The sequence below is a fragment of the Polypterus senegalus genome, chromosome 8, assembly GCF_016835505.1.
Source record: "Polypterus senegalus isolate Bchr_013 chromosome 8, ASM1683550v1, whole genome shotgun sequence".
Lineage (NCBI taxonomy): Eukaryota > Metazoa > Chordata > Cladistia > Polypteriformes > Polypteridae > Polypterus > Polypterus senegalus.
In genome coordinates, this window is record NC_053161.1 from 35,670,081 (window position 1) to 35,794,723 (window position 124,643).

A 124,643-nucleotide genomic window follows, 5' to 3' on the forward strand; every position below is an offset into this window, starting at 1 on the left:
ATGGGCTGCTGTTACTGTGAAGAGCTCTCTGATGACTGATACCATATCTTCATACAAACCTAGTAATGGACACTGATTAATTTATAACACCATAACATGTTTTAAAATTTTATTTTCTGGATTTCAGCAGGTCCATAGAAATATTTAGGTGTCCCAGACCTCCCAAGACAAGGTGTACTTCACAACTTGTGAATAAATTCTCTAAAGCAAAATTATAGAAATGAATTTGTCTGTTTTTGACATGTCGGCTTATCAATATCAATATCAAAAAACATTTTTATATCTATTGCTATTATTTCAATGGCTATCTCTCTGTGAGCCATTGAATTTAATTTAACATCAAATTCTATCTTACCACACAAACGTGACTCATTTTTCTCATTTTTTTTTATTTTTAATAAATTTGCAAAAACCTCAAGTAAACTTTTTTCACGTTGTCATTATGGGGTGTTGTGTGTAGAATTCTGAGGAAAAAATTTATTTAATCCATTTTGGAATAAGGCTGTAACATAACAAAATGTGGAAAAAGTGATGCGCTGTGAATACTTTCCGGATGCACTGTGTGTGTATATACTGTATACACGAGGGCTGATTGAAAAGGAATTTGGTTGTCCCTGTTTATATTTCAAGAAGGTAGACATGGGAATGTTGTGCAAGTGTTTGTTAATGGCATAGATCGACATATGTGAACCTGCAGTTGGACCGCCATCTTCTTCATCCACCATGACAACATGTAAGGCGCCTTTAATTACTATGACAGAATGAAGAATATGGTGGTCCAACTGCGGGCTCACAAAATTAATCATTTTTTGTAAATTGATGTCATGTGTGATGATTGTACTGCCAGTATACAACATGGAGACACTGTTCAATCTGAATCCGAATATTAGGATAAAATTCAAATGATTTTCTTATAGGCACCACCATTTATTGCTATGCTGTTTCAAGTTAAGGTCAATAAGACCTGATGTAGCACGAGATATCACCAAGTTCGAGTTAGAAAGTTCAAGTCATGTACTTTTTGTTTGTCCAAGATTATGGATTCTCCTAAAAGACCTTTGTATTCATTCTTTGATGTTATTGAATTCCTTGTTATGCATGCTTTTGGCCTGCTTTTTGATTATAATTTACGACTTTCAATTTGGCTCTGGTTATGTGCTCGTTTTTATTTTTCGCTGTACGATTTTCCTGCATCAATTTTTCACTTCACTTCTTGATACATGTCCCGAGCATTGTTTATGTAATTTTACATTTTTATGGTTCTGATTCTTGGCTTGAAATTCTGGACATCTCCATATTCCAAACTCCACTCGAAGTCCTCCAGTGCAGTCAGTGCATCTTTTTTTGTCTTCCTCTTGGCAGGCTAAACTGTTTCAAAAGGGTTTTGGAACATTCAGGGTAAGTAGAATAAAGATGATGATGGTGAAGATGTAAAAGTTATTAAGTAGATATTTTATTTTCTAATCTTGCAGATTTAATATCATTACTCACTGTGTTTGAAGTATTGAAATGTTGTAATGTAAGCTGAAGTAATTCTTATTGTGGCAGAGAATATATGAGCTGCATTCTAGGAATTGAGGGATACAAAATTTGACAGTGTCTTAAGTATATTATGAACTTATTTTTACTTTTATTGGTACTAACGTAAAGAATCTAAACTGTTTGAGAAAACTCTCGTCATTTCTATGCTCAAGGTCAGACAGCTAGTATTGTACCTCAAAATTTAAAGAAATGTTTACAGTTTAATTCAAAATTCAATCATATATTCTGTTGTTTACATTTTGAAATGTACAAGGTAACACTATTAAATACTCCACTTCCAATGTTTGCGTGTTATCTGGAAGCAATGAATCTGTTAACTATGTTTGCTATTTTCTGTTTTACCACCAAAAATAAAAGATATTACTTAAGTAAAACAATCTAAAAGGTGAGATAGATTCAACCTGGAGAGAAGATTTTTTGTATACCTAATATTATTGACATTTAATAATTTTCTTTGTATAAATATAATATTGATAAGAGACATGATGGAGCAGCAGTTACATCTCAGAATCAGACTTATAAATTGGAACTATGTGAATGTGTCTCAGCAATGCCAGTCTTTCATGGAATTCCACATTAAGAGAAGGTACAGTATATTCCACATAACTTGGTTGATGCCAAGACAACTAAGAATTTCAACTCACTCTACATTTTTTTCATCAGCATTTGAGAGCAAAGATGAGCACATACAGGTTAATTGTCTCTTTCAGAGGCACACGGTAAGTTAGATGTAGAAATTTGACTGGTAAGTGTGTGGTTTGAAGCTCAGTGCTTAAGCTACTACAGTGCAATGCTCGCCTACAGAGATACACGTTCATGTGTCATAGGACTTGAAGTGGTGTACTCAGGGTCAGGCACAGAGGTGGTAAGTGTGACCACTTCTGTAGTTCAACTCAGACTCCATAATGACTAGAGCACACTTTCTTTCCCGAAAGGCTAGGAAGTTTACATTTGGCAATATTTGTTCAATAATTTACATTTGAGGTTGAAAAAGTAATTTCCAGATGGCTGAAGCCTGAACAGCCTAATTGTTAGTCTGAGCAGAAAACGTTTATTGCTCTTGGAAATAACCACTGACATATGTAGAAAGACGACAGTTTGTATAGATCATTGTCTGCCAACAGTATACAGATGGGAGGAATTTTAAGTTTAGCCCTAAAAACAAAACATTTAAATCCCAGCAACATTTGGAGAAGTGCATTTGCAGATTGCGGAATGAATTAAAAGTTAGACCTCCTTTCATTTTCTTGTAAATATTACCAACATTTCTTCTGATGAATAATTCACTGTTTGTAATAGGAGCACATAAAAAGTCTGAAGTTATTGGCTTTCCACTAAGAAACTTTGTTTTAAACTTGTTCAGTCAATCCTGTTACAACTTTGACACTGAAACTGTCATGACAGTGACTTTAATTTTTCGCACCAAGTCCATAAACTTCTGCGATGGACTTTGTACCAATGTTAAAAATTAAATGAACAAAACTTACATTTTAATGTTATTATTTTACTGTATGCTTCGAGAACAAAATATATTTGAGTTATATTATAGACACATCTAGGATATTTAGTTCTGCTGTATTGAATCTTTCAATTTTCTGTTTTGATTATAATATGCAATTTTACCTACTTTGTTAACTGGATTCACCTCAGGAGATGAGTACTTCAAAGGACAGGAAACATGATGCCAAAACTGAGAATGACATCTTTAGATACAGTGTTTAATTATCTCTAGTCCTTCAGATCCTACTTTCCACTGCCAGTTTTCAACACAAGCATATATCTGTTTGTAATCACCATAGAAGTTAATTCCTGAATTTAATCGATCTTGCATAATTGATTAAGTCTTGAGTTTTTCCATAATTAGAAAATGCAGTTTAGTGCATTTTTTTGTGTGCATATTTATCATTTGATCAATATATAGTAGTTTTAAAGATTTCATCCCAGACCACTTTTTTGGATGATCTGCTTAAATTATTCTTATGAAAATATATCTAATAGCTGGTGATCAGACATAAAACCATAAACAACAATACAGCATCTGTTGGCAAATAGTGTAGGAGAGCTGTATAATGTTACTACTTTACACTTTACAGGCTTCTTTTTGTTTATAAGTAATGTAATAAAAATCTTAGCTTTATTGTGCTGGTCTCCTTGGCATCATCTCACTGTAATCCCAAAAGGAACATCATAGACAATAAACAAAAATGGAAAATCTGAACTCTTTTTTCCCTTTCTCTTACCTAAAGAAGGAACAGTCTTATAATTTTGTTTTTTTTTTCCCAAAAAATTAAAACCAATTGCAAATATTGTACCTTTTATGATCTGGTTAATAAAGCAAGGATTTCTGGTCATTTAACCTGTACTATTGGTGAACCTTTAGCATTTATTTCTAACTTTGTCTGTGCTTGTACTTTACTGCAACTAAAGCCACCCTTTGTTTTGCCTAATCAAATGGTTAACATGGCGGTAGTCTTGTAAATGTAGTCTTATCTATCCAATTTGAAATCAAAGACCTTATCAGGACGAAAGATTTATGTTGGAGGTGACTCTTTTTCCTTAAGTTTTTTTTAGTTCCTATGACAGTGCGAGTTGGATCCATAATCCCACTTCCTTTTTGGGAGCATCTTGATGCCACCATTGATAGTCATAACAGACATGGGTCTGGCAAATGAGGTCACATACACACATCCAGCCAAGGTGTAAGTGCAAAAGTGAATTAGTGTTTTAGCAGTGCTCAAACAAAGTGCAGAGCAATCTCTTCTTTAAATAATCCATAAAAATCACAGTGAATATGGATGTTAAAATCTATACTAATAAAAGGCAAAGCCCTGACTGACTGACTGACTGACTGACTGACTGACTGACTCACTCACTCACTCACTCACTCACTCACTCACTCACTCACTCACTCATCACTAATTCTCCAACTTCCCGTGTAGGTAGAAGGCTGAAATTTGGCACACTCATTCCTTACAGCTTACTTACAAAAGTTGGGCAGGTTTCATTTCGAAATTCTACATATAACGGTCATAACTGGAACCTATTTTCATCCATATACTGTAATAGACTGCAGCTCGATGGCCGTGGTAGGCGGAGTTGCGTCTCACATCATCACGCCTCCCACGTAATTGAGTGCCTGCCCATATAAGGTAAATATTCGCGTATCAAGGACTGTGCTTAGCATATTCATAAGTAAAAATATCTGAATCACAAACTGATGTTAATTATATTTTGTCCATGAATACTTATTAAATAATTCCAAATAGTCTGTCCGCTTCCTTTCACAGCTTTTCCGATGGTTGTGCTGCTTCCAGACATGTATTTTCGTATTAAAGTATTTAACCAATCACATTTCAGCCATCATTTGTTGCCAGGCAGAGAGGCCTTCAGAATCCGTTGTGCAGGCACTCTAACACAGAATAAATGTCAATTAACCTGTTGCTTCAACCAATCAGATTTTGAGCTGGTGTCAGTACGGCCCTCTAGCAAGCGTACGACAACATCAACATATTCAGACCCATTGATTGGATAGAAGCCGATATGAGGAACTTTACGAGGCCACTGAATGCACCTCAAACACTCCAAGCGCAAGATTGTCACGCACACTACGGCGAACTCCATGGCAGGATTCTGGACAATATTATTTGCCAGACACAGACCAGATTTCAAGACCACGAAAACCTGATGTTTGTCACGCTCCTCGAGCCCCAGAAGTTTTGGGAATACAAGAAAAATTTCAAGCATGCAGCCTTCTCCAGTTTAACACAAGAGCCACGGAGCGGTTTTTGATCTGTCTTGGCTAAAAACAGAACTGACTGTAATGTATGCCATGGATGATTTTGCAGAAAAATCTCCCACTGATCTTCTTGACTTCCTTCATCAGAAAAGTCTAAATGAGAGCATGGGGCAGCTGTTCACATTGGTTATATTTGGCGGTGACCATTCCCGTTTACACTGCTTCTGTCGAGCGGACATTTTCATCCCTAAAGTGAATTAAAACTTATGCCAGAAATCCGACAGGGCAGGTTCGACTTTCAGCATTAGCTTCGATGGCAATAGAAAGGGACTTTTTGATGGAACTGAAGTACACAGATAATCCGTACAACAGAGTAATTAAATTGTTTTTGAGGAAAGAGAAGAGAATGGATTTTGTTTATGAATAATCCGAATTTTTGGTGAGTAAAATGTTGCGATTTAACTAAATAATATTGCAAGTTTCTGAGTTGTTATTGATGTTTTTTATGTGTGTCGCGGCTGTGGCTGCAGTAGAAAGGAACTTGTTCACCCCTGGTTTGTCTATTCAATAAAGGCATTTATTGTGGCTACAGGAGTTTTCTTATATATTGTGGAGGACTGCTGGCTTCCCATGCTGGTCCTCACCCCCAGGCCGGCAGGAGGAGCTCTCCCGACAGCAGGATCGTGCCCCGAGGTCCAGAAGGGCCTTATGGACTTTGTAGTGTTTATACACAGCCCTGCTGGATACCTTGGGGACCACCAGGAGTTGCTGTGGGGGGGCTTATGGGCTCTGTGATGCCGTATGACCCGGGAGTACGTCACGGTCACGTGACGGGAAGAAATGTCGTGCTCCCGGGTTGAAGTAAAGAACTGATTGCCCTGACCCGGAAGGAATAAGGAACTGTGGACTGTTGGGACAGGAACACCTCCGGATCAGGGGCTATAAAAGGACGATGCCTCAGTCCAGACGGTGAGCTGTGCTGGGAGGTAGAGGAGCAAAGTGTCTGGGCGAGGAGGAGTGATTATAGTGTTGAATTTGGTTTATAATTAATGAGTAGTGTGGAAGGTGCTTGGTGCACTGTGTTAAAAGAAAATAAAAAGTCTTGGACTTTTACCTGGTGTCTGGAGTTGTACCTGAGGGATCAAGGGAGCACTAGCGCCCCCTACTGCCACACTGGCGTGGCCGGCAGGATTCTCTGGCCTTCTGCTGGCAGGGAACCTGTTTTAAAAATAAATATTGTGTGGGCAGACAACCCTTGGTGGATTCCGCATCTTTGCACGGAGGCAACAAGCGCACCCGCTACCAAGAGAGCTGCAACTGTGCGCACCATCCCGTTCTGAAGGACAATGGGCAAGAAGACCGGGAAAAAGAAGGTCAGTCCCAGCGGGCTGCAGGGCCTGACGGACGCCGAAATGACCTGGACCTACCTGACCGGGAGCGAGGAAGACCCAGCACTAATTCGGGCCGAGCAAGCCAGGTAGCGAAAAACTCAAGACACGGCCAGCTGTCGAGTGCGTCGGACTCACGAGATAGTCCGGGGGTTCCAACATCCACTACGGAGGTAGCTGCAGGTAAAACGCCTGACGTTTCGGGTTTATATTTATCCTATTTTGCAGACGCCCGCCGAGAGAATCGCAGTGGCGTCTTGGACGGCTGCCTCATGCGTTGGAAAATTTGGATGCGGCACCCAGAAGGCAGGCCAGGATGAGAGACGGCTAGTGACGGCCCCGTACGAGAACAACAGACTGGTCACCCGCAGTGGATGCCGGGAAGGTGACGGTAACCCGAAGTCCTCCGACGAGGTCGGTCATCCCCTGACCGGTTCGAGCCTCCGGGAAGGGGAGGCGAAGGCGAGCAAAGCAGCGCTTAAACAAAAGTCAGCCGACGAAGAGGGACAGGTTGTGGCTGTAGGGTCTGCCGTCCCTCCGAGAACTCCAAGGCCCCATCGCGGGCTCGATGTAGTGTGCGTCAAGTCGATCTAAAATGCACAATCAGATTCGAAAAAATATATCTTTTCAAGTTCTATTTGGATATAAGTAGGTTCTATTTAGTTGACAGAAATATCTTTGGTAGGAATGAAAGTTGAATTTAGTCTTTAAATTTCTATGGTGAAGAAAAATGTATGCAATGATGACTAAATTTAACTTACATTCCTACCAAACATATTTCTGTCGACTAAATAAAAATTACTTATATTTAAAATTTAAATAGAACTTGAACAGATATGATAGTTCATAATACCCACGCAGCACTAAGTGCACGTAAGAGCGGGAGTCATCCATTTTAACAAGCAGCGCATTGCACTGATACGAAATAGTCTGCCCATTTAATTATTTAGGAATGGATAGATAAATTAAGATTTTGTACAAATAATGTTTTTCATTTTTCTTCCTTCTCGGATTCTGGCATCCCCAGCAACAGCTGCTCGCACCCCAAAGGGTTTATATATATATACTAGCAGAATACCAGGCTTCATGGCGGAAGTAGTGTGTTAAAGAAGTTATGAAAAAGAAAAGCAAACATTTTAAAAATAACGTAAGATGATTGTTAATGTAATTGTTTTGTCATTGATATGAGTGTTGTTGTCATATCTATCTATTTATATATATATATATATATATATATATATATATATATATATATATATATATATATATAGCTGCATTGGCAGCGGAGAAGTAAAAAGAAAAGGAAACATTTTAATAATAACGTAACATGATTGACAATGTAATTGTTTTGTAATTGTCATGAGTGTTGCTGGCATATATATATATATATATACATATATATATATATATATATATATATATATATATACACACACACACAGAGACATATATAAACATATATATACATATAAACATATATATATATACACATCTATACACATATATACATACTGTATATACAACATATACATATCTACATATATACTGTATATACACATATATATACAAATCTACATATATATATCTACATATATATATTAGGTGGGACTCGATTAAAAAATTAATCCAATTAATTAGAGGCTGTGTAAGAATTAATCTTGATTAATCGTATGTAATCGCACTAAATTTGCCCCAAATCGCAAATGTTTTTTTTTATTTAAAACGGTTTTAGTGGGCTTACAGAATCAAATAATAGACATGGACATGAATATTGTAAACTGAAGCTGTTTTAATTTCTGAAAAAAGCCTTTAAACTGCATTTGAATTCAAAATAGAAACAAAAATATCATCCCTGGTTAAAATTGGGCAGACTTAAAAATAAAGTGGTAGTTTAAGTACTTTAAGTACATTTTCAGAATAGTATTGTCTTTAAATAATAATAACCAAAATTTCACCATAAAGTGCAGTTTTTCTTCTTAAAAAATAAGTCAGAAACATAAAAGGTAATTTGACCAGCTTACTCTTTAAACTCTGAGTAACATTAGCCAAAATTATTTTGTACATTAGGCTAAAACAGTGTGATCATTGAACATTTTGTAATTAGATGTATTTAGAATTACTAACGGTCACGGAAGTCCAATGATCCCCAGTAAGAGCCACAAAGTCCGCTTTCTGTAATGCATCTAATTTTGCTTGCTTTTCAGTGTGCACAAAACCATGCTTTTATCAAGGCTTACTCGGGTAGTCGAAATGATCAGTCGTAGGAACGCTTTATTCCGACTCTAACATTTTTGTAGCTGTGATGTGTGCATCAGTGTAATGGATGTACCAGGAAATCATGCATTGACAAAAGTTCCCGCTTGCTTGGAATTGAAAGTGTGATTAAATGCGTTATTTTTAACGCTTATGGAGTACATGCATCAAGCTTCTCAACTGTGCTTGTGCTAAGAAAGGGAAAATTTTAAAAATAACGTAACATGATTCTCGCTAACCTAATATTTTTTCATACGTCCCAAACCAAGGAGATGGGAAGGTAAAATGAATCGGTAGCGCACACATAGTCAGTACATCCCTCTCGAATCGAACCTCGAATGTCGGCGTTAGAGGCTTAAGACTCTACAATTGCGCCACCGCTTGTCTATGCTAAAGTATGTATTGTAGATCGGGCTATAGATATACATTTATATATATACCCGTATCGCAGTGGAGAAGTAGAAGTTATGAAAAGAAAAGGGAACATTTTAAAAATAACGTAACATGATTGTCAATATACAGTAATTGTTTTGTGAGTGTTATTGAATGTTGCTGTCATCAAGGATTTGATTATCATTATTTCTTTCAATCAGGCTCGTATTTGTACGATGTGTTCAAGTTACATTCCGTGTTTGTCAATCGTTGTAAAGATAAGAGGTTTCATTCATCGATTAGTTCCTTACTGCATCAATAAACAGCTCGTCTTCCTTTTTATCTGTGATGTGACAAACTGCATGCACGGGTTTTTTTTACGCTGTCTTCCTTTAGCGGACATTGACTTTTTCCACCGTGTGCTTTGTTTCCACAGTAGCTGCATTTATGAATATGCTTATCAGACGCTTCATATTTTTGCTGCCTTTTCAATTGTGTAATTCGGTTTTGTTCAGCTCTTTGGAACTGTTGCTTTTATCTGTGCACTGCATCAGTTCACGTGAGCCACTCGTGTACTTGCATCGAAGGTTCCCAGCTGTGCTGGTGCCATCTCGTGCTATGTCCATAGCTTTATTTAATGTTACCTTAGTCCTGGCACTTAAAACTTTCTCTGGCAGTTTCGCTGAGTTTGTGTCAAACACCACCCTGACCATCTCATCTTCCTCTCCATAAGCACAGTCCTTCACCCGTGAATATTTACCCGTGGCAGTTTGCTATTGGATTGCCGCTGACGGATGGCCTTATATGGGCAGGCACTAAATTACAAACGCCAGCGGCAGCCTGTCTATGAACTTAATTTAAAGTGTAGGTTTACATCGTGCTTTGTTTCCGAAGTAGCAGAACTCGCTTCTTATTGTTTCGCTGCCTTCTCAATTATATAATGCATGTTTTCTTGAGCGCTTTTTTGAGGTCTTCCTGGTTTTCTATGTACTGCGTGATTACGTGGGAGGCGTGATGATGTCACACGAAACTCCGCCCACGGCGTTGAAGCTCATCTCCATTACAGTAAATGGAGAAAAACTGCTTCCAGTTATGACCATTACGCGTAGAATTTCGATATAAAACCTGTCCAACTTTTGTAAGGAAGCTGTAAGGAATCAACCTGCCAAATTTCAGCCTTCCACCCACACGGGAAGTTGGAGAATTAGTGATGAGTGAGTGAGTGAGTGAGTGAGTGAGTGAGTGAGGGCTTTGCCTTTTATTAGTATAGATATATATATATTAACAACTGGTAGTTGAGTATTGAAGTTCTCGGAGCTGAACTTTGCTGCGCACTTCCCCCAGCTAGCGGAATGCCAGCGCCATACATGCAGCTGTACCTAGCTCATTGAGCAGGCGAACACTCGTGTCCCATACACCACACGACCCCAAGTGTCTCCGTAAATAATTGCATAGATGGAATATCTAGCAAGACACAGCTCTGTCCTTTATTACCGCTTTAATAGAGCAGAGAGTCAAAAACAAAGCTTAATACATGCAAGGCCATAGCCAAGGTCATTCATCAAGACATCTTTCTCCATAATGGTAACTGCTACACTTTTATATACCTGGGCTGCAAATGACCCAAGCTCACCCAACTAACTGAAACATAAACACATATAACATTTATAGTGCAAAAGAAATCGATTGCCTTGCTTAATTAACACAAAAAGTAAACTCTAACGAAATACCCATAATGCACCATGCTGTTAACGCTGACTGCCGAGTCATTACAATATATATATATATACAAAGTATATATATATATATGTGTATATATGTAGATATGTAAATATTTGTATATATATATATATGTATATATGTGGATGTATGTGTGTGTATATATATATGTGTATCTATACTAATAAAAGGCAAAGCCCTCACTCACTCACTCACTCACTCACTGACTCATCACTAATTCTCCAACTTCCCGTGTAGGTAGAAGGCTGAAATTTGGCAGGCTCATTCCTTACAGCTTACTTACAAAAGTTGGGCAGGTTTCATTTCGAAATTCTACGCCTAATGGTCATAACTGGAAGGTATTTTTCTCCATTAACTGTAATGGAGTTGAGCTGGAATGACGTGGGGCGGAGTTTCGTGTGACATCATCACGCCTCCCACGTAATCACGTGAACTGATTGTCAACGCAGTGCGTAGAAAACCAGGAAGACCTCCAAAAAGCGCTTAAGAAAACATGCATTATATAATTGAGAAGGCAGCGAAAACAATAAGAAGCGAGCGAGTGACATATACTACCATATTCATGAGTGTTGCTGCCTCGGAAAGAAAGCAAGGTGTAAACCTAAACTTTAAATTAAGTTCATAGACAGGCTACGCTGGAGTTTCACATGCCCCCAGGTAATGCGGGATACAAGTTTAATGAGAGGACGGGATATAAGCGAGTTTTGATCACTTTGTAACTAAGTTAAAATTGTAGGTGAAGGGGTGTGCTTATGCAAATTCCGAGACTGTGTTTGTGGGTATTGACAGTTAAGGCGGATGGGGGAGTCACGTCATCATCTCCCCTCCCATTCATCTAATTTCGGTCTGAGCTGAGCTCCGCGGCTAATGCCGTCTTCAAGCAACCGTCAGACTGCCACCAAATACTCACAGAAAAATCCACAAGTTAATACACACGCTATCTCTCGAGTTTCTCCACACTGAATCCTCCAGGCACTACTTACAAAAGGTCACATTGACAATCGTGTTACGTTATTTTTAAAATCTTTCCTTTTCTTAGCACAAGCACAGCTGAGAAGCTTCATGCATGTGCTCCATAACGCGTTAAAAAATCATGCATTTAATCACACTTTGCATTACACGCAAAGGGGAGCTTTTGTCAATGCATGATTTCCTGGTACACGATTACATTGATCAGCGCATCCCGATTCATTTTACCCTCGCACCACCTTAGTTTGAGAAGAAGTCTGAAAAATATGAGGTTAACACAGAAAAACATCACCAATTCAAGCTTTATGAATAATCGATTCGCCATCAATAATTGTTTTGGTAAAGCCATCCTCCTTCCATTTTATAATTTTTCCGCCATAGCCATGATTAGATGAACGGTAAATAAAGTAAGAGCAAAGCGAGGGTGACTTATTTAGGCAGGCATATATATGACAGCAACACTCATGACAATGTCAATCATGTTACGTTATTATTAAAATGTTTCCTTTTCTTTTCATTACTTCTTTAACACACTACTTCTCCGCTGTAGGCGCTGGGATTTTGCTATATATATAATATATGAATGACCTCCAAAGAGCGCTGAGACTTTTGATATCATGAACGTGTCTGCAAAACTGTGGTCTCCTGCCCAGCAAAAGTCGAGCAGCCAGCGCGCGCATAGCTGTGCCGGCCTTTGAGATGCTGACTGCGCTTCTGCCTTAAGTCAAAGTGAGCACTTTTAATTTTTTCATCCTCCCCTGCGCTATAGCCCAGACAAGTGCAAACACGGGACCCCTTTTCTACACCACGGAAAAATAATATTAAGGCGATTCACACTTTCTTTGCGCGATACGATATGGGTTGTCGGTAAACTCCTGCCCAGCATTAATTAGAAAGCGCTGCCAGATGAGCGATGTATTACCGCCGAGAATCGCAGTGGCGTCCGGATGCCCTACGCGGAAAATTTGGATGCGGCACCCAGAAGGCAGGCCAGGATGAGAGACGGCTAGTGACGGCCCCGTACGAGAACAACAGACTGGTCACCTGCAGTGGATACCGGGAAGGTGACGGTAACCGAAGTCCTCCAGCGAGGTTGGTGTCCCCTGACCGGTTCGAGCCTCCGGGAAGGGGAGGAAGGCGAGCAAAGCAGCGCTTAAACAAAAGTCAGCCGACGAAGAGGGACAGGTTGTGGCTGTAGGGGCTGCCGTCCCTCCGAGAACTCCAAGGCCCCATCGCGGGCTCGATGTAGTGTGCGTCAAGTCGATCTAAAATGCACAATCAGATTCGAAAAAATATATCTTTTCAAGTTCTATTTGGATATAAGTAGGTTCTATTTAGTTGACAGAAATATCTTTGGTAGGAATGGAAGTTGAATTTAGTCTTTAAATTTCTATGGTGAAGAAAAATGTATGCAATGATGACTAAATTTAACTTACATTCCTACCAAACATATTCTGTCGACTAAATAAAATTTAAATAGAACTTGAACAGATACGATAGTTCATAATACCCACGCAGCACTAAGTGCACGTAAGAGCGGGAGTCATCCGTTTTAACAAGCAGCGCATTGCACTGATACGAAATAGCCTGCCCATTTAATTATTTAGGAATGGATAGATAAATTAAGATTTTGTACAAATAATGTTTTTCATTTTTCTTCCTTCTCGGATTCTGGCATCCCCAGCAACAGCTGCTCGCACCCCAAAGGGTTTATATATATATATATATTAACAACTGCTGCGCACTTCCCAAGCTATCAGCTAGCGGAATGCCAGCGCCATACATGCAGCTGTACCTAGCTCATTGAGCAGGCGAACACTCGTGTCCCATACACCACACGACCCCAAGTGTCTCCGTAAATAATTGCATAGATGGAATATCTAGCAAGACACAGCTCTGTCCTTTATTACCGCTTTAATAGAGCAGAGAGTCAAAACAAAGCTTAATACAGTAATCCCTCACTATATGCGCTTTGACTTTTGGGTTTCACTCTATCGCGGATTTTAAATGTAAGCACATCTAAATATATATCACAGATTTTTCGCTGGTTCGTGGATTTCTGCAGACAGTGGGTCTTTTAATTTATGCTACACGCTTCCTCAGTTTGTTTGCCCTGTTGATTTCATACAAGGGCGCTTATTGGCGGATGGCTTAGAAGCTACCCAATCAGAGCATGTATTACATATTAACTAAAACTCCTCAATGCTATAAGATATGCATCCTGGCAGAGCTTGATTGTTTGCTTGTCTCTGCCTCTATCTCACCCTCTCTGACATTCTCTGCGCCTGGCGGAGGGTGTGAGCAGAGGTGCTGTTTGCTTAAAAGATACTGACGCTCCTCTAAAAAAATGCTGCTTTATTGCGGTGCTCGGCATATTTAAAAGCACACAGATTGATTTTTTGATTGTTGCTTTAATCTCGCTCTCTCTCTGACGTTCTCTCGCCTGACGGAGGAGATGTGAGCAGAGGGGCTGTTTGCACAGAAGCTGTTTGCTTAGAAGATACTAACGCTCCTTTAAAAAATGCCGCTGCAAACTTAAAAGCACAAGTATTGATTTTTTGATTGTTTGCTTTTCTTTGCGAGCGCTCTCTCTCTCTCTCCCTCTGAAATTCTCTGCTCCCGAAGAGAAGAAGATCTATTGCATTCTTTTAATTGTGAGAAAGAACTGTCATCTCTGTCTTGTCATAGAGGACAGTTTAAACTTTTGACTAAAGGGTGTTATTTCATGTCTAGAGGGCTCTAATAATGTTAACAGTGTGGGAGAGTTTATAAGGGCTTAAAATATATAAAAATAACTACACAGACATATGGTTTCTACTTCGCGGATTTTCGTCTATCGCGGGGGGTTCTGGAACGCAACCCCCACGATCGAGGAGGGATTACTGTACATGCAAGGCCATAGCCAAGGTCATTCATCAAGACATCTTTCTCCATAATGGTAACTATTACACTTTTTATATACCTGGGCTGCAAATGACCCAAGCTCACCCAACTAACTGAAACATAAACACATATAACATTTATAGTGCAATAGAAATCGATTGCCTTGCTTAATTAACACAAAGTAAACTCTAACGAAATACCCATAATGCACCATGCTGTTAACGCTGACTGCCGAGTCATTACAATATATATATATACAAAGTATATATATATATATGTATATATGTGGATGTATGTGTGTGTATATATATATATGTGTATATGTATATATATATATATATAGATATGTATGTATATGTGTATATATATGTTTATATGTGTGTGTGTATTATATATATATACTGTATATATATATTTATGACAGCAACACTCATAACAGTGACAAAACAATTACATTGACAATCATGTTACGTTATTTTGAAAATGTTTCCTTTTCTTTTTCATTACTTCTTTAAACCCACTCCTCCGCTGCAAAGCGCAGGTATTTTGCTAGTCCATAATACTGTACTTTGTAAATAAATTAAGTAAAATGAGGTCAAAACCCCTTTAGGAAGCAGCCCTTTAAAAAACGCATGAGCCCTGGTGCATCCCTTTAAAATCCGACATCTCCTCAGCTTACCCTATTCTAATTTCATAGCATGAGGAGACGTCATCCAGCAGGCACACACAACTCTTTATCCTGGCTTGTGTTCCTGCCACCAATCCCCTGATGTTCCACAGGGCGCCTCCTAGCACAAATCCCTGTGACTCCTGCTGCCATCTATGGCCTTGCGCTGGAGTCCTCCTGGAGTATTATTGGTTGCCGCTACTAACTAGCTGCTTAGCAGGAGTAACCTTTTGCTCCCTCTTGAGTGCTGACCACACGCTCCATCCCCAGAGCTCACATTCCCATCCGCCTGCTTCCTCCTAGTCACACCAGCTCTCTCCCTCATTTGCTTCTACTCTTCTCTTTAACCTCAGTCTCTCTTTTCTGTTCTTTCCTGTCCTGATATTCCCCTTCCCCTGCGGTTTAAATGCGGCACCTGACCGATCTGTTCGCTTTACCACGTGTGTCCAAGCTACTGTAATCAATGCCAGAGTGGCGCCCTTCTTGCATACATCCATGCCCATTCCGAGCCTGTGCTTTCTGAGGTGTGATTGTTTATTTAAACACTTGCACTTCGCCACTGACCATTCATCACAGTTCCCATTGAATGATGTTATACCTCAAACTACTCTGAGGTCTGCCATTCAGGTTATTTGTAGTGATGGCCGAGAAAAATATTTAATCTTATGTTTTCATGGAGAATATGCACGTTTTGTGATACAACAGGATTCAGTGGGGACCAGCAGAGGCTAACAAGTAACAGAAACATCCATAACAAGATCCCTGTGTGTATGTGAACATATCTAGCAAAAATATCTTAAAATACATTTAAGATATCAGTGAATAGCATATCATTTTACGGTTTTTGAAATACAGTATTTGAAAATATTTACAATCAAGTTATTTTGAAACAAAGGTATCTGTAATTTACTGTAAAAGTTAATTTTGCTGCCCCTATATATATATATATATATATATATATATATATATATATATATATATATATATATATATACACAATTAACATTTAGAGATGCCTTAAAATAAATTATGTTATTTATATAATTCATATAATTTCACACACGTGTACTGTATAGGAGACAGCATTAGGACTTTGGTGATGGTAATTACCTGGCAGGCCAATTTTTGGCACTGTGTACTAATGCCTTATCTTCTCCTCCATCTGCAGAACAGAAGATCAACAGCCACTCTGCCTCTGATATGATATTTGTGTCTGTCAGCCTGGAACCTTCCCTTCCTCCTACTTGAACTCATAACCCACAAATCAGTCTTCTTGTTTCGGTTCAATTGAAAACTCCAGTCTGAAAAGACTGCTCAGCATTTATTGCGTGTTTTCTTTGTTTATTTATATGGGGCCAGCAAGGTGGTGCCCCAACTCTTTTTCTTTGTTTGTGTCCTCTTTTACTGTATACTGTATATAATACCAGTCAAAAAGTTTGGACACACCCAGTAATTTTCAAGTTTTTAACAGAAATCAATACCTTTATTTATCAAAATACCATTAAGTGAATTTAAAAAATACAGCCAAGACCCTGCAAGTGTTGCTAATAACTATTACTACCTGAAATAACTGATTTTTAATTTGTTATTCACATATGGCTGCAAAGCTCTATTTTCATAAGCCAATCCTTCAGAGTCCTAATGGTCAACATTTTTAACTTATGCTTAATTAGTGATTTAAAATGCTAACTGGTCATTAGAGAAACCTATGGAATTATATTAGTAGTGCTAAAACTTTTGTGTATTTAATGTGAGAAGAGATGATTCCAGGATGTTGACCATAATATGATTTTCCAGTAATTTTCTCTCAGGCTCACCCAGACTGCCTAGCACAGTGATGCCACAGTGATGAAGCTATTGTGTATGCAACCTTTTTATCTCTGAGAAAAATTTTCCATGTGGCTGCATCCTGAGGAAAGCACCATGGAGCATGTGGTTTATGCTATCTCCTGCAAGTTCCTGGTGTACATGTTGCCCAAGAACCTGGCCAGACCTGTGTGCCGACATCCTTGGAACATCATGGAAAGCCTAGTGAAGGAGATACAGAGGTACCAGATGACCCAACAGAAAGAAAGTCCTGAGGAAAAGAGGTGCTTGAAAACAACCTACCTCCTCAGGCTTGGAGCCGTGCTAAAAGAGTCAGATTCTGCTTTGCACCATAAGGAACACGTGAGGAGAAGCTGGTCACAATGTGTCTAACTGCTTGCAAAAAGGAGAACCCATGAACTGTGGAGGGTCCACAGAAAGATGAAATGTAACCTGGCGGCATCTAACCCTTTCTCCCTTCCCTTTATAGGCTCTGGGTATCTGAATGGGCAACTGGCTCCAACACTACTCAACTCTGGCAGCAACATAATCGCTATTGCTCATTTTTACATTTTGTCACAACATTTTATGGGAAGCTGGACACTCTTACCTGTGTTTGCTCTCTCAGTGGTATCAGACTGCTAATTGCTCATTTTTCTTCTAGACCCAGGCTTGAACTATGCAGGTGGTGGTTCTGCCAATGACTCCATGCTTCCATGTCTACATATGCTGTGATTCTGGGATGGCACTGGCCCTAAAGCAACTGAGATGTTACTGGTGGTTCATTTTGAATGTGCTTCGGTTTGGTTTCAATGGGCAAAGCAACAAGCAACAATGCAGAATAATGTTGGCAATGGGTATTTCAAAGCAGGAAAATATGAAGAACCTATCAAGATCTATTATAATGAAATAGCAGCAGATGCCATGGCTTATTTAAAACTCAAGAAGTATTGCGAGGCGAAAAATGACTACAATATTGCTATAGCTCTGGATGGTTCATATCCAAAAACTTTGCAAGAAGGGGAATAGCAAGAAAAGCAATGAAAAAGATTAAAGAATCTAAAGAAGATTTTGAAATTGTCTTGAAACTCCTGGCAACAAACAAGCAAAAGAGGAAGTTGAAAATACTTACAAGTAAAATGAAATGTACAGAACAGAAGACAAAAGTTTAACAGCCTATAATTATGCAACTAATAGAAAAAAAAAACACTTCATAAGCAATCTACAAAACTACTGAACAGAATAAAAATAGAAAATGTCGAAGATGAGTTCCTGCCTACCGCCACGTTCCTGGGTGGGATTCTATGATGCCCGTGATTCCAGGAGGGGCCATATCCATATTGTACTCAGTATTCCCAGTAGAGGACACTTTCAAGTTGTAGGCTCAAGACTTCAGAGACATTAGAGATTAATAGAATTCATAAAAATGCACCTCTTATCTTATATGCTTCACCTCTGTCATCTCTACCAGGAGATGTCCCGCTGCCTGCTGCCCAGCTGTCCGTGCTGGGAGGTGGCCTACTGTCCAGCTCATCTGTCCTGCTGTAGCCACCATGAGGTAGTGGCCAACTGCCTGTCCTTCTGGGGCCAACAGGAGCTGGTGCCCAGTCGCTGACCCTGTCAGAAGCACCAAATGGGGGTGCTGTTACATTGAGTGCCTCATAGTCTCACTGCCAGAGAGCCCCATCAGTGATTCACTGTTATAGAGCCTCAATGGTGTCTCATCACTGGACAACCCTAAGGGTCATGAGGTGATTATTATCCTTAAAAACTCATCCCTCAAGTTATGTTTTCCAATCAGTTTTACTTTATATGGGGCCAGGGTTCTGCTGATAATTCATCCAGGCTTGAAGGTTGTCTACCAGTTTTGCTTGCCCCACCAGGTCCATCAACAGGTGGTCCACCAGTTTTGCCTGTTCTGCTGGGACTACCAGGAGGTAGTGTCCCATAGTTTGCCACACCTTGACCATCAGGAGGATACGCCCAGTTGTTTGCTCTGCTGGGACCATCAGAAGGTGGTCTTCTTACCTTGCCTGGCCTTCCAGCTTCAAGTCTTGTCATCTTGCCTGCCAGACCAGTCTTTCTTGCCTTTCCTACAGAGAATAGGATAACTTCTTTGACTTTGTGGGGGAGTAGTTTTCCTCTTTATTAGTTTTGTTCTTTGTTAAGCCATTTATTTATGTTAATGCTACTTTAGTTAATTATCTGCTATATTTTCTTTGTCTGTGTTATGTTCCATGTTTTGTGGGTTGTCCTCCAAGTAGTGGGCCACCTGCTGATCACTGTCAGGAACTGCCCTTGGCCCTGTAAATCCAGTGCATCTCCCACAGTTCCTGGAGGTTTATTTTGATTGCACTTGGGAGATTTGGTGAGTTTTTGGATTTTTTTCAGTGTAAATTATTGGATTTACAACCTGTTCACTCTTTCTTTTCACCACTCTTTGGATTTTTGTTTTGGAATTTTGTTTACATTAGATTGCCTTATTGTTTTAGGTAACTCCACCTTGCATCTTTGTGCTCTGTGAAGCTTCATTGGTACTGAAAATATTTTTTGTGAAGAATATATCTGTTATGCTATAAAGATTCTATGAGGCCCTTTTTGTGTCTGGCCAGGGTTTTTGACTAGATTTCCCCACTTCTTAAAATGCGTTTGGGCTATGGTGGGGCCCAGCCGACCTTTCAGCATGTTGCGGACAAACTACTCTGACCCCATAATGACTATAGTGCTACCTTCCTTGATGAGATAATCATTTACTCAAGCACCTAGAAGGAACATGTGCCGCACATCCTGGCTGTGTTCTGAGCCATTCATACATCTGGGCTCAGGATTAATCCAAAGAAGTGTTTCTTTGATGTGACTGAGGCCAAAAACCTTGACTAAGTGGTAGAATGAAACAAGCTCAAACCTTGTGCTCTAAGGTTGTAGCCATTTGGGACTGGCCTCAGCTGCAAACAAAAAGGTAGGTACAGGCTTTTTTGGGACTTGTGAGATATTACCAAGGCTTTGTGTCTTTGTTCTCAGAACAAAGTGAGTCGAGTGTCACTAACAGCCTCTTCTGTGTTCCCAAAGTCCAGAGTGACCCAACACAAACAATGCCTAACCCAAATTCCACCATTCTTTGGTAGCCCCACCAGTTCTGGGCAAGTGTTATTTATGTGCTGGTCACCCAAATGAAGTGGCTGACACTTAAGGACCATTCGTCAAAGTAGACAAAACTCCTGATTATTGTGGGAAAATCTTGACTTTGGGAAAGCAATAGCCGAATATTTATGTTTTGTACCTTTTCTTTACATTTGAGTTCTAAAATAGACAAGTACATTGTGGGGGATGACCCAATCCTTAGCCCTTTGTTTGCATTATCTTTTCACAGTATATACATATTAACAAGTCATCAAAATTAGAAAGGATATTAGAAGAGAACTCTAAAATATTAGGTTAGATTCAATCTGCAAAAGAATACTACAGTTTTTGGTTACCTAATTGTACTGGGAGGAAGAGTGTCATTACATAATAGCACAGACAGGGCTTTTCAAACCCTTCTGTATATTAGCACCATCATCCCTGCATACAAAAACAATACAGACTATTGCCAAACAAATAGAACAATACTCTTAACAAATCCTACAAAGTAATAGAAGATCTAGATAATTTAAGACACAATAAAAATCGATTAACTTGAATCATACAGTTACTAATTATCACCTGGGCGTCACAGTGGCACAGTGGTAGCACTACTGCCTCACAGTAAGGAGAACAGGATTCACATTCCAGATCCTCCCAGCATGCAGTTAGCATGTTCTCCCTATGTTTGTATGGATTTCCTCCCACAGTCCAAAGACAAGCAGGTTAGGTGGATTGGAGATCCTAAATTGACCCTAGTGTGTGGTTGGCATGTGTGTGTGTGTTTGCCCTGCAATGGACTGGCACCCTGTTGAGGGTTTGTTCCTGCCTTGTGCCCTGTGCTAGCTGGGAAAGGCTCTGGCACCCAATGCGACCCTGTTCAGGACTAAGCAGGTTAGAAAATGACTGACTGGCTAATTATCACCTATGTTATAAGTCATTGGAGAACACTCTCAGTAAGAGAACAAACTTGTAAAATGTCATAAAACTAAAAACAAAGAACATGTATTTTTGCTTTTCTCATGCATGGCATTCCCTGGCAGTGTTATTTGTTGACATATATTCCCATACCCGAATGCCATTCTCGTCTCAACACTTAGCATTGATTTTAAGCAAAAACATAAATATTTTATTTATGACTATTTTTATTGGTGTATTTAGAGACAAAAAATGTTTTTCTATCTCCCATACTCTCTTAAAATAATCAGAAAGAAAGTAGAACTAAGGCGGATGATTTTGTAATATAAGGTCAGGCAATGAGAGGATCAGTCAGCCCGTATATTTGTTAGACGCTGAGGTAATTTCTGAAGCAGTGTTACTAGTGCAGTTGTTGTTGCATTTTTATACCATACAATGAAATGTTCTGTGAGAACAAACTCCCTATTTCTGCTTTTTAGTTGCCTAATGGGTAATCATGGCAGAGCAGCCTTTTCCCTGAATAAAACTGATCACTAGAACATAACAGGTGTATAACTAGGGTTGGAAAAAATAAGTGATGTATCTCAGTTATTTGAATTATTTGCTTGTTTTTTTATACTTTTTCCCCCATTCTTAACCCCCAATGAATAATACAGTATAATCTTTTCAAGTTAAAAAAACAAAATGGGTAAAAACAATACCAATGCTAGCCATTAATACAACCATGCAAAAAATAGTTTTTATATTTTTAAGCCACCCACAGCATGGCACAGCTAATGTTCTGTAGTTTTCCAATGCAGACATCCAATTTTAATGTAAAAATAAATACAATATAATAGTAAAGATATAATACACTGTAATGAACATAATAATGGAACCATATGATTAAATTGTGTATATTGAGAAACAGGAGTACATTAAAAATGTAATCTGCAGGTGTTACAATTGCAATAAAATGGTGAAGAAAAAATGATCAGACAGAACCCAATCATAGTACTAATTGGTGCTGTGGGAGAAACAAGACTAAGAGAAATGAAAAAGGCAAAAGAGGCTCAGGTGGGAAATTAAAATTAAACAATTGAAAATTCATGAATTCATATGAATATCTAACAAGAATTGAGAAGATCTGATAATAATAAAAAGAGAGCTGCTGCAATAAAGAATAAAAGGTACTTGTAATAAGAAAGGATGCTAGTTGGATAATTCAGAAAAGCTACAAAATTAAGATGGTGTTTGCACAAGTGAAGTTCTATTCTTTGAAAGAAGCTATTCATATGTTTCTGACAGCTCAGAGCCTGGTTTATGAACTTAAGAATTACACAAAATAATAAAAATGAAAATCATCCAGGCAGAATAATATGTATAGTCACTCAAGCATTCAAAAGCAACCTGGGACCTGACATACTGCAAAATCTGTTCAGCAGATAAAAGTAAAGAAAAATGAAGAACTTGAGGAGAATGTTGATGAATGTGGACATGAACAGGAGTAAATAAAGAGGAAAGCAAGGCACATCTTCTCAGTTTGGAATTCTTGGAGCTTTCTGGCTTTCAGTGTGTAAACCAAGTGTGGGCTCTCTATGTCCTACTCCCTCCAAGGACTGCTGCCATCAGCATCTTTTAGTGAGGCCTGGTGGTATAAGGAGCTGGACTATAATGTTACCCGTTCGGTTTCCACCTCTGATTTACTGAATCACCCTGAATAAGGCACTTTTCATAATTTTGTTCAAATATTGAAAGATTTTTACTACTACAGAAAATTATGACAAAGTATATCATTGTGGATAAAGCTATAGTAAATAATGGAAATGGCACAAGTCACTGCCAAGTACTGGCATAAAGCTGTACAAGAATGGATTCATGAAGATAAATGGAATTTCAATGTCTCTTTTTAAATGATTATTTTCAACAAATACAAATGTAACTAAAAAAATGCAGATGCTTGTCCGTAAAAAACAAGGAAAAGTGGATCTGGAAATGTTGCTAGAATGGCTATAGTGTCTTTTGTTTTTATTTACTAAGTTTATGGCTCTTTGCGCAGCCTTTTTTTATTTATGCCTTTCAATAAGTTTTTGTTGTCTTTCTTTATATATCTAAATATTTCTCTGTAGGGTTGATTAATTATTTTGTGTCATTACTTTATGTTCATTTTACCGTAGTTCTATAAATTTAATCTTTTCTTTTCCATGTAAATTGTATGTTGAACCTCTGGGGGCAGGACCCATTAATGCTGCAGCGGAGGGACCACCCTCAGCTTTTATAATCTGACGTGAGATCTCAGTTCCTCACTGAGGAATTAGATGACTTTTTCATTTTTGCTACACGGCTCTCCCCTTGGATTTATTTAAGTGTTTCATATTTTTGATCTGGTTTTGATTCTTTTGGTTTAGATTGTTGGCTCGCTGACTTGTTTTTGTTCACATTCTAGTCTGTCTAGGGCCTTTGAAAGCTAGCAACAGCGCTGGGAAAACATTTTTCATTCTTTTTGACTCTCATTTGTTTATTGATTTTTTTTTTTTTTTAATCAACGTCTTCCAACATAAAGAAACAGTTTTTCTTGGCTTTTTAGGCTAGGAGTTTGACGTTTCTCTAACTTTATTTGAAATTAAGTTTTGGCATATTTTTGGCTTGTGTAAGATGCAAAGTCTACTTGTCAAGTTTGGGGTAGGCTGATTTGTACCGGTGAGGCCTAACCCTTGTGTTCTGACCTTTGTGGGAGTACAGATGATATTTATATATTTAACACTACCACCTTTTTTGAGTTTTGTATGCCTGCTAGTTCATAACACAGAAGAAGTAAACACAACGACTAAAAAAAAGTCTCCTAAAGTATCCTAACAAAGCTTTAAACCAAAATCATGGACAACCAAAGTTCTAAGCAAAAAGGTATAAACTGTGAAAAGTTTTTTTTTTTTTAATATCTTAATATAACTGTTAAAATTTGGTTATTTTCTTAAGTTCTGTGCTGTCTGTGTGTGTGTTTTTGGTTTTGGATTTCTATGTGACTAAACTGGGATTTTTGAACTCAGAGAATTTAGCTTTGGTATTTATTTTCTCTATTATAATTCCTGAAAAATGTAAACATTAGTTCTTAGCGTCTTCCCAAGAAGCAATTTTGGATTCTTACAGATGCCACCATTTTGTGACATTCACACCAGCTGCTGCATAGGTAATTTTCCCAGGATTCCTTGGAATTAAACGAGGTGTGATGTCATTACCATGATCAGATGTGTTTTTTGTTTATCCCAGTTTGGATTGAGTTAACATTTCGCGTGCGCTTCTCTACATAAATACTTTTAATAATTCTCTGACTCCCTTTCTGGCTTTAATGTTTTTTGTTTAATGTTTGTGGCGGTGGAAAGATCAGTTTGTCTTTCTGGTATCTGGACCCTGCACATATATTTGACCTTGTTTTATATGCCCTAACCCCCATGATTAATTTTTTTTTAAAACTAACAATAACAATGAAGTGAATACCAAACCACCATGCTCTTATAGCTGCGTGGCACTGAGGATGCATTCCACACAACATCAGTCACATGACTGGTAGTTACTGCAGAAGCAGCAGCAAAACAAAATGGTGAGATTCATTCTAAATTCAAAATGGTGAAGTAAAATAAAAAAAAAAGAAAAATATTCTATAATCTGAAATCATATACAGTCCTGAATATAGAATGCACACAATGCCAGTTAATAAAGTCACTTCTTAATTACATTTGATTTAGTTCTGCCCATGCCAGCGCACTCGCAGATTAAAACAAAGACAGTGCGACATCTAGATTGTAATTCTGCTTCAAAATTTATAGATACCTTGAGTAAGTCGAGTGTCATTGTGGAAAACCGTTTAGATCAGTTAACATCAAATGTAAACGTGGAAAACAGTTTAGATCAGCTAACATCACATTATAATGTGACCTTGAGAGATGCTCTGGACACAGTGGCTCCCCTAAAAACAAAAGTGATCAAAGCACATAGAAACTCTCCCTGGTTTAATGAAAATACTCGAGCTCTTAAATTAGAGTGTCGAAAACTGGAGCGCAGATGGAGAACAACAAAGCTACATGTCTTTAAAATTGCATGGACAGAGAGTGTATATAAATATAAAAAGGCCCTCTTTAAAGCTCGCTCAGAATACTATTCTACATTAATAGATAGCAATAATAAAATCCTAGGGTACTTTTTAGAGCAGTGGCTAAATTAACAAATGGGAATTCAGATCAACAGTGCAAAATACCAACAGATATTAGCAGTACAGACTTTATGAACTTCTTCAATGAGAAAATTAAAAATATAAGATCCCAGATCTCAGCATCACAGTACAAACCAAATACTAGCTTAGCAGACCCTGCCGCACATTGCATTCAGCACTTTAGTAACTTTAATCCTGTAACTCACTAGGAAGTCTTAACTTTAATTACTAGAATGAAGCCCACTACTTGTTCCCTAGATCCAGTGCCAACAAAACTAGTAAAAAGTGCAATGGATGTTCTTGCAGCTATTCTAACCGTATCAATAGTTCATTATTGCATGGCACCGTACCTGATGCACTAAAAGTGTCAGTCATTAAACCTTTACTTAAAAAGTCAGACCTAGACCCACACATACTAAATAACTATAGGCCTATTTCAAATTTACCATTTCTCTCTAAAATACTAGAGAAAGTAGTCGCCAGTCAGCTTCAGTCACACCTTATGCGTTACAATTTATTTGAGAAATTCCAGTCTGGCTTTCGCACTGGTCATAGTTTAGAAACGGCACTAACACGGGTTGTAAATGACATTCTGATATCCTCTGATGAAGGAAATTCCACTGTAATTATGTTGTTGGACTTAAGTGCAGCATTTGACACCATTGATCATGTGTGTATATACAGCTGTGCTTGAAAGTTTGTGAACCCTTTAGAATTTTCTATATTTCTGCATAAATATGAACTAAAACATCATCAGATTTTCAGTCAAGTCCTGAAAGTAGATAAAGAGAAACCAGTTAAACAAATGATACAAAAGTACTTGGTCATTTATTTATTAAGGAAAAGGATTAAATATTATATATTTGTGAGTGGCAAAAGTATGTGAACCTTTGCTTTCAGTATCTGCTGTGACCCCCCCTTTGCAGCAATAACTGCAACTAAACATTTCTGGTAACTTTTGATCATTCCTGCACACCGGCTTGGAGGAATTTTAGCCCATTCCTCCGTACAGAACAGCTTCAACTCTGGGATGTTGGTGGGTTTCCTCACCGCTTGCTTCAGGTCCTTCCACAACATTTCGATTGGATTAAGGTCAGGACTTTGACTTGGCCATTCCAAAACAATAAATTTATTCTTTTTTAACCATTCTTTGGTAGAACAATTTGAGTGCTTAGGGTCGTTGTCTTGCTGCATGACCCACCTCCTCTTGACATTCAGTTCATGGACAGATGTCCTGACATTTTCCTTTAGAATTCTCTGATATAATTCAGAATTCATTGTTCCATAAATGAAGGCAAGCCGTCCTGGCCCAGATGCAGCAAAACAGGCCCAAACCATGATACTACCACCACCATGTTTCACAGATGGGATAAGGTTCTTATGCTGGAGTGCAGTGTTTTCATTTCTCCAAACATAATGCTTTTCATTTAAACCAAAATGTTCTATTTTGGTCTCATCCATCCACAAAACATTCTTCCAATAGCCTTCTGGTTTGTCCGCGTGATCTTTAGCAAACCGCAGATGAGCAGCAATGTTCTTTTGGAGAGCAGTGGCTTTCTCCTTGCAACCCTGCCATGCGCACCATTGTTGTTCAGTGTTATCCTGATGGTGGACTTATGAACGTGAACATTAGCCAATGTGAAAGAGGCCTTCAGTTGCTTAGGTATTTCCTTGGGGTCTTTTGTGACCTCGCCGACTATTACACACCTTGCTCTTGGAGTGATCTTTGTTGGTCGACCATTCCAGGGGAGGGTAACAATGGTCTTGAATTTCCTCCATTTGTACAGTCTGTCTGACTGTGGATTGGTGGAGTCCAGACTCTTTAGAGATGGTTTTGTAACCTTTTCCAGCCTGATGAGCATCTACAACTCTTAAACTGAGGTCCTCAGAAATCTCCTTTGTTCATGTCATGATACACTTTCACAAACATGTGTAGTGAAGAGCAGACTTTGATAGACCCCTGTTCTTTAAATAACACAGGGTGCCCACTCACACCTGATTGTCATCCCATTGATTGAAAACACCTGACTCTAATTTCACCTTCAAACAAACTGCTAATCCTAGAGGTTCACATACTTTTGCCACTCACAAATATGTAATATACGATCATTTTCCTCAATAAATAAATGACCAAGTATAATATTTTTGTCTCATTTGTTTAACTGGTTTCTCTTTATCTACTTTTAAGACTTGAGTGAAAATCTGATGATATTTTAGGTCATATTTATGCAGAAATATAGAAAATTCCAAAGAGTTCACAAACTTTTAAGCACCACGGTAGTATATAATGAAGATACATCCGTAGAGCAAAATACATAATTTGCAGTTAATTTAAAATGTTTCAAAGCAAGCTTTTGGATAAGAGGGGATGTGAGAGTTTCCATTATTAACTAAAAATGTTTCTCTTTCCTTTTTTACTGTTCTGTTTATTGTGATTTGGATACATAACGTATGGCCTTTCTCTTCCTTAAATTGAATTAAACAACTTGATAGCAAAAATTATATAAAAGAATATGCCTGACCATCAATTAAAGTTCATCAAGAGTGTTAAAGGAGGCTGAATTAACTGGTAACATAAAGTATTAACTTATCTTTGCAATTTCAAACCTGATATTGCTTTTTACAGGAAAACCATTTCCATTTGAAATGCAAAAAACACGAGTGGGATGGACGTCCTATTCTCAATTTCACACCAGTACTAGGAGACTGTGGATGATAATACATAAGTAAGTTTCCTTTATAATATCCCAGGGGATTGTTAAACCATACAATATGTCTACTAGATAATTGTGGCAGGAGGACTACAATAATTCTGTTTATTCTCTATAGCTTACTGTACTCCCCAACTCAGGTAGCAACAAGTTTAGGTCAAACTTTTTTCTTTTCTGTCTAAAAAATCAACTCATATTGATATTGATATTGATCTACATTAGCTGGTGATTTTAATTGTGTTCATACCCCAGCCTTACCCCTTTCATGTCAGCCTTATTACTTCAAGGTTTCCTACAAAAATCACAAATTACTGACATATGGGAACTTTTTCAGCTTTCCCAATACATTGCAATAAAGTAACCTATCATTAATAAAATGTTATCAACTGTGCAGTCATACAGTTATAAAGGTATTAGAATCTTAAATGAAACACTAAGCTTTGGCACTTTTAGCCACTTTTATTTTCACATAACATCTTTGTTAAATTAAGTCTTCAGAAAAGAGTGCTTTATTGACACTAACTTTCAGTTCATACAAGTAATAGAATATATAATAAAATTTGTAGACAATCACGTCCCCTTCCCCCAGTATATTTTAGGTTTCTTTGCATATAATCTGAAAAGCACCTACTGAACTTGTTCATGTCTGTGTCTTGATGAAACAATTCAGCTCCCAGTGAACCGATTTTGTTGAAAATTGGCACACTTTTTCTTCAGTGAAAATTTTCAGGAAAGATATATTTTTGTTGAGAAGTCAATACAATACAATGTAAACTTTTATGAAAATTCAAAATCTTCCATCAGAAAGCACTGGCCAATTTTCAAACTCATCTATCTTAAAACAGTAAAAATATTCTGCGGGATGTTGAACGAGGTTTACTTTAACTTTTTTTTTTTTATGTATTGTCCTGTTTTAAACGTTCAACAACTGCTCCTAATAGCAATAGAGTGACTTGTGCTTGATATGCTGCTTATAGAAAACACAACTTGTGCACAAACCCTTGTCACAGCAGCTCACTTCTCCTGCTTGAAATAATAGTGGGTAACTGTCATGATGTTCATAAACATAAAAGTAAAAAATGCAAACAACTTAACTTTTGTAGGAATGAACGAAAGAGGAGAGACACTCCCTAACCATGCTTCATTGACACTTTACAGTGAATAAACATGTACTCAGGATTCCTGTTACACTAAAAACAACCTCAGAGCTAATTATCTTAACAATTATAATAATTCAGTATTTCTCTGACACTGTAATTTATCAGCAAATTGCTACAATAACCTGTTATCTCATCATGGACAGATGCAGCCAATAATTTTAGCTTGTGACTAACATTCATCAGGTACTTGTTTGAATATGTTAATGTTTATGAATTTGAACTACAATTAGTTATCATGTAAATTGGAATCTGCTGTCTGTGAAAGCTACTGAGCCACAATAAGCCCATTTGGCTTTGTTTTTAACCTGATGTTGCAACATAGCATTAAAATTATATGTGTTTATTTACTCTACTAAATATGTAACTATATTCAGTTAGCACTGTTAGCTTTGAGTATGATTCAATGTTTAAAAAAGTATTTAATAATCAAAGTTGTGACAACTAACTCTCAGATGAAGTTAGTAGAAAATGTAAAAATCCTTCTACGTTCAAAGCCATTAGCTAAGTCTCCGAACGCGCCTGAATGTAATGCTATAAATACACTTTCTCACTTCTTTGCTATTGTAACTGAACAGACCTGGGGTAGTTACTAAACTAAAGTAATCCATTACAAATTACTTCTCTACTAATTGTAATGGGATTGCTTTAATCTTTACTTGATAGAGAAAGTAATCACTCTAGTGATTATTTTACTTTTACATTACTCTCTAAACCCATACAAAAGGGTACCAATTAGAAAGTAGAAAAATGACAGGCAAAAGTCATTTCCTTATTTTAATAAGGAGGAAATGCCAAAAAAACAGTGAGCATGAATTAAGTGGTTAACAGTGCCGGATTTAGACTTGATAAGGCCCTAAGCTATTTGAGACATGGGGCCCTTTATAAGTATATATGACAATTGCTCACTCGGACAATTTGTTTGGGGGCCCCCAAGAAGGCAGGGGCCCTAAGCTATAGCTTGTGTAGCTTATACGTAAATCCTGCACTGGCGGTTAAGTGAGCCAATGCACACGACTTACATCCTCCCAGTACCACTTTATATACTGTATTTAAACCAGCCGGCAGAGTATTGTAGCTGACAAAAACAATTCTTAATAAAATACAGATCTTAAAAAGAAAGAAAAAGAACTTAACCGCCTCAACCCTTGCATACTTGTTAAATTGTTGCTAGTATAGTGGCCAACAGAAAACACCACTTATTAACCTGGAGGGACCAGTCAGTGTAGAACAATAAATGTGCACATGTCTAGGTCTATTTGTTTTTTACACTATGAAAAAGGTGATCAAAAGGAAAGTGTTCACATATTTTAATTAACTGTCTTATATTTATTAACAATTAAATATTCAGCTACCTCTCCATTTTTGCAGAAATGTAACCAAAAAATGTGTGGGGATACAATGCTTCTGAAATCCTTCGGTTTTGTAGACTTGCCTGCTCAACCCTTACTTGTAATGGGATGATCCTCAAGTAATCTTCTGGACCCTGGTGCTCAAAAATATCATGTAAGTTATATTAATAACTAATTACTAGCTATACAAGTAATTATATTCAAGGTAAGGCAGTACATTTGAATGTATTTGCTTAGCAGACACTTTTATCCACTTTTTATGACTTACAAAATAGGTCAACATCATCGAGTAACCATCAGTCCGGGTTTGGGAACAAGTGCTACAGGACAAGAGTATAAAATTGATCATTACAAGTGAAGAGCACAGAATCAAATTCAAGTGAGTCGTAATTCCTAGGTTACCAAACTTAATAGCCAGTCAGAAATTCACCAAACAAAAGAGTCTTCAAACACTTCTGAAACATATTGAGGGAGTCAGAGTTTCAAATGGAGGTGGGCAGCTCATTCTACCAGCTACGAGCAACACATGAAGACTCTGCATTGAGATTCAATGCCGCACATCAAACCTACTGTTTTATTTGTTCATTTTAGCTGGAATATTTCTCTCATTTGGTAAGCTTTAGACATCAAAGTTTATGGACTGGGCCCTTCATGTGCACTCCTTTTAATTTACCTTAAACCTGACTTACAATCAAGAATTCTTTTGACATCAGTATTTATTTCAGCTTTGATGCTCTCTTGCCATAATCTTTATGAAAATCAATTCACTTCAGTGATTTCTGAAAAACAAATGCAGATAAAACACAGATGTAACCATTCAGACAAAGCAAATTAAACAGGAAATTCAGAAAGTACTCTGACTCCTTCACTTTCTGCACACCTTATGGTGTTGTAGATTTAATTTTAAATCATTCAATTTGCCATTTTTTCCATCAGTGTTTACTAAATAGCCCATAATCGGAATTTAAAAACATTTACGACGGACGTTCAAAAAGTTTCCGCACTTTTTTTAAACTCTATTTATTAAGAATTTCAAAAACAAATTACATCACTTTTCTACATAGTCACCTTCATTTGCGATGCAATTTTCCCAGTGTCATACCAACTTTTTAATGCCCAATTAGTACTTCTCCTGCCTTCACCATTTCCAATGAAAATATAGAAGCGCGGAAACTTTTTGAACATCCCTCGTAATAAAAATCCAAAACTGAAATTTCTCATCCATATAACTCTTCAGACCTTTTTCCGTGTGGCATTCCAAATAATGGTGTGGTACATCCTGTTTGCTCTTTATCCCTGAGATGCATCTAGACCTTTGCCGGCATCCGTTTGAAGCAAAATGAATTGATTGGGCGTAGTTTAGAAAGGCACATCTGTGAACATAAGTTCCCAAAATTAATTCTGCATGTCAGCACTAAAACCAGCCATGAAGTCAAAGGAACTTTCTGTAGACAATAAACTTGTGGTGAAGCACAGATCAGGTAAAGAGTATAAAAGTATTTCTAAAGCTTTTGAGTGTTTCTAGGCACATGATGGTCTCATTAATTGTGACAATGAAGAAGTCTAGAACCATCAGGACTCTTCTTAGAATGTACCGTCCGGCCAAACTGAGTAATTGGGCAAGAAGAACTTTAGTCAGGAAGGTTACCAAGAAGCTTGAGGTTCAGAAATCCTCTGCTGAGATTAGAGAGCCTGCCAGAGAGACAGCTATCTGAGGAGCACTCTATCAATCAGGCATTTATGGTAGAGTGGCTAGACAGAAGTCATTCTTGAATAAATGGCATATCAAAATATGATTAGACAACATTTGAACTCTGCAAAACTCCAAGCACTATATGTAGCAAAGACCAAGCATTGCTCTTAGCGTGCCCAATACAGTCTCTACAATGAAGCATGGTGGTAGCAGGGAGTGAGACAGGGAGACTGGTCAGAATTTAGAGATGGATGAAAGTACCCAAATATTAAGAGGTCCTCAAAGAAAGCTGCTGAAGAGTGCAAGTACCTCAAACTGTAGCAATAGCTATCCTTTCAGAACAACAATGACCTGAAGCATACAGCCAAGACAATGCTGGAGTGACTTCGGTACAAGACTTTGACTGTACTTGAATGGGCCAAAGCCCAGATTTAAACCCAATAGAACATGAGGGGAGAGACCTGAAGATGGCAGTTTATACACGTTCTCATTAAATCTAATAGCGGTTGGGAGGATTTGCCAGGAAGAATGGGAAAAACTGCCCAAATTTGTATATGCAAAGCTTGTAGAGGCACCCCAAAAAGACTCTAATGGCAGTTCTAATTACTGCCAAAGGGGCTTCTGCAAAGTACAAAATTAAAAGTCTGAATACTTTTATGAATGAGAAATGTCAGTTTTTGATTTTTAATGAATTTGCAATCTTTCTGAAAATGTTTTCACTTTATCATTATGGGTTACTGAGTGTAGATGAATGGTCAAAATATCAAATATACCTGTTTACAATTCAATCTACAACATAATAAAAGTGTTCAGAAAGTGAAGAGCCCTGAAAGCTTTCTGAATCCACTGTATCTGACCGGCTAACTGGAAAGGAATGTGATGTTTGTGAAATATCCTGGCTCAACACAATCTGTTTAATCTATTTGAAAAATATTAAACATTCCTTTCAAGTCGGCCTGACTCAATGCAAATGTTAAAACCATGTCAACAATGTTTTGTTTTTTTTTTTTATGGGGGCTGACATACTCATTTGCGCACACCTGCCCACTCAAAGACCGCAAGAACAGTCTACCTTGTGGAAGAATGACCTGCTTTTAGGTATGACTCACTGGACCAGCAGTGCACATGGTACTAGTCTATGGAGGAATATTTCGGACAAAATGAAATAAATAAATAAATGCGTAAATAAATAAAAGTACTGTGGAATGTGAGCATAAATAAATAAATGTGTCATAAAATGAGAGCCTTAATAAATAAATATGTCATGAAATGAGAGCATAAATAAATAAATGTGTCACGAAATATGTTTTTCGTTGCTTATTTATTTATTTCATTTTGTCCGTAACATTCCTGCAAACCGTCATGAAATACGGCTTGAAATAAAACTGTCACTTTCACTCGTCGAAGTTGAGAGGTTGGGCTCTAACACGCCCTCTAGTTACTGATTGGTGAATCGATAGCACAAGAATTAATTAGAAAAATGCTTACTACTGCCGATGAAATGGATTCTGCCGAAGATATTACGTATTTCAGAGAGAGAATTAAGGATTTATCGGAAGAAATTACAATGTTGGCGGCCCTTTTAGAACTGAGTATTTGACCCTTGTTTTACGAGTATAAAGTCAGTTGCATATTCGCAGCTACTTTTTCAAACAACTGTACATCTCTGATCAGTGGTAAAGTTGTTCAGTTCAAAATATTAGTTGGAGCTGCTTTGGGCATTTCATGTCAAAGTACCTAAACTAATACAGCCGTTGCAGCTTACCGTATATCAAACTGGCTCATTCGTCTTGTGATCGTCTTCTCTGATACATCATACAGATCTGCAATCTGTTGTACTTTTAAACCGCATAACAGAAGGTGTTCTATTGACTCAGCTGGAATGTCAAAGGATGGACGGCCAGAGCAGGGTACTTCATCACCTGAACTGGAGTGTAGTAGTGTCCGTTCCACCTGTTCTTCGATAATTTCAAAAACAGTTTCATCTATATCGGAGTCTAAAAGGGCCGCCAACATTGTAATTTCTTCCGATAAATCCTTAATTCTCTCTCTGAAATACGTAATATCTTCGGCAGAATCCATTTCATCTGCAGTAGTAAGCATTTTTCTAATTAATTCTTGTGCTATCGATTCACCAATCAGTAACTAGAGGGCGTGTTAGAGCCCACCCTCTCAACTTTGACGAGTGAAAGTGACAGTTTTATTTCAAGCCGTATTTCATGACGGTTTGCAGAAATGTTACGGACAAAATGAAATAAATAAATAAGCAACGAATAACATATTTCGTGACACATTTATTTATTTATGCTCTCATTTCATGACATATTTATTTATTAAGGCTCTCATTTCATGACACATTTATTTATTTATGCTCACATTTCACAGTACTTTTATTTATTTACGCATTTATTTATTTATTTCATTTTGTCCGAAATATTCCTCCATACTAGTCCACCACTGAAATATTATATATAAAAATGAACAGGAGCCAGTTATGGTGGCCTGGCATGAAGTTAGTGCACTAGGGTCAATATATGCCTCTCATAAAGGGTACACTAGTACAGTCCACTACGTGTACACCTAGGACATGTTGGTGTGATTTTGACTCTGAAACTACTTTACTGTATCTGTGAATTTCCCAGGAGGAGCAGGAAAAAAGCAAGACAGGCCTAAAGCTAATGTATGACAGTTGCTTGACGTGAGAATGAGGGACAAGCCAATCCAAACTGGTCAGAAGACACAATGCCAGAGGCAAGTGAAGCAAAAACAAAATATAAACTAGAAAAGGAAAAAAAAAACTGGAACAGATAATAACCTAGGAAGATGGCTGGGTCAAGGACAAAACCTGGTGATGCTTCATGCTCGGTACAAATGTATGAAATCAAATGACATGAATAGATAAGCATTCAAGCTAAGTAACAATCCAAGCAAAAGTTAACCTCAAAAACATACCTAGATTGAAAAGAAGAATAGACCACAGGATAAAAAGTCAGACAACAGCAGCTTAATAAAAATACGGAAAAGCACAAATGTCACAATGGAGATCAAGTGGCTATGAAGGTGTCTTTTGAAGATTTGATGGTTAAATAGCTACAATGGCACTGCCTCTTCCTGGACACCTTTTAGGTTCTCTTCTAGGGGAAGCTTTTGGCATAAAGTTTACTTGTTCACATGTATAAACGGATTGTTTAAGTAATATAAACTTGTGTCAACAGCCCAAAGGAATCCAGTCATTTAAAATTGCCTAATTAAAAACCCAAATGCCAAAACAGTTTCCTGACACACCCAAAGCTTGGCAGTGTGAGAACAGTTGTCTAACTTTCTGAACTAGCGCTCTCTCTTCATAAGGATATTTTTAAAAAAGAATAAAATTGTCATTAATACATTTTCATCTTTTTGTGTTTTACTCCATACAGGAAGGCTTTGGATTAGGGCAGTGCAGTTGGGTATTTTTTGGGCAAATTCAGAATAACAAATGAACTCCAGAAGTTGAGTACCATGCACTTTAATAAGCACAACTGAAGCATCCATCAGGTTTCCAGTTGCTAACTCATATAATAAAAACACACCAATACACCAACCGCTAATGCTACTTGATTTAAACTCAATTTCTTTTCAAGAATATTGACACCTGCAACCAATTTGGGTAGAAGTGGCATGCCAAATGATTTCAGCTATGCTGCACAAGTAAGACATACATTGCATCCGGAAAGTATTCACAATGCATCACTTTTTCCACATTTTGTTATGTTACAGCCTTATTCCAAAATGGATTAAATTCATTTTTTTCCTCAGAATTCTACACACAACACCCCATAATGACAACGTAAAAACAGTTTACTTGAGGTTTTTGCAAATTTATTAAAAATAAAAAATTGAGAAAGCACATGTACATAAGTATTCACAGCCTTTGCCATGAAGCTCCAAATTGAGCTCAGGTGCATCCTGTTTCCCCTGATCATCCTTGAGATGTTTCTGCAGCTTAATTGGAGTCCACCTGTGGTACATTCAGTTGATTGGACATGATTTGGAAAGGCACACAGCTGTCTATATAAGGTCCCACAGTTGACAGCTCATGTCAGAGCATAAACCAAGCATGAAGTCAAAGGAATTGTCTGTAGACATCCGAGACAGGATTGTCTCAAGGCACAAATCTGGGGAAGGTTACAGAAATATTTCTGCTGCTCTGAAGGTCCCAATGAGCACAGTGGCCTCCATCATCTGTAAGCGGAAGAAGTTTGAAACCACCAGGACTCTTCCTAGAGCTGGCCGGCCATCTAAACTGAGCGATCGGGGGAGAAGGGCCTTAGTCAGGGAGGTGACCAAGAACCCGATGGTCACTCTGTCAGAGCTCCAGAGGTCCTCTGTGAAGAGAGGAGAACCATCCAGAAGGACAACCATCTCTGCAGCACTCCTCCAATCAGGCCTGTATGGTAGAGTGGCCAGATGAAAGCCACTCGTTAGTAAAAGGCACATAGCAGCCCGCCTGGAGTTTGCCAAAAGGCACCTGAAGGACTCTCAGACCATGAGAAACAAAATTCTCTGGTCTGATGAGACAAGGATTGAACTCTGGTGTGAAGGTCAGGCATTACGTTTGGAGGAAACCAGGCACTGCTCATCACCAGGTCAATACCATCCCTACAGTGAAGCATGATGGTGGCAGCATCATGCTGTGGGGACGTTTTTTCAGCGGTAGGAACTGGGAGACTAGTCAGGATAAAGGAAAAGATGACTCCAGAAATATACAGAGACATGCTGGATGAAAACCTGCTCCAGAATGCTCTTGACCTCAGACTGGGGCGACGGTTCATCTTTCAGCTGAACAACAACCCTAAGCACACAGCCAAGATATCAAAGGAGTGGCTCCAGGACAACTCTGTGAATGTCCTTGAGTGGCCCAGACTTGAATCCGATTGAAAATCTCTGGAGAGATCTTACAATGGCTGTGCACCGACGCTTCCCATCCAACCTGATGGAGCTTGAGAGATGCTGCAAAGAGGAATGGGCGAAACTGGCCAAGGATAGGTGTGCCAAGCTTGTGGCATCATATTCAAAAAGGCTTGAGACTGTAATTGCTGCCAAAGGTGCATCGACAAAGTATTGAACAAAGGCTGTGAATACTTATGTACATGTGATTTCTCCGTTTTTTTATTTTTAACTAGCAAAATACCCGTGCTTCGCAGCGGAGTAGTGTGTTAAAGAAGTTATGAAAAAGAAAAGGAAACATTTTAAAAATAACGTAACATGATTGTCAATGTAATTGTTTTGTCACTGTTATGTCACACACACATATAAACATACATATACATATATCAACATATATACACACATACATATATATACACATACATACACACACACATATATATACATACAGTATATATATATATATATATATACACAGACACATATATACATATATACATATATATACAGATCTACATATATATATACATATCTACATATATACACACATATATATATATACTAGTAAAATACCCGAGCTTCGCGAGCGGCTAAGTACTGCCTTAAAATTTTTATTAAGAAGAAAAGTAAACCTTTTTAAACTGAGGGAAAATATACCAATAATTATTTGTTAAGGATCTCTTTGTATGCCACATTGTCAGTTCGGCCCTCCAATTGTAATATGACCAAGCTGTGTGCTGAGGTTACTCTTGAGCATGCAACGTACAGTTGGCCATGTGAAAAGCAATCTTGCCTCAAATCTCACAGCTTGAATTGCTGCTGTAATAATCGGTTTGAGTTTCATGGTTTGTTTCAATTACGTTAGTATTTGCAGGATTTGTTTTGTTGAAGTGACATTCGGCATCTGTCAAGCGTTGTAAGCATACAACCAGTTTCATCGATAACGTCACATCCAGCTTTTGAGAGTTTAAACATTCATAAACATCAAAGTGTCCACTACTCAAATAGTCACATGTGAATCTAAGATGTTTAAGAAGCATTGGCAGTTGTTCAAAGGTGTAAAATATTTGGTCATTTCGGTAAACTTGAAAGCGACAACCGAACAATTCAGCGGCAGCCATCAACTCACATGCAGATGCATAGGTGAAGGGCTTAAGCATTGTACTCTTATAGTGCACCTATGTAGTATAATTATCTCCTGTACCGTCATCAGTCCATACCTTCAACCTGTCCCAGTCATTCAATACATAAGACACAATGTTCCTCCGGATATCAAGAGTGAGCCTGATATGGCCGTGCAATATGTAACACAGAGAATGTAAAAGGCAGGCGCCATCTCCGGGCATGGAAACCACTCGGTAAGTGACAGTTCTTTGATCGATGGTGATCACCTCGATAGACATGGTAATGGGGGTTGGAATGATAAAGGAAATGGGTACCTGAGAAATGTAAAGTAAGTCTAAAATACCTATACAATAACTATAATCGTAATAAACGAACAATAAAACAGCGGAGAAGCCGTGGAATAAATAAAGAGGCTGCAGTTATCAGCAGGGACACGTGAATACCGTGGCGAAGCAAGGAAGGGAATGAAGAGACCGGAGTGACGGACGGCCTTATATAGGCAGGCAGCCAACAACATGGAAGGCATGGGAATGGGGGACCCAACGCCGCCTCACACGGCGACCGAGCTGCAGGCTATGGACATATATATGTACGTAAATAGGATTCAGTTAGTGTTGGGAACCCGCGTACCAAATTTCTTGAAGAAGGGCCCATAGGTAACAAAGACCGTTGGAAAGTTCAATATGGCGGCCGGCAGTGGCGTCATATGACCGAAATAAGTACGTACATCGGTTTCGGTTAGCGCAGGGAACCCGCCTACTAAATTTCGTGAAGATGGGGCCATAAATAAGAGGACGTTGTTGACCGTTATGACCATTATGCGTAGAATTTCGAAATGAAACCTGCTTAACTTTTGTAAGTAACCTGTAAGGAATGAGTCTGCCAAATTTCAGCCTTCTACCTACACGGGAAGTTGGAGAATTAGTGATGAGTGAGTGAGTGAGTGAGTGAGTCAGTCAGTGAGGACTTTGCCTTTTATTAGTATAGATATATACATATCCACACACACATATATATATATACTAGCAGAATACCAAGCTTGCAGGGAGAAGTAGTGTGTTAAAGAAGGTACGAAAAAGAAAAGGAAACATTTTGAAAATAACGTAACATGATTGTCAATGTAATTGTTTTGTCACTGTTATGAGTGTCGCTGTGATATATATATATATATAGCAAAATACCCGCGCTTCGCAGCGATGTCATGTGTTAAAGAAGTTATGAAAAGAAAAGGAAACATTTTAAAAATAATGTAACATGATTGTCAAAGTAATTGTTTTGTGTATTTGGCAGCGCCACAAAGTTTTTTCGCCTAGCTGCATCAGAAAATGTACCACAACGTCTGACATGCCTCCTTTTTAGTGTTTTCTCACAGCTTGGATTGCTGCTGTCATATATATATACACACACACACACACAAACACACACACACACACACACATACATACATATATATACACATACATATCTTCATATCTACATATCTATATACATATCTACATATACACATATATATATATATATATATATATATATATATATATATATATATATATATATATATATATACATACCTATCTAGGTGTATAGCTTTGGTCACTGAGTGCAAGGGAAAAATAATAAAATATAGTCTATAAGTTATTAAACAGTAAAACATTAACGTTTTAAGAAGTACAGGTACATTGAGCACTACTGGAGTGGTTAGGTAAACTACATTTTAAAGACTGTGTAACACAACAGGTAAGTAACTAACAGCAGCTAAAATGTATATGGATCATCTCTCGGTAGTAGATCCCTTTTGAAAGGCGCTACACGACGGCTGTGGTATAGAAATTACATTTTCTATGTGAACGCTCAAATTTGTGCCTCTGGTAATGTGCCTTACCGGCATTTAAAGAAAATTAGTTTTGTGTCCTCTGCAGTGTTAAGAGAGAAAGGCTTTGGTTTGGGATAAAAGGAAAAAGGTGTAAAGAAAGGAAAGTTGCCTTTTTCTTTTATATAGTATAGAGAGATGTGTTCGCTGACGTTATGATCGCCTTTTGGGACAGTCGCGTGGGTCTTGTGTAGACTGGTGAGACGTCCCGCCATTAATCGGCTGTGATGGCACTGTCAGTCCTCCACTCGTGTGCGTGTTTCATAATCCGAGGTGAGGACCTCATAATCGTATACGTGCAAAAGAAAGTGTGAATCGCCTTAATATTATTTTGCCGTGGTGTAGAAAAGGGGTCCCGTGTTTGCACTTGTCTGGGCTATAGCGCAGGGGGAGGATGAAAAAAATTAAAAGTGCTCACTTTGACTTAAGGCAGAAGCGCAGTCAGCGTCTCAAAGGCCGGCACAGCTATGCACGCGCGCTGGCTGCTCGACTTTTGCTGGGCAGGAGACCACAGTTTTTGCAGACACGTTCATGATATCAAAAGTCTCAGCGCTCTTTGGAGGTCATTCATATATTATATATATAGCAAAATCCCGCGCTCGCAGCGGAGAAGTAGTGTGTTAAAGAAGTAATGAAAAGAAAAGGAAACATTTTAATAATAACGTAACATGATTGACATTGTCATGAGTGTTGCTGTCATATATATGCCTGCCTAAATAAGTCACCCTCGCTTTGCTCTTACTTTATTTACCGCTCATTTAATCATGGCTATTGGCGGAAAAATTATAAAATGGAAGGAGGATGGCTTTACCAAAACAATTATTGATGGCTTAATCGATTATTCATAAAGCTTGAATTGGTGATGTTTTTCTGTGTTAACCTCATATTTTTCCAGACTTCTTCTCAAACTAAGGTGGTGCGAGGGTAAAATGAATCGGGATGCGCTTGATCAATGTAATCGTGTACAGTACCAGGAAATCATGCATTGACAAAAGCTCCCTTTGCTTGTAATGCAAAGTGTGATTAAATGCATTATTTTTAACGCGTTATGGAGCACATGCATCGAAGCTTCTCAGCTGTGCTTGTGCTAAGAAAAGGAAAGATTTTAAAAATAACGTAACACGATTGTCAATGTGACCTTTTGTAAGTAGTGCCTGGAGGATTCAGTGTGGAGAAACTCTATAGAGACAGCGTGTGTATTAACTTGTGGATTTTTCTGTGAGTATTTGGTGGCAGTCTGACAAAGTTGCTTCGGAAGACGGCATTAGCCGCGGAGCTCAGCTCAGACCGAAATTAGATGAATGGGAGGGGAGATGATGACGTGACTCCCCCACCCGCCTTAACTGTCAATCCCCCACAAACACAGTCTCGGAATTTGCATAAGCACACCCCTTCACCTACAATTTTAACTTAGTTATAAAGTGATCAAACCTCTCGCTTATATCCTGCGCCCTCTCATTAAACTTGTATCCCGCATTACCTGTGGGCATGTGAAACGCCAGCGTAGCCTGTCTATGAACTTAATTTAAAGTTTAGGTTTACACCTTGCTTTCTTTCCGAGGCAGCAACACTCATGAATATGGTAGTATATGTCACTCGCTCGCTTCTTATTGTTTTTCGCTGTCTTCTCAATTATATAGTGCATGTTTTCTTAAGCGCTTTTTGCAGGTCTTCCTGGTTTTCTACGCACTGCGTTGACAATCAGTTCACGTGATTACGTGGGAGGCGTGATGATGTCACACAAAACTCCGCCCTTCCAGCTCAACTCCATTACAGTTAATGGAGAAAAATACCTTCCAGTTATGACCATTAGGCGTAGAATTTCGAAATGAAACCTGCCCAACTTTTGTAAGTAAGCTGTAAGGAATGAGCCTGCCAAATTTCAGCCTTCTACCTACACGGGAAGTTGGAGAATTAGTGATGAGTGAGTGAGTGAGTGAGTGAGTGAGTGAGGGCTTTGCCTTTTATTAGTATAGATATATATATATATATATCTACATATATATACAGTATATATATAAACATACATACATACTGTATATATCTACGTATATATATACTGTATATAGCAAAATCCCCGCGCTTCGAACTGCTTTTAAATTTTTATTAAGAAGAAAAGAAAACCTTTTTAAACTGAGGGAAAATATATCAATAACTATCTGTTAAGGATCTCTTTGTATACCACGTTGTCAGTTCAGCACTCCGGTTGTAATATGACCAAGCTGTGCTAGCTTACTTTTGAGAATGCAACGTATAGTTTTGTCCAGGAGGAAAGCAATGTTGCCTCAAATCAATGGCAACCTTTTGTAGGGTGTGTCCCTGAGACTTATTAATTCTCATCGCTGAAGCAGAGCCTTACTGAAATTTGAGGCATTTCAATTGAAATGGGAGATCAGAGGGTATAACGGTGATGCCAGGAATACATTCAGAGTGTGGCGCTCTGCTGTTTTTTTGTGTAGCTGCCTTCATACAGCTTCTCCGCTGCTTTATAAACGAACGCATATAAGGTCATCGTTTCTCCTTGCTTCGCGGTTCTGTACTGTTTTATTGTTCGTTTATTACGATTCTTATAGTTATTGTGTGGCTATTCGAGACTTACTTTACTGTTCAGGTACCCATTTCCTTTATTTAATACGCGGCTTGTACGTTATTTTTTGTTCGTTTATTACGATTATAGATATTTATTGATTCCCTTCTTTAGCTGACTGCCTGCTCATATAAGACGCTCCGCTGGTTTTTTGTGAAACAGCCTTTACACAGCTTCTCCGCTGTTTTATAAACAACGACATATAAAGCCATCACCTTGTCAATTGTGTAATGCGCTTTTGAACAGGTTTGATGCATGGAAGTGATCACTCGTACTGCGTTCAGTCAGTTCACGTGAGCTGCTCTCTTGTGTGATGTTGCGTTGTCCACGGCTTTATTTAATGTTAGCTAAGACACGGCACTTAAAAGTTTCTGGTTGCACTCCGGTTGTAATATGACAAAGCTGCGCGAGCTCACTCTTGAGAATGCAACGTATAGTTGTCCAGGAGAAAAGCAATCTTGCCTGAAATCAATGGCATCGTTTTGTAGGGTCTGTCCGTGAGACTTATTACTTGTCATCGTGCAGCAGAGCCTTACAGGAAATTGGAGGCATCTGAATTGAAATGGGAGATCAGAGGGTATAAAGGGGATGCGAGGAATACATGGAGTGTGGAGAAACTCTAGAGACAGCGTGTGTATTAACTTGTGGAATTTTCTGTGAGTATTTGGTGGCAGTGTGACGGTTGTTTCCACAAGACCGCGTTAGCTGTGGAGCTCAACTCGGAGCATATTCTTTTCCTACCTTGTCAATTGTGTAATGCGTTTTTCAACAGGTTTGATTCATGGAAGTGATCACTCGTACTGCGTTCAGTCAGTTCATGTGAGCTGCTCTCTTGTGTGATGTTGCGATGTCCACGGCTTTATTTAATGTTAGCTAAGACCCGGCACTTAAAAGTTTCTCGCTACAGCAATTTTAACTCCGTTACAAAGTGATCCAAAGTCTTGTTTATACCTCGTGTCTTCTCATTAAACTTGTATCTCACGAATAAAGTATTCAGCGTTTTTCTTCAGTGCTCTTTGGGAGCTCTTCCTTCTTTTCTATGTACTGCGTTCACAGTCAGTTCACGTGATTACGTGGGAGGCGTGATGATGTCACACACAGCTCCGCCCCCCACGGCCATCGAGTATATTACAGTATATGGAGAAAAATAGGTTCCAGTTATAACCATTACCCGTAGAATTTCAAAATGAAACCTGCCCAACTTTTGTAAGTAAGCTATAAGGAATGAGCCTGCCAAATTTCAGCCTTCTACCTACACGGGAAGTTGGAGAATTAGTGATGAGTCAGTGAGTGAGTCAGTGAGGGCTTTGCCTTTTATTAGTATAGATAAATTTGCAAAAACCTCAGGTAAACTTTTTTCACATTGTCATTATGGGATGTTGTGTGTAGAATTCTGAGGAAAAAAATGAATTTAATCCATTTTGGAATAAGGCTGTAACATAACAAAATGTGGAAAAAGTGATGCGCTGTGAATACTTTCTGGATGCACTGTACAAATAAACTTATGGAGTGCACCAGAGTAGCTACACATTTGCATTCATGCATGAGACTATTTTTTAATTACGTACCCACTGACTGCGTCCATCTGCTACACTGTTTTCTAATGATCATGTTCCACCCAAATAATAGCAGACATTTAAAATCTATGAACAGAGAATTTTTATTGCAATAAAAACAAATGTGCTGTATTTTGCAGCTGTGGGAATGTAGAACTAAGCAAGCTGTTCAAAGCTTTTCCCAGCTATTAAATCAAAGGAATTAATATCTTCACACAAAATTTCAACCCAATTCACAATTTTTTTGGTGCTTAATGCTAGCAGGGAGCACTACTCACTTCTCTCTAAAACACAATTTGGTTTGGCATGAAAGTGTTAGGGCTGGTTTATACTTCACACTCAGAACGCTTATGCGCATGCATCATGGCTGCCACACATTCTCAGTGTTGTTTTGACGCATCCTCCGAGCACGTTTACTATCATTGTTGTTTACTATCATTGTAAACTATCAACATGTGTTTACTATCAACATGTGATGGTAAGCCTCATTACAGTTCCAACAGGATCAATGTGTGTGCTTTAATATTTGATGAATGGTTTGATATGGTGAAGCAAATCATCAAACTTAAATGCTGACATGTCAATGTGCTTTTCTTCGTCCATTTCTCGCACACAGAAATGAATGGCCTCCCCTTGTTTGTCAAATTTCTTATGATTAGAAACTTCACATATACTAAAGTTGGAACCAGAAGTGGAAGTTTTTTTCAGTGATTCCATAACTCTGGTTACTACTAGATAAACTGTGGCCATGAGGAAATATTAAAAATCAGCCACCTCTTTAAAGTCTGTCTTGGCATTGCTAAAACTGTATTATTAATGTTGGACATAAAAAAAAAAAACAAGAATAAAAGTAAATTAAAAAGTGTAGAGCGCCATTTCACAACTTTATTTTATTTAAATGTAGGCGAATACCTCTCCAAAAAATTCATATAAATTTAAATACAAAGGTATAGCATATTTGGTATAATTCATATGAAGATACATTGAGTACAATTTGAGTTAGTATTTACACAAATGGTTGGCTTTTTTTTTGCAACCAAGCAGAAATCTGCATAGACTTTAACAACTCAGTAAAATTATGACACAGACATTACCTCTTTTTTTTCTAAATACTGCAACTTCAGTGCAAACTGCATGAAAAAATGCAGTTCTTTAAAGAAGGCATTGTTCTGAAATAGTAACGCCTGTGACTGAATTACACACCGTAAAGGTACCGTACAAGGAAATAAGGAACTCATAAAAACAGTCTCCCAAACACATACATTAAAGCATTATACAGTGGAAAAAACACGCAAAGACCACAATAATCAAGAGATGTGAAATGTGGTAATATATTACTGCAGATTTAGAATAAAATGAATGAAATAATGTTTATAGTTTTGATAACATTTTAATAACTGCCAAGGTAAACTGGATTATGGATAATGCAAAAAAAAAATATATATATATATATTTGCAATGTGCATAAAGTGTACTTGAATGCTCAGCTGAAATGTATCTGACACAGCTGAGCAGCTGGTAGCGCTAAACATGGAGGTTTGTAACTGTTAACTACCTCTGATTTATCAATCAGTCTTTGTCAATCGCTTAGGTGTTACAAGATTGCAAGACCCTGTATTTTACAAGAAGTAAAACTGTCACTTTTTGTATTGAGAATATTGAGAAATAAATTATGTCCTTAAAGATAAATACTATGAGCTTTTTTCTTCTTTTTATTATGAAAAAGTACTCAAATATTGTACTTTCCGTCTTCATACTTAACACAATACACAGGATGTATTTGTTGTAAAAATAACATTTTATATTAAATTCTTAACTTTTTTTAATATAAAGCATTTTTTTTCAGTACAACTTAACCAACCATTTACATTTAGGCCACTAAACAAGATCTTAAAAAACTACTTTATAAAAAAAAGGCATTTGATTGAATGCTTGCGTAAAACCAAACCAAAGTTTGCTTTATGATTTAACTAATTTAAACCCTTGGCCTGTATCTAGAATATTTGGAGGAAACCATCTTAGCTTTAACCTTCTGAAACATTTGAGAAAGATACTGCAAGCCCAAAGAAGATTAAGTCCACAGCACCAATTTGCTAGATATACTAATGGAAAGGTAACTCGGGGAAAATATGTCATCCAGTGCTTTGCAACATCGCTACCAGTTGGTGAATGGAGAACATAGTCACTCCAGCACTTAGAAACACCATACACTGCTTTTAAAGAACGTCCTTGTTCTGACCATCTGATGGTGCTGTCAGAGTTACAGTTATATTCCACCCACTGCATTGTAAAGTCACCAAGCTGTGCAGGATCTGCTTCTTCAATGTCAAAGTTTTTAACAATCTCTGCTCCCTGTATGGCAACATAAAGATCAGCAATTTGTTTCACTTCTTTAACCCATGGGTTTGCATGTTGAGTGTCCAGTATGATTATAAGTCGTGAGCAGAAATTACCATTCTTCTCCATCCACCATTCTATGAAGTTACTGAATTGCAATGTTTCTCCTCCTGGGGGTGAAAAAATAAAGAAATAAATAAATGGAATTCAGAAAGACATAAACATCAGTAAAACAGATATCTTAAAAAAAAAAAACACTGTAAAGCAGTAACTATTGTAAGAACAACTGCTTATTATCAGCTGTGAGAAATTAAATATAATATTCTCTGTACCTGATGTCATTTCAATTTATTGACATAGCAGATCAATTGATGATTGCCCAGGAATGCTGAATTTTCATAATGTTTATTTGGAATGATATAAGCAGATTCTACAGATCTCTCTCTCTCTGGCTCCCCTCATTTGCTCTATATTGCCTTTGATATCCTGTATATCTAGGTTACCAAAAGCTTTGGAATAAAAAACGCTTCTAAGATACGTGATTCATTTTTTCCCTTTGTGGATTACTAGCTACATATATGCAAACTGTATCACAGACATTCGCTTACACACACACATATGGGTCCCTTGCCCGGCTTGGACACTCCTGTGGTGGAAGGACTAGGGGTGAGGATATATTCAGGACAATACCTCTCCCGGAACACAAGAGGGCAACCCTACAGGCTTGCACCGGGGCCATCACCAAAATAGGATCCGAGAGCACCTGGAACACTTACGTGTGCACTATAAAAGAGGCCGCCTCACTCTGTTAGGGGAGCCATAGTCAAGAGGAGGAAGACAAAACTTGCTGGGAGAGGAGTGGAGGCGGCAGTGAAAATGAAAGAGACAAAGAAAGAAGAAAGGAACAGGGAGAAGGAACTGATCAGTATTGCTGTGGGCAACTGTGTACTGCGTTCTGAAGTGGGGAGCAGGAAATAGAGATATCCCACGAAGAGATAAACTGTGTGTTGTTTTCACACTTGTGTCTCTGTGCCTGTCTGTGTCCGGGTTTGGGGAGCGGTACAGCCCTGGTATACCACAATATATATATATATTGTATATATTTATACACACACACACACACACATACAGTGGCTTGCAAAAGTATTCGGCTCCCTTGAACTTTTCCACATTTTGTCACATTACAGCCACAAACATGAATCAATTTCATTGGAATTCCACGTGAAAGACCAATACAAAATGGTGTATACTTGAGAAGTGGAACGAAAAATCATACATGATTCCAAACATTTTTTACAAATAAATAACTGAAAAGTGGGGTGTGCGTAATTATTCAGCCCCCTTTGGTCTGAGTGCAGTCAGTTGCCCATAGACATTGCCTGATGAGTGCTAATGACTAAATAGAGTGCACCTGTGTGTAATCTAATGTCAGTACAAATACAGCTGCTCTGTGACGGCCTCAGAGGTTGTCTAAGAGAATATTGGGAGCAACAACACCATGAAGTCCAAAGAACACACCAGACAGGTCAGGGATAAAGTTATTGAGAAATTTAAAGCAGGCGTAGGCTACAAAAAGATTTCCAAAGCGAACATCCCATGGAGCGTTCAAGCGATCATTAAGAAATGGAAGGAGTATGGGACAACTGTAAACCTACCAAGACAAGGCCGTCCACCTAAACTCACAGGCCGAACAAGGAGAGTGCTGATCAGAAATGTAGCCAAAAGGCCCATGGTGACTCTGGACGAGCTGTAGAGATCTACAGCTCATGTGGGCGAATCTGTCCATAAGACAACTATTAGTCGTGCCCTGCACAAAGTTGGCCTTTATGGAAGAGTGGCAAGAAGAAAGCCATTGTTAACAGAAAACCATAAGAAGTCCCATTTGCAGTTTGCCACAAGCCATGTGGGGGACACAGCAAACATGTGGAAGAAGGTGCTCTGGTCAGATGAGACCAAAATGGAACTTTTTAGCCAAAATGCAAAACGCTATGTGTGGCGGAAAACTAACACTGCACATCACTCTGAACACACCATCCCCACTGTCAAATATGGTGGTGGCAGCATCATGCTCTGGGAGTGCTTCTCTTCAGCAGGGACAGGGAAGCTGGTCAGAGTTGATGGGAAGATGGATGGAGCCAAATACAGGGCAATCTTGGAAGAAAACCTCTTGGAGTCTGCAAAAGACTTGAGACTGGGGCGGAGGTTCACCTTCCAGCAGGACAACGACCCTAAACATAAAGCAAGGGCAACAATGGAATGGTTTATAACAAAACATATCCATGTGTTAGAATGGCCCAGTCAAATTCCAGATCTAAATCCAATCGAGAATCTGTGGCAAGATCTGAAAACTGCTGTTCACAAACGCTGTCCATCTAATCTGACTGAGCTGGAGCTGTTTTGCAAAGAAGAATGGGCAAGGATTTCAGTCTCTAGATGTGCAAAGCTGGTAGAGACATACCCTAAAAGACTGGCAGCTGTAATTGCAGCAAAAGGTGGTTCTACAAAGTATTGACTCAGGGGGCTGAATAATTACGCGCACCCCACTTTTCAGTTATTTATTTGTTAAAATTGTTTGGAATCATGTATGATTTTCGTTCCACTTCTCACGTGTACACCACTTTGTATTGGTCTTTTACGTAGAATTCCAATAAAATTGATTCATGTTTGTGGCTGTAATGTGACAAAATGTGGAAAAGTTCAAGGGGGCGAATACTTTTGCAAGCCACTGTATATATACATATACATAAATACATACATTCACTCTCCGGCCACTATATTAGGTACATCTGCTCAATTGCTTGTTAACACAAATATTTAATCAGCCAATCATAAGGCAGCAACTCAATACATTTAAGCATGTAGACAATGTCAAGCCAACCTGCTGATCTACTGAGATGTTCACACACAACTATCTCTACGATTTACAGCACGGGTGTCAAACTCCAGTCCTGGAGGGCCGCAGTCGCTGCAGGTTTTCATTCTGACTGTCTTCTTCATTAGTGACCATTTTTGGCTGCTAATTAACTTCTTTTTCTTTAGTTTTAATTAACTTCACTCAGGCCCCTTAGTTATCTCTTTTTCCTTAAATAGCAGCTAAACAATAATGAGACACGAAACGGGCCTCCACATGACCAGATCACCTGTGCCCATCACACAATATGTGAAAATAAAGAAAGGTGGAGGTCTCGGTAAGGTTGAACTCCGAGGTCACCCAAACATTTTAACGGTGTTCATAGAAAAAACAGAAAATCAACAGTTTTGGAAATGTCTGCTGTGGTAGGATGAGAGCAGCAACAAGCTGTGGAATTAAATAATGAGTTTAATGAACAGCAAGAATTGGCTTCTCATTAAGAAACTGGTTGGAGTGAAATCGGTTGGAGTTTGACATTTCAATTTAGCTCATCATCTTTTGGCTCGTTTCACATTTCATTTCTGTTTGCCTGTCATTTAATAAAGAAACAAATCAATTCAGAGGTTTGAATCCTTAAAAACAGGGCCATTCAAATGAAGGTAAAGGAAGTTAATTAGCAGTGAAGCAGTGAATCCTGGTCAATGATTAGGAAAAGGGTTAGAATGAAAACCTGCAGACACTGCAGCCCTCCAGGCCCGGAGTTCGACACCCCTGATTTACAGAGAATAGAAAGAAAAAGGGAAAATATACAATGAGCGGCAGCCTCTCTTACAACATGGCACATAGAATGAATGTGGAAAAAAAAAAAAAAAACCCAAAGTATGTCTAGCTTCTGGTGTGATGTGACTTAGTGGTTAGTGTAGTTATATGACCAGTAGGTGAAAAGTGTGTTTTGCAATGGAGTAAGTCACTGTAGCTGTTATCCTTTTCCGTCTGCTGCTTATATGCCCAAACAGTATGCAATGGAACAGTGAACATTTTATGGAACTTTGCTTAGCAAAGATCCATTTTGTAAAAGAGTTGGAAGGACACATTGCAGATGCCGGATGTGCCTCGATGACCTCTTCATATGCAGTAACATGCTTTATCTTTAGAGGTTGTACTGCTTGAACTGTCATCTTATAGTAAACCAAAGCATTTGCAAACTGCAGAATTTACCACAAAAGTCCTAAACAATTAGTCTCCTCATCCATGCTCCATTTCTTTTCATACTCATCACTACCAGACAACGTTTATGGGAGTCCACATAAACAAGGTTAATGGTGAGAACTTTGTAGATTTTATTGTAGAAAAATAAATAAAATTGTGGAGTATTGCAACATTATATATATATATATATATATATATATATATATATATATATATATATATATATATATATATATATATATATATATATATATATATATATATCTGTAGGCTGAACCAGAAACATTTATTCTACATGGCCAATTATATAAGTGGACAAAGATTAGATTTCTTTAACTAAAATAAGCGAATTACCAGTTTCTACCATTTGTAATTTATTTTCTGGGTTAAGAAACGATTCAACACAGATACCAAAAACCATAAAATAAGTATTATATAGAGAGCCACACACCTTCAGAGATTCATTCTTGCAAAAATAAATGTGTACCAGGAACAGTTCCCGTCACAAGCCAGAGTCAAGAGAGAGGCAGTAGAATTCCACTGTGATGGGATGTCTCTCAAAGATTACCCAAAGACTGCATGGTTTTCAACATCAATGGCAGAAAAAAAGTTGCCAAACTGAATTGAATCATAATGTAGAATTAAATATTGACAATGTGTGAAGCAGCACACTATCTGAATCCATTCTTCATTAACGATTAAACATGAGCAAGATCTGTTTATGATGAGTGTCCAGAATGGTGACTCCTACCATGAAGAATCACTGCAGCCTGTTCTTGAAAGAGAACGTCAGTGCAAGAAACTCAAACTAGAAGCTGGTTACAAACACTTCATAACAACTTCACTACAACTTGAAGTCCAAGCACCAACCAAAACAATGGGAGTATGTTGACTCTAAAGTAACAAAGAAATTCAAGGTACAACCAGTGCAGGGAAGGGCGTGTGCACAATTCTTCGGATGCCTAAATGTGTAATTCAATTAGCTAGACAATATTTACTTTCAAGATTACAAGCAGGCCTCCAAGAAAATGCAGCAAGAAAATCTATCTGCAATCACCCTTCTGCTTCACAATAACCCCTCAGTTCACACTATATGTGCTGTAAAGGCTGCCATTTCATTCTCTTGACCTGGCTTGTATATGCTTTGCCAATGATAAAGTCAGTTAAAAAAAAATGTACTTGTGTACCAGAGAAAAGCTACATGTACATTATTACAAATGTTTTAGTGTTCACAGAGATGGTAAAATAAGACTTTTTTTTGGTTTTTCTCTCTCTAGCTCAAAACCTATCATGTTATCATGCCTAGTAATTTACTAGTTTATTTTAACTTTATTATTAAACTGAATTTATTAAAAAAAAGATGTGATAATTTTCTGCAGCTCATAATGAAGAGAAAACATTAATATTGGTTAGATTTACATTTCATAAGGTATAGTAACTGAGCTTACAAAAAGCCAAACATACAGCTATATACTGCATTGAGAACTAACTTTGGATATATTTAATATACACTTCACCGTGTCACATAGGCACATACCATTCATACAGTGATTCTGATCAAAAGTGTACATTTATGGAGTAACAGACACATGAAAATTGACAATCCCATAAATCCTAAAGACATCCTGATGAACTAAAGTGGGAGTTTCATAGTGTATGATTTGTAACACAAAAAAATCCCTGAAGTATGACATATAAAAAGTACACTTTAATGTTGTGCTGCTGTTCTATATACGATGTGTATAAACATGGTTCTTACCTGCTAAAGCCCATTCTCCAGAACTATGGGAATGACCGCTGTAATATATTATATAAGTATCATGGCGAGGACCATCCACTGTCCTTAGTTCTAGAAAAGACTTCAGTTTATTCTGAATTGTTTCAAAAGAAAAGCCACTAGTAGAATAGTCACAGCCATATGTCTCTATCATATGATATGAAAAAAACCTCTGGATAGCGCTCAACATGCCTGTTGACCGTAGGTTTAACTCCTGAACATGTTCAGGTGGAAGCAGTGTTGGCTGGCCATCTGGGCTAAAACAAAGACAGAAATAAATGTGAGTCGCACTATCACTTCATTTACAGTTAATTTAACAGGCTCAAATGCAAAAAAATATATACTTTTAACTAGAAACTGCATTTTAACCGTAGCTACAACACATTAGCTGTTCTCAGAACAAAATGAGTAAGTAACATTAGATATTTATTAAAATGTAAAACAAAAAAAATGTGTCTTAGATAGACCTTCATTTTAGGCTTGTACCATGTCCTCAAATTCAGGCTATAGAAGCCTTACACTAGACAATTACAAAGAGGAGTAAATTAAATAAAAAAGAACAAGAAGAAGTTACAGTATTTGAGGGTTCCTAAAGAGTGCCTCTTTGTTTTGCAAAAACTAATCAGCACATCGTCATCTCATAACAGGCTTAAGTTTCAAGTTTGGTATTTTTTCGTCCAGCCATTTTAGCTCCAGACTGTCCTTAAGAAACCGTGACACACACCCATCACCGTGCCATCGATGTTTTCGGCATCAGGGTACCCTAAAACATCAAGATCCATCAAAAGCCAGAGATCAACATTTTTGACAAATCTAAAGTTTTCAAACCCCCCCCCCCACCCCCAAAGACGACAGGTTATGATGGGGGAGGGCACAAAGCAAAATTCAATAATATATGAGATAATCCTACCATCATACTTATCTTAGAGCAGTGTGTGTGTATATGGACTGCGAGAAGGTGTCAGTCACTGTAGATAGATGGTTAACACACATATAACTAAAGTGTTGCATCAAATGATCACCAGTATGCAACAATCTTTTCCGAGAGAGAAATAAAAAATATGTAAAAGAAAAGATTTTTATGTGACACAATTTTATTTAAAAATGTTACTCAAAAATATTTTTTTTATATATGTTTTTGCCACCCTAATGCTACACAGTCCTCAGCATGTTACAAAAACCTTGACTTGAGTGGGAAAGTAATTTGACATAAATGACATTAGCACATACCAATGCTGCTTAAATGTTATTATTGAAGTAATCTGACAAAACTTCAATATCAATTAATCAAATTGATTTGATTTTTTTTTTTTTTTTTTTAATTCATTTGTCTATATTGGTTGTGAACCTTCAACAAGCTAACCACATAACCAACACAGCTGATTTTTCATATATATGTGCATTCGCTAAAAATGAGATACAGTAATCCCTCGCTATATCGCGCTTTGACTTTCGCGGTTTCGCTCTATCGTGGATTTTATATGAAAGCATAACTAAATATATAACGCTGGATTTTTCGCTGCTTCACGGGTTCTGGGACAATGTGTCTTTTACTTCCTGTACATGCTTCCTCAGTTGGTTTGCCCAGTTGATTTCATACAAGGGACGCTATTGGCGGATGACTGAGAAGCTAACCAATCAGAGCATGCAGTTAAGTTCTCCTGACTGAGAAGCTAACCAATCAGAACACGCAGTTAAGTTCCTGCTTGCTGAATGCAGTGTTAACCAGGAAGTCTCGTCTCGCTCATTCAGCATCAACGTGTTTCTCTGTGTAAAGAGTTGTGCTCTTTTGTGTTTATCTTTGTGCATAGTCAAGCCCTTCATTATGGCTCCAAAACGATCTGCTACTGCTTCAGGGGCCGTGCCCAAGCTCAAACGGAAGATGTTAACGATTGCCAAAAGGTAAACGTTTTGGATTTGTTGAAGGCTATGATTCTTTTTATTTAAAAAGTAGGAAAGGAATATAAGATCCAAGGCCACAGTGTCCTTTTAACCAGGGTGCAAAACGAGTTGTAAGTGGATGTAATAAGGCAGTAGTCTGGATGGAATCTGCTTTAGGGATTTGGATTGAAGACTGCCAGAAGACGAACAACGGCAGTGCTACACAATCGCCTGAAGTGGCTCCTTTGGAAGAGCTGTAATGCTCTCCTTTGTTGTGCAGTAAAATAAAACTCATTGTTATCGGACAAGTCATCGTGTCATTGTTGGTGAGTAACCATAATTAATTTTCTACTTACAGTACTTAGTACATGTACGTACCTTTAGTGTCACTGTACACACATTTACTGTATACTATTTTTGTTGCATTGTACGTATTTATTGCTGGTGGCCTGTCTATCGTAATGGCTGTAACATGTGATATCGCAGACGCTCGATATCTTTAAAATAATATTTAGGTTTTACTGTATATAAACAGTGTGTTTATATACATAATTTCAATGAATCTTACCTAATATCTAAGAGAATACAAAGGGATTATGCTGTATAACTCTGCGGGGAATATTTATAAACAGTGTGGGAGAGTTTATAAGGGCTTAAAATATATAAAAATAACCATAGAAACATATGGTTTCTACTTTGATTTTTCACCTATCGCGGGGGGGTCTGGAACACAACCCCCGCGATCGAGGAGGGATTACTGTATAAGGAAATGAGAAATTTAAATTTGATGTAATTAATGCACAGATACCGAATCAAAACTTACTAAATATTGCATTGTCACCAGAGATCAGCATGCATGCAAAGTTTGAAGGAAATTGGTTTGGTAATAAAAGTGGGTAAAAAAATGATTGTAAATATTTGACCCAGACAAACAAGAGAGGGCAAGTTGAATAATAATAATAAGGACATTTGTTTGTTGGGTTCTACTACACTTAATCCAGTCCCAGCTTTACATGCATAACCCCTTCTTGAAGCAGGAAGGCTGGAATTTGCAAAACTGGATATCCATGCATGTTTAATGCTTCTAAATGCAATGCAAAATAACAGAAAGAGCTAATGAGCCTAAGTTAACCACATTCCTGCTCATGTTGAGTTGTCTCCTGGCACATCTTGCTTCTTCTAGGTTATGTAATTCTCTGTAGCTCCAAAGTGGAACAATAAAAATGATCTTTTAGTGGACACAAGCTTGATGCATAGATTATATTTTCCAGTGTAACCTTTACAAACATTTTTCAACCAGTAAAAGCATATGTCCCTATTGAATGTACACGTTTATGCTGCGAACTCTAATATTTTTTTTAATGGTTTGTCCCAAGTGTAGTGTAAGCAGCCAGTCTGTTCTCATCTTCCAAAAAGCTACACAACATTCAGACTTTGTAGTGATTAAATTGTTAGTGAAATACCATAAAAGCGAAAAACAAAAAAAGATGAGAACTTTTGATATCATATCAAGATTCTCCACGAATAAGCACAGGATGAAATCCTCTGTGTTATCAAATGCACTCTAGTAGAAGGCAACATGTTAAATGTAGAGTACTGTCTCTTTACCATTATTACCTGGCATTATCAGCACATCTATTATCATATGATTGATGCACTTAAAGTCATCACCACTTCCTGAAAATGTTTATAACAATAATGGTGTCATATGTTTCTACCTTTTCTAATGACTATAGTGTCAGAAAGTGCAAGAGGGGAAAAGAGTATAGAATTATTATTATGGATGAAATGTATATATATATATCCATGAACTTTTACATTGTCACTATTTATTTGCTTTTATGAGAAAGTATAATTTTTTTTTTTCAAATTTTATCAATTTTTTTTTAATCATTCCATACAAAGGGATCAATTTTTACAAAAAATAGGATTGAAAACAAATCAAACCCCACCCCTGAGAAAGAGAGCATGGCCAACGGAGTAAAACTTAAAGCTTGTAAACATACATACATCGATGAGTTTATTAGGTGGATATAGATAAATGCAGAAATAGGGAGAGAATCTATTTCCTCAGAGCTGTAAGAGCTTATTCTAAAATATTATTGATTAGATCCTGCCAGGTTTTGAAAAGGTTCTACACAGATCCTCTAACTGAGAATTTATAAAGTATAACATTAACATGCTTATTTAAGGTTGGCTGAAACTTATGGCAGCAGGTCCACTAAAGTGTAGATGGTGAAGAAGTTGTATCTGATTTTTGCCTTTACATGCTGATCCAGACATAAATCATGACTCTACTTGTAAAGAAAAATTATTTTGACTTGCTTGGATAGTAAGAATAGTTTCATATTTTTCATATGTCTCTCAATTTTAAAAACTATTGTAAATATTTTTGTTTTTCTCAGCATTTAGTAACATGCATTATCAAGTAAATGTACTGAGTCCATTTTTCAGGTGTAGCTGCAAAATAAATGATATTGACATGTTCTTTCACTAATGTATTTTTATTATAAAGTAATATGCTGGGAGGCACTGTCACATGGTGGATAGTACTACTGCCTTACCGATAAAGTATCATAACTCAAATGTTGCATCTAGTTATGGTCTGTGTGCAGTCTGCAAAATCTTCTCTTGGTACTCAGAATGTCCTCTCACATCCCAAAAATTTGAATGTTACATTATTTGTTAAGGGCGGCATGGTGGTGCAGTGGTAGTGCTGCTGCCTGGCAGTTAGGAGACCCGGGTTCGCTTCCTCCCTGCGTGGAGTTTGCATGTTCTCCCCGTGTCTGCGTGGGTTTCCTCCGGTGCTCCGGTTTCCTCCCACAATCCAAAGACATGCAGGTTAGGTGTATTGGCGATTCTAAATTGGCCCTAGTGTGTGCTTGGTGTGTGGGTGTGTTTGTGTGTGTCCTGCGGTGGGTTGGCACCCTGCCCAGGATTGGTTCCTGCCTTGTGCCCTGTGTTGGCTGGGATTGGCTCCAGCAGACCCCCGTGACCCTGTGTTCGGATTCAGCGGGTTAGAAAATGGATGGATGGATGGATGGATGATTTGTTAATTATAAATTGTCACCATGTAGGTTTGTATGTGATTAGGCCCTGCAATGAACTGGTCCCCTGTTCAAGGTTGTCCCTAATGCTCTTGGGATAGCCTCTGGCCCTGTAAACCAGAATTAAATAGATTTGAAAATATTATGTAGTGTATGGAGCGGCACGGTGGTGCAGTGGTAGCACTGCTGCCTCGCAGTTAGGAGACCCGGGTTCGCTTCCTGGGTCCTCCCTGCATGGTGTTTGCATGTTCTCTCCGTGTCTGCGTGGGTTTCCTCCCACAGTCCAAAGACATGCAGGTTAGGTGGATTGGTGATTCTAAATTGGCCCTAGTGTGTGCTTGGTGTGTTTGTGTGTGTCCTGCGGTAGGTTGGCAACCTGCCCGGGATTGGTTCCTGCCTTGTGCCCTGTGTTGGCTGGGATTGGCTCCAGCAGACCCCCGTGACCCTGTGTTTGGATTCAGCGGGTTGGAAAATGGATGGATGTAGTGTATGTGACTCCATCAATACATCTATAACTCACTATTTGCATAAAGGGTCACAGGATTGATGGCATTACACACAAGACAAAAATCAACACTGAAAAGGAATAGTAGCTCACAAGCACATTTTACATACCAGGAAACTTTAATATTACTAATTCACAAGCATGTCTTACAATATGAGATTAAACTAGGGAGCACATACACATGGACAAGGACACAGACAGTAAGCAGGCCAGGAATTACACTCAGTTATCTGGTAACTGTAAACACAGCACCACTGTGATTTCCAATATCACATAATTAGTAACACCATAAAATGTGAAATTCACATATAATGAAACAGTATAAAAAAAGTAACTAGGAATTAAAGTATTTTCTGTACCTTCCTAACTGCCATGTTTACAGTACATGTGCAAGAATGTGTCTTAATATGTATATTGCAATAATAATTGCTTATTTTGGCAATAACACAATGAATACCTGCAGTAGTTGGTAGGAATTACAATAGCATATCCCACACAGGTGCCTCCCAAACAGCTTCCAAGTTCATGAAAAAGACCATGTGCCAAGGACTCTAGAGGCAACACTATCAGTAAGGCACTTATGAAGATTCCACTCCTTGTCTGAAATAGTAAAGATATTTTGTGGATTAGCCATAACAACAGAATATAACTCAATCAAACAAGTAAGATTAACATAGCAAATATAAGAGTTGAGTATGCTTCAAAGTTAATCCACAGTAAAATAATTAGCTCCCACCCAAAAATAAAAAGGGGAGCAAAGTAAATAGAGAGATCCATCCATTATATATAAAAGTGGAGAGTTAAGCAGAGGGGCCAGTGTGCTAATTTAAAATTATATATATTATATTAATGAGTTCTTGCAACATTTTGAATAGGTTTGGAACAGAAAACCTGTTTTTTCTGATTTCACATAATGAAATAAATTCCTTTCCCACCTAGTTATTGAAAGTGGATTGGGATTCTTCCAGTTGAGCTAAATAAGTCTGTGCACTAGTAGTGTGGTATAGAATATTACAACAAATTTCTCATATTGCACTTTAATTCCATCTGACAATACTACAAATACTGCTGTTTATGTCCCATATGATCATTTAAAGGTAAATCCCTGGAAATATTTTAATATATTCTTGAGATGTTATCTGGACAGACTATCCAACATCACCTCAGGGACAGATATGGATAAGAAGTGAAGAAAATTAGGTATGTTGCTTTTAACAAAGTTTCTGATTTTCACAGAAGAAAAATGGTGTAGCTGAAAAACAAAATGTACAGCATAATTTTAAATACGTTATCAAATGTCAATATTCTGAGCACTTTCCATTGGCTGAATACGGCATGTGTCAGGGTAAGTTGAAAAATATGATTATGACACACAGAAGCATCAGGTAAGAGATTCTCTAATGTCCTATATTGGTTTCATATCTTTAGTAAGTGGTAGATAACTGTGATGCTGGTAAATTAACAATTCTTTTTGTAACACAATCTAAACCAGTGCAGATTCATGGATTTCTGCCAGTTTCCACTATACTGTTTGTGCGAATATCTGCAGGGCAGTAGTAAAACACAGTTACACAGTAAGAAGCTCCGATTTTCATGCTTGGGTTATTCTCGGTTGCTGATAGATGATGCATTCTCTATAATATCTTTCTAAACGCAGTAAAAACATCTAGATCTGTAAAAAATGGCTTATAAGGGCTGAGAAACAACATTTTTTTAGACTGACAAAAAATGACACACAAACAAGAGCAAAACAAAACATGAAGGCAAAAAAATTCAACAGGGAAATGTCACAATTAAAAAAATGTGTAAGATAATTTTCAAAAGCGATTTGAAAAACAGAGAATTAGCCATGCCCTGATAAACTTTCAGAACATAATAATCATGGACATTCTTACATACGAGGTGTGGCAGAAAAGTAATGAGGCTGGCAACACTGCAAGCGATCTGGTAACGCTGCGCTGTTGTCCTTGATAGAGCACGTGTATCAGTACCCTCCTATAGCTCAGTGCGAGTTTCACCTCCTTCCGTTAACTACGTGATTTTTGTGACTGCTATTAGCGAAGTTGTGTTTTTGGTTGTGCGCCACGGAAAATGGAACAGCGGAATTTGGAGCAACGTTGTGCCATTAAACGGCAAGTGTGACATTTGAAAAGTTAAAACAGGCCTATGGGGAACATTCTTTATCCTGAGCTCAAGTTTTTTGCTGGCACAAATCATTTTTGGAAGGCGTTGAAGACGTTGAAGATGAACACCGTTCAGGGAGGACTTCAACTTCGAAAACCAATGAAAACATCGAACGTGTGAACACTCTTGTGAGATCAGACCGTCATTTAACATTAAGAATGTTGAGTGAACAATTAAATTTGAACAGATTTACTGTTCATCAGATTTCGCACATGCGAAAGGTCTGTGCCAAAATGGTGCCGAAAAAATGCCCTCTCCATAACAGAATTTTTGACCTAAAAATGCATTCCTGCAGTTCCCCAGCCCCCTTATTCACCTGACCTCAGTCCGTGTGACTTTTTCCTTTTTCCTAAACTGAAAATTTCCTCAAAGGACGTCATTTCGGGACTTTAGAAAACATCCAAAAGAGTGTAACGGACATGCTGAAGACCATACCAGTTGAAGACTTCCAGCGCTGCTACCAACAGCGGGAACAATGTCTCCATCGGTGTGTAGCTGCCCAAGGGAACTACTTTGAAGGGGATAACATTGATGTTTGAAAAAAATAAAAACTGGTAAATAAAAAATCAGTCTCATTACTTTTCTGCCACACCTCGTAGATTCAATAACACATTTTATTGTTAGAATTATTACACTTTTGCAGTCACAAAATCAAGACAACAAAACAGTTACAATTGTCTACAGCTTTTTTTTTTATTTGATACACAGGCTTTCTTCAAACCAGTCAAACAATTGTACTGTACTTATAAACTCATTGTATGTTTGCATTCACATAGCCCTCTAAATTGGGTGAAGGAGGTTGCTAATGTTGATTTAATTTCACATCTATACTAATAAAAGGCAAAGCCCTCACTCACTGACTGACTGACTCACTCACTCATGACTAATTCTCCAACTTTCCGTGTAGGTAAAAGGCTGACATTTGGCAGGCTCATTCCTTACAGCTTACTTACAAAAGCTGGGCAGGTTTCATTTCGAAATTCTACACGTAATGGTCATAACTGGAACGTATTTTCGTCCATATACTGTAATAGACTGCAGCTTGATAGCCGTGGGAGGCGGAGTTTCGTATTAAAGCATTTAACCAATCATATTTCAGCCATCATTTGTTGCCAAGCAGAGAGGCTTTCACAATCCGTTGTGCAGGCACTCTAACACAGAATAAATGTCGATTAACCTGTTGCTTCAATCAATCAGATTTTGTGTTGGTGTCAGTAGGGCCCTCTAGCAGGCGTCAGACCCATTGATTGGATAGAAGCCGATATGAGGAACTCTACGAGGCCACCGAACGCACCGCAAACGCTCCAAGCGAAAGATCGCCGTGCGCACTATGCCGAACTCCATGGCAGGATTCTGGACAATATTATTTGCCAGACACAGAACAGATTTCAAGACCACAAAAACCTGATGTTTATCACTATATTTGATCACTAATTCTCCAACTTCCCGTGTAGGTAGAAGGCTGAAATTTGGCAGGCTCATTCCTTACAGCTTACTTACAAACGTTTAGCAGGTTTCATTTCGAAATTCTACGCGTAATGGTCATAACGGTCAACAACGTACGCCATGTTGAAGTTTCTTATTTATGGCCCCATCTTCTCGAAATTTGGTAGGCGGCTTCCCTGAGCTAACCGAAACCAATGTACGTACTTATTTCGGTGGTATGATGCCACTGATCATATTGCACGGCCATATCAGGCTCACTCTTGATATCCGGAGGAACATTGTGTCTTATGTATTGAATGACTGGGACAGGTACAAGGTGTGGACTGATGACGGTACAGGAGATAATTATACTACACAGGAGCACTATAAGATTGAAATGCTTAAGGCCTTCACCTATGGTTCTGCATGTGAGTTGATGGCTGACACTGAATTGTTCGGTTGTTGCTTTCAAGTGTACCGAAATGGCCAAATATTTTACACCTTTCGACAACCGCCAATGCCTCTTAAACATCTTAGGTTCACAGGTGACATTTCAGTAGTGGACACTTTGATGTTTATGAATGTTTAAACTCTCAAAAGCTGGATGTGATTTTATCGATGAAACCGGTTGTGTGCTTACAACGCTTGACAGATGCCAAATGTCACTTCAACACAACAAATCCTGCAAATACTGTCGTAATTGAAACAAACCATGAAACTCAAACCGATTATGACAGCAGCAATCCAAGCTGTGAGATTTGAGACAAGATTACTGTTCACATGGCCAACTGTACGTTGCATCCTTAAGAGTAAGCTCAGCGCACAGCTTGGTCATATTACAACCAGAGGGCCGAACTGACAACATAGTATACAAAGAGATCCTTAACAAATAATTATTGGCATATTTTCCCTCAGTTTAAAAAGGTTTACTTTTCTTCTTAATAAAAATTTTAATGCAGTACTTCGCTGCTGTGAAGCGCGGGTATTTTGCTAGTATATATATATATATATATATATATATATACAGTGGAACCTCGGTTTGCGAGCATAATTCGTTCCGGAAACGTGCTCGCAATCCAAAGCACTCGTATATCAAAGCGAATTTCCCCATAAGAAATAATGGAAACTCAGATGATTCGTTCCACAACCCAAAATTATTCATATAAAAATGCAGTTTCAGCTGCTGTGGTGTTAATGAAATTAACAACAGATGCACTAGAGGGGCAACAATGAGATGACCCCCAAAACAGGAATGGTTTAACAGGTGGAGGCCACTGACATTTTTCCCTCCTCATCTTTTCTGACTGTTTCTTCACTAGTTTTGCATTTGGCTACAGTCAGTGTAACTACTGGTAGCATGAGGCGATACCTGGACCCTAGAGAGGTTGCACAGGTAGTCCAACTTCTCCAGGATGGCACATCAATACGTGTCATTGCCAGAAGGTTTGCTGTGTCTCCCTGCACAGTCTCAAGGGCATGAAGGAGATTCTAGGAGACAAGCAGTTACTCTAGGAGAGCTGGAGAGGGCCATAGAAGGTCCATAACCCATCAGCAGGACCAGTATCTGCTCCTTTGGGCAAGAAGGAACAGGATGAGCACTGCCAGAGCCCTACAAAATGACCTCCAGCAGGCCACTGGTATGAATGTCTCTGGCCAAACAACCAGAAAGACTTCATGAGGGTGACCCAAGGGCACCATGTCCTCTAATGGGCCCTGAGCTCACTGCCCAGCAACATGCACCTCGATTGGCATTCGCCATAGAATACCAGAATTGGCAGATGCACCACTGGTGCCCTGTGCTTTTTACAGATGAGAGCAGGTTCACCCTGAGCACGTGACAGAAGTGAAAGGGTCTGGAGAAGCCATGGAGAACATTATGCTGCCTGTAACATCATTCAGCATTAGTGTGGTGGTGGGTTAATGATTGTCTGGGGAGGCATATCCATGGAGGGTCACACAGACCGCTACAGGCTTGACAAAGGCACCTTGGCTGCCATTAGGTATCAGGATGAAATCCTTGGACCCATTGTCAGACCCTATGCTGGTACAGTGGCTCCTGGTGCACGACAATTCCTGGCCTCATGTGGTGAGAGTATGCAGGCAGTTCCTGGAGGATGAAGGAATTGATACCATTGACTGGCCACCACACTTTCCTGACCTAAATCCAATTGAACACCTCTGGGACATTATGTTTTGGTCCATCCAATGCCACCAGGTTGCACCTCAGACTGTCCAGGAGCTCAGTGATGCCCTGGTCCAGAACTGGGAGGAGATCCTCCACAACACCATCTGTCATCTCATTAGAAGCATGCACCGATGTTGTCAGGCATGTATACAAGAACACAGGGGCCATACAAAGTGCTGCGTACAATTTTGAGTTGCTGCAATTAAATTTTGGCAAAATGGACTAGCCTGCCACATATTATTTTCACTCTGATTTTTGGGGTGTCTTTGAATTCAGGGCTCTGTAGGTTGATCATTTTCATTTCCATCAAACGATGTGGCATCCTTTCGTTCCTAACACATTACCCAGTCTATATCAGTATAGATATCCAGGAGGATTTCTGTTTCCCATTGAGATCTGATGTGTTTTCAAAGTGTTCCTTTATTTTTTTTGAGCAGTTTATAAAGTAAAATACATAATACAAATTAACCTGCACTTTACCTTTATAAAGAATCATGGCTGGTGTGAGTTTCTAAACTCATGTGGGATTCCACCCAATGGGAGGACACGCGGAAGAGTGTCCCAAAGCAATCGCAGTCTCCCAGTGCTGTAGCAGTTCGCCGTATAAGCGCACCCAAAAAGATCGCAGACATGCTATAAGCGCCTGTCGTCAATGGGTCATACAAAGAACAGTATAAAGATCCCGGTACAATAAATAACAGCGCTGTTGCTGTTTCAAGCTGAATAAAGCTGGTGTTAAAGTACTGAGACTCAGCTTCGTGTTTTGGGGAGCAAGATGGGGACTCGCATTTCGCAGCGCTCACACACACAGTCACAATGCTGTAGTAAACAGACGTTGACTATATGAGTGAGGCACACAGACTCAGACGGAGAATAGGAGACGATTGCCAGAGAGAGAGAGACGTGCTGGGCGGGCGAGCGAGATAGATAAGGAGAGAGAGAGAGAGAAAGAGACGCGCTGGGTGAGCCAGCGAGATAAGGAGAGAGAGAGAGAGAGACGCGCTGGGCGAGCGAGATGAGAGAGAGAGAGAGAGACGCGCTGGGCGAGCAAGTGAGATAAGGAGAGAGAGAGAAGAACCATCAGCTCAGTTGTGATCACATAACGTTCAGCAGACAAAGGTGTATCCATACTACTCGTAATGCAAGTCATCGCTCGTTTAGCCAGTCAAAATTTATTAAAAATTTTTGCTCGTCTTGCAAAACACTCGTAAACCAAGTTACTTGTAAACCGAGGTTTCTCTGTGTGTGTATATATATATATATATATATATTATATATATCTATACTAATAAAAGGCAAAGCCCTCACTCACTCACTCACTGACTCACTCACTCACTCACTCACTGACTCATCACTAATTCTCCAACTTCCCGTGTGGGTGGAAGGCTGAAATTTGGCAGGTTCATTCCTTACAGCTTCCTTACAAAAGTTGGGCAGGTTTTATATCGAAATTCTACGCGTAATGGTCATAACTGGAAGCAGTTTTTCTCCATTTACTGTAATGGAGATGAGCTTCAACGCCGTGGGGGGAGTTTCGTGTGACATCATCACGCCTCCCGTAATCACGCAGTACATAGAAAACCAGGAAGACCTCAAAAAGCGCTGAAGAAAACATGCATTATATAATTGAGAAGGCAGCGAAACAATAAGAAGCGGCGAGTGACATATACAACCATATTCATGAGTTCTGCTACTTCGGAAACAAAGCACGATGTAAACCTACACTTTAAATTAAGTTCATAGACAGGCTGCGCTGGCGTTTGTAATTTAGTGCCTGCCCATATAAGGCCGTCCGTCAGCGGCAATCCAATAGCAAACTGCCACTAAATATTCACGGGTGAAGGACTGTGCTTATGGAGAGGAAGATGAGATGGTCAGGGTGGTGTTTGACACAAACTCAGCGAAACTGCGAGAGAAAGTTTTAAGTGCCAGGACTAAGGTAACATTAAATACAGCCATGGACATAGCGAGATGGCACCAGCACAGCTGGGAACCTTCGATGCATGTACACCGAGTGGCTCACGTGAACTGGCGCAGTGCACAGATAAAAGCAACAGTTCCAAAGAGCTGAACAAAACCAATTACACAATTGAAAAGGCAGCAAAAATATGAAGCGTCTGATAAGCATATTCATAAATCCAGCTACTGCGGAAACAAAGCACACGTTGGAAAAAGTCAATGTCCCGCTAAAGGAAGACAGTGTAAAAAACCCGTGCATGCAGTGTGTCAGGTCTCAGATAAAGAAGAAGACGAGCTGTTTATTGATGCAGTAAGAAACGAATCGATGAATGAAACCTGTCATCTTTACAGCGATTGACAAACACGGAATGTAACTTGAACACAACACATCCTACAAATACGAACCTGATTGAAAGAAATAATGATAATCAAATCCTTGATGACAGCAACACTCAGTAACACTCACAAAACAAATACTGTATATTGACAGTCATGTTACGTTATTTTTAAAATGTTCCCTTTTCTTTTTCTAGCTTTTTTAACACACTACTTCTCCGCTGCGATACGCGGGTATATATATATGTATATATATATCCCGATCTACATACTCGAATAATGGATACTTTATTCGCCATCAATGATTGTTTTGGTAAAGCCATACTCAGTGTATTCATTAGATGAACGGTAAAAAGTAAGAGCGAGGGAGGATGACTTATTGAGGCATGCAGGCTGTAGTGCTTGCGTCAACTCTATCTGAATTGCGCGATCACATTTGAAAAAATATATCTTTTCAAGTTCTATTTAGTCCATATGTGTCAAACTCCGCCCGGCGTAATTATATCCGCCCGAGATCATTTTATATACTGTATTATTGTTATTAATGGCCGGGTATATGAAGCGCTGGTAACACAATAAACTACAGATCCCATAATGCAGCGCTTCAGCTGCCTTGCCAACACTTACGCGTTAATCAAGTCTAGCTTATGATGCTGCAAGTTATTGCGGCTAGCTCACACGATGCTGAAGAGAAAAGTTGATTCTGAAAATAGAGCCTTTAAAACCGATGGGAGGCTGAGTATATGTTTACTGAACCCGTGTGTCTCATTTGTGGAGCTAATGTGGCTGTAATTACAGAATTTAATCTAAGACGGCACTATGAGACAAAACATCAGGGTAACCTGAATGCAATGCAGAAGATACAGAAAGCAGATAATTAAATAAGAATCTGACACTTCAGCGGACGTTTTACCCGTGCACAATCACAAAGTGATTTCAAGTGAAGCTGCTTTTATGGGAGACACAAATGCACCAGTGCAATTTGCCCCACTTTCCCTGTTGCCAAGTAATGTTAAACCAAGTCGTCACTACGGTGTTCCCAAATCGCACTTTGCTGATAAACTGAGCGCACTGAGTTTGCACGGCGCTTTGGTGACTTTGAAGAACAAAAAGTCCGTCTACATGCGGCTCGAACCTTGTGCATGTTTGGTAGCACATATCTGTGTGAGAAGCTCTTCTCAGTGATAAAGACTAACAAAACAGCACACAGGAGTCGCCTCACTGATGAGCACCTGCAATCCATCCTGAGAATCTCCACAACACAGAACCTCACACCAAACAGAAACGAACCTGTGCCAAAAAAGATGCCAGGCGTCCAGCTCTAAAATGACATATGAGCAAAGACAACTGAATGATTTGATTTGTTATTGCTGAAAGGAACACATTTTATTTATATTTCCAGGTTTTGTTATGCAGCATGTTCATATTTGAATTTGTATAATTTTGACAGGATATATTTTTATGGAGAGCAAAATCTTTTGGGATATTTAAAATCTAAGTTTATTTTTATATAAAATTACATAAGAGTAAAGAAATTTGAATGTTTGTTCTTTTAACGTTTACTTTATTTCTAACTTGTATAATTTAGACAGGATATATTTTTATGGAGAGCAAAATATTATAAGTTGTTTAAGGTTTGAGTTGATTTATTCAGGAATAATATTCCTGTCTGTTTTACCATTCCTACCAAAGATATTTCTGTCGACTAAATAAAAATTCCTTCTATTTAAAATTTAAATAGAACTTGAACAAATACATAGTTCATAATATCCACGCAGACTTGCACGTAAGAGCGGGAGTTATCCGTTTTAACAAGCAGCGTATTGCACTGATCTGAAATAGCTGTGTGTGTATATATGTAGATATGTATGTATATGTATATATGTGTGTGTATATATGTGTATATGTATAGTATGTATATATATGTTTGTGTGTAAATATATATATATATATATATATATATATATATATATGACAGCAACACTCATCACTCACAACAGTGACAAAACAATTACATTGACAATCATGTTACGTTATTTTCAAAATGTTTCCTTTTCTTTTCATTGCTTCTTTAACACACTACTTCTCCGCTGCGAAGCGCGGGTATTTTGCTAATATATATATATACATACATACATACATACATACATACACACACCCCGATCTACATACTGTCAAATAAACGAACCAGACGTCCGAGGTTCGATTCCCGAGACGGGGTGCAGTGAGTGTAAATGCCTGATGAGCCCAGAATTAGGGCAAAACACGTGCCACGTACTCGTTGCATTATTTAACAGTAAAACTATTTTAATATATTCAATATATATATATGTCAGCGCTTCCTGATTAATTTTACCCTCGCACCCCCTTGGTTTGAGAAGAAGTATGAAAAAATATGAGGTTAACGCAGAAAAACAGATCACCAATTAAAGCTTTATGAAAAATGGATACTTTTATTCGCCATCAATAATTGTTTTGGTAAAGCCATACTTTGTAATTCTCCTTCCAATTTCTAATTTTTTTGCGACTAGCCATGATTAAATGAACAGTAAAAAAGTAAGAGCAAAGCGACGGTCACTTATTGAGGCAGGCAGGCGACAGCTCAATAGCTCGCAGGCTCGATGTAGTGCGTGTCAAGTTGATCTAAAATGCGCGATCAGATTCGAAAAAATATATCTTTTCAAGTTCTATTTGGATATAAGTAGGTTCTATTTAGTCGACAGAAATATCTTTGGTAGTAATATAAGTTGAATTTAGTCTTTAAATTTCTATGGTGAAGAAAAATGTATGCAATGATGACTAAATTTAACTTACATTCCTACCAAACATATTTCTGTGGACTAAATAAAATTACTTATATTTAAAATTTCAATAGAACTTGAACAGATACGATAGTTCATAATACCCACGCAGCACTAAGTGCACGTAAGAGCAGGAGTCATCCGTTTTAACAAGCAGCGTATTGCACTGATACGAAATAGCCTGCCCATTTAATTATTTAGGAATGGATAGATAAATTAAGGTTTGGTACAAATGTTTTTCATTTTTCTTCCTCAATGGATTCTGGCACCCCAAAGTGGGTATATATATATATATATATAATGTGTGTGTGTGTGTGTATATACAGTGTATGGATGTGTATATATATATATATATATATATATATATATATATATATATATATATATATATATATATATGGATATACAGTATGTATGTGTATATGTAAGTGTATTATATTCTTTAACACACTACTTCTCCGCTGCGAAGAGTGGGTATTTTGCTAGTAGAACATAAATGTAAGAAAGTAATACTGACTGCCTTAATGTTTGTACAATGTCTATTGCAGAATGGAGCTTAACAAGCTAACTAATATGAACATACATCATACAATCTGGTTCTTGAATCACAAACATTAATTCCAGTTATGATTAAAGAAGATTTTAAATGCCTTGCCATGCCATATAAATGCATAAATGGCTTAGGCCACTATATTAAAGAAACTATTAATACCTTTGCTCAAGAGTGTACAGTACCTTGCAATTTCAAGATGCAAGCTTGCCTAAAACCCCAAGAAGGAGCTAAAAACTACAGTAGAAGAAACAGCATTTGGCCAAGAAATCTCTTAAATTCTCTTTGATCCTACTCTTACAGACTAAACTTCATTTTTGGCTAAACCCATATGTAGTTTTTAATTGCCACACTTGCACTTTGGGATCTCCCTTCTATGGCTTAAAAAAAGAGCTTTAATTTGTGTCATCCCAAGTTGTAACTGCAAGAGGATTATTGAGCATTACTCTTCTGCACTGAAACAAATTATTCTCTCATGAATTGTTACTATTCACAGATTTCAGTCAAGTTTAGCCGTGTTCCACTGCACAAATTTGATGGGTTAATATTATGCAAATGGATTATCATGATCCAGTTTTCAAAATTAACCTGTGTAGTGGCATTCTGCCTGATTACAAAGAATTTAGAAACTGTATGGGATAAAATACTGCTTGCTCACTATATATGACAGTAGCAATTGGTTTGCATGCTGTGGCAGAGCCAGGAAACTTATCCTAGATCTGGATATTGATATTAATAATGCTTAGAGTTTTTGGTACCAGAATTGCGCATTCAAAAAGCCATCAATGATTTTTAGAGATGTTACAAACATATGGGAATACTTTGTTCAAAATTTCCTTAACCGAGGGGTACTACCTTGCAAAAACCTGATGGAGAAGAAATTAGATTAGATGAAGGATCAGTAGGAAATTTGCCAGCACCAAGGCACACTTTTGATGCATTGTAAACACAGGAGCAAAGCAGGAGGTAGGGGGATAAGACTAAAACAGACAAGTAAAAAATATAAATTTTTAACATTTTTTGGGGTGGTGGGCAGGGAAAAAACACTAGTTCTTCTTGATTTGAGCGCAGCATAACCATAACATTTTACTGTCCTGAATTTCAGCTATTGGTATCTCTGGTGCCGCACTTTCTTGGTTCACATCATACCGCAGTGATCGCCAGTATTACGTATTCATTAGAGAATACAAATCTGCCACTACTTCATTCACACCAGGTATCCCACAAGGGTCAGTTCTCGGTCCAGTCCTCTTCAACATCTATATGCTCCCATTAGGTGAGATTATTTGTCGGTATGGTCTGAGCTTCCACTGCTATGACAATGACACACGACTTTATGTAAGTGTTAATGCAACTGCAACATCTTCACCTGTTGCACTGACAGATATTTTTTTTACAACTCAATCCTGATAAAACAGAAGTCTTATTAGTTGGTACCAAATCTGTCCTCTCTACCCTTCATGGTCTAAAAATTGTCATTGATGAGATCCTGGTTCAACCCTTAGCATCAGTCTGTAATTTGGATGTCATCTTTGATCAGCTTCTTACTTTTCAATCGCACATTAGCTCAATAGTACAAACAGCCATTTTTCATCTTCACAACATTGCTCATCTGCATTCTTTCCTTAGTGTGAAAGATACTGAAACACTCATTCACACTTTCATCACTATCCTTCTTTAGTATTGCAATGCTTTGTTTTATGGCCTCCAGACTAAACATATCAATAGATTACAATATGTTCAGAATTCTGCTGCTCGTTTACTTACACACACTAAAAAATCTGCTCACATCACTCCTGTCCTCTATGATTTACATTGGTTACCAGTTTCTTCAGGAATCAAACATAAAATTATCCTTCTAACCTTTAAATCCCTTCATGGGTTAGCCCCTCATTATATGTTGGAGCTACTGCTTCCTTACACTCCTGCCCGTGCATTACAATCATCAGACGCTGTTACTCACTGTACCTAAATACAGGTTAATAACTATGGGTGGCAGACCTTTTCAGAGTGATAGCCCCTAAAATTTGGAATTCTCACCCTCTCGGTCTTTGCGAGGAAAAATCTATTATTAAATTCAAACTTCTGTTAAAAACACATCTTTTCAATGAGTATTATTCTTTTTTGTGTATGTAATTTCTACTGTTTTGTTAATGTGTGTATTGAATTGTAAACTGTCCTTGAGTGTATGAAAGGCGCTATATAAATACAAATTATTATTATAAAGAAAGAAACATTTAAACATTTAAAAAAAAGTAATGACCCCCGATAGAATATCTACATTTTTCATGTGGAAAATTTTAGTCTGCCATATTGGAAACAAAATCTTGAAATAGAATCTTCAAATAAACAATTTCAGAATCATAATCTGTGACTCGGAAAAACATCCGGCTATCAATTTTGGTTGAAATTAGTTAATAAAGCATTTTTCATGCGTCAACAGTATGACATCAAGGTGGGGGGTATCCAGGTTTAATGGTAGCATATCTGGTCTCTATAGTCCTACAGAGTAACTATTTAATTTTTGGTCCAGATTGGTCAAATAGTTTAGTATTGTATAGGAAACATACAGACAGGCATATGGATATTTTATTTTATATATATTTAATTGTATTTACCTTTTTATATTTATGAATATAACACTAAGAGAAATTCCTAGCGCTGTGTTGCCTAGCAATAACAGTTCAAATTGAGTTGAAGTTCTGTAGGGTGGATAATTTCTCAGTCTGTTGTAAAATGTAGTTTATAAAAGCAATCAATCCAGGTTGACAGTTTATTAAACAGCTGAGTATTACATTTAGAAAATTAATTGTCTGCTTTTAATTAATGTTGCCGTCTTTCCATTACCAACATATGCAAATTCAACTTAATAAAAATAATCCCTTTCTAACTTGAAGGTACATACATACATGTAGAAGAAGGCATAGCATACTTGTGTGCTGCTTTGCCAAATAAAGGATTAAAAGAAAGCTAAAAAAAGAAAACAAACTTTATAAATGTATATATTATAAAGTGTATTTCACAACTATGGTGATTGTCAGCAGTTTAAATTTTAACCTTCACCTAGTGGGGAAGAACACGGTTTTTCCAGTGCTGGGTCTCTAGGAAATGGAAATCAAAAAATACCAGGACGCCAAGCATGCTAATGTGGATCCTACTGCAAAACTCATAAGTACAGGAGCTTGAGAATACAGTAAATACAGCTGTTAGATAGAATTTCACTATGCAAATATGTTTAATAATGTGTATTAAAAAATCTCCTTCGGAGACAAAACTGGACTGGGTGGTGCATGAAAAGCAGCTCTTACATCACTGAGTACAAAACTGAAACAACCATCATGACACAACTGTTGTAATAATTATCCTGCTGATTCAGGAGGGCTTCCTTTCATGCATTTTGCAATATTTCAAACAGCCTCCAGGTTATGGACAGATTGGATGGAAGGGAAACTAAAGCCTCCTTCTTCTTTAGAATAAACCTCTTCAAAGTAGACCAATTCTTTGTTCCTATATTTACAATTAAACAAACTCTCTCAAACACTAAAAGTATAATTTCACCCTTGCTGTCATACTCATTTGAGTGTGTGGTGCCTTACTTATTACAACTATTAAACATTCACTGAAACACAGTACTTACTTTCTATAATAATAATGGGGGGGTAATGAAGCATTATAAAAACAAAAAGAACAACAATGCAAGGATAAAACATTACAAAAGTGCAAGACAAACAGAGCAATACAATAATAAAAAACATTTACAAGAACAGGTTGATATATAGGAGTAGAGTATATTTATAAATTTCCCCTGTGAAGCTGCAATCAGTTCAAAGCAATAAGGTGGGGGTGTCCCCATCAACTCCCAAACATGCCGCACTTCTTCACCACATCACTCTTCATAGCTGCCTCACTACTTTGCTGAGCTATGTGCAACAAAGAAGTAATAATCTCCTTGTGAAGTTGCAATCAGATTAAAGCAAAAGGAGGGGGTGTCCCATGTGAACTCCCATTCACACAATACTTCGTGCTATTCTTCTTTGAAAGTCAAATATTTTGTATAAATGTTACAGTTTCTGTTGTGAGGTAAGAACACAAGACACGAAAGTGGCCTGAGACCACAAATGGCCTAGGGCCTATATCATACAGGAACTCATTGGTTCTTAAGAAAAAAAAAAAGCTCCCGCTGTGGGATAACATGTAACAGCAGGTAGTGGGAGGAAAACTAATTAAAGACTTGAAATATGTTTAATCTTGCATGTTATTCCTTGACTGGCATACTGGCATGTTGGCATCATGCCAAGTATTAATTTGGGCTCTATTGACCCTACAAACCATCCAGTGCTAACCATGGAACAAACTGCCACGGCTTATTGTATTACAATTTTAAACATATTGAGTATCTTTTCTTAACTTTTTTTTTCCCAAAAAAAAAACCAAAAAAAAAAAACCACTCAAATGCATTTTATGTAAATTGATTTCTGAAAATTCATTTGAGTAAGGGCATCAATTAAATAAATAAATGATGAGCAATCATTTGCTGAACAGTATGATACATTTAGCAAATTCAATTGTTTAATTTCTAAATTACTTAAAGATTGACAATGACCCCGATTATATAAAAAAAGATGTGCAGGAATTTTGTCTTCTGGTCCCTGGAAGAGTAGAGAAGCAGGGCTTGGAAGAGAAAAAATTATTAACTACAGAATTAATGTCATTTTGATTTTGCCTTGGTTTCATAAATGAATATTTGAATTAAAAGAAAAGGAAAAGTAGCATGAAGTGTGTCCTTCTTTGCATTCTTACTTGATTATAATAGTCTTTGTGCACAGAGAATCTTAAAATTCATCTTTGTGAAACTGCGTGCTTTCAAGTGGAATTTATTAGTCATGTGAAACCTACATCTTTTTCAAAGTCATTTGTCTCTTGCAGGTACTTTACGAGCAAAAAAAGGTATTTTTTAATCTCCCAATGATGAATAAATACAGACCTTTTCTCTTTACTGAGATCTAATGAATGACCAACACATTTTGCACATCAGTAATTGATAAATGCACTAAACATAAAAAAGTTAAAATAAGAACACATTGCAATGCACTGCACATACAGGACTCAGAATTTTTTTCATCTACACTGTGTGCACAATTATTAGGCAAGTGAGTATTTTGACCATATCATCATTTTTAATGTGTATATTCCAACTCCAAGCTGTATTAACTTGAATGCTTATTGGATTTAAGCACGTCAGGTAATGTGTATTTGTGTAATGAGGGAGGGTGTGGCCTAAGGAGATCAACAGCCTATATCAAGGTGTGCAGAATTATTAGGCAGCTAGTTTTCCTCAGGCAAAATGGGCCAAAAAAGAGATTTAACTGACTCTGAAAAGTCAAAAATTGTAAAAAGTCTTTCAGAGGGATGCAGCACTTTTGGAATTGCTAAGATATTGGTGTGTGATCACAGAACCATCAAACATTTTGTTGCAAATAGTCAACAGGGTCGCAAGAAACGTGTTGAGAACAAAAGACGCATAATTAGCTGCCAAAGATTTGAGAAGAATCAAGCGTGAAGCTACCAGGAACCCATTATCCTCCAGTACTTTCATATTCCAGAGCTGCAACCTACCTGGAGTGCCCAGAAGTACAAAGTGTTCAGTGCTCAAAGACATGGCCAAGGTAAGGAGGGCTGAAACCCAACCACCACTGAACAAGAAACATAAGTTGAAAGCGTCAAAACTGGGCCAAGAAATATCTGAAGACAGATTTTTTTTCAAAGGTTTTATGGACCGATGAGATGAGAGTGACTCTTGATGGACCAGATGGATGGACCTGTGGATCAGTAATGGGCACAGAGCTCCACTCCAACGTGGAGGTGGGGTACTGGTATGAGCTGGTATTTTTAAAGATGAGCTAGTTGGACCTTTTTGCATTGAAGATGAACTCAAAATCAACTCCCAAGCCTACTGCCAGTTTTTCGAAGACACTTTCTTCAAACAGTGATACAGGAAAAAGACCATGATTTTTATGCAGGCCAATGCTCCATCACTTGCATCGAAGTTCTCCACTGCGTGGCCAGCCAGTAAAGGCCTTAAAGATGAAGGAATAATGACATGGCCCCCTTCCTCATCTGACCTAAACCCTATCGAGAACTTGTGGGCACTTCATAAACGCTAGATTTACGGGGGAGAAAAACAATACACCTCTCTGAAGAGTGTCTGGGAGGCTGTAGTCACTGCTCCACAAAAAGCTGATCGTCAACAGATCAAGAAACTGACAGACTCCATGAATGGAAAGGCATATGACTGTTATTGGAAAGAAGGGTGGCTATATTGGTCATTGATTGATTGATTTATTTTGAAATGTCAGAGATGTTTATTTGTAAATTTTGAGGTGTTTGTTTATTATTCTCACTATAACAGATGAAAATAAACAAGTGAGATGGGAAAATTTTCATTTTTCCTTTAGTTGCATAATAAATCTTCACACTAATAGTTGCCTAATAATTGTGCGCACATATGTATTCCCCTGATGATGTTCACACTCACATTTCCGTTGTGAAACATTCAGGTTTCAGGTTTATTAACATTTTGGATTGACTGATAGCACTGTGTTTGTTCCATATTAAAATTAATCCTCAAAAATACAACTTGCCTAATAATTCTGCACTCCCTGTACATTTAAACATATTTAAACTGATATGAACACCTGTGTAGGATTTATTGATGAATTTAATAGCCCTAATTGTAAGTCACCTCAACAGAATCACAGACTGTCTAGGAAGAGTTGAATTAGCTTCAGTGTGTAGTGAATATGCATCTTGGGCAGCCATGTGCAACACTACCAACACAGGATCCCTAGAAGGGATTACATCTCTCCACTCACCAAGATAAAGTTGTGATCTCCCCAGAGGGACAAAGAAAGTATTGCTAGAGACAGAATGGAGATCCACCATGAACAGGATACTTTCCTAGTAACAGTTTGTGGGGGCATTTAAAGTTTTCTCCATAACAGCTACTTACTGACCAATGACATGAGAATCACACCATTTAATAAAGGGGGATTTTCCAGTAGTAGTCTGCTTGGTACTGACTTAATATGACACCTGCCTACTCCCACAATGGCAATACAGGTGCTGGTCATAAAATTAGTATATCATGACAAAGTTGATTTATTTCCGTAATTCCATTCAAAAAGTGAAACTTGTATATTAGATTCATTCATTACACACAGACTGATGTATTTCAAATGTTTATTTTTTTTAATTTTGATGATTATAACTGACAACTAATGAAAGTCCCAAATTCAGTATCTCGGAAAATTAGAATATCAATTAAGACCAATGCAAAAAAATGTTGGCCAACTGAAAGGTATGAACATGAAAAGTATGAGCATGTACAGCACTCAATATTTAGTTGGGGCTCCTTTGGCCTGGATTACTGCAGCAATGCGGAGTGGCATGGAGTCGATCAGTCTGTGGCACTGCTCAGGTGTTATGACAGCCCACGTTGCTCTGATAGTGGCCTTCAGCTCTTCTGAATTGTTGGGTCTGGCGTATTGCATCTCCCTCTTCATAAAACCCCATGGGGTTAACGTCAGGCGAGTTTGCTAGCCAATCAAGAACAGGGATACCATGGTCCTTAAACCAGGTACTGGTAGCTTTGGCACTGTGTGCAGGTGCCAGGTCCTGTTGGAAAAAGAAATCTGCATCTCCATAATGTTCATCAGCAGCAGGAAGCATGAAGTGCTCTAAAACTTCCTGGTAGATGGCTGCATTGACCTTGGACCTCAGAAAACACAATGGACCAACACCAGCAGATGACATGGCACCCCAAACCATCACTGACTGTGGAAACTTTACACTGGACTTCAAGCAACATGGATTCTATGCCTCTGCTCTCTTCCTCCAGACTCCGGGACCTTGATTTCCAAAAGAAATGCAAAATTTACTTTCAACACAGAACATAACTTTGGACCACTCACCAGCAGTCCAGTCCTTTTTGTCTTTAGCCCAGTTGAGATGCTTCTGACGCTGTCTCTTGTTGAAGAGTGGCTTGACACAAGGAATGCGACAGCTGAAACCCATGTCTTGCATACGTCTTTGCGTGGTGGTTCTTGAAGCACTGACTCCAGCTGCAGTCCACTCTTTGTGAATATCCCCCACAGTTTTGAATGGGTTTTGTTTCACAATCCTCTCCAGGGTGCGGTTATCCCTATTGCTTGTACACTTTTGTCTACCACATCTTGTCCTTCCCTTCGCCTCTCTATTAATGTGCTTGGACACAGAGCTCTGTGAACAGCCAGCCTCTTTAGCAATGACCTTTTGTGTCTTGCCCTCCTTGTGCAAGGTGTCAATGGTCGTCTTTTGGACAACTGTCAAGTCAGCAGTCTTCCCCATGATTGTGTAGCCTACAGAACTACACTGAGAGACCATTTAAAGGCTTTTGCAGGTGTTTTGAGTTAATTAGCTGATTAGTGTGGCACCAGGTGTCTTCAATATTGAACCTTTTAACAATATTTTACGAGATACTGAATTTGAGACTTTCATTAGTTGTCAGTTATAATCATCAAAATTAAAAGAAATAAACATTTGAAATACATCAGTCTGTGTATAATGAATGAATCTAATATACAAGTTTCACTTTTTGAATGGAATTACTGAAATAAATCAACTTTGTCATAATATTCTAATTTTATGACCAGCACCTGTATTTTCATTGGAAAGATGGCGGAAGCAGTGTTCTCTTGTCCACAAACTCAAATGCTGAAGCTTTCTCTTGTGCTTAGATTTTATTTTCCCTGCAGTACATAGTGAATGGAAACAATGGATGTTCTTGAAAAGCATAATGAATACACTTTAATATAGTTGGCTTATATTTCATATATTATGCTCAAAGTATTTTTGAGATACATCATCTAAGCCTGGAGACCAAACAGAATGACCTTTTGTTTCAAAAAAGACTGGATGACTGTCTAGGCCTGCAGCTTTCCTGTTTTGCTGTGTGCCTGCAGCATCCTGAATTTCGGTGAGCCTTAAAGATTTATCAAGCTCCTCTTCACTGAGAGTGTAAAGCAGTTGTATTTGTATTTTATTTAAAAAAAATCTGCATTGGTGATCTTGCATTTTCCTGATCAGTTAAAAAATGGCAGTCGCCAGCTCTGATGTCTTTCTAGTCTGCAGTTTATTTTAAATATACATGATAAACTGTTCTCCTAAAACTGCCTTAGGTGTTTCCCAGGCTGTTCTTGAAAAGAAAATATGAATTTGTGTGGAGATTAATTTTATAAAGCCCTCATTAACTACCAATAATGAATTAAGCTGCCAGTTTTCACTTGGTCTTGTGTGGCATAGTTAATTAAACTACAAAATAAGAAAAGTAAGGTCAGAGATTACAATAGTTTTTTACCTGCAAGATTTAATAGAAGGTTGTAAGCTATTATCAATAAAATATTTTCAATTATTGAGTAACCATGTTGTATAGACAAAAAGAAAAGGGTATTCTCTTGAGTCTGAATATAGAAATATTTAGAATTAATTTAGATTTGTATAGACTCCACACCATCGTAACGTAACAGTCACCACTGTTAATAAATCCAGAAGCTCAAAACCCTGATTTTCAATCAATCTATTGTTAGTGAATGTAACAGCCAATCTTAGAAAGTTAATGTTGCATTTAACATCTAATTTCAACAGAATTATGTCTGGTATGGTATAGTCTTTTATCCCCTGTAGGTTAACATGAAATAGAACTTATTAGCTATACCTGTAAACCTGAGTGTTAATTAAGCCAGTTAGGAAGTAGTCTCACTGCTAGTATGGGCTGTTAGATAAATTTGCAAATAGGATACTGGCATGCAGTTTTTCGACTATTCTACACATGATATGACTTCATGACCAAAATGAAACAGGATAAGTAAGCCTCATACAGAAATTTCTTTAAACAAGGACTTTTATTTTCTTTGTAGAGTCAATTTTTTCTCTATTGTGTGAACTGTTTTGATTTGAATTTTACTAAAACTTTTAAAAAGAAGATAATTAAGATTGTGGAATTATATGAAAATGTGTTACACTATTGCCTGAACTGTCCTATGAAGCAAGCTGAAAGTTGCAGAACTTTGGTAATTTTGAACCAAAACAGCTATAGTGAGTGTAGACTTTTGGAATTCCAAGATGGGAGCCCACCTGCTATGGATCTGAACTTACTAAACGTAGATGCGTGCTAATCCAAACCCCCTGCTCTTCAATCTGATGTTAGTAAATAAAGCCACTTTAAAATCCATCAGCAAAGAATTTCTCAAACTAAAAATGGTCCCCAAAAAAAAGACAAAATGGTTGAAAACCACTGCTCCACAGACACGTCACTCTAGAGAGCTGTAGTAGCTGAGGGAAGAACCTGGATGGTATGCTCTGCTAGCGAAAGAGTTTGTTTTGGTGGTAAAAAAAAAAAAAAGGAGAAAACTGACCTGTGGTAGTAGTAGAATGCATGCCTAAGTCACAGGGAAGTAGCAGTGAGGGTTATAAAATAGAAAACGTTACAAGTAAAGCGGCAGAGTTTAAATCAAGTTGCCTGTAAGTGATGTGAAAGGTCTGTGGAAATTGAAGAGAAGAACAAGGGCTGCAACGAAAAATTGCAAAAAAACACATAAATGTACTGGCCAGTCAGTACCTTGCCTCATTGACAATAATGCAAAATACATATTTATAAACATACACATACATATATAAACACATACACACACTCTATGCATATGTTTTAGTTTTCCTAAGAAGGATACAAATGTGTCAGGAGAAGGATGATCATAAATCCCCAGTCTTGTGCATAAACAAAACAAACTTTAAAAAGAAAGGATTTATTTTCAAAAATAGTAAACAATACCTGGAATAGCCGAAGGAAGCAATAATAGTTAAAAAGAGTTACCTAAAAGGCAATCCAAGTGCAAACAATGGTACTGACTCAGGTGACGCCGCAAGTGGCAGCCATTCCAGCAGCTCCGTGTATGACTTTATCTTTCTACCTTTTTTCTCTATTTCACTGTTAACTCCTACCACTTTCTTTTATGTGGATTCGTTCCCTGGACACTTTTTACTACTTGGACATGGATTTTTACAATGTTTTAAACATTTTTAAATGTTAAAATCTCCATTTGCTGCACGGACATCGAACTGTTGGCTGTAAGTTTGCGTCCCTATTAATTGCCCAGAGTGTTTGGACACGTCATTTTTGTTATTGTTTACATCCCTCCTCGGGCGGACGTGGAGATAGCGGGTGACATCATCCATTCCGCTTGCTAAAGTACAAACGCAGCACCCCGAGGCGCTTGTGCTAATCGCTGGAGGCATTACCTGCCTTCTCTCAGTATGTGGATTGTAACACCCAGGGAAATAGGACTATCGACCTACTGTATGCAAACGTTAAAGACGCAAACAGTGCCACCCTACTGCCTGCGCTTGGGAAAGCGGATCATAACCTGGTTCTGCTTCAGCCTCACTACAAACCAAGAGTGTGGGAGCTACCTAAACCACACGCTCAATCAGGAAGTGGTCCCCTGAGGCAGAGCGGGCTCTGAGAGACTGCTTTGGAACTATAGACTGGGATATCCTTCAGGGATCTTATAGTGGGAACATTGAGGAGGTTGTTGACTGCATTACTGACTACATCAACTTCTGTATGGACATTGTAGTTCCAGTAAGAATAGTACGCTGCTATGCTAACAACAAGCCATGGATTACAAGTGACATCAAGGGCCTTTTGAACCAGAAGAAAAGGGCTTTTAAAGGCAGTGATCAGCATGAGTTCAAGCGTGTGCAGAAGGAACTCCGAGTCCATCTCATGGCGGCAAAAGAGCAGTACAGGAGAAAGCTGGAGCAGAAGTTGCAGAACAACAGCATGAAGGAAGTTTAGGATGGGATGAAGATCATCACTGGCTGCAGCTCGAAGTGGGGTGCCACCATCGAGAGAGAAGTGGAGAGAGCAAACCAGATGAACAACTTCTTCAACAGGTTTGACCACCCTAAGCCACTCTCACCTCGGAGAACCGCACCCTCCACCCATACTTCTGCTGATACCAAGATAGACATTCCTCCCCCACACTATATGACTCTTCAATTCCACCCGGCGGATGGGGGTAAACGTTAACATCATACAAAGTTATTGTCTGTCTGTAATACCTTCATTGTTATCACTCTTTAATTTAATATTGTTCTTTATCAGTATGCTGCTGCTGGAGTATGTGAATTTCCCCATGGGATTAATAAAGTATCGATCTATCTATCTATCTATCTAACAAGTCTAAATCCACAATATGTAAGCAAAATAAATCCAGAAAACCAGAAATATCAACAAACATACCAATACACATAATCCTTCACAAGTCTTCTGTCCCTGAACCTTCTCTGCTCTGGTTTAAATAGTCAGACAGAGCGCTTAGGTGTGGTGACCTCATGGATGTGGTCCTGCTTCCTGGGGCTTCACCCACAAAGCACAAGGAAAATAAGAAAACTTAAAGAGACAATAGATATTTACAAACCTAACAGAAATTACATAAATGTAAAAAAATGATAAATGAAAATCAAAAATGATAAAAAAAAAAACAACAATACAGTAATTCACATAAACCACAGTTCCACATTTATCTGGAATTGAAAACAACCCCTCATTAAAAAGGTCTCTCTACAGAAACTTTCAGTTCTATTACTGAGTTGTAAATGTTTTTATAGTAAAATGTCCATTAAAAATATCCAGGAGTGTGGTTAGCCATGGAAAGGAAACACTGCTCAGACTCCTTTCTCTATGCTTTACGCTATGCTTCAGTCAATATTAACTCCCATCGATTTACCAGCAATTCAGTTGTTCGTTTCTTATTAAACATGTGAATCCAATACAGGAAACATTTAGCAGGCAGAAAAGATCTTATCAGCTTCCCCTATACATGGTCAATTATTTCTGCCAATTTTGATTTACACAATACTCAACACTGTCATTAGATATTAGGACAATTAAACATTTCCATACTGATAATGCATTTGGGGCTTGTGACATATGTAATCTTCCAATGACAAACTATTTCTTCTAAATACTAATTAGAAAAGTAAAAAGGTTGTCACAATACTGAAATTCCTATCTTCCAGACAATACTTTGAAAAGTATCAATACTCAATCCTATTTTTGATACCACGGGTGGGGGGTAGGTAGGAAAGTCAGGGGTGCATACAAAATTGTTGTTTTTTTTTATTTGTAAGAGAAACAAAAACTAACTAAAGATAAATAAATTCCTCTTGAGAAAATGCACATGCTCAAAAGCCTCTGAGACTGTCGCACATTCAAAAGTTAAATGATGTAGTCTTCTTTAAACATTAACAGTAGTTTAAAATTTTGACATTAGTGAAAGAAACAATCACATTAAGGCATAATTGTTTCTTATCTCTTTGTGCTCATCTATGTATGCTCAATGGTCATATTTTCTCCTTTTAACATATACTCTGTTGACAAAGTGCTTTTTGATCCTAGAGTATTTCATTTTATTTTAAATTTTAGCCGAGTGCTCTTTCTTTGAAAGCTGACTGTAAACATTTTGAAAGTGTGACATAAAATACCACTTTTTAGAAATTGCTCAGTTTTTGTCTTCAACAAGATTGGTTCAATAAATTAATTTCTTTAATGTGATCTTATCAACAAATCTATACTAATAAAAGGCAAAGCCCTCACTGACTCACTCACTCACTCATCACTAATTCTCCAACTTCCCATGTAGGTAGAAGGCTGAAATTTGGCAGGCTCATTCCTTACAGCTTACTTACAAAAGCTGGGCAGGTGTCATTTCAAAATTCTACGCATAATAGTCATAACTGGAACCTATCTTTCTCCATATACTGTAATGGACTTTAGCTCGATGGCCGTGGGGGGCGGAGTTGCGTGTCAAATCATCACGCCTCTCACGTAATCACGCGAACTGACTGCGAACGCAGTACATAGAAAACAAGAAAGAGCTCCAAATAGCGCTGAAGAAAAATGCATAGAAGCTTATTCAAAAGTGCAGCTACTGCGGAAACAAAGCACGGTGTAAGCCGTAAGTTTAAATTAAGTTTGTCATGCCTTCGTCGAATACTTTATTCGTGAGATACAAGTTTAATGAGAAGACACGAGGTATAAATGAGACTTTGGATCACTTTGTAACGGAGTTAAAATTGCTGTAGCAAGAAACTTTTAAGTTTCGGGTCTTAGCTAACATTAAATAAAGCCGTGGACAACGCAACATCACACAAGAGAGCAGCTCACGTGAACTGACTGAACGCAGTATGAGTGATCACTTCCATGCATCAAACCTGTTCAAAAACGCATTACACAATTGACAAGGTAGGAAAAGAATATGCTCCGAGCTGAGGTCCACAGCTAACGCGGTCTTGCGGAAGTTAATACACACGCTGTCTCTAGACTTTCTCCACACTCAATGTATTCCTCGCATCCCCGTTATACTCTCTGATCTCCCATTTTATTTCAAATGCCTCCAATTTCCAGTAAGGCTCTGCTTCGCGATTACAAGTAATAAGTCTCAGGGACAGACCCTGCAAAAGGTTGCCATTGATTTCAGGCAAGATTGCTTTTCTCCTGGACAACTATACGTTGCATTCTCAAGAGTAAGCTCGCGCAGCTTTGTCATATTACAACCAGAGTGCTGAACTGACAACATGCTATATAAAGAGAACTATAACAATCGTAATAAACGAACAATAAAACAGTGGAAAACCCGTGGATTAAATAAAAAGGCAGCTTCCTTGGCAAAGCAAGGAAACAGGATGGCCTTATATGTCGTTCGTTTATAAAACAGCAGAGAAGCTGTATAAAGGCTGCTTCACAAAAAAGCAGCGGAGCGCCTTATATGAGCAGGCAGTCAGCTAAAGAAGGGAATCAATAAATATCTATAATCGTAATAAACGAACAAAAAATAGCGTACAAGCCGCGGATTAAATAAAGGAAATGGGCACCTGAATAGTAAAGTAAGTCTCAAATAGCTACACAATAACTATAGCAATCGTAATAAACGAACAATAAAACAGTACAGAACCGCAAAGCAAGGAGAAACGACGGCCTTATATGGCATTTGTTTATAAAGCAGCGGAAAAGTTGTGTGAAGGCAGCTACACAAAAAAACAGCAGAGCGCCACACTCTGAATGTATTCCTTGCATCACCGTTATACCCTCTGATCTCCCATTTCAATTCAAATGCCTCAAATTTCCAGTAAGGCTCTGCTTCGCGATGACAATTAATAAGTCTCAGGGACAGACCCTACAAAAGATTGCCATTGATTTGAGGTAACATTGCTTTTCTTCTGGACAACTATACGTTGCATTTTCAAGAGTGAGCTTGCATAGCTTGGTCATATTACAACCGGAGTGCTGAACTGACAACGTGGTATACAAAGAGATCCTTAAGAAATAGTTATTGGTATATTTTCCCTCAGTTTAAGAAGGTTTTCTTTTTTTCTTAATAAAAATGTAATAAAATGTGTATATATATCGATATGTGTATATATATATATATATATATATATATATGTGTATATGTGTATATATGTAGATATGTGTATATATGTAGATCTGTATATATATATATATATATATATATATATATATGTGTCTGTGTGTATATATATATGTATATTTATCTATATGTATGTATGTATGTGTATATGTACAGTATATATGTACAGTAATCCCTCCTCGATCGCGAGGGTTGCGTTCCAGACCCCCCCGATAGGTGAAAATCAAGTAGAAACCATATGTTTGTATGGTTATTTTTATATATTTTAAGCCCTTATAAACTCTCCCACACTGTTAACATTATTAGAGCCCTCTAGACATGAAATAACACCCTTTTGTCAAACGTTTAAACTGTGCTCCATGACAAGACAGAGATGACAGTTCTTTCTCACAATTAAAAGAAAGCAAATATATCTTATCTTTAAAGGAGCGCCGTCAAGAGCAGAAAATGTCAGAGAGAGCGCTCGCAAAGAAAAGCAAACAATCAAAAAATCAATACATGCTTTTAAGTATACAGAAGCACCGTGATAAAGCGGCATTTTGTAGAAGAGCGTCCGTGTCCTCTGTGCAAACAGCCCCTCCGTCAGGCAGAGAGAGTGAGAAAGATAGAGAGAAGCAAACAAGCGCCACGCGGGAAGCATATCTTATAGCATTGAGGAGTTTTAGTTAATATGTAATACATGCTCTGATTGGGTAGCTTTTAAGCCAACCGCCAATAGCATCCCTTGTATGATTTGGGCAATCAAACTGAGGAAGCATGTAACCTAAATTAAAAGACCCACTGTCCACAGAAAGCGGCGAACCAGTGAAAAATCCATGATATATATTTAGATATGCTTACATTTAAAATCCGCGATAGAGTGAAACCGCTGAAAGTCAAAGCGCGATATAGCGAGGGATTACTGTATATGTAGATATGTGTATATATATGTATATACTGTATATGTGGGTGTATATATGTATGTGTATATATATATATATATATATATATATATATATATGTGTATATGTAGATATGTATATATGTATACAGTATATGCATATGTATATATGTTTATATGTGTGTGTATATATGTGTGACAGCAACACTCATAACAGTGACAAAACAATTACATTGACAATCATGTTACGTTATTTTTAAAATGTTTCCTTTTGTTTTTCTTAACTTCTTTAACACACTACTTCTCTGCTGCAAAGCGCGGGTATTTTGCTAGTCTATATATATAATTCACTAAGGCAAAACACCCATGGAAAGCACGCCGGAAGGGCCGTGGATTCACTAAGCCGCCGACAAGTAAGACACCTATGGCACACGCAGGAAGGAGCCACGCCCACCAACTCCAAAACCATTGGATACGACAACAACTCGCAGAGCCACGCCCACCAACTCGGACGCGACGACACAGCAAAAACGGCGTTATTTATATTCGTCTGTCGTAGAGGCCACATGCAACTCCGAGCCACGTTGATTGTTCATAGAGGCATGTTTCTCGCAGAGGTGAATTGCCATATGCAGCGTGTAAAACGGTTTGTGAGGGGTATCCCATGGGATCCTTAAAACAATCTTTTACAACTGAGGTTAAAACAAAATGAAGTAAGCAGTCTTTAAAAACCAAGTTTTCGGTTATGACGCATGACCATGTGCACCTTAACACACTGTTTTACACGCTACATACAGCAATTCGCACTACTACCGTTGTCGGGTGTCTTGGTGGATTATATATAGAAAAGCAGCCAAGACCGCACAGAGCAATGAAAAGTCTACGTGAGTCACAGGTGCATGTGGACTGTGCAAAGTCGACAACGACTCAAGTAATGAGTTGGAGGTGGGCACATGAGCAGGCAGGGCGTGATGGCGGTCCGCTAGTTTTCAGTCACGGACGATTGTGTGTTGCTTCGTTCTGTGCATTGTTACAATGTTGCTTTTCTTGCTGATTTATTACATTACCGATTTTTCAAATGTTAATTTTCTGCCTGTGCTTAAAAATCATTAAAAAATTGGCTTGATTATGCGGTGTATAGTATGCCGTGGGTTGGCTAGTAAATACATAAATATGATGGAAGTGTAGTAAGAAAATAATAAAATGAAGGAAAATGTATTGCCTAGTATGCAATAATTCTGCACAAAGACATTTATAAGGACAAATCATTAAAATAAATGTACTCATTCACTTTTTATACATGGTCCCATGAGCTCCCATTTACCAAGGTAATTTCCAAAACTACTATGATGAGGCATCAAGTAGAATTTTTAAAGTCATTTTGGGGGTTTGGGGGTCACCAAAAACTTCGGTCAACACTGCTTTAGGCTACAGTAAGGTATACAGAAGATCAAACTGCTTGCAGATCAAAGTAATTGTTACTACTTTGTTTCTTTTTTTTAAAAAACCAGAGTCATATTTAAACTAACACATTCATATGCAAATTTCATTAAAATATCTCACTGAAAAATGAAAGGACTGTGCTGAGATAGATCCAAAATTATACACTGCATTCCACAGACAGCACTACAACAAAGTATACTTTACCTTGCACTATATTTTTCATCAAGAAAAACACATCTAACAATACAACATTGAAAGGTCATCACTTAATGATTCGGTTAGCTTACTTAACAGTGCATTTCTGAAGCTGGTTGTAGGACTCTGCAAGCTGCTGCCTCACCACTTCTGCATGAAGGGATGGAAGAGATTGCCCTAGACTTTTCAAATTAAAACAGAGATAGCTGCAATGTTTGGGGACTGTGTTTTCAAAAACCTCAGCCACTTCTACCATATAGTTTGAACAGTACAGTATTCTCAAACCAGAAATGCAACTTAGAGACAAACACCATTCAAGATCAAAAACTACTTAACAGGAGAGCCATATAAAGAAAGATCAGTCCTACTGAATGCTAACTACTCCCAAAAGCAGACAAAGTAGTGTCATGCTGGTAGAAGGTTAAATTACCATGGTGACATACATATTTATTTTTCGTCTTTTTTTTTCTGGATAGAAAAATTTGAATCGGCACTTTGTTTATGCCTAATGAAGTCTTTTCAGCAGCTTGAGCAAAAACAATATATAACCTGTGCAAGAGTACTTCACTCCTCCCAATGCTTTAAGCAACTGTTTCTCATGGACTGGCACCAGTTCATGGACATTTTGTGTCGGAAAGTTGAAAAAGCAGGCTTGGTAAGACTATTAAACTGTTATTAAATACTATCGGTGTACAAAAACAGTCCACTTGTCAAAAAGATTGAAGATCACTGTAACTTAAATGATCTTCCTAACCGTATTACACAATACAAGGAAAGAAAACAAAATGTTATCTATATGAATAAAGTACACTGAGACGTGACTATTTCACTGACACTATAATTTACTAGTGTGACAACACTTCCCGGTGATAGGAACAGTCCCACGTTTTAGGCTATACATCCCAATATATAAGTGAAGAATATCAAAATGTTCAGTTTTTAAGAGGCTGCCCATGTAATACAGTTTTTCAGTGCTGCTTTTCTTTATACTTCAGGCACTGCGTGGAATCATTTGTGTGTTTTTTCCCCATATGTTCTAATTCCTCTCTGATGATTATGAGATAAAGCATGCATTATGTATGGGCACACATCTTACAATTGCCTGATTTGGGACTTTGAAAATCTGGCCACCATATAATTTACAAGTAGACTGCCACATTCACCTGATGTCCATAATGGTTACTCGTTGTTATAATGTTTGTCTTTCACTTCTGTTATTTAACATTTGGCATAACTAAATTGCTTTGCAAATCTCATTTCATGACACTGTAAGTGCAGAAGTTTGAACTGGAGACAGCATCTCATTCTCAATAGCACAATTCAAATACAGTAGAGTCTTGCTTATCCAACATAAATGGGCCGGCAGAACGTCGGATAAGCGAAAATGTTGGATAATGGCAGGTGTTAAGAAAAAACCTATTAAACGTCAAACTATGTTATAATTTTACACATTATGAGCCTAATAATCATGTTTTACAACAAAACAACAGAATAAAATTAATTGAAAAAATTAACTTACAGTTACAGAATTGTCTGGAGTTAAATACAGTATGTACTGTACTTAAAAAGTTCAGTCCTGTGATGATTTAAAGACATTTTTGATCGTAGTCTGCTTTCCTGACGAGTGCCGTTTCTTCGCTGTCACGTCTCGCCATCTTTGCAGCATCATTATGTCGATTCCTGTAGCTTCTTCTTGTTGCTCAATGTAATTAATTGCAGTTTCTAGAGCCTTAACTCCGTCACTAATATAGTCAACATCCGTACGAGCGTATACATTTTACTACAGCATTGCGACTGCATGTGTGTGTGTTTGTGCTGGGACGTGCGAGTCCCCGTTTTGCACCCGAAAACTCGAAGCTGAGTCTCAGTACTTTTAGCAACACCAGCTTTATTCAGCTTGAAACAGTTATTTATTTTAGCAGGATCTGCCATTCTCCTATACACAGACACAGCAGTCAGGCAGGGTCGGGGGGAAAGTAACACTGTGCCCTGCACATTTATAATGTTCCTTGTATCACCCATCGATGGCAGGCGCTTATAGCATGTCCGCGATCTTTTCGGATTGGCCTTTATGGCGAACTGCTACAGCGCTGGGTGATTGCGATTGTTTTGGGACGCTCTTCCGCGTGTCATCCAGTTGGATGGGAATCCCACAAGAGTTTAGAAACTCACTCACACCAGCCATGATTCTTTTCAAAGGTAAAGTGCAGGTTAATTTGCTTTATTTATTTTTACTTTATATTATGTACTAGCAAAATACCCGCGCTTCGCAGTGGCGAAGTAATGCATTAAAATTTTTATTAAGAAGAAAATTAAACCTTTTTAAACTGAGGGAAAATATGCCAATAATTATTTGTTAAGGATCTCTTTGTATACCATGTTGTCAGTTTGGCCCTCCGGTTGTAACATGACCAAGCTGTGCGCTGAGCTCACTCTTGAGCATGTAACTTACAGTTGGCCATGTGAACAGTAATCTTGTCTCAAATGTCACAGCTTGGATTGCTGCGGTCATAATCGGTTTGAGTTTCATGGTTTGTTTCAATTGCGACAGTATTTGCAGGATTTGTTGTGTTGAAGTGACATTTGGCATCTGTCAAGCGTTGTAAGCACACAACCGGTTTCATTGATAAAATCACACCCAGTTTTTGAGAGTTTAAACATTCATAAACATCAAAGTGTCCACTACTGAAATCGTCACCTGTGAATCTAAGATGTTTAAGAGGCATTGACGGTTGTCGAAAGGTGTAAAGTATTTGGCCATTTCGGTACACTTGAAAGCGACAACCGAACAATTCAGCGGCAGCCATCAACTCACATGCAGAACCATAGGTGAAGGGCTTAAGCATTTCACTCTTCTAGTGCTCCTGTGTAGTATAATTATCTCCTGTACCGTCATCAGTCCACACCTTGAACCTGTCCCAGTTATTCAATACATAAGACAGAATCTTCCTCCGGATAACAAGAGTGAGCCTGATATGGCCGTGCAATATGTAACAAAGAGAATAGAAAAGGTAAGTGACAGTTCTTTGATCGATAGTGATCATCTCGATAGACATGGTAATGGGGGTTGGAATGATAAAGGAAATGGGTACCTGAGCAATGTAAAGTAAGTGTAAAATACCTATACAATAACTATAATTGTAATAAACAAACAATAAAACAGCGGAGAAGCCATGGATTAAACAAATTAGGGCTGTAGTTATCAGTAGGGAGACGTGAATCCCGTGGCGAAGCAAGGAAGGGAATGTAGAGACCGGAACGACGGACAGTCTTATATATGCAGGCAGGCAGCCAACAACGTGGGAGGTGTTGGGATGGGGGACACAACGCCACCTCACACGGTGACCGAGGTGCAGGCTATGGACGTATGTATGTACGTAAGTAGGATTCAGTTAGCGTTGGGAACCCGTGTACCAAATTTCTTGAAGATGGGCCCATAAGTAACAAAGACCGTTGGAAAGTTCAATATGGCGGCCGACAGTGGCATCATACCACCGAAATAAGTACGTACATTGGTTTCGGTTAGTGCAGGGAAGCTGCCTACCAAATTTCGAGAAGATGGGGCCATAAATAAGAAAGTTCAATATGGCGGACGTTGTTGACCGTTATGACCATTACGCATAGAATTTCGAAATGAAACCTGCTTAACTTTTGTAAGTAAGCTGTAAGGAATGAGCCTGCCAAATTTCAGCCTTCTACCTACATGGGAAGTTGGAGAATTAGTGATGTTGGAAAGTTCAATATGGTGGCTGACAGTGGCGTCATACCACTGAAATAAGTATGTGCATTGGTTTCGGTTTGCGCAGGGAAGCCGCCTACCAAATTTCGTGAAGATGAGGCCGTAAATAAGAAAGTTCAACATGGCGGACGTTGTTGACCGTTATGACCGTTACGCGTAGAATTTCGAAATGAAACCTGCTTAATTGTTGTAAGTAAGCTGTAAGGAATGAGCCTGCCAAATTTCAGCCTTCTACCTACACGGGAAGTTGGAGAATTAGTGACGTTTGGAAAATTCAATATGGCGGCCGACAGTGGCGTCATACCACCGAAATAAGTACGTACATCGGTTTCGGTTAGCGCAGGGAAGACGCCTACCAAATTTCGTGAAGATGGGGCCATAAATAAGAAAGTTCAACATGGCGGACGTTGTCGAACGTTATCGACCGTTACGCGTAGAATTTCGAAATGAAACCTGCTTAACTTTTGTAAGTAAGCTTTAAGGAATAAGCCTGCCAAATTTCAGCTTTCTACTTACATGGGAAGTTGGAGAATTAGTGATGAGTCAGTGAGTGAGTGAGTGAGGGCTTTGCCTTTTATTATTATAGATTAATCATTTTTATATGAACAGTTTTGGGTTGTGGAACGAATCATCTGAGTTTCTATTATATCTTATGGGGAAATTCGCATTGATATACTGTATGAGTGCTTTGGACTGCGTGCACATTTCCAGAACGAATTATGCTCGCAAACCGAGGTTCCACTTTAATTAGCTGCGGTAGAGTCGGGAGCAACAAAAAATAGACTACGCTCACGCTCGCAACTTGCAGTTCTTGTTGCCGTTTGATGCATTTTTTTTTGTGGGACATCGGATAATACGGAATGTTGGATAAGCGAGACTCTACTGTATGTATAAATATGTGTTTTAAAAAAGTTTTAGTTGTTACATTAATAAACATTACATTGGTTAACAAAAGAAAAAAGAAACAGACAATATACATTTAGTGTTTACTGGTTTGTTATTAGGAATTAAGTATGCAGTTTAACTAGATCAGCAAATTGTGCATCACTGAGATTATGTACTTTCATTAACACGTTAGATGTTGTATGATTGGAGCGAGTTGCCTTGTACTTCAAAACAACAATGAATGTCTAACCAATGTCTAGTCTAGTGTGGCGGAGATAGGCTCAAACTCCCAGCAACCCTAAACTGGATACACCAGTCAGAAAATGAATAGCTCGACAGACAACTGTTGTCATGTTCCTAATAAGCCGAGGATAAATATGAAACCTCCATTCCTATATCCTGGCATGGTGCTGTATTAATAAGCAAATAATCTTGCCACTTGCTCCACTCACTCAATTGAGAGTTAATTGTTCACAATGTTGAGCTCTCAAAGCATGTACAAATTATGCATTTTTATTTCATAAGTAATTCTGTAATAGCATAATACTGGCAATAATTACTGCCCAGACAGAAAAACATGATTTTCCTGCTTTACCAAGTTAACCCACTTGGGATCAGTGTACAAGTAATGTATTGGAAATGTAGGGGAAAAACACCTGGAACCACTCTTTTTATTTGGTTTCTGACGCTACCAGAAAAGATGCTGTACTCTAGCCTTTCTATTAGCAGAGTATCTGGTCAGTGATGTGCCTCTTTTATGTAGGGTGACATTGTACCTTATATCAGTACCTCTCCAAGGCTTCCTAAATTGCAAGGCACCATTTATTTTGTAGCTTTCTGACATAGTTCAACTAATCTCCATTAAAAATGTTAAGCATGTGATATGTCAAAGTCCAATGGACGTATCAGTTGTGCCTTGGGATCCTCTGTACAATCTTGTACTTACATATACTTGCTGGCCTTGATGGAATTTTGCTGAAATGTAGCTTTTTAAATGACAAGTTGAATTAAAAGCAGAAATGCTAAACCTTTTCTTATTAGCGGAACTAAAGAGATGGTATTGAATATGTTGTGAATGCTTCAGTGGAGAAGCTACAGTATGTAAGCAAATTTAGCTTTCATAGTATTACAAATGCTTTTCATACAAAGACATAAACACATCAGAATAGGTCAAAAAAAAAAGAAAGAAAGGCTTTAATTAAGTAAACAGGTGGCATATTTTCTCTCCCACTTAAACTTTCTTGCAAATATAGTCACAGATTTTTCCAAGTAGAAAGTTACTGGACCTGATGAATTCTTGTGTAACTTATAAATGATTGCTTACACAGACGTCTAATAAAAATGATAATACTTGTTGACCTCTTGAAACATTTTGTTCAAAAATAATTCATCTCTAATCAGTATTTAAAGAGATTAATTTGTTCTTTGTCAATAGTCATTTTTCTATATTAAATATATTTCTGTTCCAAATAATTAACAGCATAATGTTGACAGACCTCTAAAGTACTGACAAAGAAAGATGTCACATTAATTATTGATATAACCACACTCAAAGTTTAGTCTTTGACCAATCTATTTAGACAGTACTTGATATGAAAGGTTTCATGCCATGACTGATGACAAGCAATCTTTCTCAATAATTTTCAGTTGTACAGTAAGGTATGATGACAATAATTTGAGTTGAAAAGAAATTTTGTCACAGTGATTATTGTGAATGCCATTACACTGCACAAAATCACTGACTTTAACAGATCATTTTTCCAAACTGTTCACTATGAAAGTACTATATACTATACTATACAAACGTTTATGTTAGGCAGCATTTCTATTGAGGGCTGGGCAAACCATTGGTCTTACAACCTCTGCAGATTTTTTTTTTCTTTCTCCAGCTTAACTGGAGTTTTTTTTTTTTTTTTCTTTCATCTTTAGAAACTTACAACATGACATTGTATATAAGATGCTACTCTTCTACTTGATATATATCTGTTTTATTTAAGATGGTGTAGATTTTTTTTTGCTTATTTATTCTTGAATATTACTGCATAATGTTATTTGTTTTTCTTTTCTTCTAACTTTCTCTTTGACATCTTGTAAAGCACTTTGAGCTACATTGTTTGTACAAAAATATGCTATATAAATAAATGTTGCTCTTATATGAATTACTCTTCATTTTTCTGTCTAGTGAATTTAGATATTGTCTCCTAAGATAGTCAAAAAAACCTTAAAATTGCTCACAAAATGAACAATAGGATACTGCAATAGAAAATGATGACATGGACAAAAACAAAACCACAACAAAACATGCAAAACCAATCAAAACTACTGATTGAACATTACAGACATTCATCTTTTCCCAACACTGGCTGAAAGACATAATATTCCTTTGTGGTGAAGAGATGGAAAGAAACAAGCTATGTTTTTTTTAAACCATGGTATCAAAGTGCCAAAAAGCAAAAAGGAAATAATAATTACTGATTAAAAGTACATATTTTAGATGCTACCTTGATATATACAGTGTTGATGAGAATACTGTCAATTTATTTATTCTTACTTGAGTAAAAAATTTTTACAAACTAGTTTTCAATTACTTGATTATATGTGCCTATCTCTATTAATCAGATTTTACAGATAACAGCAGCAGTAATTTCAAACTACTGGTGTGACACCCATGATTGTATGAATAATAATTATAGTTATTATTGTACCTAATTATGCCTCAGAAATTGTCATAAAATACATAGTGAAAGTGAAGAAATCTGCTAAGGAATTACTGTATCATCATCTAGCTGGAGAAACAATTGCATTATTACGGAAGTGGGTTCTAGTGTTTCTGTTTGACCTACTAGGACTACTTTAATATATTTATTATTCTAGACTATTTTAAATTAGTACTTATAATCAAACTAAACACCTGCAAAGAAAGACAGCCCTCAATAAAAAGTGATTGTTGGTATACCGATGAATACATAAACCAATCAGATACCTACTCATGCAAACACTTATAAAAACTTTCATAATAATGTTTACATTTAAACCAAGATAAATCTGCATGCCAATTTACATAAACTGAACAGTTTCATGAGATTTCTTACCTGTAATGATATTGCTCCAAGAACCGCAGTTGATAAGATGCTGAAAAACATGAGCCGTTCTGAAATCAAACAAAAGTGCCTCATTCCCTTAGATGCCATTATTCTGTCCAAGCTTCGGTTATCCATGCGCTGTACATTATAAATCTTCTGACAGTCATTTAATTTAGTATTAAAGCCCCAAAGAGTAATAATGAAAGTCACATGGCACATTATCCAAAATATTCCAAAAATGGAGAATCCAGGAATTACAAAATACCAAAGTTGTACATTTTCTAGATTAATTGCAGCAATGATGAAAAATGTAATTTCACCAAGTGCAATTGGGAGAATAGACAACCTACGCAGCACCCTACCATGATGTAAGTAGGGCATCCACCGCTCAGTCACAGTAAGACCACTGAAGTAAATATCAAGCAATGGATCACAAATCAGACGACTTACACAGCAAGCCAGAGCAAAAGGGTTTGTATAAATATTTAAACCAGGAAAAAACATCAAAGAGGTAAGAAGAACAAATGTAACCAAATTTAAAAATGCAAAGGAGGACTTCATTCGCAGGTCAACAATTAACATTGCTAAAGCCACAACCAGAAGCATTACGCTAAATGACTTCTCCATAGGCAAGGCTGTGCTAGCTATAGAAAAGCCAAGAAGTTCCAAAAATTCTGATGATGTAAGAAGAGTTGGCCTATGGTGCACACTATCACATATTCTTTCCACCAAAGCCCATAATGTCCTTGTGAGAATGCTTGTTAATAAGAGGTAGTTAGTTGCTTTTTCTTTGACATCTGTTTCAAGTGATGGATTATTTAGAAAACATAACAATCCCAGGAGAAATCCAAACCAAAGATGGGAAAGGCTAACACTGGCTGCTTCCATAGAAAAGTAGTAGTACAAAATGCTAGCAATGCCAATTACAAAAATTCCCAAAACAAACATAACTAGTATTACAGAATCAGTTGTCTTTTCCCATCTTACATAAAAGCCCAAAGACACAGCAATCAGGAGGTTGATGCTGGCTAAATATCCAAGATACCGCACAGAAGAATGCATGCTGGTTTCTTTATTTAGCTCTTCCAGTCTAGTCATTGCTGCATGCAGACAGTGACTGACACAATACCTCAATGACTTGAACATGTACTTTGATGAGTTGTTTTTTTTTTTTGACTGTTGAAATACTAGGTTTTAACTTGCACATTTAAAAAATGTGTCATGATGCCTGTGCACTTGTTAAGAATAAATGGTCTTCTGTTGGCAAGATGTAAGCATCAGAAATTGACCTAGGATGAAGGGGAAAAAAGTGCAATATTAGAAAATACTGAAATAATACCTCTGGGAAAAGTTTTAAAAATTAAATTAAAATGCAAAAATTGAAATGTTGGAATTTAAGGCTTTGCAGACCTTTTGAACTCCACCACATTGCAAATGCCTTTAAACAGGAACAATAAAGAGGTGTGAATAGCTGCAAAAGATAATGGATACATCCTATAACCGCATATAAAACTGTACATTTGTGGTAAATGGTGTGCCCAATATATGATTAACATGTGAATATATAAATAGAAACTTACAGTTCAATATTTTATTATGTAGATTAACATGGAATAATTATATCATGTTGAAATTTTTTTTTTCTTCTCAATTGGTCTTCAGTTGGGGCAGCACAAATATAAGCAACATACTCAAAATCATGATCTTTGTAGATCAAAACCTACTGAAGAAATGTACAGTATAACTATATCTTTGAAAACTAGATAGATAGATAGATAGATAGAATATTTTGGAACTGTGTAATTGAAAGAATAAAAATTTCTTTTATGGTCTTTTTTAAGGCAACTGTGTAATTGAAAGAATAAAAATTTCTTTTATGGTCTTTTTTAAGTGAAACAGGATACATTTCTTTAAGCAGAAAAAATCAGTAAAACATCAGGAAAAAAATAAATGAAAACAACGCTTTTTTTAATAAAAGTAGAAACCAATGGAATGCCTCAGGCAGATGTAAACCTAGCTTTGTGTTTAAGGATTTTAAAGCATAAGTCTCAAATACACTTCAGGTACTAGGTGCATTAAAAACCTAAGACTCTAGGATTAATGGAATTTCACTAGTAGTGATTAAAGACAAGGGTGGCATTGTTTACAAGCCAATAATAAAAAAAAATCATCAATCATTTTAGGTTTACTAGTTTAACTAATTCTACATTTGAATACCTCACGTGCAAGAAGTAAGACAATAACAAGAAATGAATACACACCAAATGTTATTAGATAAATATATTTAGATAAAAAATATTTAATTTTATAAGTACATGCTAATGACTTTAGCTCACTAAATCTCCTGTCACTAGAATTCAAAATGCTTATATTACAGGAAACTAAAATACTTTAATCTTTGCTTAAATCTGAAAATCTAAATTTACAGCTTGACGGAAAGAAGTGAAACTACGAAACAGAAGATGACTATCATCTGATAGAACAGTGCTGGCCTTCTTTCTAAACTGCTCAAGACACTGCTCGGAGAAAGAGAGGACTGCTGCAAAAGTGGTTAGTGTTGCTCCTGCTTTCTAGATCCAGTATCTGTGGTTCAAATCCCATGACAGACTTTTGTTTGCATGGAATTTAAATGTTATCCCTATGTCTGTGTGTGCTTTCCCTAAGGTATTCTAGTTTTCCACATGCATTCCCAAAAACATGCAGATTAAGTTAGCTGGTGATTATAAATTGGCCCTGAGCAAGTATCGTCATGAACGTAACAAGCAATGGACAGGCGTCTTGTTCATGTCACTTTTTCCTGCTTCATGCAAAATGCTGCCAGGATAGACTCCAGATCCCCATTACTATTATCATTATTAAATTATAATTATTTATTATTATATAATTATACTATATTACATTAGAATATTATAATGTTAAATTGCAATAATCTCTATTACTGCTCTAAAATTCTTTTATATAATGTAAAACCAACTTATTTGTTTGTTGAGCTTCCTTACTAAATAAAGCTGCTCTATCGATCGATCGATAGATAGATCGATACATACATACATTATTAATCCCAAGGGGAAATTCACATAATCCAGCAGCAGTATACTGATACAAAAAAACAATATTAAATTAAATAGTAATAAAAATGCATGTAAAAGCAGACAATAACTTTGAATAATGTTAGCATTTACTCCCCCGGGTGGAATTGAAGAGTCGCATAGTGTGGGGGAGGAACGATGTCCTCAGTCTGTCAGTGGAGCAGGACAGTGACAAAAGTCTGTCACTGAAGCTACTCCTCTGCCTGGAGATGACACTGTTCAGTGGATGCAGTGGATTCTTCATGATTGACAGGAGTTTGCTTAATGCCTGTCGCTCTGCCACAGATGTTAAACTGTCCAACTTTACTCCTACAATAGAGCCTGCCTTCTTAACAAGTTTGTCCAGGCGTGAGGCGTCTTTCATCTTTATGCTGCCTCCCCAGCATACCACCGCGTAGAAGAGGGCACTCGCCACAACCGTCTGGTGGAACATCTGCAGCATCTTATTGCAGATGTTGAAGGACGCCAACCTTCTAAGAAAGTATAGTCGGCTCTGACCTTTCTTACACAGAGCATCAGTATTGGCAGTCCAGTCCAATTTGTCATCTAGCTGCACTCCCAGATATTTATAGGTCTGCACCCTCTGCACACAGTCACCTCTGATGATCACAGGGTCCAGAAGGGGCCTGGGCATCCTAAAATCCATCACCAGTTCCTTGGTCTTGCTGGTGGTTTGAGTCGCACCATTTAACAAAGTGTTTGATTAGCTTCCTGTACTCCTCCTCCTGCCCACTCCTGATGCAGCCCACAATAGCAGTGTCATCAGCTAACTTTTGCATGTGGCAGGACTCCGAGTCATATTGGAAGTCTGATCTATATAGATTGAACAGGACCAGAGAAATTTACTGGTAGAAGCTGAAATTAATGGTAAGGAATTTGATTTGTTTTCTATGGTTAACTAGGCATTTTAAGCTCCACGGTAACCAAGAGGATTTGGGATGAGTTGGGAGTATTATACTAAACTACATGCAGTGGCAAAAACAGTGCAATGTGAATGCTGCTGAAACAATACCAAATGTAGAGAAACAGGAACCATGTAAAACAAGAATTATCTTTCATCTGTAATTTGTGTGTATAGTACTTTTTTTACTCCCTTTTTTCTCTCCATTTTCTCTTTTTATATGGTTTGTGTGTTTGGCTCTATATTAAGGAGACCAATTTTAACCATTAAAAATAGCTGTACAAAAGGCTATAATTGCACTTAACTACACGTTAAAACTACGCACACACAAAATCAGAACGCTCAAATTGCGATGTATAAAACCTAAAAATGGCGTAAAGCCATGCACATTTCAACGGTATCTCATACCCTGATGTACGCAATTTCTGCGCTCGGTTTTGCAGACTGGTGGCACCCAGTGTCAAAGCAGTCAAACTGTTCCTGTGTGGTTACCCTTTATTTTTTTAGATCCACATTCCTGACGCGGCTTTATAAATACACTGAAACTAACTGCATATTGTTTATAAGTGTAATGCATTTGATTGTAATTAACCTGTTACAATATAATGGTCCAGGGAATAGCCATAGTATTTCAAATACCATAACTGCTTTAGTGTTGTTACTCTCACTGCACCTTCTTTTTTCTTCTTTCAGCTGCTCCCGTTAAGGGTTGCCAGAGCAGATCATCTTCTTCCATATTACTCTCACTGCACCACTCGGAGTATTTATATCACTGTATCTGAGTGGGGAATCACAGCAGCAGCTGATCGGAAAGAGAATTATCGGTATACAGCATCAGGCACACACTGCCTCAGCCACGGCAAAACGCCTTTCCTGTACGAACCTTGCGGTTCAGAAACAGTTTCATCCCAAGAACTTTAAACACGGTCAATCAGTCCATCAACTGCTCCTTGTAGAACTGTTTGTACTTATAAGTACAATCACCTCACTGTAAACTTGCACTACAGTTATAATATTGCACAACCTGCGCCACTTTATAAAGCGCGTATCTACATATGACGACAATATCATTTTTAACATGAAATGCAGCAAAATATGTTGATTATATTATATAGATAAAACTTTAACTTAATTTAAATAATCTGTATTGTTAATAATTAAACATGTGAGGACACGGTGCCGCAGCGCTAGCTAGTTCATGGATTGATCCTGCCTCGTGCTGTATTCTTGCTGGGCTGGTGCGACACTGTAAGGATAGATGGATAGAATAATTAAACATGTACTACAAAGATATTTCAATGTTCCTTAAAAGTTTTGCAGAATCATCATTCTAAGCTTACAGATGGCTTAACGTCTATTACAGAGCTGATTGTGTGGCGATTGGGTATTTGGAGAAAGAAAAGTAAGGACAGGAATTAGAGGTTAGTACGTTTGAAAGAGACAGTACTGCTGCAATAAATTATTTCATCGAAGGTCGCGTATGGCGCAGCAAGCATCTTGCGTGAGACATGAACAATCACAGCGCCACCGTGTTCACATGTTTAATAACGTGCTTTCATTCCTATCATCATGAAAAAGATATCACGTATACATCTTAGTACAGTGGAACCTCAGTTCACGACCATAATTCGTTCCAAAACTCGAACCGAAGCAATTTCCCCCATAGGATTGCATGTAAATACAATTAATCCATTCCAGACCGTACGAACTGTATGTAAATATATATGTAAATATGTAAATATATGTAAAGATTAAGCACAAATAGTTAATTACACCATAGAATGCACAGTGTAATAGTAAACTAATGTAAAAACATTGAATAACACTGACACAAAACACCCAGGCTCCCTGCTACACGAGCAGGCTCGCTCTCTCTCTCTCAGCAGCATGCACTTGCTCAATCGCACCCTCCCCCTCTCTCTCAGCAGCACGCGCTCCCTCGCTCTCTCCCTCTCAGAACAGAGAGGAACATTTGAACAAATCCGAACTTTAATATAAAAAACAACCACAAGCAACCAAAAAAGTAACATTGCAGGAGTTCATGCTAATAGCCTTACAGCCCAATCGCCCTAAACACTTTTTTTAAAATGAGTTTTAAGCACAGCAGAAAAAAAAGGAACATTAGAACAAAACCGAAATTTATTTAAAAACCAACCACAAGCAACCAAAAAAGTAACATTGCAGGAGATCACGCTATTAGCCTTACAGCCTGATCGCTGTACTGTACAGTACAGTAAACAATTTTTTAAAAATGAGTTTTAAGCACAGGGGAAAAAAGGAACATTTGAAAAATCTGTAATTTAATAAACCACCAAGAAAAGTAACATTGCAACAAATCACGCTACGAACCACACCATGTAAACACTTTTTTAATGAGTTTTAAGCACAGGGAAAAAAACGAACATTTGAAAAAAGAGAAAAGTAACATTGCAACAATTCACACTACGAATTGAAAAATTTACTTTTGAAAAATCCGTAATACAAAAACCATAAACCACCAAGAAAACTAACCTTGCATGAGTCGAGTTCTGGCATGAAGTGAGGAGGAACTGGGTGGAGAGGAGGTTACAGTTTTGAGTAAGAGTCTGGCTCCGCGATGGAGAGATGTTTTCCTTCAGGTGTTTCTCTCTTGTGATTTATTGGGTTTCTGGTGTTTTTAGCTGGTGGGAGAGAAAGCCTCAAGTAGCCATTCCAAAAAGAAAGTTCTTGTGACCCAACCCTTCGTGTTTGCCCTCGACATTACTGGCAGTCTGGCTTTGTTTACATTGTGCTGCTTGAAAGCACAACGGGTTCTCAAATTGGTAAATGAGTAAACTGGCAAACAGTTTTTTTACCTCTTCCAGAACTTGAAGCCTCTGCCTGATTAACGCTGTAATCCTTTTATAACATCAGCTGCTTTAATAGATTCTTTCTGCTTTAGAATAGTCGAAATCGTAGATTTTGACTTCTTGTACTCGGCGAAAAGATCAGTAACACGAACGCCACACTCAAACTTTTCAATAATTTCTTTCTTTACTTCGATTTCAATTTTCTTCAAAACTTTCTTCTCACCACTCTTCACTTGCTTAGAAGCCATAGTTAACTGCAAAAGCACACAAAATACTGTAGAGCACAAAGAGATCACAGGTAAAGCACGCACGTCTGACCGAGAACAATGAACAGGGAGCGGCTCTGCTTAAATACAGTAATCGGCGCGTATGAACCAGCCAGGCAGGCACGCACGTGCAGGCTCGCTCTCTCTCTCTTTCTCTCTCTCTCAGCAGCACGCACCCTCCCCCTCACTCTCAGCAGCAGGCAGGCACATCTGACCGAAAACAATGCAACACGTGCGGAAATCATCGGCGTGCACAAACCAAAAGGGAAACTGACTTTGTTCGTATACCGAGTGTGTGGTCGTGAACCGAGGCAAAAGTTTGGCGAACTTTTTGGTCGTGAACTGAGTTGTACGAGTACCAAGACGTTCATGAACTGAGGTTCCACTGTATTTTAATTATTCAGAGATCTGTAATATTACGAATGTAATGGATTCTGTGTCCTGTCAGAGAAAGAGAAAGTGCGGAAGCACGTAGTGATTCACACAAAGAGCACATAGAACATCAAATACAAAACAAAGCATTTAACGTGCTACTTTAGTTACGATGGGATTTGAGAAACTAGTAAACTATTTTAAGATGAAGTTTATGATGTTCTACTTTAATCTATACTAATAAAAGGCAAAGCCCTCACTGACTCACTCACTGACTCATCACTAAATCTCCAACTTCCCGTGTAGGTAGAAGGCTGAAATTTGGCAGGCTCATTCCTTACAGCTTACTTACAAAAGTTGGGCAGGTTTCATTTCGAAATTCTGCACGTAATGGTCATAACTAGAAGCTATTTTTCTCCATTTTCTGTAATGGAGTTGAGCTCGAAAGTTGTGGGGGGCGGAGTTTCGTGTGACATCATCACGCCTCCCATGTAATCACGCAGTACGTAGATAACCAGGAAGAGCTCCAAAAACCGCTGAAGAAAACATACATTATATAATTAAGAAGGCAGCGAAACAATTAGAAGTGAGTGACATATAAAACCATATTCAACGGCTCACGTGAACTGACGCAGTGCGCAGACAAAAACCAACAGTTCCAAGGAGTGCTGAACAAAAACTGAATTACACTGCTACGCTCAAATAGACAAACCACACGCCGTGGCGCAGTAGTAGAGGCTTTGCCGCTAGCGCCGCTTCGAGGTTCGATTCGAGAGGGATGCACTAGTATGTACGCGTGCTTCCCGATACATTTTAGCCTCGCATCCCCTTGGTTTGAGACGTATGAAAAAATATGCGGTTAACGCAGAAAGACAGATCACCAATTGAAGCTTTATGAATAATGGATACTTTATTCGCGATCAATGATTGTTTTGGTAAAGCCATACTCAGTGTATTCATTAGATGAACTGTAAAAAAGTAAGAGCGAGGGGAGGATGACTTATTGAGGCACGCAGGCAAAACCACAATATCACGTGGGCTCGATGTACTGTAGTGCGCATCAACTCGATCTGAATTGCGCGATCACATTTGAAAAAATATATCTTTTCAAGTTCTATTTAGTCCATATGTGTCAAACTCAAGGCCTGCAGGCCACATCCGGCCCGCGAGATCATGTTATATATTATTGTTATTAATGGCCCAGGGATATGAAGCACTGGTAACACAAAAAACTACAGATCCCATAATGCAGCGTTTCAGCTGCCTTGCGAACACTTACGCGTTAATCAAGTCTAGCTTATGATGCTGCAAGTTATTGCGAAGCTAGCCCACATGATGCCGAAGAGAAAAGGTGATTCTGAACATAGAGCCTTTAAAAACCAATGGGAGGCTGAGTATATGTTTACTGACATTGCCGGTAAACCCATGTGTCTCATTTGTGGAGTTAATGTGGCTGTAATTACAGAATTTAATCTAAGACGGCACTATGAGACAAAACATCAAGATAACCTGAAAGACCTGAATGCAATGCACAAGATACAGAAAGCAGAAGAGTTAAAGAATAATCTGACACTTCAGCAGATGTTTTTACCCGTGCAAAATCACAAAGTGATTTCAAGTGAAGCTAGAGACACAAATGCACCAGTGCAACTTGCCCCCCTTTCCCTGTTGCCAAGTAATGTTGAACCAAGTCGGCACAACGGTGTTCCCAAATACGCACTTTGCTGATAAACTGAGCGCACTGTGCACTGAGTTCGCACGGCGCTTTGAAGAACAAAAAAAGAATTTTGAGTTGTTTCGCAACCGATTTGCCGTCGATGTGGAAACTGCACCTGCGCAGATTCAGATGGAGGTGATTGAGCTGCAGTGTAATGGCACACTGAAGGCAAAGTACGATACTGCACGGCCCGCACAGTTTATTCACTCCATTCCGCACAAATGCTCCAGCTCCGTCTACATGCGGCTCAAACCTTGTGCATGTTTGGTACACATATCTGTGTGAGAAGCTCTTCTCAGTCATGAAGACTAACAAAACAGCACACAGGAGTCGCCTCACTGATGAGCACCTGCAGTCCATCCTGAGAATCTCCACAACACAGAACCTCACACCAAACATAAACGAACTTGTTGCCAAAAAAAGATGCCAGGCGTCCAAATCTGATAAAATGACATATGAGCAAAGACAACTGAATGATTTGATTTGTTATTGCTGAAAAGAACAAATTTTATTTATATTTCCAGGTTTTGTTATGCACCATGTTCATATTTGAATTTGTATAATTTTGACAGGATATATTTTTATGGAGAGCAAAATCTTTTGGGATATTTAAAATTTAAGTTTATTTTTATATAAAATTACATAAGAGTAAAGAAATTTGAATGTTTGTTCTTTTAATGTTTACTTTATTTCTAACTTGTATAATTTAGACAGGATATATTTTTATGGAGAGGAAAATATTATAAGTTATTTAAGGTTTGAGTTGATTTATTCCGGAATAATATTCTGTCGACTAAATAAAAATTCCTTCTATTTACAATTTAAATAGAACTTGAACATATCGATAGTTGTGTGTGTGTGTGTGTGTGTGTATATATGTAGATATGTGTGTATATATATATATATATATATATATATATATATATATGGATGTATGTGTATATATGTATGTATATATGTGTGTGTTTATATATGTGTATGTGTATATGTATATATATATATATATATGTTTATGTGTGTGTGTGTATATATATATATATGTATATATATATATATATATATATATGACAGCAACACTCATCACTCATAACAGTGACAAAACAATTACATTGACAATCATGTTACGTTATTTTCAAAATGTTTCCTTTTCTTTTTCATTGCTTCTTTAACACACTACTTCTCGGTGCTAAGCGCGGGTATTTTGCTATATATATATATATATGTATGTATGTGTATATATATATGAATGTGTGTATATATATATAACTGTGTATATATGTATATATTTATTTCTATATTTGTATATGTGTATATGTATATATGTATGTATATGTTGTGGTCCCCCGGTCGGGATGCCCAGGAGGACCAGAGGAGGGCTTGTGCCTCCTCCAGACCGCGAGGGGGCTTCCGTCCTGGTTATTTTGGGGGCCTCTGGTAAAGGGCTTGGAAGCCCAGCCCTGTAGGGACCCGTGGCCACCGCCAGGCAGCGCCACAGTGCCTGATTATCCCGGGAGCCCGGCACTTCCGCCACACCAGGAAGTGCCGGGGGGAAGACAGCCGGCACTTCCGCCACACGGGGTGTGTCCGCGGAGATTGCCGGGAAGCAGCTGGAGCCCACCCGGGTTCCTATAAAAGGGGTCAAGAGAGAAAGGCACAAAGGACTGTGTGGCCTGGACAATTGGGGGATCGGTGCAAGAGGCACTGGGGTTTGTGCACGTGATTGTAAAATAATTATTGTAAATAAACAGTGTGTGGTGAAGCCAACGATGTCCGTCTGTCTGTGTCCGGGCCAGCGTTCACAATGTATATATATGATGTGTATATATATATATATATATATCTATACTAATAAAAGGCAAAGCCCTCACTCACTCACTCACTCATCACTAATTCTCCAACTTCCCGTGTAGGTAGAAGGCTGAAATTTGGCAGGCTCATTCCTTACACCTTACTTACAAAAGTTGGGCAGGTTTCATTTCGAAATTCTATGCCTAATGGTCATAACTGGAAGGTATTTTTCTCCATTAACTGTAATGGAGTTGAGCTGGAATGGCGTGGGGGGAGTTTGGTGTGACATCATCACGCCTCCACGTAATCACGTGAACTGATTGTCAGCGCAGTGCGTAGAAAACCAGGAAGACCTCCAAAAAGCGCTTAAGAAAACATGCATTATATAATTGAGAAGGCAGCGAAACAATAAGAAGCGGCGAGTGACATATAATACCATATTCATGACTGCTGCTACCTCGAAAGAAAGCAAGGTGTAAACCTAAACTTTAAATTAAGTTCATAGACAGGCTACGCTGGCGTTTCACATGCCCACAGGTAATGCGGGATACAAGTTTAATGAGAGGGCGCAGGATATAAGCGAGTTTTGATCACTTTGTAACTAAGATAAAATTGTAGGTGAAGGGGTGTGCTTATGCAAATTCCGAGAGACTGTGTTTGTGGGGGATTGACGGATAAGGCGGGTGGGGGAGTCACGTCATCATATCCCCTCCCATTTACCTCATTTCGCTCTGAGCTGAGCTCCGCGCCGCCGTCTTCCGAAGCAACTTTGTCACACTGCCACCAAATACTCCCAGAAAAATCCACAAGTTAATACACACGCTGTCTCTAGAGTTTCTACACACTGAATCCTCCAGGCACTACTTACAAAAGGTTACATTGACAACCGTGTTACGTTATTTTTAAAATCTTTCCTTTTCTTAGCACAAGCACAGCTGAGAACCTTCAATGCATGTGCTCCATAGCGCGTTAAAAATAATGCATCTAATCACACTTTGCATTACAAGCAAAGGGAGCTTTTGTCAATGCATGATTTCCTGGTACACGGATTACATTGATCAGCGCATCCCGATTCATTTTACCCTTGCACCACCTTAGTTTGAGAAGAAGTATGAAAAAATATGAGGTTAACACAGAAAAACAGATCACCAATTCAAGCTTTATGAATAATCGATTAGCCATCAATAATTGTTTTGGTAAAGCCATCCTCCTTCCATTTTATAATTTTTCCGCCATTAGCCATGATTAAATGAGCGGTAAAAAGTAAGAGCAAAGCGAGGGTGACTTATTTAGGCAGGCATATATATGACAGCAACACTCATGACAATGTCAATCATGTTACGTTATTATTAAAATGTTTCCTTTTCTTTTTCATTACTTCTTTAACACACTACTTCTCCGCTGCGAGGCGCGGGTATTTTGCTATATATATAATATATGAATGACCTCCAAAGAGCTGAGACTTTTGATATCATGAGCGTGTCTGCAAAACTGTAGTCTGCTGCCCTGCAAAAGTCGAGCAGCCAGTGCGTGCATAGCTGTGCCGGCCTTTGAGGCGCTGACTGCACTTCGCCTTAAGTCAAAGTGAGCACTTTTAATTTTTCATCCTCCCCTGCGCTATAGCCCAGACAAGTGCAAACACGGGACCCCTTTTCTACACGCGGCAAACTAATATTAAGGCGATTCACACTTTCTTTTGCACGTTCACGATTATGAGGTTGTCAGCTCGGATTATGAAGACACGCATACGAGTGGAGGACATACAGTGCCATCACAGCCGATTAATGGCGGGGCGTCTCACCAGTCTACACAAGACCCACCCCAAGACTGTCCCCATACTTGTGTGTATGTTTGTATGTGCCTATATGTGTGTGTATAGCTTTGGTCACTGAGTGCAAGGGAAAAATAATAAAATATAGTCTATAAGTTATTAAACAGTAAAACATTAACGTTTCAAGAAGTACAGGTACATTGAGCACTACTGGAGTGGTTGTGGGTAAACTACATTTTAAAGACTGTGTAACACAACAGGTAAGTAACTAACAGCAGCTAAAATGTATATGGATCATCTCTCGGTAGTAGATCCCTTTTGAAAGGCTACACGACGGCTGTGGTATAGAAATTACATTTTCTATGTGAGCGTTCAAATTTGTGCCTCTGGTAATGTGCCTTACCGGCATTTAAAGAAAATTAGTTTTGTGTCCTCTGCAGTGTTAAGACAGAAAGGCTTTGGTTTGGCATAAAAGGAAAAAGGTGTAAAGAAAGGAAAGTTGCCTTTTTCTTTTATATAGTATAGAGAGATGTGTTAAGCTGGCGTTATGATCGCCTTTTGGGGACAGTCGGGTGGGTCTTGTGTAGACTGGTGAGGCGTCCCGCCATTAATCGGCTGTGATGGCACTGTCAGTCCTGCACTCGTGTGCGTGTTTCATAATCCGAGTTTAGGACCTCATAATCGTATACGTGCAAAGAAAGTGTGTAATATTATTTTGCCGTGGTGTAGAAAAGGGGTCCTGTGTTTGCACTTGTCTGGGCTATAGCGCAGGGGGAGGATGAAAAAAATTAAAAGTGCTCACTTTGACTTAAAGCAGAAGCGCAGTCAGCGTCTCAAAGGCGGCACAGCTATGCAGCGCTGGCTGCTCGACTTTTGCTGGGCAGGAGACCCCTTTTGTACACGCGTTCATGATATCAAAAGTCTCAGCTCTTTGGAGGTAATTCATATATTATATATATAGCAAAATACCCGCACCTCGAAGCGGAGAAGTAGTGTGTTAAAGAAGTAATGAAAAAGAAAAGGAAACATTTTAATAATAACGTAACATGATTGACATTGTCATGAGTGTTGCTGTCATATATATGCCTGCCTAAATAAGTCACCCTCGCTTTGCTCTTACTTTATTTACCGTTCATTTAATCATGGCTAATGGCGGAAAAATTATAAAATGGAAGGAGGATGGCTTTACCAAAACAATTATTGATGGCGAATCGATTATTCATAAAGCTTGAATTGGTGATCTGTTTTTCTGTGTTAACCTCATATTTTTTCATACTTCTTCTCAAACTAAGGTGGTGCGAGGGTAAAATGAATCGGGATGCGCTGATCAATGTAATCGGTGTACCAGGAAATCATGCATTGACAAAAGCTCCCTTTGCTTGTAATGCAAAGTGTGATTAAATGCATTATTTTTAACGCGTTATGGAGCACATGCATCAAGCTTCTCAGCTGTGCTTGTGCTAAGAAAAGGAAAGATTTTAAAAATAACGTAACACGATTGTCAATGTAACCTTTTGTAAGTAGTGCCTGGAGGATTCAGTGTGGAGAAACTCTAGAGAGAGCGTGTGTATTAACTTGTGGATTTTTCTGTGAGTATTTGGTGGCAGTCTGAAGTTGCTTCGGAAGACGGCGTTAGCTGCAGAGCTCAGCTCAGAGTGAAATGGGATGAATGGGCGGGGAGATGATGACGTGACTCCCCACCCGCCTTAACTGTCAATCCCCACAAACACAGTCTCGAATTTGCATAAGCACACCCCTTCACCTACAATTTTAACTTAGTTACAAAGTGATCAAAACTCCGTTTATATCCTCGTCCTCTCATTAAACTTGTATCCCGCATTACCTGTGGGCATGTGAAACGCCAGCGTAGCCTGTCTATGAACTTAATTTAAAGTTTAGGTTTACACCTTGCTTTCTTTCCGAGGTAGCAGCACTCATGAATATGGTATTATATGTCACTCGCTCGCTTCTTATTGTTTCGCTGCCTTCTCAATTATATAATGCATGTTTTCTTAAGCGCTTTTGGAGGTCTTCCTGGTTTTCTACGCACTGCGTTGACAGTCAGTTCACGTGATTACGTGGGAGGCGTGATGATGTCACACGAAACTCGCCCCCCCGTCATTGCAGCTCAACTCCATTACAGTTAATGGAGAAAAATACCTTCCAGTTATGACCATTAGGCATAGAATTTCGAAATGAAACCTGCCCAACTTTTGTAAGTAAGCTGTAAGGAATGAGCCTGCCAAATTTCAGCCTTCTACCTACACGGGAAGTTGGAGAATTAGTGATGAGTCAGTGAGTGAGTGAGTGAGTGAGGGCTTTGCCTTTTATTAGTATATATTATATATATATATATATATATATATATATATATATATATATATATATATATATATATATATATACAGATAGATAGAAAGATAGATAGATAGATAGATAGATATGACAACAACACTCATATCAATGACAAAACAATTACATTAACAATCAAGTTACGTTATTTTTAAAATTTTTCCTTTTCTTTTTCATAACTTCTTTACCACAATACTACTCCGCTGCGAAGCGCGGGTATTCTGCTAGTGACAAAATAAAACTACGTGATTAAAGTGGAAATTTCAAGATTAAAGTTGACATTTTGTGCTTTTTTTCCCCACTGTGTGCCTATTTTTTTTTTCTCTGCACCCTAATAAGCTTTTATATGACACTCAGACGGTGGGCTACGACTCGACTTTTCACGGAGACTTTGATATGTGACTTCTCTTTTATTTCGGGCACTGTGTGAATTTGAGCTTTCAAGTTTCCGACACTCGGTCACTCGATCAACTTCCTTTTGTTGATTATACCATTGTTTAAACCAACAAATAGTATGTTTTTCCTTGCCTCCACTTGGTAATCGCTGAAGTTATTATATTTTCCCCCGTGCTTTTCCCATTGTCTTTTCACAGAAGGCTGAGCTTAAGGGCCATTTATATTGATTTGCATATTCAAAGAGGCGTAATTCTGGGAGGAGTTGGGGTGGGACAGCAGGCGCGTGCATGTGCGTTACTTTTCATGCTGATCAGGATTTATGTAGCGGAAAAATGAGGAAGTTGGAGTACGCACAGATTCCTGCATCTGGATTTTTCTGTGCATATGCACATTCACGCTTTTGTGCTTACGCCATGTTATAGTGTGAGTCCTATGCACGGCGTTACACATGTGGCCTCAGGTGTTTTGTTATGAAGATATGATGAAAATTATTGCAGTTCTCATTACATATTTTTACAGTTTTCCTTACACTTATTTTAGTTATTTTTTATATTGTACAGAAGAAATGTCTTCAGGCTAGTGTGACAAAGCAATATTTAAAACACTGCACAGAAACTGCCTTGGTCAAAATCACAAATAATTTTCAATGGGAAGCTGACATTGGACTTTTATCAATTCTTGTACTTCTTGACCTCAGCTCCGCATTTGACACCATACCTCATTAGATACTTTTGAAATGACTACCTAGATTTGGAGTCTGTGGCCTTGTCCTCGAATGGTTTTCTTCCTACTTTACTGATAGGATGCAATTTGTTCAAGTAAAGGGCTTTAAATCTGAGAATGCACTCATTACTCAGGGAGTTCCACAGGGTTCTGTTTTGTGGCTGCTTCTTATTCTCATTTATATCTTCCCAATAGGTAATATCTTTCGGTACAATTGTATTAAATTTCATTGTTACGCTGATGACACACTGCTATTTTCTATCCACTAAATCCACTTCTCCTCCCGACACTCTTATGGCATGTCCCCAAAGACATAAAGTCATGGATGATTCAAAATTTTCTACAATTAAATAGCAATAAAACTGAGGTGGTTCTCATTGGTTCTAAATCTACACTCACTAAGGTTAACCATTCTTCTATTTTAATTAACAACATTAACACAAACATCTCTACCAAGGTTAAGAGCCTGGGAGTCATTCTTAACAGTACCCGCTGTTTTTCTTCCCATATAAGCAATGTTTCTCAGACTGCCTTCTTCCATCTCCAAAACATTTCTAGACTTCAACCTGTTCTTACGCAACACAGTACTGAAGTATTGGTTAATGCCTTAGTCACTTCACATATAAATTACTGTAATGCTATTCTATCCGGAATCCCACAAAAACATATCCATCGCTTATAACTTATTCAAAATTCTGCTGCTAAGATAATAACCTGTTCCAAATCCACTGAACATATTACACCTGTTCTCTCTCAACTTCACAGGATCCCTGTTTAATAGCAAATACAATACAAAATACTGTTCTTAACATTTAAAGCTCTCCACAACCTCCCTCCTCCCTACCTCACTGGATCTCCTACAGACTTACACTCCCTCTCGCTCACTCAGATCCCCATCTGCAGCTTTACTTTCTGTACCACACATCAAATTTGGGAGCTCGAGCATTCTGTCATAGTGCTCCTCAACTCTGCAATTCTCTTCCCTCTCATATCCATCAACTAGACTCAAAAACACATTTTAAAACTGTCCTCAAAACCTATCTCTTAAAAAACTGGGATACCTATTATGAATTTAACACTGTTATCTTTGTATGTTTGCTACTACCTCTGTACCTTATTGCTATTTGATTTTATTGCCCTCTTCGTTTCTATATTTTATTAATGTTATTTAATTTTTTTAATAAGATGACCTTGAGTGTTAAGAAAGGCACCTATTAAATAAAATGTATTATTATTATTATTAACTGCTTCTTTTAACACATCAAGCATAAGAGGTTTTACAAACATGAGGCCAATCAGTTGATCAAGCTATTCTGGTAGGCTACTAGATACTCTGTCCCAATATCTTATTAAAAAGTTGTCATGGTTTACACTTTAACAAGACACAGCACTTGGTCTCATATTCTTAAAAATCACTATGGGAAGTTTCCTGAATTAACTTTCTCTTCATTTCCTACAAAGAATTATGTTGGATCAGCCCAATCTATCTCTTTGATAATTTGGAAGGCCTATGTTATGTCAATACAGAGAAATTACCTGCTCAAGACTTAAGTGGGGAAATCCATTAGTGTGTCTGAAATGACAAGCTCTTTAGAGAGGTACTTGTTTAATCTTCTCTGTACAGCTATAAGCTACTAGATGTTATTCTGTAGTGTGCCGAGTAGAAAAGCATGCAATATACTAGATGTTAGTAGCACAGTAACAATTCTGTCCAAAAGGTTCCTTGATTTATATTCAATAGATTTTACAAAATAATTAACAATTACTTGCCATCTTTAATAGCTTCTACTCATTGCCTCAATGAGGGAAATGTTTCCAAATCATTACCATCAGCTGCACCATGTGCTTAGTGTGCTTCCTAGTGCTGGGGAAAAACATGACAATGTTGTGCATTGCAAAGTGTGCCTCCTTAAGCCTGATGGGATCAAAAGGATACTACACAAAGATGCACTGAATGTGCCAGTTATGGTCTAATAGGAAGGATGGGAACCTTTTTGTAGTAAAGATGACTTTAATGTTTGCAGACTGCCTATTCAAAACTTTTATCTGTGATCAGGGTAGATCAGATGTGGATGCATTTTTACACTTGTGGTTCTGTCTTACTTCTTCCACATGTTCAAAAAGGCACTTTGGTTTTATTCAAGTATTTTTTGTTCTTTTAATAAGTTGTTATAAGTTTATCTATACTCCAGTCCATTAGCAAAATTGCAAAACATACAAACCTACGTATTGTTTTGCTCTGCAAGCATAATCAATAATTAGTATGTATCCATCCATCCATTTTCCAACCCGTTGAATCCGAACACAGGGTCACGGGGGTCTGCTGGAGCCAATACCAGCCAACACAGGGCGCAAGGCAGGAACCAAACCCTGGGCCGGGCGCCAGCCCACCGCAAGGCATGCACACACACACACGCACAACGAGCAAACACACTAGGGACAATTTAGAACCGTCAATCCACCTAACCTGCATGTCTTTAGACTATGGGAGGAAACCGGAGTACCTGGAGGAAACCCACGCAGACATGGGGAGAACATGCAAATTGCATGCAGTAGAGGACCCAGGTCTCCTATCTGCGAGGCAGCAGCGCTACCCACTGCGCCACCATGCCGCCCTCAATAATTGGTATGTCAATGTGATTTAGGCTTTTAAGTGTTTATGCTGACAAATGTTATTTTTGGTTATGTCAACATACATTTACTGCTGTTTACATATTAACATACTTTAGTGTCTACTAAGAATTTCATATTACTTAACAGAGACAATATATAAGGTTTATTTTAAAGCTTTTAGGCAAGATCCTTTTGAAATTTAAACACTGAAAGAAACTTAAAAAAAAAAAGTCACAGCAGTATTAAAACAACATTCTTCTACTGCCAAAAAGAAAATTCTTTACTTAATATTTCAAAAACAATATTATTTGGCTCAAATCAGAACACTAGTTGCGAATCGAGAAGCCGCTGAAATAAGAACACATACACACAAAAAACGCATCCTGTTTGCATTCCTACAGATGGTGCACCACAAACATTAGAACTGCTGCACAGAATCCTATACCAATGCAGGACACGAAGAAAAAACAATGATTATTCTCAGTGTATCAATGCTACTGTAATACTCTACTGTATGTTTTTTTCCTTTCAGGGCTTAAAGCTTTTTTTCTTTTTTACCAAATTGTTACCAAGAAAATAATGGAAGCTGGTGGGCATTTTGAGGAATAATCTGGTAGTTATTTACCCTGCCACCTTACACAAATCACAGCCTACTGCAACAAATAAATTGAGACCTATACAACTTAATGAAAAAGAACAGCATTTAAACAGCACTACCAGCAACATAATATGATTTTATTGTGCAAAAATACTTTTATTATCATAATTAATCCCTTGAATAATTCTTGGTTGCTTGTTTGTAGCATGCACATTTTTTTCTGTATTATTTATTATACAAAGTTAATAAAAATATGTAGGCTTTCAATGGAAAAAAAATCTTTTAATCCAAAGTTATTTATTACCAATAACTGAATACAATTTTTAATTACATTATTGATTCCTCACTACACGTAATTTAAAAATTATTTCCCTTTACTGTTATTGATAGTAAACATAGTCGCATTAAAAACCACTGAACATTTATACTGTTTAACAAATTTTAATCAGCTGCAAATACACAAATATTTGTGTATATAAATAATAAATGACAATAGCTAGTCATGTCATGAATTCTCAAACCTGACTAACTCAGAGCTGAACATGGGGCACTGGCATCACTAGGCACAAAGCAGGAATATGCACATGGCACTCGCTCAGCTACACAGAAGCCAATTAATCTGACTTGCGGGACTTTGGGGCAGTTCGCAGGCGCCTCATTTTATTTTTCTTACTATTAATCCATCCATCATCCAACCCGCTATATACTAACTACAGGGTCACGGGGGTCTGCTGGAGCCAATCCCAGCCAACACAGGGCGCAAGGCAGGAAACAAACCTCGGGCAGGGCGCCAGCCCACTGCAGTCTTACTATTAATTAAAGTACTAAATAATTTCCCTACAAGCAAAATAAATGCGAAACGTACAGATGTAATCATTTCAAGTTTTGTTCTCTAGACTAATATAACTAATAACAAAATTTGCCTAAACTTTTTCAGCAGTACCTGTACTTCCGTATACAGCATTCGCCATCGAAAATATAATCGAAACATGTCCACGAGGTTTTCAGTTAAAAAAAAGGGAATACTTTGGAGTTGTTTATGGTGCTAACTTATGGAGATTACCTGTCGGATGATAAAAGGTTTAATTCTGTGTGTCGTGTGGTGGACTGTTGCCCGCATTGTTCCTGCCTTGCGCTCGTCCATTGCAGGGATGGGCTCCAGCAGCCCTGCCATGTACAGTCGGTTGGTTAACAATTCGATTGATAAATGGATAGATCCTGACTGCTTATAGTAGTTAAGAAGCCACCAGTGTTGTAAACAGAAGTAACCTTAAAAGACGTCAACTTGCGGAAATAGTTCGCTGTCTGCTATTCGCATGATTAAACTATGCACATGTATATTACACACTAGTTGCTGCGTTCTTACCACTGATACCACTGACGTTCATGAAATCGATGCTCCAAATTCCAGTAAAACGAAACTGCCAAAGCCCCTAAATTCATACTTTCAAAACTTTTCAGCTGTACCGAACGCCATGTTGTGTCAGCGTCAGCTACGGCAAACAGCTCGAGTCAAACTACACGCTGGCCTGAGGGCTGCCAGAGTGAGACCGCGGAGAACTGTAACTTTTCAACAAGATGACAGCTCACGGGTGCGGATCTCTGACTTAAAAATTGGGCAACGCGGTAGAGCACAGATCATCGTTGGTCATATTATCCTGGTTTTCTTCCCATATCCCCAAAAAAGATTCTTCATTGTCACTTCACGGAATACATTTAGACGTTCATTGTTGATTATTGAATCGTGGTGTACTTATGTAAATGGTTCAAAGATTTGTACTAAAAACCTTGGTAATATGCTATATGCATCTTATCCCCGCCATCTGAATATTTGTAAATCTAAGTAGGCACTTCTGTTTCGAGATGAATATTACATAAAAACAAGTTTTAATGTAATCGTTTATTAATATGAAACTTTAATGGATAAATCATCACTATTTATCTATTTATATATACTCAGTCACTTCTTTATTAGGTATATTGCGTCTCCAGAACACCCTGAATTCTCCGTTGCATGATTTCAAATATATGCTGTAAAAATTCGTTTGGGTGCTTTGTCCATGCTAACTTGATAGTATCACACAGCTCTTGTGGATTTTTTGATTCATGTTCATGTTGCAAACCTCCTGTTCCACTTCATCCTAAAGGTTCTCTTTTAGATTGAGATTTGGAGACTGCATGTCATTGGAGTAAAACTGAAGGCACTGTGATGTTCTTAAAACCAGTCTGAGGCAACCCATGTTTTTTGACACAGTGGACTGTTGGAATTTTAAAGGTCAGCCACAATGCATAGTTAAGCTGTAGCGTTCAAATGATTCTTAATTGGTGTTAAGAGACCTGATACGTGGTCATAAAAAAATCTTAAATTACTGGTTCTTTCATGACTCATTCCTGGATTGTGTGGTTCCTAATAGAACCATTGTATTACAAAGAAACGTCACATTCTGCAGAGTTCTTTGCATATGAAAATGGTCCTTTCTGCCTTTTAAAAGGTTTCCAATAAGTGGACACAACATAAATCTTTAATTTATATTCAGCTATCTGATACTGAAAGAAAAGATGAAAAAAAAGAAAAGAAAAACCTCAAATTAGCCTATTTGGTTGTGTGCAGTTAAAGTCATTTTAAAATCATATTCCATGTTGGCCTTTCAAAGGTCTACTATCATCTATGCAAGGTGATTGATGGAATTTGTTACTGATCTAAACAAAAAGGTTCTTCCTGGAAACTTCATGTGGATGGTTCTCCTATGGCATTGCTCTGATGAACCACTTTGGCACCTTTATTTTTAAGAGTGTACCATTAATATTCTTCAAACATGGTAGGATGGATCTACAGTATAGTTTCATTACCATTTCAGAGCATAAACTGAAATTCATCAGTCCAGAAAATGCTTTTCCATTCTGTGCTTGTCCAGTTTTGGTGATTACTTGCTCACTGCAGATTTAACATTCAGGTCTCGCATGTCAGGAATGGAAACTGGAAACTGGTGTGTTTTTTTGTTTTTTTTTTTTGCTACTGTATTGCCCATCAGCTTCAAGGTTAAATACTTTTTGTGCATTCAGAGATGCACTGCTGCACACCAGTGTTTTAAAACTCTTTTATTTGAGTATTTGTGGTGTTTCTCTTAGCTTGAATAAGTCTGGCCATTGTCTGACCTTTCTCATTAAAAAGATTCTCTCATCCATAGAATTCCTGTTCACTTTAAAGACTGTAGTGCATAAAAATCACAGGCAGGCTTATGTTTCTTGGGTACTGGAACCACCACATCTTGCACTAATAATAAATCCAGTTCTAAAGCTTGATCAAACAACAATTAAATCAACGATAGATAGATAGATAGATAGATAGATAGATAGATAGATAGATAGATATCTTTAAATAGCACATTATGCACATTATATAAATTACTATATTATAATTATTATTATAATTATTATATAATACACTATTGTCAGTGCAAAAGTCAGTGACCAAGGAAAATTATAAGTGTATTGATGTCTTTATTTAACTTTTGTTTCTAAATTGAATAGCAATGTGAACTGTTTTCTAAGTTAGGAACACAATACAGTTATGGGAAATTAAGTTTAAACCCTCTACGTAATATAGTTTCATACTAATATTGAATAACTATATTGATTCAAGAAAACATAAATTCTGAAAGAAGCCAATCTTAAAAACACATTTGGAACTTATTTGTCTGTTTAGTACCTACTACTCAGTATAGACATTTCATGTCAGATGAAAATTCAAGTAGCTTAACATTAGCTGCACTCAGATGTGAAACACCCTTGTGAGTGATGCTGCTAAGCCATCTGTACATTTAGTGCATTAGAAAGCCACACAATCAACAATTCAAAATCACTTCCAAGTAATAAATGGGAAAAAAATTACTTCAGCCATATTATGACAATATACCAGTGACTTAAGGTGACAAAATATCACCATTTAACTGACAGTTGATTGCAGTTTCTGAAGTCACTGTTAATAGATGGTCTCTGGTGAACCATTAAAAATCTACCAGAAGGGAAACTGCTTATCTCATGATTTCAGAAAGTAAAGCCAGCTAAATCGAATGCACTGAGCTCAGTGCTCTGTATTTCCCTTTGTTATCATAATACCAGGATGAGTACAAATAGATAACAAGAATGCACAGTGTCTATGATTCAAATAGTTATTTGACATTGTAATTTAAAAAAATGCTTCAGCATTGAACGTACTATCTCTCTATTAAATTAAAAACCTTGACCACTCCCCTCCACACCGCTCGCCCTATCATTACTCCTACTGCAAACATCTTCTCTTCATACCTCCCCGTAACACTCTCAGTTCCGCTAACTCGCCCTTCAACGTAGTCAGTAATAATGGCAAGGCAGAAAGGCAAATTATCTATTCAAGAACATCTAATTTTAGATTGCAATAGAAAAACAGCGCAAGAGCTGATAAAGAACATTGAAAAAAAGAAAATGAATAAAAAAGAGATATAATAAAAATCAACAACAAAGAAAATCATCCAATAAACAAGAAAGAAAACAATATCCCTAGCAATATGTAATAAGAAATGCAAAAAAGCAAAGTTTATAGAATGTAAGTTAGAGGATAAAGTAATTCATAATATTGTTTTTGATAAGGCGAAAATGTAATACATTTTTTTATTTACTTTTTATTACATTTTACTTTTTTACTTCTACCTTTTTACTTTTTACTGTTTTATTATTCATTGGTATTTAAAATAGACAGCTGTAGTGAAATACTCAAGTAAGTGATTTTCTATCTATAATAACTAAGGACCAAACTGTCTTCCTCCAACACCCTGCATACTCTTCTATATACAAGCTCTTTAAATATGATTGCTTTCTTTAATGGTGGGGTGCCCCGACATCCTTCGAGTGGCTCAGCCGCGAGACAGCAGGCTCCCAGCACCACCTGCCCTGGGGGTTGGCAAAATGAGAAGGGGGCTAATAAAGTCTGAAGAAGCAAAAAAAATTACCTCATCTTTAAATAAATTTGGGAGTATTTTGAAACAAAAAGGGCAAGGCATATCCATACATCAAGGCGGCAGATAAGTCAGCACTATTTAAATGATCTACAGTAGTGGATAAGTTTCAAATTATAGTGCTAAACATGTAATTGTTACTTTCCAAATCCTGTTCCCCTGTGTACCTGTGCAAAGATTGCATCACAGTGCAAAATGAGGTGGGTTTCAAATATATTTTTATTACAGTCACACAGGATCAGTGTACATTCAAAAATGGGAGTAAGAGCCCGTAATTTTTTAAATATATATATTGTGATAAGATGCTTCCATGAAGAAATATTTCTACACATGGAAAAAGGTTTGGGGATCGTCCCCGTATATTGTTGTCCAGACAAATGAAAAAGTGGTTGATTCATATGACTTTTCAGTGCAAAATGAACAATGAACTGCAGACAAAATGGAGTTTATATAACTGGATGGATTATGGGACAGGAAATGTTGTTGGCAGGAAGTGATGATTGGAGGCGGGGAAATGGAAACCAACATCATCAGGAGTGGACAGGAGCAATGACAAGAAGTGACATTGTGGCGGCCACTTTGAACCCGGAAGTGGGATGTCTTATTTTTCTTCGAATTTTCTGTAGGTGAAAAGAGATTAAGGTAAGTATCACGTGATAACCCATTGTCTCGCGATATTTCACTCACCTTTAGGCTCTTTGACTGCCTCCAACTCGCACGTGTGTAACAATATATATATTTATATATATATATATATATTTATATATATATATATATATATATATATATATATATATATATATATATATATATATACAGGCAGTCCCGAGTTACTTGCGAGATTGGGACTGTAGGTTTGTAGTTAAGCTGAATTTGTATGTAAGTTGAAACAGGTACATTATTTTAACAAATGCTATTGTTGACTAATTGTAATCAAGTGCTTTGCCAATGAATGATGGAGTTTCACCTCTCTCTGACCTTTTTATTATTTCTACTTTATTTTCAATGGTGATGGTTTTTCTCTTCTTTACTGTATCACCAGCACTTGCATTAGATTTGTGTTTCAGAGACATTGTTGAAGGGTGAAGACAAAAGATTAAGATGAGCTCTTCTGCACAGCACTGTACAGTACACACTGTCACAGCAGGAAGGCACCCGTCGTCAACACGTCTGATGTTTTGACAAGAGACAACTTCCTGCTATGTGCATAACAGTACAAGCAGGCTTGCTATAGAGAATGAATGGGGGCGTCGAGGGGCAGTTCACCACCAGCACACCTCACAGTCACCTCCACTACAGTATGCTGCCTGAAGCGTCCACTCACCGAGAACGAACACGGTGCAGTGAAATCGCCCACCACCACCACTCCCATTTAACAGGCAGCCATCCAAGGCACACTACAATGCTACCCCCTGCCGCTCCGTTCACCCTCAATGGCCTCTGTTCAGCCACAACTGGGTCACCGCTTGCAGAATCACCAGCCGCCCACCGAGATTGAATAGGGCAGCTGTGTGTGGTGGGCGGGCAGTGAAATCGCTTGCCACCGGGAGTCTCCCGAGGGACACTACACTGCGCGAGCAGTGAAATCGCCCCAACAACCAGGTCACCGTTTGCAGCATCACCAGCCACCCACCGATAATGAACGGGGCAGCCGTGTGTGGTGAGCGGGTAGTGAAATCACTTACTGCCGGGAGCCGACCGAGAGACACTACACTGCAGCAAAATCGCCCCCTCCATCCTCCATCCAGCCACTGCTTGCAGCGTCCCCAGGCCGAAGATGACGGAGCGGCAGTTACTGAGGCGCATGCGTTGCAGCTGCGGCCCCGTTCGTATGTCATAGGTCGGATGTCCGTAACCTGTGGACTACCTGTATATATATATATATATATATATATATATATATATATATATATATAAAGGCCAAACATTAAGAGCACAGTCAGTGCAGTAGATATATACCAACTGACCCTGGACCAGCTTCAACATTACACTGTATCTACGTTTCAATACTGCAAAATCTTCCACATGCAAGCACCACACCTCAAATCAACTCCAGGCCTTTTATCTGCTTAATTGATAATGACATAACGATGGACTTGCCCACACCTGCCCATGAAATAGCCTTTGAGTTAATTGTCCAATTACTTTTGAGCCCCTGAAGTGAAGGGATTGTGTTAAAAAAATGCTTTAGTTGCCTCACATTTTTATGCAATCTTTTTGTTCAACTCACTGAATTAAAGCTGAATGTCTGCACTTCAACTGCATCTGAGTTGTTTCATTTAAAATTCATTGTGGTAATGTACAGAACCAAAATTAGAAAAAAGTTGTCTCTGTCCAAATATTTATGGACCTAACTGTATGTGTGTGTGTGTATACATATATAAAGACTACTTTTCCCCTTGCCATTATGATTATTTTTATGTACCTTGGTGTACCCTGAATGCCATATTTGGTTTATCGTGAGTTGTAATCAAGTATGATTTGATGGCTCTGGTACCCTTGTAAGGATCAATTGGACTAAGTGAGTTTGAAAATATATAAAAAGATGAAATGATAACAAAAACAACTAGTACAGATTTGAATGTCTGCAGTTTGCTGCTTTCACCAGTTTACAACTTGCTTGGAGAAATACTTTTATTAATTTTATATAACTGCTCCCTCAGCTGTAAAGTTTCATTCTTGAACAAATGATTTCAAAGGTAATATGTGGGATCACCCTTACTTACTACCTTCATAATTTAAAACAATACTGACATATAATCTCTTAATCTCCATTTACCTAATATGAAGATTTAACACCTTCAGCCTTGTTCATTCCTCATACCCCACAATCCTAGAATTTCTCAAGCACTATTATATCTATCCTTTAATAGGCAGAACAAAACAGCACACAATGTTCCTGATGAAACTTCTCATGTGCATTATAAGGCTTAAGAATTTAAATTCCAAATGAAGTGCCACTAAATGCAGCATTCTAAAAGTCATTTTAGGATTATTGTCACGCGATTGGACTACAATGAAGTTCTTACATGCCACATGTCACAACTATTATCTTTTCTAATCACCTTTGTAGACTGTCTGCTTGTGGATAATGATGAGTCCACTATGACTCCAGATCGTTTTATGAAATATTCTTTCTAGTTGATGAGGTCTCATATTTAAGTTATAACAATTTTTTTACTGTTCTTAAGGAACTTAAAATAGTTGTGCTTATTTATGTAATACATAATGTGCTACATATATACAGTACATACTGTATTTGCCCATGTTTGAATTTTATCTTTCTTACTCTGTAGGTATTTAGATACTCTAGATTATCTGATGATCTATTTAGTTTTCAGTTATCTTCAAATTTTTCTAACTTTATAAATCTTTATTAAAGTGATTTATGTACTTCTTTATAATAGCAGTAACCATGGCACTGACCCTTTTAGATACCATCCAGTCCACATAAAAGTCCAGTATTATTTTCTGTGTTTAACTAATTCTAACACTGAACAAAGCACTGTGAATTCCTGTCATTCTTTAAGGTCCTTATCAAACTATTCTTTGAAAGTGATGGAATTTACATTGCATGCTGTACTACCTGTAGTGATTATTCAGAGTTATTTGTTTTTGTGTATTTACATCTTATATTATTATACTCAGGAAACCATTTATATTGTCCTTCTTTTGTATGGTCAACAAGATTTTTGATCTATCTTTTTATGACTGAAGCCATGTTGGTTAGAACATTAGAACACTCTAGACGATAACAGGCCATTCAGCCCAACAAAGCTCGCCAGTCCTATCCACTTATTTCTTCCAAGAAAACATCAAGTCGAGTTTTGAAAGTCCCTAACGTCTTACTGTCTACAATACTACTTGGTAGCTTATTCCAAGTGTTATTGCTGCTATGCCCATTGCCAGTCACGTGACACAGAGATCACATGATGCACTGTTTCATTCCATTCTGCCTGTAAAACGTTGCTATGCCCCCAGCATGTGTCCGAGTACTGAATTTTCTTAGAGGGTAATTAAAAGAATGTAGTGGCAGGACTTAGGCAGCATTTAATCTGACTATAAATGTGGTTTAGTGTCTCTGGTTTTGTTGATTCATTTTCTGTCAGTTCTCACCATATACAGTATAACAGTTGCCTGTACCCTTGTTAACTAAGTTGCCTATTTCTTTTGGTGATTTAATTTCCTGTTCACACTTCTTTAACTTAGCCTTGGGTGATCTTCTCATTTGATCTGAACAGTATAACATATTTGTGGTGTTTACTCATACAACAATATTGCCAACTAGTCACCAACAACGGCTTTTCTTACTTTTGCTTATATGAATCTTCCTGAGGTACAAATTAAGTAACCATTTAAAAACTAGGTTAATTAAATTACATTTTTGAATTTAGCAGTTTCCTATTTTCCTTAGATATTTTTTCTGCTTACAAAAATACTGTATATGCTAGATTTGTACATACTAACGATAAGCTGCTTTGAGGACTCTTGGATGAATGTGTCTGGTGCAGATGCCTTGTTTGTTTTAAACCTCTTTAATCTTTGGGTTGTTTAGTATGATCAGAATATTACTTGGTAGGTTGCCTCAGATCTATCTGATAATTCACCATTTGTACCCTAACCCTAACCCTAACCCTAATTTGTTTTTTTTACTCCTTGCCATTGTCATAAACTTAATTTCTTCCTTGGTTGTTTTCTTATACTGAAAGAACCTTTAAAGATTGCTTGTTATAGAATTCCCAGTATCTTTTTTGATATTTTTATAATATACTGTACTTATATCTGACATATAATCAACAATGCCAATAAAATGAGCCAAAACTCTTTGTCTAAAATTAATTGGTAAAGACAGCTTTTAAGTGTTAAACCATTGAGGATT

General features: G+C 38.0%; 1 protein-coding gene across 1 annotated transcript; it reads right to left on the reverse strand.

The window, feature by feature from the left end:
* Nucleotides 1-45,408: 45,408 nt before the first annotated feature.
* On the reverse strand, nt 45,409-116,298 carry tmem168b (transmembrane protein 168b). The gene is made up of 5 exons (XM_039760954.1): nt 116,137-116,298; nt 95,366-96,645; nt 58,622-58,764; nt 52,714-52,988; nt 45,409-47,064 (listed from the first exon to the last, which is right to left on the reverse strand). Exons 2-5 carry the CDS (start codon nt 96,500-96,502, stop codon nt 46,517-46,519), a joined length of 2,103 nt encoding a protein of 700 aa, XP_039616888.1. The 5' UTR covers nt 96,503-96,645; nt 116,137-116,298; the 3' UTR covers nt 45,409-46,516.
* Nucleotides 116,299-124,643: the final 8,345 nt, after the last annotated feature.

Coding starts and splice junctions, on each gene's coding strand:
- tmem168b (XM_039760954.1), bottom strand. CDS start 96,502: ATGTTCAAGTCATTGAGGTATTGTGTCAGTCACTGTCTGCATGCAGCA. Junction 58,765..95,365: donor TTGGAGCAATATCATTACAG/GTAAGAAATCTC, acceptor TTACTATTTCAG/ACAAGGAGTGGAATCTTCAT. Junction 47,065..52,713: donor TGGAGAATGGGCTTTAGCAG/GTAAGAACCATG, acceptor TTTCACCCCCAG/GAGGAGAAACATTGCAATTC.